Raw genomic sequence first — 132012 nt, 5'->3', positions numbered from 1 at the left:
TCCTCTTGTCAACAGCTGAACCTACAACACAAAACAGACACAGCATTCAGCTCACCACACTCCACAACACTGCACTCCTAGAATTCACCTCCTTCCCAACACATCTGAATTTCCCCTTCCCACCACACTGGAAATGAGCTCTGGCTCTTGGAGCTCACCTCGGGCTGGCACAAGAGGTACCCGAGGTCTTTCACTCTCAGCTTGGACTGGGATAGACAAACGTTCGTGAGGGGTCCCATCTGTAATGACACGACACAAAAATACAGAGGATGAGCCCAAGCTCAAAAGGTTCCACTGCTGAAAAGCAGGAGGTACAGGCTGCCCCAAGCTGTGTTGTGTTGTTCAAAACCAGGTTGGACAGCACTTGGAGCAACCTGGGATAGTGGAATCCCATGGCAGGGATGAGCATGAATTCCATGAGCATCTCATGGAATGAGATGAGCTTTAAGGTTCCTTCCAACCCAAACCATTCTGGGATTCCATGATTCTCCCTACAGTCACCTCTACCAGGATAATAGAAATCATGACTTCCCGGACTCTTGCCCACAAGTGAGAGGGATCCCAGCTGCCACCCCCCATGCTGCTGTTTGCCAAAAACACGCCAGACCCTCAACACTGACTTTTACGCTGCTTTCCTTCCCGCAGCTCCAGCTCCACGGGCCGCAGGTCTGGCAGCTGTGGTGGCACCGGCCGGGATTCGCACTCCTGGAGCAGCATCTCAGCGAGGTCACCCTGCCCGGTGTCCCGCAGGATGGAGAGGAAGGCAGGGAAAGCCTGCTTCCCTCGAGTCTCCAGGTCAATGATCAGCTGTCGGGCTTGCTCTCCTCGGCTGCCAGCGCTCTGCAGAGGGGAAGAACCCAGAAAGGGTGTTCATGCAGTGCCTGGGCAGCTCTTCCAACTGCTCTGAGCAGGGGAATGTGGGATCTGCACCCAGGACACGGGGTAAACAACAGCAAAACTCAGTGGAAACAGTCACAGAGGCCCCCAGCCCTGATGTCCCTCTAAAAACAATGGACACCCAGCCCTCCGAGGGGTCTAGAGGGAAAGGGGGAGAGGGAGCACCCCAAGTCTGGTCCCTGGGGACAAACAGGCACAACTGGGATGTCACCAGTGTGAAAGATGAGGTAAAAACACCCCCAGGCCTGTCACCTGTAACCAAGGGGGGAAACACCTTAAGGGTGTCATCAGATTGGGATGGGGATACAAAAAGAAACCCCTAAACCTGGCACTGCCTGGGGCTGGGGACAAGAAGGGACAAGTTGTGGGGTGGTTCTCAAACATCTTATCTGCACAAGGACCAACCCCAGAGTGAGGGGACACAGGGCCATGCCATCCCTTTGGGCTTGTCACCAGGGCTAAAGGGATATGGAGTTCCACTATGTCACCAGAGTGAGGGGAGTCTCACTTGTTCTTGAGAGGACACAGGACTAGAGTGTCTGTCACTAGAGTGAGAGACCTGGGGGCCACCCCCCAGATCTGTCACCGGGCTCAGGGGACATGGGTTCCCTCTTTGGGCCCAAGAGGACATGGAGCCACCCCCCTCAGGCCTGTCACCAGGGCAAGGAGACCCTTCAGGCCTGTCCCCAGGGCTCAAGGGGCACAGGACCCTCCCTTGGGCCCGTCACCTGGTTTCAGGGGATGCAGGAGCTATCCCCCGGCTCTCAGAGAACCCTCCCAAGGGCACCCCCGGAGCTCAGTGCCCCGCTCCCCGGCGCACCTGCAGCTCCTCCAGCATGGGCCGGGTGAAGAGGCCGCGCTGCTCCAGCGGCTCCCAGAGCGGCCCCACCCGCAGCGCCGCCACCAGCCGGGCCCGCCCGCGCCGCAGCGCCCGCCGCTGCTGCTCCTCCATGGCCCGGAGCCCCGGGCTGCGGGGCTCAGTGCCCGGGGCTCAGTGCCCGGGGCTGCGGGGCTCAGTGCCCTGGCTGCGGGGCTCACTGCCCGGGGCTCAGTGCCCGGGGCTCAGTGCCCGGGGCTGCGGGACTCAGTGCCCTGGGCTGCGGGGCTCAGTGCCCGGGGCCGCCGCCGGTCCCTTCCCGGAGCCGCCGCCGCTCAGTGCCCGGAACCGCTGCTCTGCTCCGGAACCGCCGCTGAGCCCCGGAACCGCTGCTCAGTGCCTGGAGCCACTGCCGGTCCCTTCCCGGAGCCACCGCTCAGTGCCCAGACCCGCCGCTGAGCCCCGGAGCCACCGCTGAGCCCCGGCACCGCTGCTGAGCCCCGGAGCCGCTCCTCAGCCCCGGAATCGCCGCTCAGCCCCGGAACCCCTGCCCTGCCCCGGAACCCCTGCCCTGCCCCGGAACCCCTGCCCTGCCCCGGAACCCCTGCCCTGCCCCGGAACCCCTGCCCTGCCCCGGAACCCCTGCCCTGCCCCGGAACCGCAGCTCGCTGCCCGGAAGCGCCACCGCCTCGGAGTCCCAGAATCACACGCTGGAGTCAGGCTGGAAGAGCCCCGGTGTGGTCCAGAAGGGTCATCCCAGAGCAAACGAAACAGGATTCCGTCCTTTTGTGTTTTGGTGTTTTGTTGGGTTTTTAAAAAATATCTCCAGGGATGGACACTCCACACCATCTCAGTTTAATAATTGAAAATAAAGTAAAATACAGTAGTAATGGTAAATTATAACACCACCACCACCACAACAACAAAACAACAACAACAGTAGTAACAATAATAATAATGGGGAAAACAAGTGATGCACAATGCAGTTGCTCACCATCTACTCACTGATGTCAGATCTTCCTGAACCCAGATCAGCTCCTTCCCAATCACACCCTCAAGTTTACGTACTGGACATTCTGTGGGGTGGAATATCCCTTTGGCCACTTCAGGTCACCTGTCCCATCTGTGCTCCCTCCCAGTTTCCTTTGGGAACCTCCTCACTGCCAGAGCACAAGACAAGAAAGAAGTGTTTGATTTTGGATAAACACGACTTAGCAAAAAATCAGAACAGAATCACAGAAAACGCAGAGTTGGAAAGGACCCACATGGATCATTGAGCCCAAGTCCTGGTGCTGCACAGGACACCCCAAGAGTCACATCACGTACCCAAAAGTGTTGTCCAAACGCTTCTTGACCTCAGGTTCAGGACTGTGCCCCTTTTCCCTGGGGAGCCTGGGCAGTGCCAGCACCCTCAGGGGAAAGAACTTTTCCCTGATATCCAACCTAAACCTCCCTGACACAGCTCCAGCCCTTCCCTTGGTGCTGTCACTGTCACCAGAGCAGAGATCAGTGCCTGTCTCTCCTCTTCCCCTCACGAGGAAGCTGTAACTGGAATGAGTCTCCTCCAGCTGAACAGACCAAGTGCCCTCAGCCGCTCCTCTTCCCCTCAAGACTCTTCACCAACTTCACTGCCCTCCTCTGGACGCTTTCTAACACCTTAATATCTTCCTTACATTACGGCCTTATTGCGGTCCTATATTATTGCGACTTTTACAGGCCCGCACCTGCCCTCAGCATCCCAGGCGAGGCCGCCCCAGCGCGGAGCCCAGCGGGACAATCCCCTCCCGGGCCGAGGACACGGCTGGCGCTGCCGGCCGCCGGCACCCTCATTCCAGGGCACTGCCACATCTTCCGGACCGACAGCCCAGGGCACTGCCACATCTTCCGGACCGACAGCCCAGGGCACTGCCACATCTTCCGGACCGACAGCAGCGCTCCCGCAGGGCCCGAGCAGCCGGCGCTCCCCGGAAGCGCTCGGTGTCTCCATGGGGACGGCGGGCGGGCGCGCCGGAAGCGGCGGCGCTCGGTGCGGGAGGGCGGCCCCGTCCGCTCCCTCCGCCCGCGGGGCCCGCCGGACCATGGAGCCGGCCCGGGCCGCCTGCCTCCTGCTCCTGCTGCTGCTGCCGCCGCTGGGAGCGGCCGCGCCGGGAGAATTCGACCCGTACCGCGTGCTGGGGGTCGGCCGGAGCTCCAGCCAGGCCGATATCAAGAAGGCCTACAAGCGGCTCGCCCGCGAATGGTACGTGCTGCCCTTGCACCCCGTCCGCCCGGCCCCGGGAGCGGATCCCGGAGGGGGTTCGGTGACAGCGCCAGGCCCCGCGGGCCGTGGTGCCATGAGCCGCCTCGCCTGGCTGTGTGCCCCGGCTTCCTCGCAAGGCCGGGAGCCAGCCTGACACACGTAGATGCTCCATGGCAGCGATGCGTGCTGGAAAACCCTCTGGAGCCTGGCTGCGGGGCGAGGACATCGCTCAGGGGCTGCTTACGAGGGGAAAAAGTTCTCCCACAATCAGGCAACAGGGGGAAAAGTTCTCCCAGAGTCTGGTTAGGGTGGGAGAATTCTCCCAGAGTCTGGCTTCGGGGGGGTAGAGTTCTCCTGGAATCTGGCTATGGAGGGAAAAGTTCTCCTGGAGTGTGGCTGTGGTGGGAGAATTCTCTCGGAGTATGGCTACAGGAAAAAGTTCTTCCAGAGCCTTGTTACAAAGGGAAAAAGTTCTCCCAGAGTCTGGCTAGGGTGGGAGAATTCTCCTGGAGTCTGGCTACAAGGGACGAAAGTCCTTCCAGAGGCAAGTGATGGGGGGAAAAGTTCTCTTAGAGCCTGCCTGTGTGGAGAAAAATATCTCTGGGAACTTCTAATACACGAGGCTGGAAGTCTCAGCTTGATACCTTGATGTGCAAGGGCCGTTCAGTCCCTGTGGAAGGGAAATGTGTTGGATGTGCAAACATCACACCCCTCATGCAGGTGGTGTGTGGTGATGGGCAGGCTATAGAAATAAAATTAATAAAGTAGGGTTACCTGCAGCTTTTAGAGCCCTTGTTGCTCTGTGTGAGACATCCCTGAGGCCGTGGCAGGAGGTGATTCAAGGAAGAACTCGGTAGTTATGTAGGGCAGCAGGCAAGGGAGGCGTTTTTGGGGAGGAGACACGCTCTGTGTCCTGGGCTCAGGCTGCTGGGGATGGAGCAGACAGAGGGACAGGTCCAGGGGCACACAGCCCCCATCCCAGTGCTGTGCTTTGGGATGGCTTGTGGGACAGCACATGCTGGGTATAAACCTGATCTCAACCTCGGGGGTGTCACTGCACGCCCTCACTGCCCATGTCCTCACCTCCAAACAGAGGCCAACAGCTTCCACACTGACCCCTTTTCCTCTGGTTCTTGCCCCACAGGCACCCTGACAAAAACAAGGACCCGGGAGCAGAGGACAAATTCATCCAGATTAGCAAGGCCTACGAGGTAACACATGCTTCCTGTAAACTCCTGCTACTCTTTAACATTAAGTGACCTTATTTTTCCATACATGGCTTTGTGTTTTTCCAGTGTAGGAAAAGTGCTTGACTCTGTGGAGGTGGATATTACCCACACAAAAAGTTTGCTCAGCTTTGTTGACAGAGCCACTGGAGTCACCAGCATGGTTTCTGCTGCAAATACTTTGCTACAGGTCTGCCCTGTTCTGCCTAAAAAGCCTCAAAGGATGAAGGAGTGGGTATTCCCCAAGCCCTGCCTGGCTGGGCAGCGTCTTGACTGTGTCACACATACATAAAAGCATTTTGGAGTGATGTAAGCAACGTTCATCATCACCACAGGGATTTGGTCACCTCAGATTATTCTTAGCAGTAGTTATTTGCATGTTCTGGAAATTGGTCGCTTCAGTTTGTGGCAGCCAAGCCCATGGAAATCAAAATAAATCCTTATTTCCCTGCTAAAAAATGCAGTTTCTCTGCAGGGATTCTGGCTGCTCAGTGAAACTTTTGGCACTTGCTGAACCCTCCAGATTCAAAGAGACACCAGCAAAAGCCACACAGAAAAGAGTGTTTGTGCTCAGAACACAGGATGTTCAGACCCAAGGAGCTGTTGGTGACAGAAGTGGGTACAGCAGTCTGGATTTAAGGGCTCCTTTTCTTCAGGCTTTGAGGGTTATTTTTACCCTGATTTCCTACAGTGAGCCTAGAAGGATGTGATGCTTCCTTTTCCCAAAATATTTATCCTCTGATGTGCAGCAAAGGCTGCACATTCCTTACGTTATTTACTGAGGGATTACAGTCAGGCCACTTCCCCCTCATGGGTTCAGACAATCATTTCTCCATCATTTGCTTCCCAGATTCTCTCCAACGAGGAAAAGAGGGCAAACTATGATCGCTACGGAGATGCTGGGGAAAGCCAGGGCTTCTCTCAGCAGCAGCATCGCCAGTTCCACCGCTTCCACGATGGTTTCTATTTTGATGAGTCCTTCTTCCATTTCCCTTTCAATTCCGAGAGGCGCGACACCTCCGACGAGAAGTATTTGCTCCACTTTTCCCACTACGTCAATGAAATCGTGCCAGATAGTTTCAAGAAGCCTTACCTCATTAAAATCACCTCAGACTGGTGCTTCAGCTGCATCCACATCGAGCCTGTGTGGAAGGAAGTTGCTCAGGAACTGGAGGCGCTGGGTAAGGATGAGGTTGTTGGGGTTGGGTGTGTGTCCCTCACCCAGTGAGGCTGCAGTGGTTTGCCTTCAGGTCTGTGACCCAGTTTAGACCCTGTAGATTTCCTCAGGGTTTTATCCTAATGCTCTCCCAAACATTCCTAACTCCAAAGCAGGGTGCTGGGCAAAGGAGCAGGTCATCAGTTTTCCACGGGGCATTTGGGTTGCTGGGGATGTCAGAGGTGAAGCGGGTGCTCTCCTTTTGCAGGAGCAGGAATCGGCGTCGTCCACGCGGGGTACGAACGGCGCCTCGCCCATCACCTGGGTGCCCACAGCACTCCAACCCTGCTGGGGCTCATAAATGGGAAAATAACCTTCTTCCACAACGCTGTGGTTCGGGAAAACCTGCGGCAGTTCGTGGAGAACCTTCTGCCAGGGAATCTTGTTGAAAAGGTAGGGTCTAACAGGGGTGTCAGGTGCTGCTGCTCCTCTCTGCCTGGAGAGCCCTCTCTCCTTGGCTGTTTTGGTGGCTAATCTGTTTAATTCAGGCTCCAAGCTGATCTGTGTCACAAAGCTCCAAACCCTGGAGCTGTCAGAAGCGTTCCCACCCCGCAGCTCTGTAACGCTTGTCCTTGAAAAGAGCTGATCCTGTGACCACTACATGGTCCCACCAGTGATTCTAGTGGCAGCTGACCCCAGCTGTGACACCCCACAGCTGCCAGGGCTCTACCCAAGCTATCACTAGGACAGGAACCTGCTGGATTTCACTTCTCTCCTGCTTTCTCCTGGCATTTCATCCAGCAAATTATGGACCACTCACTACCTCAGAGGTCACATCACTAAAACTCACTGACACAGGGTCCCATTTGTTTTGTCCAGTTTTCCTTCAGAGCTTTGAAACAAGCTGGCAGCATGAGCCCTTTCAAGTCATAAGTAAAACCTCCTAACTGATAAAATATTCCTGTATGTCGGCCTTCTGGTGATTTCTGACAGAGTCCTAAAAATCCCACTGCCCCTGCATGTGGCACTCTCACCTGCCTGGCCTCTGCCTGTGGCCTTGTTCACCTCACCTCATTTTCCCTTGGGATCTTTACCAAGGATCACCTTCCCCAACAGGCTCTTGACTCAGCTTCTGGGTATTGGAGTTATTCTTCCCCCAAAAAGAGGGATCATCTCCCCTTCTACAGTAGCTGCAGCCATTTTAAGTCCATTCTGAGAGGCATCACACCTGAAACAGAGCAGGTTTCATGGAGCTCTCAGGTGCCTTTTAACCCATTTTATAATTAAAGAATGTGGTCCCAACAAACAGGAGAATAACAGTGCTGTTGGCAATGACTTGGAATGGCATCAACAGAGGCTGCAGTAACTAAGAGGTCTGAGGAAGGTCAAGAGTGATGGTTTTAATTCACTCATTAATCAGGAATATATCTTGGAAAGACCATCCCACAGTCTGCTTCCTGCAGCAGCTGGACAGCTCTTCCAGGCTCAGAGGTTAAACTAAAGTTCTTTTTCTGTCTAAAGATTACAGATAAAAACTACATCCGCTTTCTGTCCGACTGGAGGAAAGACAACAAGCCCCACGTGCTGCTGTTTGATCACATGCCAGTTGTGCCCTTGTTATACAAGGTAATGACATTTCTCTCACTGCATTGTTGACTTGCTTATAAATGTTCCAAATTAAAACACGCCACTGCCGTGAGCAGAGGTGGACTGATGCCTCCAGACACCACTGACTGCTTCAGGGAGAGCAAGGTGATTTGTGCAGGTTGTAAATGCCGTGGCCAGGTGAGCAGCTTTGTTAGGAGTCTGTTTCTTTGTCCTGCCACACTTACCCTTCACGGGTGTGAAGGTGCTGGTGTGTTTAGAGGTAGCAGCGACACAGGTGCACAGCTTTTGTTGGGAATGAGAGATGTTTGTGGCACATCTAATTGGAGTTGCTGAAAACCCCATTTCCTAAGAAGCCCCTGCTACCCTACAACACGTCAGGCTGTAAATAAAGCTGTGGATCCATAGAGGCTCCTGCCACAATGACTAAGAGGACAAAAAATTTGCTTCAGTGAGGGAGAGGAAGGGCTTGTTCTTCTCACAGCACCTCTGATGGCATTCAAACAGCAAGATGTGTTCTTGGAGCAAAGCCACCACAGGCACCTGGGGGAGAAAGTGCTTACTCTGTAACATAACCACATGCTGGGGATTTCCTCCCACCCAGCTGACGGCCTTTGCCTACCGGGATTACCTGTCCTTTGGGTACGTGTACGTCGGACTCCGGGGCACTGAGGAGTTGTCCAGCCAGTACAACATCAATGTCTACACTCCCACCATGATGATCTTCAAGGAGCACATCGACAGGCCCGCTGATGTTGTGCAGGTATCACTCCAAGCCCTCTCTGAGAGCTTAGGGAAAACGGGAGCTGGGGTTTCTGACCGAGCTGGCAGTGAGGGGGTGGTCAGTGGTGCAGTTTGGAGGAAGAGTGAGCTCAGCTTAAACTCAAGCTTTGGAGGAGGAGAGGGAATGTTAGCACAGGGGAAGTTTGGGTCACTCCAGCCTGCTGGGGAGGAGGGACACATGTAACTTCTCAGTCTTGGGGCCTCAAAACATCTTGGATGGCTGCAGGGAGGACCACAAAGGCAGGCAGCCTTCTCCAGGAACATCCAATATCTTTCCCCTCCTCTTTCTGCTCGTCTGACTTCTGCTTTCTTGGTCCTTGCCAGGCACGAGAGATGAAGAAGCAGCTCATTGATGACTTCCTTTCCCAGAATAAGTTCCTCATGGTGGCCAGACTGACCAGCCAGAGGCTGTTCCAGGAGCTGTGTCCTGTGAAGAAGAGTCACCGTCAGCGGAAGTAAGTGATGCGTCCCTGTTTTGTTTCCCAAGGCTCTGGGGCTGCTCCTAGAGTCGCTTTTGGTTTGATTCTGAGGGAAAAGAGCAATGACTGCATTGGATCATGTTCAATATCCAGACAGAGTCAGAGAGGTTTCTGGCTCATCAGGATTGTTCTGGCAAGAGGACGGGGGTTGGTCATTCCCTCTCACCTCCAGACTGGCTCTTAATCCCACATCTCGTTGTGTCACCCAGGCACTGCGTGGTCTTGCTTACCGGGGAAGGAGAGAAGTTTGCTGAGGCTTATGAGGCCTTTTTGACTTTTGCTGTGGCCAACACAAAAGACACACTGAAGTTTGTGCACATCTACAGCGATCGGCAGCCGGAATTTGCAGACGCCTTGCTGATGGATGAGGAGAAGTACCACGGAAAATCAGCTGTGAGGGTTTCCTTTTATTTTTTTAATCCCTTCTTCTCTTAGCCTGTCATTTAATTGGTGCTGTACCTACAGCACCAATCTGACAGCTGATTCTGGGCAGTGGTTTGAGATGAATCATGTCTAGAAGAAAACAAAAGCCCCTTGCTGTCTGACATCTGCCATGCTCTTGGCTCATCCAGGTGGTCATTCTGGAGAGGCGCAATAACGCAGGGAAGATTGCCTATAAAGCCTTGGAGGACGCCTGGCAAGGCAGCAAAGAGGACAACTTCATCCTCCTGGATCTCCTGGACCAGCTGAGGACAGATCCTGGCCTTCTCTCATCAGAGACTGTCGTGGCAGACCTGAATGACGAGCTCGCTCCTGTAAGTGCAGAGCCTTTCCAGATGCCTGACATCCCTGTTACCTCTGTGGACAGTCCCACTATGGCTGTTCAGAGGCATTGTTTATATTTTAAAATAACAAGGCAAAACTCTTAGAAGATTTCTTGCTTACAGAAGGAAGCTCATGGCATGCTTTGAACCCCTTGGAGCTCTTTATAGCAGTTTTGTCATTTATTTTTTCACTTTTCATTCTTTTTGAACAGATGTTCCTCATCCGATGGTTCTACTCCACTCTGGACTACATCTCAGACTGCTGGGACAGTTTGTTTCACAGTAACTGGTATGGATTGGGCACCCATTGTTGGTATTCACTGCTTCCCTCTCACCTTATTTTAAAACAGATCCAATTTTAGCCTCCTTTTGGGTGGGAGTAGGACAGCACTCAAAAACACGATGGTCTTTAAGACCCAAGAAACAAGCTGAGTTTCTGGGGAAAGCACACAGTGTTACCTGATGTAGGCAGGAACTGAAATTGAGGCAGAAAATGTGAACTCACAGACCTGACTGCTGCTTGCACATCTTCCCCTCAGGCGAGAAATGATGCCACTCCTGTCCTTGCTCTTCTCTGCGCTCTTCATTCTCTTTGGCACCGTCATTGTTCAGGCTTTCAGGTGAGTGCACACCAAAATGCCCTCAGGGACAGCTCCTCAGTCCAACCCCAAGGCCTTAAACACACAAAACCCCCTTCCTCTGCAGTGATTCGAGTGACTCAAGGGACGCTCCACCCTCGGGGAAAGAAGAAACGGCCGCAAAGACAGAGAAGAACGACGCGAGCTTCAGCAAAGAGAGTAACAGGTTCCCTCTCTAACTTCTCCAGAATGTTTTCTGCAGAAGCGTTGCTCAGGCAGCACCTGTGCAGGGAGGGTTAGTGAAGAGCAGAGAAGTGCTGAAGTTGCTCTTAGTGCAGTTGTTGTGCAGGGCAGTGCAGGCACAGCAAGGAACAGTGTGCAGCCAGCAAGGACAGGGAGACACTTATCTGTTTATTAAACAATTCCCACTAATTTGCCCAAGAGAGCATCCTCAGGGGATAGGTGAAGGTCAGACCCACTCACTGAGGGAGGTGCAAACCGAGCCATTGCACCAGTTACACTGGCTTTTGCTGCAGGGCACAGGGATGGATTGGCATAACGGGCTCACAGTTTCTCCATCCTCAGTTGTTCCCAGTCCCTTGCACCCCTTTCACTTGGTTTTTTGTTGCAGCAGGATTCCCAAAAAGGGCTTTGTTGAGGTGACTGAGCTAACAGACATCAACTACACCAGTAACCTGGTGCGCCTGAGGCCAGGGCACATGAACGTCGTCTTGATCCTGTCCAACTCCACCAAAACCCCCCTGCTCCAGAAGTTTGCCCTGGAAGTCTACACGTTCACAGGGTGAGCTAGGCCCTCTCCTGGGCTTCTGTTGTTGTATTAACCACTTGTGTGACGCTGCACTGGTGACACGTGAGGAGCAGGGTTGGCTTCATTGCCAGGAGTGAACACTTCTGGCAAGTGAAGTGACCTCTGCCCTCACCAGTGGCAATGAGCCACCAAAAACCTGTCTGTTCCCAGCCAGACTGGGTGATGGTGGCCAGAGGGGTCAGCTGCTGGTGCCACTTTGGCTGTACCCGTGTTTTGACAAAGAGAGCATGACAGGGCTGCATACACTGAGCTGAAAAAGGAGCTGTGGCATCACAGCACTGCCCTGCCCTTGTTGACGATTCCTGTCCAGCAGGAATCCAGCCAGACCCAGGACAACATGTGCTAATCCCACTATCTTCTCTGCTCTTCCCCCAGGAGCAGCTCTCTTCACTTCTCCTTCCTCAGCCTGGACAAGCACCGAGAGTGGCTGGAGTATCTGCTGGAGTTTGCCCAGGATGCAGCCCCCATCCCAAACCAGTACGACAAGCATTTCCTCGAGCGTGACTACACGGGCTACGTCCTGGCTCTGAACGGCCACAAGAAATACTTCTGCCTCTTTAAACCTCACAGATCAGGGGACGAGGGTGGAACCCTGGGAACGTGCGAGGATTACGATGCTTTACAACATGCGGAAGCCAGAGGGAAATCCTCCTGCAGCCCGGGATCTAGATCCATTAAAAACAAATTACACAAATTATCCTTTTGGATGGAACGCCTTCTAGAGGGTTCCTTACAGAGGTTCTATATCCCCTCGTGGCCCACACTAGACTGAGGGACTTTACAGAGATTCTAAGGGGACAAACTTTTTATGAAGATGACAAGGGACAGCTCTTTCCAGGAATACTCAAACAAGCGTGATGATGAATGGACCTTAGGTTTTAGATGAACTCTCCTGGGGCCGGCAACCAGAACACACCTCCCGCGTCCGGAGCCCGGGAGCGCAGCCAAGCGCACCCCTGTGCCCCCCCACCGCCCCGCCGTGCGTTTGGACGCCGTACAACCGAAGAGCCAAGAAATCTGTTTTGCCTCTCTTGTCCAGTCACCCCCGTCCCACCTCTTGTTTTACCTCGGTTGAAGAAATCCGTGACTTCCCTGGGTCCGCACCAGCCACGGCCGGTGGCGCAGGCCAGATCGCGGTTCTCCCTCCCCGTCCCCGTGTGCTTAGCCCATGGTGCATGGTGTAACTCTGGCAAGACCCTGCAGACCCTCCAGGCCCTGCCCTTCTGAAAGGCCTCCTCCCACCAGGCAGTCGTACTCTCTCGGCTTTCCCCATGGTAAGTGATGCAGAATCTGGTCAGGAGCATCTCCCTCGTCGCAAAAATTAGCTGGGACTCCCCCGTGGTGCGGGCTCGTGGGCGATCTGCATGTTTCATGCTCCTCGTGTCATGGTTCCACCTGCAGCTTCACTGGCTGAACCATAACAGGGAGGGAAAGGGCACAGCCGTAAAATACTGTCAAAGTGTTGAGCCATTTAAATGTCACGTTGATTTTTTCAGATGCCTTTTCTGCTTCTGTCGATTTTAGACGATGTATCCTAGAGCCATAACTTTACCTGCGTCCTCAGATTGTAGGCGTGAGCTGCTATGAGCCAGTAGATGTGTAAAAAACCTCTACGTAGCTGCCAGGGAGCCACCTGGGCTCCTTGCAAACACCTTTCCAGCTGTAGTACAAACCAACCAACCTTCCTTTGTATCGAGGAACCTCATCCTCCAACGATTGTATTCTTGAAATGTTGCCCCAGAAGTGCTGTATCATCAGAGCGTTGCGTGCGTGTGAAGCTCCTTTGGTTTAGTCAGGGGTTGAGATGTTGGGTTTCAGCCTCCCACCTGTTTCCTTCTTGCCCCAAACCTCCACTTCTCCACACTCAGGCTGCTCCCGTGGCTTTGTGTTTGTTTGCTTGGGTATTTCTTTTGGAAGTGGTGGGGGTGTGTGAGGTTAGAGCAGATGCACAGCCCTGGGTTTGGACGATGCTTTGCTGTAGCAGTGCCCCAACAGCTGCTTCCAACACCACAGGGAAAGGGTGGCCCTGGGAAAGGCACAGGGAGGACAAGCAGCAGCCTCGTGGCTGCTTAACACTCCTCAAGTGACTGAGCGAGGCAGCAGGGCTTCTCTTTGTGGCCAGGACAGAAATCCTGTGCGGTTTGTTCTTTGTTTTCCCTGCTCCGGGGCTGACAGTGGCACCCAGGCCTCCTCCTTCCATGGATCTGGAGCCCTGTGGCACCGTCAGGCACTGCCAAAGCACAGGGATGAGAGCCAGTGGCCTTTGCCACAGGGCTTGGAACACAGAGCACTCGGTGAACACGTGGTGTTCATTCCAGACTCAGCCCTTGCCACCTTAGTTACCATCTTAGCAGAGCAGCCAGTCAGTAGAAATAACTGCCAAGCCCTGAGCTGATCCCGCACAGAAGCCGGGAATGCTCCAGTCACTGCACTCCCTACATGCCCTAATTGCTCCCAAAGCCTTGCCTGATGGCATTTCCCCATCCTGGGAGCAGACTGGCACGCTCCAACCCCCACAGGTACCTCAGATCCCCTGTAAAACGTGCTTCAAATAAAGGCTGCGATGCCACAAACAATCCCCACGTGAGGTTAATCAACCTCTGGGCTGTAGAATGAGGCACCAAAGTAGAGGGAAGGAAGGAAGGTGAGGTTTTCTCCCTGCCCAGGAGCTCCTGTGAAGCTCCTGTGAGCATGCACAGGCAATGCTGACAGAGAGCAGAGATAGAGTGAAACATCAGCCTGATGCTTCTAGATTTGATTTCCACCTGGCTGAAGCAATCACAGCACTCCTGCACTTTTCCCACAGCTTGCCATGCAGGATGTGGCTGGAACAGGTTTTAGCCCAGCAAAAGGCTCCACATAATGTCTTAAACATTTGCAGTAGAGGAAGAATGCTCTCTGGATCTCTGCTTTCTCTTCAGCTGATCAGAAACAAAGAGAAAACCCTCAACTCATGAGAAAAAAGTGCCTAGTTATGCTACAGTGAGGCAATTCAGCCCAACCCTGAGGAAGGGGAGAAGGCTTTTACGGCCTTCACATCCATTGTGTGTGTTGCACGCTGCCAGAATCCTTGGGTTTATTTTCTTTTCAGCACAGGTAACCTCCCCTTTCAGCCAGGGTTGAGCTGAGGGAGTGCTTCCATCAATCCACCTGTGCCGGCTGCGGCTGGACAGGAGCACAGCTCCTGGATTTTAATGGAAACGTTTGCCTGGGTTGAAACAAAAACCAAGCTGCTCTGCCCCTTGGTTTAGCTGGCTGCAGTGCCAGTGTGGCACTCTGGGTGTTTGCTGTCTCGAGACCAGGGTCAGAGCTGCTTATCCCAGGATCTGCCCTCTCCCAGCAGCCGTGAGCCGTCACCCCCGTCGTTTTCTGAACACTCGCGATTCTGTTCCACACGTGGTGATTCCTAATCCAAAGATTGAGGAGACTGGGACCTAGTGCACTTTCCTAGTGAGATCTGAGTGATGGCACAGTGCTCGGAGCTGAGGCAAAGCCCCAGAGTGGAGGTTGTTCCCAAACTCCTCCCTGTCCCTGCCTCTGCCCTTCACCCACAGGAGCCAGGACACGAGCGCAGCCTGACAAGTAGGACTGAGAACTAGGTACCTATTTTGCACTTTTGATACTGGGAGGGGGGGAATTAACTTATTTGGCAAACTTGTCTTTTTTATTTTTGGGGGTTTTTGTTTTGTTTTGTTTTGTTTTTGTATTTGTGAACAGGCACTGATGTCATTTTGATTTAAGACAATTACAGGTTCGCAACCAAAATAAACTATTTTAATGTGTGATGAGGTGGCTCTGTGTCTCCATGTACAAACTAACCTCACCTCCATGTCCTCTCAGAAATTTCAGGAGCATTAAACTGTTCCTTCCATAGGAAACTTCTGATTATTCCACCAGCAGGAAATCCAGTCAAATTATCTCCCTGCTCAGCAGGAGGCTCAGGCCTCCTTCATGTCCTCCCTTCTTCTACATTCATTGTCCTGCTGTGACATCCTAATGGGACAAACCTTTTATCAGTGACAGTTTTCCCAGGAGCCCTGTGAGCTGAATGAATCATTCCAGAGGCAAAATGGCATTAGCCTCATCTGTCCCTTTCCCAGGCCAACTCCAAAGCTCCAGACCCCAGTTAAAAGGGGTGTCTAGCCTGTTCCCTACATTTTCCCAGCCTAAAAGTACCTTTTCTAGTGGTAAATGGCATTTATTTCATGGTGCAAAGCCCATGCTGGCTGCAGGTGGCTGAAGGAAGGGGACATGGAAAGCCTGGCTGAGGACACGGAGTAGCATTGCCCCAGGGCAGGTGGGAATTGCCCTCACAGTGTCTTCACTCCTGGGAGGACACACAGCATCTCAAACAGTAGATTTGCCCCCAGGAGGGCTGTATTGCCTAAAAAAACAAGACAAAAAACAGGAAAAAATCTGTATATCCATTGGCTTTCACCCCCAGCCTGTGCCAGGCACTTCTCTTGCCCTAAGGCATCTTCAGACTCACCAGAGACATCGTACATTGGTGCCACTTCCACGAGGTCACACCCCACTATGTTCAGGCCTTTGCAGCCACGAATAATCTCCAAAGCCTAGGGGGAAAAAAATGGATTTGGGATCAAGAAACACATCTGACCTAGCAGACCACCCCAGGCTCTGCTTTCCCCATACTCCAGTAAGGAAACCCAACCTCTACAGACCAAAGCATATCAGTCCTACACTTCCCTTCCTCATCGCCATAAGGAAACACCTCCTGGCCTCTCTAAACTTCGACTTTGCTGTGATGGTGAAATAACCTCCTTTAAAGGGAGCAAAAGATCCCTTTCCCAGGGGAAGGGCAGCGGTGTCCCCCTCACCTGCGCAGGTGTGAGCCCGGCTATCTCCGGGGTGCCGGTGCCCGGGGCGTACGCGGGGTCCAGCCCATCGATATCAAAGCTGATGTACATGGGCTTGTCCCCCATCTGCGCCCTCACCTCCCTCATCAGAGGCTCCAGGGACTTCATCCAGCATTCCTCAACCGGGACCACCCGGAAACCCTGTGGGAACACAGGCACCTGCTTAGGGAAAAAGGGGGAGATGAGGAGCATCCCCTGCCCTGCTGGGGAATATCTACCGGGAACAGTCCTCATTGCTGCAGAAGTACACCTGGAAACACCTTCCACTCCCCACACACACTTTAACTCAGCACTCAGTGAGCTGGGAGTGCTTGTCCCGCAGACAAACCGCTGGCATGGAACGAGAGGCCACAAATGCATTTATTTCCCTCCCGAAGCCAAGCACTGAGGTGGTATTTACGGCAGGGAGAGCCCACGGCGCTGGGTGCAGATCGGTTTACCTGCTCCCGGCAGTACTTGTGGGGATCGGGGTCGTAGGAAGAGCCTCGGATGCCGATCTGCACCACGCGGCCGCAGTCCAGCAGCCGTTCCTCCACGCAGCGCCGGAACGGGCTCCCGTGGTAGATGCGCTCCCCCAGAGCCGTGTCTCCGGTGTCCGTGTGGGCATCCACGTGCACCAGCCCCAGGGGACCGTGCCTGGTCGAGACAAGGTGGCCACATCAGTCCTGTCCCGTGCATGGTGGCCCTGCCAACAGCAGGGACAGCAAACCAGGAGCCTTCCTGAGGCTCTTTGCCAGGTCCTTTCTCTCCATCTCTAGATTAGAAACTTACTTTGCCGCCAGGGCCTGCAGGATTGGATATGTTATGGTGTGATCTCCACCTGCAAGAGGACACAGGGAAGAGGGAGAATACACTATGAGAGCTGCTCAGCGCTCATTATTTTCATTCCTAAGTAATTTTCTCCTTCTTTGCATTTATCCTGCACTTATTTATGCAGGGCTTTGTTGCCAAAGGAAAACTAACGCTCCCAGGTGCAGGTTGCTTCCTCTCACTTCTCCTGAGAAGTTCTCTTCTGGTTTTCCTTCTAGAGAGGACCAGATATGCAGGACTGCCAGCAGGGACAGCCTGTGGAGCAGAACCCTTGACTGGGCTTATAAATAGACATTTGATCAGCTCCTGAGGACGCTGTAACTGGTGACTTGCCCCTCGTTATCCACACACTCACTGCCTTCAGCCGTGCCAAGCAGTAACAGCTGTGAACTTGAACGTGCACCCAGATCAGGCTTCGTGCAAAGCCTGCTGCTCGCTCAGCTGGAGGGACACAAAGGACAAAGCCTGCTCAACAGGACACCAAAACCACGCCACTGTGGTTGTATTTACACACTGAGCCATCCTCCTCATTTTTGACCCAAAGGAGGAGGCATCACAGAACACTCTGAGTGCAGAGAGCCTGTGAATTTACCCACGACACAGCACAACAGCCCAGGCAGGGGATGGATTCATCACTCCCCTTCTGCCAAGCCTGCCTTGAATGACGGAGTTTGACGGAGCCAGGACGCAGTGGCAGGAGAGGGAGAGCCAGGCTCCTTACCCAAGGTGAGGGGCACGCAGCCCAAGGCCACGATCTCCTGGTAGGACTCGCGGATGAGGCGGCAGCTGTCGGGCAGGTTGTAGAGGTTCACGTTCACGTCCCCGATGTCGGCCACCCGCAGGGAGTCGAACGGTGCCGCGCCGGTGCTGCCGTTGTACCTCCGCACCATGGCGGACTCGGCGCGGATCTGGCGCGGGCCGAACCTGGGCGATGGCACGGCTGGCATCGCTCCCAGCGCTCCTCTCACCGCAGGAGAGCCGTGCCCGATGGCCAGAGGGAAGCAGCAGCTCCCCTGGATGGCACTTACCTGGCTCCCGGCCGGTTGGACGTGCCCGTGTCCAGCGGAACACCCACAAACGCCACGTCCAGCCCCTCCGCTGATGCCTGCAGGGGAAGCCTCATCATGGAGCAGACCCCCACGGGCCGGGCCACGAGCAGGGCACTGGGGGGCACGTTGAACCGTGAGCTCCAGCAGCTGGGGGCTCTGCTCCCTGGGACCAGGGCCTGGAGGAAGCCTGCAGGCACACTGGCTGCAGAGCTGGAGGTGGCCAGAAGGGCCGGGGGCCGCAGGCTGTGGTGTGAGGCGGTCACCATAGCGGTCACAGCTGGTTTGGGAGAGCAGAGCCCAGCTCCCCGGGGCAGCAGCTGGCTGTAGGCAGCCCAGAGCAGAGGCCTCATCCTGACCTGCACACTCCCACCCTGGGAAGGCAGCAAGGGGTGCTGCAGAGCCCGTTCCCAGCTCGGGCAGAGCACCGGCTGCCTCTGCCAAGCCTCCCTCCAGGGATCAAAGTGCACCGGACACTCCACTGCCCGGGGAAGGGCAGAAATCCAGCCCAGCCACCCCCCTTCCCAATGCCACAGTCCTGGCAAACTCTGGGAACAAACACGGCAGTGAGGGGCAAGAGCCTGCGCAGGGATTAGCGGGACAGGGAGGGAGGGATGTGCTGGGAGATGTCCCAGTTTGCTCACCCCAGGCATTTGCAGACAGACAGCACTGCAGCCTTTGTTGCATTAACAGCCTGTACTTTTAACCTGCACTCCACAAAAGCACCCAAAACGCTGAAGAATCATAAAAACGTCTCGTTAGCGGAAGGTAGAAGGGAAAGAAAACAAAAGGGAAGTCTGACCTCAGCAGAACCATGGTGGGGACAACAAAATGCAAGCACAAGGGAAGCATTAAGAGGGATTTAAGGACCAGGGGGACAAGCTGCAGAACAAGCATTTTAGGCCATTTTTGAGGATGGAATTGAAACCAGGGGAAGCAAGTTTCCAACCAGTGGAGTTCATCAGCGCAGATAAAACCCTGGTTGGGCAAATACAAACACACTGGATGGCTCCAGTCCCTAATTCTGATCCCTACTGGTATAGAGACTGGACCCAGGAGAAAAAGGGAAAGGCATGGGAATTGTATTCATGGCAGAAAGAGAGCTCAGATTAGAGATCCACCACACAGCAACAGCATTTACTCCTCAAAAAGCTACAGAGTGTCCAGGGCATGGAACTCACTGCCAGACCCAAGCACACACAAAGCAAAGGCAGCAGAAACACACTGCAAGAGCTCAGTAATGGAAGAAACAGCAGCACACATTTTGGCTGGGTCAGATCAATGTTACAAAGGTCTTTTTTTGCAGCTTTTCCCCCCCAAGAGGTCATTTACCCCGGTTCCCCAGGCTCTTAGCTGCACCAGAATAATGTGCAGAACCCTGAGTGCAGGTTATCCTGTGATGATTGGGGGTATCAGCCATTGTCATCCACCTGGAAACTGCAGGAGCAGTTCACCATGCAGGAGAGTACAAAACACATCCCCAAGGCAAGGTCTGTTCCTCTTCAGGAAATTCCACTTGGAGTCAAACACCATTTTCCACAGTTAGCACTGAGAAGAGCTGAATTCTCATTTAAGACACCCCAGAACCAATGCTCCACAGCCCAAATTGGATTGAGAGAACCCACACAGCCACAGAGCTTAATCTTTAATTTATTGTGCGACAAGCATAAATAACTTTGCCCCCGAATTCCTCTAAACACAATTATAGCCATGAAATTCAATGCTGTTTCATAACCATGGCTGTTGTTACTTAAAGATTGATTTCTCCCGTCCTCCCCACCAAAGGATATTATTTCACTGAAGGAAACACAGGCAGGTAAAAGAGCAGAGCATCACACTAAGCTCTTCAAGCAGGGGCTGCTGCCCAACTTCACTTTGTTTGGAGAATTATCCCTAACTGGAGAGTCTGACTCAGCCTTGGAGCCTGGGGCAGCTGCCACCACAGAGCTACAAGAGTTAAGAACAACGATAAGCGGGTTTTGAGGATGATGTGCTTCCACTCTCCTGCGTACAACTGCGAGGTTTTTAGTGCTGCTGACGCTCACGTTACCAGGCAGCACCTCATCAGGAAGTTTTCAGGCTGTCATTTCACAGCTCAGAAGAAAATGAGTTTCAAACCAGCCTGGTTACCCCAAGAACAGAGACTGCAGGTCCCTTTGCCAGCTTGGATTTCTGTATGCTGTCTAAATTGTGATGTTCCTATGCAAAATGCAGCCAGACACTGCCTCCTCCCAGCCACCCCTCCGAAAGGAATCTGCTCCACTCAACACACAACTCACAAGTCAATGAATTCCCAAATGGGAGCAAAACCAACCACGCACCTCTGGACACCTGCAAGGTCCACACACCCTCCCCCCAGAGGGTAAGGAAGCAAGGGCATCTCCTCTAGCAGGGACACAAAAGCAGCGTGGTTAACACTTGCTTGAGAGGAACTCAAGCTCCTAAACACAGGCCTGCAGCTTGTTCCCTAAAGCACTACAGGATTCCAGACAGACAGAAAAGGACAGGTTCCTATGTGCCTTTAGAAAGTGCCATTTATGTGGGATGCTTGTGTTCCAGGTGGTTCCTTCACCCAGAGTGGCTTCTCCAAGCCAGCAACAGGAATATTGCTGCCCAGAGGTCTTCAAATTCGAGGTTTGCCAAGAAGCACATCTTCATTTTGGTTTCTACCTGGCTCGTCTCTGCCAGCCTGTTGGTGAGCAGGGTGGCTGCAGACTGGCAGAGCAGCCAGGCAATCATCTGGTCAGGTTTCAGGCTCCTGGATGCTACAACACTGTCACCCCAGAGGCTCAGGTGCAGCACATTCGCAGCCACTCTCGCAGACAGCCTCTGCAAAAGGGGAAGGGAGATTAGCTGATCCTGCTGCACTCAGCCACATCACCAGCACGGAGCACTGGCACCTCCAAAACTCCCTGGGCCCCCCCAAAGGCACCACCCTGTGAATTAGAAAGCTCTTTGAGACTGTTATTGTATATATATAATGTTGTGTGTAACACTCCAATGTGAGGTCTGGTCCCGACACAAACATCTCCTGAAATCCCTGAAATGATTCAGCACCACTCAGCAAAGACATTTTTAGCTTTGATCCTTATGTTGTCCTTTGATCCTGCAGTGAGATCTGGATTAACCCCTGTACCTGCTCCAAAGCCAAGTGATCCACCAGAGATATTCCCAAAGAAGATATCTTGAAGGCAACAGCTTCTTACCTTGTTGGGATCTCTCTGAAGCAGCATCTTTATCACCTGCTTCACCTCGAGGGGCACATGGTCGGGCAGGCTTGGCAGCTGGTCCTCCTGGTAACTTCTGCTTTCCAGAGTCGAGTCCCCATGGCCATAGAAAGGATTGGCCAGGCCCAGGATTTCGTAGGCAATCGCTCCAACAGCCCAGGCATCAGCTTTACTGTAGTTGATCACTGTGCCTGGACCAGGTGATGCTGTGATCACCTGCCACAGAGAGGGGGCTACTCAAATAAACAGCTCGAGTGCAGCCTCTGTGCTGAAATTCCATTTTTAATGCTCAAAGCAGCATTTTCCCTCTAATAAACTTAGACACTGAGTCCAAAGGCGGGTTTAATCTGAATCTGAGGTGTAAATATTCCCTACTGGCATGCTCTAAGCCCCTGGCACTGCTCAGCCCACTGGGATGCTGGGAGGAGTCTGAACATTGCACTGAGGCATTAGCTGTTGCCCATGACCAGGGCTATCTCCTGCTGGAATCACAGAGACAGGAGATCTGTAGGTGAACAACCAACACCATGGCAAGGTGCTCCAGGCCCAGCAGACACCACCAAGGGTGTCTTGGGTTTTTATTGGGCTTATCATCAGAGAAATAAAATGGAACTGTAAATAATTTCACAACCACCCTGAACTTCAGCCAAATACTACTGTTGCAACACAAGCACTGCTGCATTAAATTCTTAATAGCTACATAGAAAGGGGCCTGAATAAAGACTAAATTTGTTTGGGGTGAAGGGGGGAAAGGCTGATTCTGCCTCTTAACACCAACTGATTATGTTTCACCTGTTAGAGCTCAAGGTGTCTATTTGACATAGTTCAGCACAGATGTTTCACCAAGCCTAACCCAAGGTGAGACACAAACCTTCCACGCCACCAAAACTTCTAGTCCTGACAGCAGGACAAGCAGAAAACCAGCCCCAGAAAGCAGTGCTGCAGAGGGATTTACCTCAGGTGCCATAAGGCAGCCGTTGCCACCCCGATCCACGTAGGAGCTGGTGAAGGGCAGCCTCAGGCCAATGCTCTCATCTGCCAAACAGCAGCCAAAGTCAGTGATGACCAGCCAGGGGCAGCCAGCTGTGAACAACAGCGTTCAGTTTGTGAGGACCTGGCAGCACCAAACACATCACATCAACAGCCAGCTTTGTGTCCTCTGCAAACCGACTCAGGGGGCATTCCATCCCCTCACCAAGATTGTGGGTGAAGATGTTCAGTAGAGTAACCTGGTTTAGTGGGAGGTGTCCCTGTCCAGGGTGTTGGAATGAGAAGAGCTTCAAGATCCCTTCCAACCCAGGGAAGGTTGGAATCATTCCATGATTTTATGATTATAAATCCTGAGCCCCAGGAATACAGAATCCTCTGTGTTGCCCGCCTCTTGGGTCAGTCTCCAGGAAGGCAGGGTGGATTCCAGTGGTCTCTCTGTCTCTCTCTCTCCCTGATACTCTTCAACCAAATTCCTCCACTCCTAATTACACAAACCTGCCTGCCTCCTATTGCTTCCTGCTGATTTGACTCTCAATCACACCAAAAAAGAGCTCAGGTAATTAAAACTGCTGTTAGAGGCTGACAGGAGAACACATCGATGAAAATGCTGCATCCCTTCCCTCCCAACTCATGTTTCATGATCCCAGGGTGCAGCACTATTAACCTGGCCATGGGGTGGGAATTTAAGAGGCTCCCTCTACTCTCTGGCTTGGGAAAGATGACAGAACCAAGAGCCTGAAGCAAAGGCTCCTGCAGCATTCCAAATGTGGTGTTCCAGGATGCTCCAGTCAATGCTGGCTGTGCTCATGCAATCCATCACCTCAGCAATACACTATTTCCACGTTAATGATCCAAAACCTCAGGCACAGACAGGATCAGTGACTTGCTGCAGTGACAGCAAACACAAAGCCAAAAACTAAACCTGAGATTATTCAAAAGGTTTGATGCCTCTTTTCCCCAAACACACAGCTGGGTGAGATTTCCCCAAATACCAACATGACCGAAACACTTCTGCGAATTAACTGGCATTTATCCTCAGGGATCTACGTACCAGAATCAAATTCAACCAAGATGTTGTCAGACTTGAGGTCTCTGTGTGCTATTCCATGTCGAACAAGGTGGTCCACGCCTTCCAAGAGCTGCAGAATCATCACTGTGGAGAGGCGAACATCCGGAGTGTTCTCCTGCAGATACTGGCGCAGCGTGCAGGGGTAACTAGGCAGAACAAGGGGAAAAAAATACAGGGATTATCATCCTGGAGGCTTATCACTGGCAGTTCAACTTCAGTGTTGGCTCATCTCATTACAGATTCTACTCCATCTCTAGCACTGTGCTCAGACTACGGGTGAAGTTCAGGCTCAGAAGGGCAGACAAATGGGGACAAACTCCACATTTCTCACTTTAATTTGGGGTAATTATTAAAAAGAACGGTTTGTCTTCATTGTGGAAGCACAGTCAGAACCTCAAGGACTTGGAACAGGTCCTGGGAGGCGTTTCCAAGAGCATACTCTGCTCTTTGGCAGCAGCCCAGAGCCAAGCTTTGCGGGGACAGAGTACCCAAGTCACGTTAACCAGCTTCTCTCCACCTACTTCTTCATCACCAAGAAGAGGGTGCGGCTGTGCCCGATCCCTCTGGGGTTCAGGCTCAAAGGGAGGACATCAGGATAGTCAGCAAAGGCTCCAGGCAGCAAAGGGACGGAGGATGTGAACGCTCGGATCACCTGGATTATATTCGGGTGAGGCTGCAGCTTCTTCCTCCCAAGGACAGGTTTTCTGTGCAGAGGAAAGACACCACAGATTGCACCAATCCCTCAGCCGGTTCTGGTGGATCACTGGCACGTTGCTGTTATTGCTGGAATTATTTTTCATTATTATGGCCTGTCCTCCACACCAAAGGGTTCCCCAGCAGTGAGCAAACATGTTTGTTCTGCACTGGAAGCCTCATCAGAGGGAGATTAAAGCTGCACAGGGTGAATTACAGGACTGCACGTTAAATAAACAGACACATCCTGGAATCCATTCACTGGGCAAGAACATGGGCAGCAGTTTCATGGCCCATTTCCCAATCAGCATCTCAGCCCAGCGTTTCCCAGGTGGATGCAGAGCACCCACAGCAGCAATGGGTGTATTCCAGCACCTTCTCCAGAGCTCAGAATCCAGCCCAGTGCCTCCCAGAGCAAACTGAGCCTCCCAGGGACTCTGCTGTAACTGGATTTCCCTATTCACAATGGCCAAACAGGAAATAAGGTGCTTTACCTGCACTACTAACAAAGCTTTGATAAAAACCCTCACACAAAACATTCAACTTTCATTTTACTCAAGCCCCACTAACCCTTCCATGCTGCTAACAAAGGCAGAGCCAGGCACAGGCTGCTTCTCCATTCAAAAAGAGCTACAGCTGCTCTAGAGAATAACACCCAAATGCAATTACTTTGTTAGACATATAATAAAGGTCAACTTCACGCTGGGAGTATCAATTTAGACCCTCTATTTTATGGCACAGGCAGGAAGTTCTCCCTGCCCTGAAAAGCAGGTTACCTATTTGTCTGCAAGACAGATTTCTCATCCCCTGAATGTCAAATATCCCTTTGGCTGCTCTACTGCATTCCCAGCCAGCCACGGGCACAGCATTCATTATGCATTTGTATTGGCAGCCGGGATGGATTTGAAATTTAAATCAGACAATCTGGCCTGTGGACTCCATTGTTTCAAATGGAACAAAAAGATGCATTTCTGAACAAAAAGATAGCTAACTTGAGGTAATTTAGAAGTTTCCATGAAATTTTCCACCTTCATGCTGTTTGCTCAGGTCAAAGAGTAGGAACTGAGTAATTTCCATTTTCCTTCTCACCAGCTTTCCTGCACTAAAACAGTTTCAAGCTCCCTGTCCAGCACCCATTTTACACCAAACCAGCTCTCAAACCTCACAGTCAAATTGTATTAGTGAAATCATTTGATGTTTAATGCACTCAAACTGTTACCAACTGCAGCGGTGCAATTAAAAAAGCATCACAATACAAATTTAAACGGTGTTTAACCTGTGGCTCCTCCAGCCTTTACCTCAGCAAACGCCAACAGATTTCAACACAGGGAAGCTAAAACAGCCACAGACACCCACCACACCCTGGTGGAACCTCAAATGCTCCCAAATTATTGGTGCACCCTTCCAAACCCCTCTGACCCACACAGTTTAGCAATGCAAGTTGTTGCATGCCAAGAAATTTAACAATCCCCAGTTTTACCTGCTTTCAGCAGCTATTCTAGAAAGCCCTAATTAAGCAAAAATTAATCAAGGGGTAAAATGAGCACCTTGCCACCTCCATACCTGCGGCCAGAGACGGTCCCGTACTCCCCGGACAAGGCAGCGCCTGTGGCTGGGACGAGCTCTCGGCCCATGGCATCGAGGATGGCCTCACTTGAGGAACCAGCCTGCAACAATAATCACACCCCACGTTGGTTTCAGCTCCAAAAGCATCCGGCCACAACGCAAGCTGAAAGCAGATAATCCTGATGCTGGCACTGCGTCTGGAGCTGGACTGACTGAGACCAGATTCCAGGACTTCCCTCCCTTGAAAATCAGGGAAGGCAATTAACTACTTGAAGAGTTCACCTAGGGAAGCTGCAAGGCCTTTATTTGCAGAAAGAAATCTATTTGTCACTTCCAATGCATCCTTGACCGTAAGCAATCCAAACTACACCTCAGCACTCACTTTCAACTTCCAAACCCAAGTGGAAGAGCCCACAGCTAAATGCCAGGGTACTTCTGGAGTCCAAGGGATTGCAGATGTTGGCATTTTGGAAGATTCTCTTGAAATACTTGTCACATGGGGAAAGCCACATGGACTTTTTTAAACAGGGAAGAGCCACACTGAGGAACGGGATCCTCAGTTACCCGGGCTGGGAAACACTGGAGCAGATCTTGGAAATCCACCTCACAGCAAGGGGACACAGCAGGCAGGTTACTGTGCACCCTGAGACCACTGACTCTTCAGGAAGAAAACCCACCTGACAAGACACCAATTCCTAAATCACTGGCAAAGGAAAGCAGTGGCTTTCCCCTTCTCAGACCTTTCTAATAGAACCAGCCTCAGAAAAACCTTTTCTTCCCAAAACATCACCTCCATACCCAACAGCTCCAGCAGCAGCTCTCAGTGCAGATTCCAGAGGATGATGAATGCTAATTACCTCGCTCTGGGACTCTTCACTAACACTCCAGTGTCACCTACCCATAGCTTTGTTGTGACACATCATCCTGCGCTCCATAATTAGCGCTTTCAACACTTCAGCATTAAACATTCCAGCCAGAATTCCCCAGCGACAGACACGGGGGATTCGGCGCCGACTCCTTACCGAAATGTTCCACATCATTTTGATAGCTAAGGGAAAAGCCCCTCTTGGCTGGTGCTTCACTACAGGCTCCTCTTCAGCCCCCTGGGAAGCTGAGCCACGCTCCTGCTGCACGGCTGGGAGCTGGCTGCTCTCCACACGATCCCGAGGACCGGGACAGAAGGGAATAGCTGCTTCGTACACAGCAGCACTGCAGCCCTTCCCGAGGGGCTGGCCGATGAGATATTCCTCCAGCTTGAAGCCCTGCCAGCGGAAGGAGCTCAGGGGATCTTTCTGCGGCTTGTTCTTCCCAACAAACACGGTCTGAAAGGAATATGAAGAGAAAAACCCGCTCAGTTATCCCACACCTCCCAGGGAAGGAGAACCTGGTGTTTCAGTGGTATTGCACATCCTGGTGGGTTGGTCCAACCTGAAAGTCTCAATCAGACTCTAACCTCAAATCACTGTAACCACATGAAAGATCATCTGCAGGCCATGTATTTTTGTCAGATACGATTTACCCCTAAACCAGTCTTTTCTACAGGTGCCCTTTGCAAGGAAAGAAGAGGAACCAGGAGGGGGAGTCATTTGCCAATCTAGAATATAAATATATTTTGCCCAAAGAAGCTGTGGCTGCCCCTGGATCCCTGGAAGTGTCCCAAGGCCAGGTTGGACAGGGCTTGGAGCAACCTGGGACAGTGGAAGGTGTCCCTGCCCATGGCAGGGGTGGAAAGAGATGGGCCTTAAAGTCCCTACCAGCCCAAGCCATTCCATGATTCTACAGTTGTGTAAAGAAAAGTTTAACTGAACACTTCTGAAGACAAGATGCATTATTACACTTTTCTCCCTCTCCATAAATAAACCAGGCAAACAGCATTTAAAAGAAAATCCAATTAAAAGCAGCAACAGGAAAAACAATTGCCTTTTTGTGGCTGTCAACTGAGAGGGCTGGTTAATTTGAGGAAGAGTGCATCCATGATAGGAGGGAGCTGGGGGAAGGAAATCAAGAGATGTGGGAAAATAACACTCAGGAGGCTGTTCTGGAGTTTTCATCACACTTTATGATCCTACAGGTCTGGTGGTGCCCCAGCTGTCACCTGGACTGATACAAACGAGTGGCCTCTGCAGCCCAAAGCACCGGTGACACCCTAGGGATGTGTCATTGGACACAGGGACAGCAAATGGAACAACCCAGTGAGGACAGAGGAGAGAAAGCACCCTGAGAAACTTCAGGGAATGTGTCTGCTGGTTGGTGGAGCGGGTGACAGCTGGCTCAGAGCACCAAAGGTCTATTTTTACCCAGGAAATATGTCCAGCACCATCCATCACGGCCTGGCCCAGCACCACAGGGTCCCCGTCTGTCTCAGGCAGAGGGGATGGACCTGGGGATCAACATCAGTGGCCTGGAACATGACACCAGGGCCCTGACCTCGTCCCTCTCTGGGGCAACAGGGAGAGTCCCCTGCTTTTGAAAGTACCTGCTTTAGGGTGATGAGAGGCTGCTGAGTGCGAGGTTTCCCCAGGACCCTGTTTCTGGGGAGAAAGAGGTGCCTGAGGGCTGCTCATGGCAGCACCCCCCACTTTCCTTGGGGAGAGATGAGGAGGTGTCTGGGGGCTCCCCGCAGTAGCAATCCCTTCCCTTCATGAGGGGGTCCATAAAACAAGGCTGTCCCCTTCACCATGGGTGTCTGGGGGGCTCCCCACAGCAGTGACCTCCCCCTCCCCTCTGAGGGGCTCCTCACAAGAATTCCCCTCTCCTTTGTGGCTGATGGCTAAAGGCTTCTCCAGAGCAATGATCTCCCCAGTGCCGTTAATGGGGGGTATCTGAGGGACCCCCCAAAGCAAGGACCCCCTTCCCTTCATGGGGGAGCGTGTTTAAATGGCTCCCCACAGCACTGACACTCTGTGACGTTCATGGGCCGGTTAAAGGCGCTCCACACATCAAGGACCACCCTCTCCTTCATGAAGAATGTCTGGAGGGCTACGACCCCCTGTGCCCTTCTTGGTGGGGTAACTGAAGGTCTCCCCCCCAGCAAGGCCCCCCCCTTCCCCTCACGGAGCGAGGCGCTGCCCAGCGGGATCCCCGGGCCGCTTCCCACCTGGATGTGGCGACACGCCGCCTCAGCCCGGCGCTGCTCCTCCAGCCGCGGCTCCACCAGGCCCAGCGCCATGGCCAGCGCCAGGCAAACGCCGCCGCCGCGGCCCCGCCGCCTCTTCCTGCGGGGCCCGGCGGGCGGCCGGCAGCCAGGCCAGCCAGGGCCGCCATGGCGCGGCGGGCGCGGGGCCGGGGTCGCGGCTGGGGCCGGGGCCGGGGCCGGGGCGGGGGGCGCGGGGAGCGCAGGGCGGGCGGCACCGCGGGAAGAGCCGCAGGGCCCGAGCCAGCAGCAGCCGCACCGCCATGGCCGCCGCGTCTGCGCGAGGGGCGGGGCCCAGAGCGGACCAATGGGGAGCGGCACGCCAATAAACACGGCCACGTGACCGATAGGCCACGCCCCCCGCACGTGAGAGGGAGAGGGAAGGGGAGAGGGGAACGGAATGGGAGAGGGAATGGGGCAGGGAATGGGACATGGAGAGGGGCAGGGAATGGGGCAGGGAAGGGGAGAGGGAATGGGGCAGGGAATGGGACATGGAGAGGGGCAGGGAATGGGACATGGAGAGGGGCAGGGAATGGGACATAGAGAGGGGGCAGGGAATGGGAGAGGGAATGGGACATGGAGAGGGGCAGGGAATGGGGCAGGGAATGGGACATGGAGAGGGGCAGGGAATGGGACACGGAGAGGGGCAGGGAATGGGAGAGGGAATGGGGCAGGGAATGGGACAGGGAATGGGACATGGAGAGGGGCAGGGAATGGGAGAGGGAATGGGACACGGAGAAGGGCACGGGATGGGGCATAGAGCAAGCCATGGAGCAGGCGTGGAGTGGGGGGTACTGAACAGGGCATGGAATGGGACACAGAGTAAGACATGGAGTGGGACATGGAGTGAGGCATGAAGCTGGATAGGGAAGGGGGCACATGGAGTGGGGCATCAGGCAGGACATGGAATGGGTCATGGAGCAGGGCACAGAGCAGGGTGCAGCCAAGGTGAAGCCTTGTGCAATGCAGGGCATGGAGGACAGAGCTGGGAGTGCCTTGGCGTGGAGAATGGCACTGCCCTGGGAAGAGCCAGAGCACAGCCCAGTGTGTGGAATCATCAAATCACAGAATCATGGACTGGTTTGTGCTAGAGGGAATCTCAAAGCCCATCTTGTTCCACCCCTGCCATGAGCAGGGACACCTTCCACTATCCCAGCTTGCTCCCAGCCCCATCCAAACCTGGCCTTGGACAGTGCCAGGGATGGGGCAGCCACAGCTTCCCTGGGCACCCTGTGCCAGAATCCCTCCCTCCCATGCTGTGGGATCAGCCCCACAGCCGAGGCACATCAGCCTCTCATCCACCAGCATCTCCAAGAGCTTCCCAGCAGGAGTCTTCTCCATCCTCCAGCCTGTATGGGTACTGGGGGCTGCCCTGACACTCTGCACTCGGCTTTGTTGAACCTCATGAGGTTCCCAGGGCACATCCAGCACTCCCCAGCCCTTCCTGGGCTGCAGGACAGCCCCAGGACCCCTCTCCCTGTGTTTCACCACTGCAAGAGATAAACCAGAACTGCTTTTATTTCACTTGGGCATGGCAGAAATGCTCAACCCAGCGCTGGCTGGGAAATGTAATGAATTCATTCATCATTGTATTGTAAATCAGCAGTACAATCAACAAATAGCATTACCCTGGAGGCACAAAACCCTCCAGAAATCCCCAAAAACCCCTTGTCCTCTTCTTCACCCCAAACAGAATAAAAGCAAGGAAAACAAGCTGGGTAGAAACGAGCAAAGGACACGCTCAGTGCGATAACCATCCTGTTCCAGCAATCCACCTAATCTGGATTGGCTCACTAATTACTTCTGGCACTGATGGACCTTTTCCTTCTTGCTTTCGCTTCTCTTTAGAGCTGAAGGATCCAGCACTTTCCCAAGCAATGATTTTACATTATTCAGGACTGGTTTCTGTACCAAAGCCTGTCTGAGCTGTGCATGAAACCCATGTCCTCCCTTGCCTACAGGGACGTCTGGGTGCCTTTTTTTACTAATAACAGGGAATTTCTATTAATTGATTTTGCTATTTCTTCAGGGCAAGGTGGAGCTGGAGTCTGCAAATCAACACTGAATCAGAAGATGAGCCAGAGGAACAGGCAACTTAACAGTATAAACACATTTCCCACTGTGTTGTTCCCAAAAGGTTGCTTACAGGCTGAGGAAATTGGGGAAAAAACCATTGTCCCCTGTGCCTAAGGGCAAAGGCTGGTGGTGGCCACACTGCTCAGACCTTCTTCAGGTCCTCAGGGCCAAAGGAGAGCGGCAGCAGCTCCTCCAGCCTCTTGACAATGTAGGTGCCATCTGCTTTGGTCAGGTAGACATCCCAGTCTGTGCCAAACTGAAGGAGGAGAAAGAAGAGCCTTATGAAGAAGAAGAAGAACCTGCATTTTTTCCCAAAATTACTAATATACCCTTTTTTCCCCAGGTTCACAGGGAGCATCCTCCTCTCTTGCATGTCTTTTGGATTGGCTTACCAGCATTCCCTCCCCCAGAGGATATTTTGGGCTCAGACCCTGTGTTTTTTACCCCACCAGCGTGAGCCCCAGTGTCTCTGAACCTGCTGAATCTGACCCTCGAGCAGAGCCCCGCAACCCATTAAATATTCATAACCCAAAAATGGGCTGTGGGTGCTGGGATTCCTGTGGAGGAGGGAGATGAGAGCAGGACAGAACCTGGAAAGCTCAGTTTTGCAGAAAAACCCCCATTTCCAGGCTGGCCAGAGCCTGAGCAAGGACTTGAGGGCAAAACCCTGCACCTGGAGAAATAAAACACCCTGGGGAGGCCGAGCTAATGGATTCCCACTGAACACCCACCCAGCATTGGAATGCCCCTTTCCCAGCAGATAATGCAATTTGAGGAGCCTGGAGCCAGCCCTGAGGCTGAGGATGGGGGGTTCCACCCTTCTTGGTACCTCCAGGTGTTTTAGGGGGATATGCCTGGGGTCAGGGGATGGTGTTTGGGGTCAGGGAATGAGCCCCACACGAGCTGTCACCTCTCTCATCACTTGTCTGCAGGCACCACAGGGCATGATGAAGTGGTCCCCCATGTCACTGCCAAAAGAGAAGGGCACAAAGCTCAGCCCTGAGGTCAGAGGAGGGGAGAACACCTACAGAACACCTTCATGCCCCGATAAATACAGAGCAACAACAGATTTACCCCCCAGTTCCTCCAAAATCACCACGCAAAAAACTTTATTTCCCTCCCCAAAAGATGGGGCTGCTGCAAAAGAAGCTGTCCCTGAGGAGCACCGGGGGTTCTCCTGCTGGTTCCCCCTGCCATCCCTCAGCATTCCAGCTCTCAGAGCACCCTCACCTGGCGATGGCCATGGCCTTGAAGCTGGTGTGCCCCTCGGAAATGGCTTTTTGGATGGCGGTGCGCTCGGCGCACATCCCCAAGCCGTAGCAGGCGTTCTCCACATTGCACCCTGCAGGGACAACCCCATTATCAGCCACCCAAAACCTCATTTTTTCTTAGGGAATTTACAAATAAAAACCATTTTCCCCGCTTGCCCCGCTTTCCCATCCGTTGTGATCTTTGGCTCGGTCAGGGATGGCGACTTGCCAAGAGGCAGCGGGGGAGGACACACAACACCAACACCCCGGGATGACCCCGCTACACCCTCATACATGACCCAAAACTTGCTGGGGGCACCTCAAAATCCCTGGAGGGGGGTCTCAGATCCCCATCTTACCCGAGAAGATCTCCCCACCGGTGGTGAGCAGCGCAGCTCCCACCGGGAAGCGGCTGTAGGGGCAATAAGCGCAGTTTTTGGCCTCCCGGCTGCGGCGCAGCAGGAGCTGGAGATGGTCACCCTGAGGCTGGCCTGTGGGGACAGCAGGGACAGGGTGCTGCCCGCCTCTCTCCATTTCTGCACCCGCCTGCTCTGCCTGCTGACGCTGCAGTTAAATATTTCCTCGCCTGGAAAAAAGGCTGGCCGGGACGCCGGGATAACGCCCCGGCACGCAGCTGAGCTCCGGGAAGCATCCTCAGGGGCAGCCCTGGCCCCCAAAGCATCATGCTCAGGGATTCCCACATCCTCTCCTTGCCTGCTGCCTCATTCTTTCCAATTTCTCCTCTTTTCATTATTTACTTCCTCCTTTCTCTGTCCCTGCAGATCATTTTTCCGCCACCGTGCCGGAGTTGCTTGTTTGGTTTTTTTTCCTCATCAGTTCAAAACTGGTTCTGTGGCTCCACAGGCAAATTTCATTAAATCATTCCTGGAGGGGAAGGAACAGCTCCTGATCAGTGAGATCAAAATAAATAGATTAATATGATTGAAAGCATAAAAATTAATATCTGTATATATCATGTCTTCCCAGGTGTTCTAAATACAGGCAGCAAGGGAAACTGGCTGAAGACACAAGTGGTCAAAAGCCCAATTTGAGATTCCCTCATGCTGGAGCCCAAATTCAGTTTGCTCTCACAGGAATCAGCCCACACAAGGTAAAGGGCTCTCGTGTGATCATCAAATTGCTTTTTAATTAAAGATTTCTCTATTTTTCCCCTTGCCTGAGGAGCTTCCTGCCCCATTTTCTAGCTGCAAGGATGGGTGTCACAGCACCCAGGGATTTATCACTGGGGTTTTTGGCCAGTTTGTTAGATTTTGGAGGATTTTGACTTTACCTGGTGGTTTTGCCACCAAATCTTGCTGCTGGAAGAGCCACAAGAGGCTGGGAAGCAGCGTCCAAATTGGCAGTGGCTTCTGATGGGGCTGAAATTCCAGGAGCTGAAACAGAGCATGGGACAGTGAGATCATCAAAGGCACCCCAAGAATCCAAAGCTGGGATGCTGAGGTCGGTATTGTCCAAGGGATAACCAGGAAACACAATGACAGTTCACTATTTGCCAGGGCAGTGAGTGAGAAGATGGATTATCAGCCCACAACCTTTTTTTTTTTCAGTTTTTAAGTGCTAATCCAGGTTGTTTTCCCCTATACAAAATGCAGTGCAGTCTCCTTTGTCCCCAAAAATCTGGGGGCAAAAAGGAAAACCAGTCCTAGGGCAACTTGTGGGTGGCACTGTGGCATCAAACCAGTGAAAAGGCCCCACCCCGACCCCAATAATGTGGGATCTGTAAATAAAGAAGCTTTCAGGGTAGATTCACACCTGCCCTCTCAATATGCATACCAAGCAAGTAAACACAGTCCTCACCTCAGTCAATGAGGGTAAGAATAGAAATTATGAAAGACAGAGGCTAGCATGGATAGAAATCTTCCTTATCAGCACTAATTCCCTAATTGCCATCCCCCCAAAACCATCCTTGCACCCGCAGCAAACCACACAGCCCATGTTTGCATCAAAAAAGCTGAAAAACAGACAAATTCATGCATTTTTTATTATTTTGGCTGCAAAAATCTATGAGGCTGTCAAGGCCGCGGCAGTGAGAGAGTGGGGTTGGTGCTGCCTGCCTGTGAAGCTGCTATTTTAAGGTTGTATTTGCTTCAGTCAAACAGCAGAAAATCTGGGAAGCTGCTGGGAAATGGCTTCCTGTTCCCTGCAACACCCCACTCTGGTTTTCTTCGCCAAATGGATTAAAAGGGGGGGCACATGGTGTTATTTTACCCCTTCCTCCTCCCCATTTTTCAATCCCAAGGCAAACAGAGCGTCCCCAAGCCCAGGGGTCTCCCTGCTTTATGTCCAGATGGTAAAAAAAAAAATAAAAATAAAGTGGAAATCAGGGTTTGAGCCAAAGGCTCTGAATCCTGAGCAGCCTCAGACTCCACTGCAGGGCTGAAACCTCGCAGTGCTCCCCAAAAATCCCTCCTGAGCTGTGCCACGGGGAAATAGCATTCCATTTCTCCTGGAGAGAAGCTGTCCTAGGGCTTTGGCCAGAGAGAAAAGCAACAGGTTAAAAGCCAGCTCAGCCCAAAAGGAGAGGAGCAGCGAGGAGGTCTGACTGCCTTGGAAATAACAGGGGGAAATGGGAGGTTTGTAGGAAAAAAGAAGCCAGCAAACCTGCAGGATCTGCAAATCTCGGCACACACCTTAGTGCAACGCACCGATTTGGGGAGGAAAAACCCCTTTTTGTCTTTCCAGTGTTAGAAGCCATCCCCTGACCCTCCCAAAATCATTCCCCCGGGCTGACAAATTAGGCAAATCTCCCCTCACTCCGGTGGGTTTCGGCGCTGGGAGGGGGAGAGGGGTGGGTCTGCCTGCCGCATAGCGATGGAGGGCTTGATTTCCCCACCACCCCTCGGTCATCCTTTTCCCGATTCTGTTTCTATTTCCACGGGGCGAGCGCTCGGGGAGCCGGCGGGGGCCGCTCGGCGGCGGCTCCCCGCGTGCTCGGGGAGGTGGAGCAGCCCACGGAGCGCCGCGTCCCCGCCGCTCCCGCAGCATCAGCCGCAGGCGGCACCCGGAACGCGGCCAGCCTCCCGCAACCCTCCGTGGGCAGCCGCATCGGATCCCCGCTGCCGGGGTAGGGGGGCTTCGCCCCGGGACACCCCCCCCAAAAGCGGTTTAGGGCTCCGGGTTTTGGGGGGGTGGGGGGGGGTGGTCGCGCCGCGGGCGAGAAGAGGCCGGGATTTAGCGGAGCGGAGATGCTGCCCTGGCGCCGGAGCAAGTTCGTGCTGGTGGAAAATGAACGTAAGTGCAAAGGCAAGAGCCTGGGGCCGGGGCTGAGCTACGCGGCGCTGCTGGCCGGGTTCCTCCGCTCCTGCCCGGACCTGCTGCCCGAGTGCCCGCTGGAGCGCCTGGGCAGCGTCTTCCGCGGCAAGCGGCAGAAAGTGGAGCTCAACAAGGAGGACCCGACGTACACGGTGCGGTACCTGGGCAACGCCGTCACCCTGCACGCCAAGGGCGAGGGCTGCACCGAGGAGGCGGTGGGCAAGATCTGGGCCAAGAGCGAGGCGGGCGCCGGCGGGGCCAAGATGAAGCTGACGCTGGGCCCTCACGGCATCCGCATGACGCCCTGCGAGAAGGGAGCCCGCCGGCCGGGCCACGCGTACCTGCTGCACCGCATCACCTACTGCGCCGCCGACCGCCGGCACCCCAAGGTGTTCGCCTGGGTGTACCGGCACCAGGTGAAGAACAAGGCGGTGGTGCTGCGCTGCCACGCCGTGCTGGTCTCCAAGGCCGACAAGGCGCGCGCCATGGCCTTGCTGCTCTACCAGACCTCGGCCTCGGCCTTCAACGAGTTCAAGCGCCTCAAGAGACAGAGCGATTTCCGCCACGTGCAGCAGCAGCTCCTGGGCGACGCCTTCGTGCCCTTGGTGCCGCTGCGCAGGCTGCTCAACGCCAAGTGTCCCTACCGCCCGCCGGCCGAGCGGGCCCGCTGCGCCCCTCGCCTCAGCTCCATCCTGGAGGAGGAGGAGGAGGAGGCCTTCGGCGCCGCCGCGACGCCTTTGGGGGACGCCGAGCGAGCGGCCGTGCTGCGGCTGGCCAGCGACATGAGGGGCTGCAGCCTGCGCGGGCCGCGGGCCGCCGTGTGCTGAGGCGCCCTCCCTGCGCCCCAAAGCGCTGCTGGACCCTCCTCGGGGATCAAGCTGGACCCTCCTCGGGGATCAAGCTGGACCCTCCTCGGGGATCAAGCTGGACCCTCCTCGGGGATCAAGCTGGACCCTCCTCGGGGATCAAGCTGGACCCTCCTCGGGGATCAAGCTGGACCCTCCTCGGGGATCAAGCTGGACAAGACGGCGGCTCCCTTTGCAGGAAGACCCGTGCTGAGGGTGGCTTTGCACCCCAGGGACCCCCCCACCCTGCCCGGCCCTGCACATGAACCTGCTCTCGTGCCTCCTCCGCAGCGGCCGTAATAATAAAATTAATGTGTGTTTTCTGCGGTGTGACGGCGCCTGTGTCTCACCCTGGCGGACGGCGGAGTTAAGCTGGGCACTGAGGCGGTTTGGGGGGAGGTTTTATTGCGTTTACCCCTCGAAAGGTGAGCCGAGGAGGGGGGCTGAAGGGTCCACAGCGCTTTCCTGCGGCACCGAGGGCTGGGGAGAGCTGCTCCGCGTAGCCATGGCAACTTGATTTTTTAAATATAGAGCTGGGGGGGCGGCTGTGCCACCCACGTCGGGGGAGCAGCGACGGGGGTTTGGCCCCTTGGACCCCACTGGAGTGCAGAATTTGCCTGCAAACCCCCCTCCTCACCCCGCTCTAAATTAGCACCAAGGGCCTGAAGATCAATCATTTATGAATTTATGAAAAATTTCTATTTTTTTTTTCTTCTCCTGTTTGCTGCTTTCCCAGAATAAGCAATGGTAAGGAGATGGGGGGTGGGAGGTTTGGGGGGGTCGTGTGTCCCCGCCAGCAGGGACCTGCCACCCTGCCATGGCCCTTTGTGGGGCTGGGGGCTGTGTCCTGAGGCTGAGCCCTTGCACTGGGGGCTCCACGTGGTGCTGCTGCCCCACAGCCCAGTGAGGGGTTGTAACCCCTTCCCCAAGGTGCTACAGGGCTGGGATTTGGGGAGATATCCCCTCCCAGCCACGGGGGGACATGCTTTGGTCTGACCACTGCCCCCCAGATTTAGCAAGAGGGTGAAATTTGGGTTGCTCCCCACCCCCAAGGTGGGAGAGAGGTGCGGGGGATGCTCCCCCCCGCAGCCGGGGGCATTAGGATTTGGGGCCAGCTGCCAAAATCCTAAGGGATGGCTGGGATTTGAGCTAATCCCCCCTCAGATACTGGTGAGGCTGGAGTTCCATGTCCTCCCCAAGACCCCAAGGTGGAGATGGGGGTAAAGGGGTGCGACCCGTCCCACCCCCCAAACTCCCAAGGATGGGGTTTATCCCCCTAAAGCTCCGTGGGGACGGTACCTGACCCGCAGCCTCTGTTGGGGGGGTAATTTGTGTTACCCCCGAACCCCAACCAGGCTTTGCGGGGTCCCCGCACCCCTCTCCTCCCCGGCCTTGGAGGACTCCCCGTCTCGATGGTTGCACTGCGGCTGCCAGAGCGCCGCTCGTGACGTCATCACCACGCGCCAGCGCGGCGGGCGGTTGCCGTGGTAACGGCGGGCCTGGCGGCCATGGAGGGCGGCGGGCGGCCCTCGGCCGCGCAGGCCGTGCTCTTGGCCGCCAGCACCGCCATTACCGCCCTGCTCTACTCCGTCTACCGGCAGAAGGCTCGCGTGGCCCGCGGGCTCGAGGTGGGTACGAGGGGTGCGACGGGGGAAGGCATGGGCCCGGCCCCCGAGCCGCGGCCTGGTCGCGCCGGCTGAGCCGCGGCCTCTGTTTGCTCCCCCCGCAGGGCGCCAGGAAAGTCCGGCTGGACGGGGACCTGCGGGCCGTGCTGCTGGAGGCGCCTGGACGCTGCGTGCCCTATGCAGTCATAGAAGGTAGGGTCGTGTCAGGAGGATTAATCCACAAACACCAGAGGTTTATGTCCAAAAGGGAGGCAGAGGAGTCCTGTAACTTTATTCGAATAAAGGGAGAGGTCTTGGGCATTTCCCATGGGGTCTCTCAAATTGCTAGAGGACGCAGCGTCTTTTTTATCTTCATTTCCCTCTCTCTTTCCCCATTGGCTGAGTTACCTGAGAGGTGCAGACTTCCCAAAACGCTTCATACCCCCTTCTAATGTATAACTGCACCGCCCCCTTTCCTTTTCCTGGTGTCAGTCAGTGGAATTCCTTTGGAATTTATGGTTCTTCCCGTTGTTTCTTTCCTCTCTCAGTGTCTATTTTTACCTACCAGCAGACCCACAGTTTGTTTGTAAAGACAAATCCCTCATTCCTTTCAAACAGGACCCGAAGCGGTGCCCCAGACAGGGGTGAGGGAATTTCATCCTCACCAGGGAATTTCATCCCCAGCTCCTCCTTCTGTGCCCATCGGGTCATATCCCCCCTGTCAGACTCCTGACAGCAGAAAACACCAGCTCCCATCCCTTCTGCCCCCATCTTAGAATCCCACAATGGTTTTGGTTGAAAGAGACCATAAAGCTCATCCCATTCCACCCCCTGCCATGGGCAGGGACACCTTCCACATTCCCAGGATGCTCCAAGCCCTGTCCAGCCTGGCCTTGGGCACTTCCAGGGATCCAGGGGCAGCCTCAGCTTCTCTGGGCACTCTGTGCCAGGGCCTGCCCACTCTCACAGGGAAGGATTTCTTCCCCAGCAGCGCATCAAAACCTGTCAGTATGAAGCTATTCCCCACAGTCCTGTCACTCCAAGCCCTTTTCCAAGGTTTGTTTAAACCTGACGTGCCCCTTGGATTCCCGTTCCAGGTGTGGTGCGGTCGGTGAAGGAGACCCTGAGCAGTCAGTTTGTGGAGAACTGCAAGGGGGTGGTTCAGAGGCTGACGCTGCAGGAGCACAAGATGGTGTGGAACAGAACCACCCACCTCTGGTATGTGCCTGCCACCCCCAAACACCTGTGGGGCACCTGAAGTGGCCTCGGGCATGGCCAGAGGTTCCTCAGAGCCAGATCCCAAAGTAGCCCCCACTGTGACAGCTGCCATAATGGGGAGTGTTTGGCTGATTTTAGGGCTTTCACAGAGGGACTGGAGGAGAAGAGCATGTCAACTAAACCAGCACAGGCTGAACATTGATCAGCTCCACCTTGTTACAGAGGTGGCCAGAGAATGGCATTTCCAAAAAAACAAACCCACTTGCAGAACAGAAATTAATTGGATTTGGGTGATCCCTACACCCAGGGGACCCGAAGAGGATCCCAGAACTGCTGAAACAGAGCCCAGTGATGCTGTTTGATAAGCATTACCAAACTGGGGTGTGTGACACCATTGGGATGGTTTGTGACAGCTGGGAATGCCACAGGCAGGTGAGGAGGAAATAGGTGAGGATGGGGGAAGCCCCCAATACTTGTGGAGCACTGAGGGTGGAGTGGCCTCATGCACACCTGGACAGTGCCATGAGCAGAAAGAAACTCCACTCTGGCAGTCCCCAAAACCAGCAGGTCATGCCAGGCTGTGTTTCCCACCGAGAGAAATCAGTTCACTTCCCCCTTTCCTCCTTCCCCAGGAACGACTACGAGAAGATCATCCACCAGAGAACCAACACCACCCCCTTCGACCTGGTCCCCGCCGAGGACGGCGCCAGCGTCACCGTCCGGGTGGTGAAGCCTCTGGAGGCAGCTGAGCTCAGCCTGGAGACGGTGTATGAGAAATTCCACCCCTCTGTCCAATCCTTCACGGATGTCATCGGCCACTACATCAGCGGGGAGCGTCCCAAGGGGATCCAGGAGACGGAGCAGATGCTGAAGGTGGGCACGGCCCTGACCGGGGTGGGAGAGCTGGTGCTGGACAACGCCACCATCAAGCTGCAGCCCCCGAAGCAGGGCATGCCTTACTACCTGAGCTCCCTGGATTTCGAGTCCTTGCTGCAGAAACAAGAGTCCAGCGTCCGGTTTTGGAAAATCCTGACCGTCATTTTCGGCTTTGCCACCTGCGCCGTTCTCTTCTTCCTCCTGCGGAAGCAATACCGGCACCACCGCGAGAGGCAGCACCTGCGGCAGATGCAGGAGGAATTCCGGCAGGCCCAGGAGCGCCTGATGAACACGGAGGGCGGGGAGATTCTCAAAAACGCCTGCGTGGTCTGCTTGAGCAGCACCAAATCCTGCGTTTTCCTGGAGTGTGGCCACGTCTGCTCCTGCCACCAGTGCTACCAGGCACTTCCCGAGCCCAAAAAGTGCCCGATCTGCAGGCAGGGCATCACCAGGGTGGTTCCCTTGTACAACAGTTAATTTTTTGTGATTCTCAAGCGGGGAGATTTTGGATTTAAAGCTGCCGCTGGCAAAGGGGTTTTGTCACCTTGGATTTTGGGGAAGGGGAGGGAGCTTGAAGAAAGGGGTGCTTCAGCAGGGGGGCAGAGCTGAGGCTAAAAAGGTGACTCTGCAGCTGCTCAGGGCTCACACTGTGCTCAGAGGTGTTTTTGAGAGATGATTCCTTGCAGAGGGTGAGGTGCTTGGGGAGAGATGCAGTTCGAGGCTCTTCTGTTAAGGTTTGGACTCCCAGGCTTTGTGTCATGGTTACAGAGCCTGTGGCCCCTTACCCAGGTGATAAAAACACGGGGGAAACAAAAATAAAATATATGAAGGGTTCTGAGAGGCTGCAGGATTCCTGTGAGGCTGCCAGAGGGGGCTGCAAGGCCTAGCAGAGCAGGAGGGGCTGTCAGAGAGCTCGTACCAGGGGTTGTGAACTCAGGTAATTCTGTGATCCCCCCAAAATGGCTTTGTCACAGCAGGATGTGGGGATGTGAGGATGCTGTGGCTGATGGCTGTGCTTGGCTTGGGACAGCAAACAGGGTGTGAAGTAATAAAATAGGATGAAAAGCGTGTCTGTGTTGGATTATTCCATGGGAGTGGTGATATTTGTTCTCCCTGAGGTGGACACGACCAGCCTGGATCATCCCAAGCCATGATGGAGGATGGCTGAGCAGGGGAACTTGTCCCCCCTGCACTGGACATGACAGTCACTGCTGTCCCCTCATGACACCCAGACTGACACAAAACAGGAAAATTCCCTTCCCTGACACTCCCATTCATTTTGCCATAAATCCCATATTCACCCAGGCGGGTTAATGGACCCAAAATGCTGCTGCAATTAACATTTGCTGGGGAGGACAATTAGTGAAACATTCCTGGGGAATGAGGGAGCAGTTAAAAATCCCAGGACTGAGGCAGCCCCTGGGCACCCCTGCTCCATCGGAGCCTTTCACATCCCCCAGGCACATTTAAAAACAAACATTCCCATCGACAGGCATTTAAACCCCCCTGAATTTCACAGTGAAAATGCTGGGTTGTTTCCTCATTAAACATTAACCAGAGCAGTCCGAAGGCCGGTCTGGCTGTGAGGAACAAACTCACAAAGGCTGGATTTTGAGGATTTTTTTGATTTTTTCCCTGGCTATCCCAGTGCTGGAAAAGGACCGGCTGTAGGTGGCGGTGGCTGCCTGCAGGGCGAGGCAGCCCGCGGAACAAAATCCCGGAGGGAACAGCCGGAGCACGGCTCAAACAGCCACACCGCAGCCCAAAAACCCAGAATACAGATTGAAACAACAGAATGCCATCTGTTGGAACCCAAAATGCCCCATCCCCCTCACTGGGGACAGCGGGGAGGTCGATGCCCCTCAGACCAGGGCAGGACACGGCCCACCCAGGAATGGAGCATCAGGCAAAGGCTAAAAATACGCCTTGGAGGGGCTGTGCTTCCCCGTTACCCTTCTCCTCCTGTTTCCAAGCTTTCCCTGTGATATCTCGGGCGTAGCCGCAACCTTATGTAAGGAGCTGACAGCTCGGGGGCGGGCGGGGGTGCAGGGGAGAGGGGCTTATGCGGCTCCGGGGGCTGAGGATTTCAGCAAACGAGGGGTTTGGAGATGGGAGCAGCCCCGGGACAGCGCAGCCCAGCCCTGGCACCACCAGGCACCCATTGTGCTCGGCCCTAAAATGAGCCAGGCTCCCGATTCCAGAGGAATCCCGTTAACTCAGCCTCGCACAAACGGGTTCTTTGCTGCTCTTGCTGCTGTCCTCCTGCTCCACTTTGTGGGAGATGCACCACAGATGCCTGAACACCCCAGCATAGCTGTGGTCTGTCCCAAAATGTTATCCCCGACCTTCCCGTGTCTCACTTTGTGCTGGAGGCCCACAGCCAAGCACACGCAGCCCCCGGGAAGTGCCAGAGGCCCCCGGATGGTTCCTTTCTGCTGGGCTCTGTGTGGGGCTGTGCCCAGCGCTCCCGGGAACAGGCGCTGAGCTCCCCGGGGATGTGGAGGGGCTCGTTCCAGACTTTCCAGGAGCCCACTGGGAACTCCCTAAAAGTGTCTGTGGGGTAGTCTAGGCTCCCCAGATGCGGCTGTGGGGCAGCTCTGAGCTCACCAAAAGTGCTGTGGGGCTTCCTGAGCTCTCCGAGGGTCGTTGTAGGGAAGCTCCAGACTCCCCAGGAATGCTGAGGGGCAGGTTGGGAATAGTGAGGACGAAGCTGGGCAGCTCCGCAGCGTGTCTGCTAGGGAGCTCTGGCATCTCCAGGGATGCTGCGGGACACCCGGAGGATGCTCCGGGACAGCCCCGTGCTCCGCGGGGAGCCTGCGGGGCAGCTCCGGTCTCCTTAAGGATGCTCCGCTCTCCCCGAGGACGCTGCGGGACAGGCGGCGGGGGCAGTCCCGGGGATCCCCGGGGTGCGGGATTCAGCCCTCCGGGGCGGTACCGCCAGCGGTGCCGGGGGGGCCGAACCGGTCCCGCCCCACCCCGCCCGGTCCCGCCTCCCGCTCCTCTATCGCCGCCGCCGCCGGAGCCGCCGCCGCAGCCGCGGAGCCGCGAGCAGCGCCGGCCGGGCCGGGATGTGAGGGGCGGCTGCCCCGCGCCCGCTGCGCCGCTGCCCCGGGCCCGCGGGCCCCCGCGCCCCGGGAGGCTGTGGGGGGGCGGCGGCGGCGGCGGGCCCCCCCCCCCCGCCCCCATGTCGGAGGGGCCGCCCTACGGCGAGGGGCAGCTGGCGGGGGACGCGGCCGTGGGGCAGCTGCCCTTCCCCGTTCGCCTCCGCGGCGGAGATGGGCTCCTGGCCGGAGGGCAGGGCAAGCGGCCGCCCAAGCTGGGGCAGATCGGCCGCAGCAAGAGAGGTGGGTGCCCGGAGGGGGGAGCGGGGCGCACCGGGAGCCGCCCGGGATGCGGGGTACGGCCCCGGGAATGCGGCGGGGATCCCGCGGGGTGTTGGGGTTCGTGTGTCGGGATCTTTCCCCGGGGATGAAGGATAGCGGGGACCGTCCTCAGGGGACCGGGCGTGATGAGCGGGATCCCTGAGGATGTCGGGCATCGTGTCCCGAGGACCTTCTCCAGGGATGGAGAGCGCTGGGGACCGTCCCCAGGGGCAGGGTATGGTGCACCGGGCTCCCTGAGGGATGTTTGGGTATCGTGTTTCGTGGATCTTCCCCAGGGATTTGGTATCAAGCATCTTTCGGGGATTCAGGGCACCGGGAAGCGTCCCTGGGGACGGGGCAGGATGCACCAGACTCCCTGCAGGATGTCCGGCATCACGTCCCAAGGACTTTCACCAGGGTGTTGGGCAGCCGGGACCTTCCCTGGGGACAGGATCGGGTATAGAGCAGCAGGGACCTTCCTCAGGGGCCGGGCATCATTCCCTGGTGACCATCACCACAGAGGTGAGGGGACATTCCTTGGGGACATTTCCCCATGCCAGGTGTCCCCAGGGACAGCGCACCGTGCCGGGGATGGCACACGGGGCACCCTGCGCCGTGGGGCTTTGCCAGCAGCCACCCCAGGGATGTGGGACCCCTCCAACCTCCCCCCAGGGTCACCTTGGGCGAGGGGAGCGGCAGAAAATTCATCGCCCTTCTGTTTCTTTCTGCTTTCTAGTGGTTATTGAAGACGACAGAATTGACGATGTGCTGCAAAACCTCTCCGAAAAGGCCCCTCCCGGTGTTTAAAGCCTCCCCGGGGACGCTGAGCTGAAGGCCGGGGTGGGGTTCGGTTTACAATGGCACAGGTGATCGGCAAAAAATAAATCCCCCCCCAAAAACACCGCAGCGACCAGCCGAGCTCCGGGAACGCCGTCCAGCCGCAGTCCCACGGCACCGCAGCCCTGCCCTCCGGAGCAGGAGGGGAGGGCGGCGAGCGAGCCACAGCCCAGCCGACAATTCAAAAATAATAATAAATTCAAATATATATATATATATATATATATATATATATATATGTGTGTGTAATCGGGGGAAAATAAGTCACCTGCTTCAAACTGACCCTCTTCACCCCGAGGGATGGACGGAGGAGTCACGCCGCGGCTGTGAATTACTCGGGATGGTTTTTCTCGGGCTGATGAACCTTGTGCCGAGCTAGATCGGGGGGTAAGAGGGAAAAAAAAAAAGGGGCAGCGGGAGATGGGAGGGGAACAGCCCCTGGGGTCTCCCTCCGGTCAGGGTTGTTCCCAGAGGGCACCTTGTTTACATTATTTAATCTTGCAAAAATGAATCCGTGCACTTGGATGTACCACGCTATCCCCTTCTGTAAGAGTTTCTTTTTTCTTTTTTTTTTTTCTTATTTATTTCATTTTATTTTTTTTTTTTTATGTTGATGTCTTTGGATGTTGGGAAATTATATAAAATAGATATATATATATATATATATATTTAATTTTAGTCACGTTTTAAGGTTCTAGAGGGGGAAAACCAAAACTTTTATAAAGGAAAGGCCTGAAGGAAGAATTGCTGGTTTATTTTTTAAAGCTTGTACTTCTTGGTTGCTGTGAGCAAAGGGACAGATTTTATATGTACAGGGGGTTGGGGGGAACGCTCAGCTTTTCTAACTACCATGCAGCCTGTAGTGTGGGTGATCTTGGTTTTGGTTTTTTTTTTTTTCCTTATATTGTGGCAGTTTCCTCTCTTTAATAGACTGTATTAAAACATATATATAAAAGAAATTATTTAATGTAATCACAAGAGTGCCAAACACTTGGAGATGCTGGAGGGCAGCGATTCCCTCCCCGAGACGAGCAGCACTCGGAGCTTTCTGCTCTTTCTAGGGCTCGGTCGATCTCTCGTGGGGTTTTCTCTGACTTCTCTTTTCTAATCTTTCTTTTTAACTATTTTGCATGATGTGCATAAAACAAAAAAAGGGGAAAAAAAAAAGGTGTGGGGTGGGGGGGAAACAAAAAGCGCTTCTGGCGCCCGGGCTTGGTTCTTGTTTCTGTTTGCGATTGACTGACAGACCTCAAGGCAGGTTTTCCTTTCCTCCTTTTCTTAAATATTGTGTATGTTGCACTTTTATCCACTACACAGGGCTATTTCTGCAATGTCCGAATAAAAAGGAAAATGAAAACGAAACGGAAAAAAAATAATAATAATAATTCTAAATGCGGATCTGCCGTGTTTTCCCGTGATCTGCCGTGAGAATCCCTCCCTGTCCACCCAAAAAACCCCAAAATAACCAAGGGAAAACCTCCCCACTCTCTGGCACAGCCCCCTGTTCATGCTGAATAATTAATTGTAATTAATATTTATTTGTGGGATATTTTTGTTGTTGTTGTTTAATGGGAAAATGCTTCCAATTTAATGGAAAAATTCAACGTTGGGTCCTGAGGATGGGGAATAAAAGGTGGCTTCCCCTTCACTGATGGGAAAAGCTGTGGAAAATGGGAATTTTCATTTTTGTATTGCCTCCCTTCCACCCCAAACCCCAAATCCTGGTGTTAAAAAAGGCCATTATCCCTTCTGCCCACTTTGTGCCCGGGGAACAAGAACATAACCATGGGAAACAGGTCCAGGGGTGGGATTTTATTGCAAAGAAAATCATATATTGCAATAAAAGCAGGATGCTGCTGAGCTGGGATTTGTACAGGATGACCTGGGGTGGATTCATTTGGGGTGGCAAAGGGAGCTGGTACCGCATTTTTTGGGATGTGAAGGCTGCACAACGCTCCCCTCCCCACCACCTTTGCTATTTATTGCTCCTTTTTTAACCCACACAGTCTCTCCCACATCCGGGATAGGAAGAGGAGCTTTGCTAAATTGCTCCCTTGAAGAAAATCCCCAATTATTTCCATTTTTTTTCCCCCCAGCAAGTTCAGCTCCGGGGTCGCGGATGCGTGGGTTGGACTCTGCACACGCAGTTTTGCCCCCAGGATTTTCTGTGCTGCACCTCCAAAGCAGGGGATGACCCCCAAAAAGGAGGGATTTTTATTCCCACACCAATATCTGGGAATCTGAGGGTGAGGCCAGGGCTCTGGGAGAGCAGAGGGGAGCAAAGCATCCCACATGTGCCGAGGACAAAGTGCTGGGGAACACAAAACCACGGGCTGGACGCGGCGCTGGGTTGATGAAGTTGACCAAAAAACCCTTTTTTTGTGTGTAAAAACCTGATTTATTGGTCTGCCAAACCGAATTTCCAACTTTATTCCATTCATTAAAAGATCTCTGAGACCTCCCTGTCTCTGTCTGAGACCCAGACCCGTCTATGGGTGATCCAAGGATGGGGCACAAACACAACCCCGGGATCCTCCCCCAAAAAAAAACACCGGGAGAGGCCGGGAATGAACCAGAGAAATCCTGAATCCAGAGGGGGAAGGGAAGCTGAAAGAAGAGGAGATTCTGCTAAATTATAAACCGCTCTTTTATATGCATCTTTCATGCACGGCACATAAATAATGGAGCAGGAGAGCCCGGCGAGCCGGAGTACGGGAGGATGCGGGATGGAGAGAGGGATTCACGAGGGATGCTGGGGGAAGGATGAGCCCAGGAGACCGAGCTGGGCATCCCGCACGGCCGGGAGATGCTGTTCTGAAGGAGGATTTAAGGATTAAGCTGGCCCCGGGGCAGGAGTTTATTGCATATATTATTTAACAGATGGCCCAACGCAGGCGGCGGCTGCCTACGGTCTCCCCGGTGACCTTGGCTGGGAGATGCCGGAGCTGGGAAAGGAGCCTGGTGCCATCACCACTCTCAGATTACAGAGATCAGAAAGGAAAAAAAAAACAAAAAAAAAACCCAAACCAAACCCCAGGAGCCAGCACCCAGCAGCTCCAGAGCCAAATCCCCATGGAAACTGCAAAAATCCCCACCCAACCCTGCCCATATGGGCTGCTTGTTTTGGCAGGGGTGGGAAAAAAATAAAAAGGAGGAAAAAATAAAATGTATAGAAAATTAGAAAAGAGCTGTTTGCAGGTTTATTTACTGGAGGAAACTTGGTGCCTTTGGAAAAGCAGGGATGAGCGAGGTGTAAAGGTCCCGGTGACACCCAAGGCATTGTGAAATTCCACTTTAATCCCATTTTCCCAGGGATTTTGGCCTTGGGGGAAGGTGCTAAACACAGTTGCTCCTGCAGCAAAGCCAACCCTGACCGCTCACACCCAGAACCAGGGTGTAACTTCATTCACCCCTAAAGATGTTTTCCACAGGATTTAAAGCTTCAGCCCTTGGGATCCCCCGGTCCTGAGGGTGCTCAGAGCAATGGACAAAGATTTGGGGGCTGGATCAGTGTCCCCACCACTCATTTCCCACATCAGCCAGGCAGTGACTCAGAAAAAGAAACCAAAATTGAGGGCAGTGTGTTACAGCCAGGGCAAAGCAGAGCAGGGGGAGTGGGTGAGTCCCCCAAAGCTCTTCCCATGAAACAACTGCCCAAAATAAATATTCTCTCTTTCTTTTCCTTTTTTTTTTTCTTTCCTTTCCTTTCTTTCCCCTCCTCCATCAAAACTAGGCCATGTTAAACTAGGCCAGCACTCCTAAAGTAATTTATTTATCGTGGGGGGGAGAGAGGAGGGACAGCATGGGCTGCAGAAGGGGATGCTCCATCCTGCCCCCGAATGCTGTGGGTTTGGAGAATAAAATGGGTCAGTTCTTCCCTCTTCCCTTGTTGGAAAATCACAGTTACTCAGAAGGAAGCAGCTTTAGTGACCTTTGGTGGAGAAGACACAAAAAATGGTCGTTTGAAGGGTATCAAACCCTTTTTGATCCCTTCACTGCTGGGGTTTGTGTTTTGTGGCGTGGCATTGGACAGAAAACACTCCTAAAAAAACGAAAAATGGAAAAAGACGTGAAAGAAATTTTATTCTCCTTAAAAACTTGGGGTTTTTTCCCCTGCTTTTTAACACAAGAATGAAGAAAATAAATCCAGTGGCTGCCCGAAATCTCTCCATCCACGGAGATGGGGATGGCCAGGAGGGATTTGGGAAGCAGCACCATCCTGCTGGATGCTCCCCCATCACTCACAAAGGCCTTGGAGCTCTTTTGGGGGCTTCACCTTTGGGTTTCCCCATGGGAGGAGTGGCTTCTGGTGGGATGGAGCCCCGGTGCTGCTGGTCTGGGGGCTCTGGGGGGCTGCGGGTCCCCTTCCCCTGGATCTTTGTGCCGCTGGAGCCACTAGAGGCCACTGAGGCTCTGTGCTCCCGGCTGCTCTGCTCAGGCAGGACATTTGGACACACAAAAATCCACACAGGCAGCAAAACTGGCGACAGGCAGGGCAGGGCTGTCCCTGAGCTCTGTTGGTGTCTCCGGGGGTGTCCCCACGCTGGGACCCCACGGGGGACAGGGACACTTTTCCCAAATCCCCGCTCAGCTGCCCAGACTTGTGATGTGGGGACACTGGGAGGGACTGGGAAGGAACTGGGAGCACTGGGACAGCGATCCCCCCTTTCTCTTCCAGGAACACCATCACCAAGTGAGGGGCGTGGGGACACCTGGGGACACCCCTGGACATCGGGGACACCTTGGGGACATCCCTGGACACCTGGGAATTCTGCGTGTCCCACCCCAAGCTGAACATCTCCACAGGACAGGGAAATGCTGCCCCAAGCTCTGCAGCCTTTCTGGGCTCACCAGGAATTTTATGGAGGGGTCAAGAAGACATTCCCGTGATGTGGCATTCCTTCTTTTGGGAATATTCTGCAAGAAAATCCCTAAATCCCTGCTGCTGCTGCCTCGGGGAGCCCGGGAGTGGAGCTGCCTGCCTCCCCTGGCTCCTCATTTTCATTTTGCCTGGAGTTAAAATTTTCTAGGATATTCTAAACAGCCGTTCCCACTTAGGAGGGAAACATCAGACATCTTCATTTACACACCGCTCCAGGTGTCAAACTGTTGCATGACAATAACAAGTGGGAGACACCTCACCCAAAAAAAAAAAAACGGAGAGATGTTCCAGGGAGCAAAAATGCAGCAGCAGATGCTCGGATAAAACTCAAACAGCTCCGGGCTCTGCGACCTGGCCAAAGCTTTCCCAGAGGAACAATGTTTGGGAGGGGGATTGTGATTTTTTGGGAGGTTGGGATGGCTGTGCTGCCTCACTTTTGGGTATTTTCAGAGCCTCGGTGGGCAGGTGAGAACGGGCACTGCCTTCTCAGGGCTGCCCCAGTTCCCAGCCTCACTGGCTTTGGAAGAAGATTCCCTGCCACCGATTTTTTTTCCAAGACAATTCCTCCCCTGAGTTCCAGCAGGATGTGCCCGTGATAGCGATTGCCCTGTTAAATTCGTGTTGGTGATGCAACACCAGGAACACGAAGGAATACGAAGAAAACCAAAGGAATTTGGTCTCCCCTCCATGCTACACCACCTCAATTATTAATATATATAGTATTACATTATATAATACCATATAATATTATGTAATATATATATATATACGGCGTTATATAATACATACAATAGTATATATATAATTTTTTGCAGAGATAAAAGTGACAAGAACCCTTCCCTTTGCAGGGATCTCACCCTGCTCACCCTTTCCCACTGGCAAAAGGGACAAAAAGTGGGAACATCTCAGATTCCCTGGAGCTTTGTGTGCACAACTCGAAGCATCAGCCCCTTCTCAGGGATGGGGGGAAGAGAAGAAAACAAAGGGAAAAAGAACCAAACCACAAAAATAAACCCCCAAAGAGGCCATGTGACACCAGACTCCGAAATACCCGGCGGTGAGTCACGGGTGTGGAGATGGGGCTGATCCAGCTCTGACTCAGCCCGGGCAGCCGGTGCAGCCTGTTTGTGTCCCCCCCTCCTCCACCACAACTCCTGTTTCCCATTTTTGCTCCAAACCTGCTCAAATATAAATAAATACTCTGACTAAGAGACACGTGGTGAGGTTTCAGCAGCCCCTTCAAGCCCCCCGAATTCCTGATGGGTCCACAAGGCCAATATCCCACAAAAGCCAGGCCTGGGGACCTTTGAAGTATTTAAAGTGGTTTTTTAAATATGTATTTTTGGAGGGGGTAACACACACACATAGGATGTTCTTGCTGATGCCAGGGCAAGGAAGCACTGGGGATTTTCCAGATAATTCTAATTAATTGGTATTTTTCAGCTTAGCATCATTTTAAGCACAAAGCACCAATTCCCATCGGTCACAGACAGGGAAAACCAACCCAGAGCAGAGCCCAGGGTGGGGTGAAGCCTCCTGGGACACCACATCTGGGGGGCAGTGGGTGCTGCTGGAGCTGGGATGAGACTCAGTTCCCAACAGCCCCAGGCTTTTCCAATCCACATCATCCTACAGCATGATTCCTCTGGGGTGGAAAACTGCAAGAGAAGGCTGGATTTTGGGGAGGTGCCTTAGGAAAGCTGCCCTGGGTTTATTCCCACTGGATGTGGACACAAGCAGGGGGTGGAACCCACCCCAAAGCTGGGTTTAACCCCCCCAGGTGTTCAACCCCTGGGATTCTCAGGGTGGGCTCGATCCCAGCCTCATCCCAGGTTAAAGCAGGAAAGGCAGGAGGCAGGATCAGGATGAGACCCCAGCAGCATCCTCAGCATCCATAAGCAGTTTCCATAGCAACAGCTTCGGCCCCAGATCGGCAGCAGGGAGGGAGGGATGGGGAGGGAGCTCGGGGGGACCCCAGGAGCAGCAAAAACCAAGGTTTGGTACAGAAATTCACTCTGCACCGGCTGAGGCTGGGCTCTGGGAGCTGTGACCCAACCCAAACCCTCCAGGACAGCCCTTCCAGGGGAGCTGCCCCCATCCCAGCACCCCTGCTCCCCACGGATCCCTGCCATTCCAGCTGTACCAGCATTCCCAGTTGAATTCCCAGCTGGGAATTCAGGAGCTCTGCTACACCATTCCCTGGCTCTAACCAGGAGCAAACAGCCCTGAGACCCCAGAGCATCCATCCCACAGTCCTGAACACCAGGAAAACACACACTGGGGAATGATCTGGGGGATTGGGATGCTCCGGGATGCTCTGGGATGCTCTGGGATGTTCTGGGATGTTTTGGGGTGTTCTGGGATGTTCTGGGATGTTCTGGGATGCTCTGGGATGTTCTGGGATGTTCTGGGATGTTCTGGGATGCTCTGGGATGCTCTGGGATGTTCTGGGATGCTCTGGGATGCTCCGGGATCCTCCAGGATGCTCTGGGATGCTCTGGGATGTTCTGGGATGCTCTGGGATGCTCTGGGATGTTCTGGGATGCTCTGGGATCCTCCAGGATGCTCTGGGATGCTCTGGGATGTTCTGGGATGCTCTGGGATCCTCCAGGATGCTCTGGGATGCTCTGGGATGTTCTGGGATGCTCCGGGATCCTCCAGGATGCTCCAGGATGCTCTGGGATGTTCTGGGATGTTCTGGGATGCTCTGGGATGTTCTGGGATGCTCCGGGATCCTCCAGGATGCTCCAGGATGCTCTGGGATGTTCTGGGATGTTCTGGGATGCTCTGGGATGCTCTGGGATGCTCTGGGATGCTCTGGGATGCTCTGGGATGCTCTGGGATGTTCTGGGATGCTCCGGGATGCTCTGGGATGCTCTGGGATGCTCTGGGATGCTCTGGGATCCTCCAGGATGCTCCAGGATGTTCTGGGATGCTCCGGGATGCTCCGGGATGCTCTGGGATGCTCTGGGATGCTCCAGGATCCTCCGGGATTCCCAGTGCTGTGCCCGCTGCACCGGGGCTGATGTTTTGATTCCCACCCCACAAAGCCATTCTCACTACTCACACCCCTCATTTTCCTGCCTTGTACAAAGAAAGGATTAAAAACCACAACAAAAAGCTAAGAAATCCTCAAATTTAATGAACAGAGAAGCCCACAGACGTGTAGCTTGGCTTTTTAAATACCAGCGATATCATATCCACGTCTTGAGGAGATTTAATGGCATTAACAATTTAATTATTTAACAGTTTAACAAGAGGAAGGCACAAGCACCTGCAGGACTCATGTGAATCACAAACTTCTCGTGGCAAAGGGAACTTTACAGGTGGCACAGAAAAACCAGAAAAGGCCATTGCACGAGGGGGGTCGATCCTCATGATTTAAATACAACAAATAAAATCAAATAAAATTTAAATACCCACAGGTGAAGCAAACACTCAGCAGTGACCCTTGGGCAGTGATGGTGGCAAGGGGAGAAATTTCCATCCTCCTTCTTTATCCGGGGAATGGCTCTGTGAGGACAGCAGCCACCCCAAAGGCACAGCACTGGGACACTGGTAGGGTCAGCCAGCCCAGCTGTGCTCCCATCCCTCTCTGAGACACCCCAAAACCTCAGCCTCAAGCCTTATATCACCTTCAGGATAAACAAACCCCAAAATCTCAGTGCAGCTGCCCTGGGAGAGGAAACAACACAAGAAGGACACAAACCCCAGGTGATTGGAGAACCCCCAGCCCCAAGGTGAGCATCCAACCACCTGATTGCCACTAAAAGCCGTGGCTGAGGTGGTTCTCAGCAGAGGGGACGTGTGGGATCCCCAAAGCCCCCCTGGAGGCTGGGTTGTGCCGGGGTGAAGCAGAGCTGCGGGAGGCAGCGAGGGCGATGTGTGAAATCGTGGGGCGGCCGGCAGCTATTTCTGCTCCGTGTCAGCACCCACTGACAGCACCGCCCTGGGAACACACAGAAGCTCCAGGAATCTTTCTCCCCGTTTTTTTTTTTCCCACGGAATTCACCTGTACATGAGTGTACCTCCACGTCAGCTCTCGGCATTGTGAGGTGTGGAGCTGGTTCTGGGCACAAAGCTGGGGGTTGTGGGGTCAAAGTGAGCTGCTGGCACCCTTGGAATCTCCATTTAGGCTCAAAATTCCCCCAAATCTGATGGGCAGAAGCTTCTACAAATCCCTTCTCCTTCCTTCTGCTCAGGGTCACTCTTTTCCCTCTTAATTTCTTGGGACTTGGAGCGAGACCCAGGCAAATGTAACTGATTGTGTAACGTTTTGCTCAAAAAGCTTCTTAAACAGCCACATATTTCTATTGGATTTCCCTTGCCCTTCACTGCTGATTACTGGAGTATTTATATATAAATAGAAGCTGTCTTCCCCATAATCTGCTTGTTTCTCTTAATTAACTCAGGGCTGCTCTCCTTGGGCTGCTCAGCCCTTGGGTTTTGGGGGTGCCAGCACCCAGCGGCGCTCAGCGAACCCAAATCCACCAAAATTTCTGCTGAAATTGCTTTTTTTTTTTTTTTAGCTGGTTTTGAGGAAGCAAACCCCTCCTTCCCAAACTTTATGTGCTCAGTATCTGCCCCATCCTCCCAACCCCCAGCTCAGGGAAGAGCTGGAACGTGATTTCTTCATCTTCCTCCCTCCTCACAAAACTTTCCCCTAATTCAAGGAACGTCTCCATTTGATAATTATTTTAATCATTATTACTCATCTTTCCCCTTTCTTCCCCCCCCCCCAAAAAAAAAAAAAAAAACCTTCGTCCTGGGCCTGTCAATCACTTTAATAGCTGTTTACAACCTATCATCAAGTCTTGCATAACATCCACATGACTTCACTCAGATGCCTCCGACACCCAAAAGCTGCCCCTGGGCTCTATTTCAGGAGTGATGGAGCCCACGGCACCAACTGGCTGCATCCCCCGCCGGCGTGCCCGGGGTCCTGGGATGGGGAAAATCAAAGAGAAAGACAAAGCCAAACTGTTTTGTAGTTAACACAAGACAGCCCCACGCTGATTTGGGTGGGCTCAGACCCCCTCCCCAATATTTCGGGGGGATGTCGCATCCATCGGGAGCCCAAAGCGTCCTGGAGCATCCCCCGGGATGGCAGCGGCTGCAGCTCTGCTCTGTGCCCCGCTCTCCTCACAGCACTGGGACGCAGCAATTTTGTGAATTTTGTTTAAAATGCCGATTTCTAGCAAAGTTCTCCACCCCGGCGGGCTGGCGGGGGCCGGGGCAGAGGCGCAATCTGTGCTGGAGCTGCTGCCAGCCCTTTTCCTCCGGCAGCCTCGTGGGGCGGTGGAGGGAGGGGGACACGACGGCTCTTTTTTAAGCTCTCTCGTCCTCCCCCTCTCCCTCAGGTTTCATAACCCTTCAAAGCACGAAAAGGCTCCTCCGATTCCCGGCTAATGAGCCCCTGCGGAGGAGGAAGAGGAGGAGGAGGAGGAGGAAAGTTCAGCAGCAAAATCTCCCCATGCTGGGGGTGGTGGGGGACACGGAGGGGTCTGGCCATGACCCCAGTTTGGCCACTTCTCTCCCCAAAACTCCCCTCGGCACGAGGCTGCCCGGGATGGGACGTCTCTCCCTCCCCTGAGTGCAAATATTTATTTACACAGCATAAAGGGGGTTATTTATTAAGCCACAGCCGGCAATTGTATTCAAACTAATTTCTCTTAATAAAGGCGCTTGTTGTCACCCCGGCAACAGCGCAGGAGCGCCCTTCTTTAAGGAAAATACTTCATTAATGGGGTGAAAATCGCCGTGGATGCAAAGAGGGGATCTGAGATGCTGAGGCTGGAGACACCAATCCCTGTCTTGGGAGATCTGCTCCATCCCCGGAGATGGGCTCCGGAGGGAGGAAATTGGGCCAAAATGTCTGTTTTTTGTGATTTATGTATAGATACAGAGGTCACCAAATGCAGGAGGGCGTCTGAGGGGGTTCTGCTCGCCAAGGGGAAGATGAGGGATGGCAGAGCTCCTAGGTGCTGCTTTGGACTGGAAAACACAATGGCTGCTTTATTAATAGATGTAATTACAACACTAATTAAGGAAGGTGTGGGATGAAGGATTTCTGACCAGGGTGACAGGTTAAACTGTGCAGAGAAAGACAGGAGATGATTTCTCAGCTCCGTCTCTGCCTCAGAGAACAACCAAACCAAATTTCCCCTATTTTTGAAAATCCTGGATCCATCATTTTACCAAATGCTGCCCAATCCAGGGCTTGCAAAACAAAATACCCCAAAACCTGAAGGCAGCTCCTCATCCCCTCTGAAACCCAGACCTAAACTCACACACTAAATCATGATGGGGTTTTTTTGGGAGGTATTTTACTGAACAGCCACACAATGCTCCCAACCAGCTTGGGGAAAGCCACCAAGAGCCCACCCCAAAATAAAAGGACTCACACTGGGAAGTAGAGCAGGCTGTGATTTACTGGGACAACAACAACAGAGAACACGACTGTGCCGAGGCAAAGCTGCAGCACCTGCAGCACCACGGAGCATTGGGACACTGGGGACCTGGAGAGGTGACACCAGAGCAGAGAGCAGAGAGGTTCTTGTGGTCCTGGGGACCTGGAGAGGTGACACCAGAGCAGAGAGCAGAGAGGTTCTTGTGGTCCTGGGGACCTGGAGAGGTGACACCAGAACAGAGAGCAGAGAGGTTCTTGTGGTCCTGGGGACCTGGAGAGGTGACACCAGAGCAGAGAGCAGAGAGGTGCTCATGGTCCTGGGGACCTGGAGAGGTGACACCAGAGCAGAGACCAGAGGGGTGCTCGAGGTTCTGAGAACCCAGAGAGCTGACACTGAGAGCAGAGACCAGGGGGAAGCTCCTGGAGACCCGAGAGAGGTGAAACCAGAGCTGAGACCAGAAGGATGATCCTGGGGCCACACAGGGACTGGAGACCAGAGGGATGCTCATGGTCCTGGGGACCTGGAGAGGTGACACAAAAGCAGAGACCAGAGGGATGCTCATGGTCCTGAGGACCTGGAGAGGTGACACCAGAGCAGAGAGCAGAGGGATGCTCATGGTCCTGAGGACCTCAGAGAGGTGACACAAAAGCAGAGATCAGAGAGGTTCTCATGGTCCTGGGGACCTGGAGAGGTGACACAAAAGCAGAGAGCAGAGGGATGCTCATGGTCCTGGGGACCTGGAGAGGTGACACAAAAGCAGAGAGCAGAGAAGTTCTCGTGGTCCTGAGGACCTGGAGAGGTGACACCAGAGCAGAGAGCAGACCCCTCATGGTCCCCAGCACTGGTTTCCCTCCTGTGTCACCCCCAGACACACAGACACGAGACAGAAGCCTGCTGGGACAGGCAAGGCTGCTACATGCCAAGGGAGGGAGCAAAAGGCAGCGGGGTCCGGACGGGCATCGCAGCCCCTCTGTAGGCACTTGGTCCCTCGATCCCGGGCTCCCTGGCTCTGCCTGTGAAGCTCCAAAGGCACACGTTGGCTGCAAGGGATCTCACAAACTCCTGCTGGGATTGCAGAGGGCCTGAGGGAGCCCAGCACCGTGTGGATGTGACGGGGTTTGGTCCCAGCCTCCAACTGGCTCGGTTTGTTTGTGCGTGGCTGGGCTCAATCCGCCTGGCTGTGACAGAGGGGCTGCTCTTCATGTGGTCATTGCCAGCCCAGATTCCCTTTGATCCATGAGATGAGCGTTTTGTCAGACATTTGCCTTCTCTGAAAGCCATCTGAGATGGCAGGAGCCACGCAGGAGCCTCAGGAAAGCAGAGATCCTGGGCTGAGGGGCTGCAGTGGGGGCCTGGCAGTGATTCAGGGCTGGGAAGAGGCATCTAAGCAAGGACAGAGCAAGTGGAGCAGGGCAGAAGATCTGCTCTGGAAATTGGGCTGAGACCAGAAGAAACCAGGATCAGAGGGAACTGCTGTAGCTGGAAGTGCTGCTCCAGTTGAAAATAAAAAGCATCTACTGCAGGCAGTGGAAGGTTCTCTCCCAGGGCAAAATCCCGACTGCTGAGTGCAGGATTTTGGCCAGGCTGCTCTGTTTGCAGAGTTTGCTCTGATAAACACACACATCCCTGCAGCAGAGGAGTTCAGCTCCTTGGAGACATTTCCTTAAGGATAAATCCCTGCTCCTGTGCCCTCACTAACCCACCCAACCCTCCTCCTCCTCCTGCTCTTACACGCTGCCTGGGTTGTAGCACAGCAGGTTGAACTCCAGGTTTTCATCCCAGTGCCGGAGCAGCACAAAGAGCTGCTGGGCTGCGGCTTTCACCGCGGCCAGGCTGGATCCCTGCGGGAAGTCCTGCCCGCTCAGCCACAGGCTGGCTTTGGCAGCCACCAGCTCCCACTCGATGAAATAGGAAGCTGAGCTGTGCTCCAGCCAGGCCAGAGCCACAGCCGTGGCCCAGAGCATCCCCTCGGGCTCCGTCTGCTGCTGCAGCTGCGCCTCGCAGAGCAAAGCCTGCAGCTCGGAGCCGTCGGTGTCCCAGCCCCAGGCAGTGCCAGCCTGGCACTCGGCAGGGGAGGAGAAGCTGCGGATGGTGATGGCAGGAGGGGACAGATCCCTCTGGGCTCTCAGGGCTCTGGAGATGCTCTCGGCCGCGCTGCCCGATGAGTGCCGAGGGCGGCCGGTGCTCCCCAGCGCTGCTCCCCGAGTGTCTGCAGCGGTGGGACCCTTCCCCTGCCCCTTGGGGAGCGGCAGCTGCTGGCTGGAGTTCAGGGGTTTGTGCTCCGAGGAGGGATTGCTCCTCTTGCTGCTGTAGGAGCCAGAAGGGCTGAGGGACAGGCGGTGGCAGGCGAAGGGCGATGTCCACTTCAGCTTCTCCATGGGGATGCTGACGGCGTCGCAGAAGGCTGAATTCAGGAGGAAGGCACCGCAGGCCAGCTGCAGGGACACCTGCAAGGGAGGGTGGGCACAAAGGGAAGCTCTGGCACACCAACCGCTTGTGGTAGCTCAGGAAAAAGGCATGTGTGGATGAAACAGCTCTCCATCTCTGAGCAGGGCACTGGACATGGTTGTCAGAGACAGCAGGAGGAAGATTTGGGGGATCCTCCCCTGCTCCCCTGCAGTGACCACACAACCCCAGTGAGACCCAGAAAGGAGCTGCTCACCAGGGGAAGGTAGTCCATGCTCTCATTGTCGCCCTCAGAGCTGGCTTCGCTCCCTCTGCTCGGAGATTTACTCATGAAGCCTTTGGCAGCTCGAACCAGCAGCATGGTTTTATTGAGGGTCAGCCTGTCAAAGGATGAAAAGGTGTCTGTGACCTCTGTGCCCATCCTGACACTCACCCTTCTCCTCCAAAACCATCCCTGCTCCCCAGACACTGGCACCACGCTTAGTCCCAGCTCCAGCTGCTGTCCTTGGGGGTCCCTCCTCTCCCCCTGGCTCGTGTTCACATCACACCCACGCAGCTGAAAGGCACCTGCTGAGGTCAGAGGAAGGTCGAGCTGGCTCCTACCTGGCAGCAAAGAGCCTCTCGATGGATTTTTGGGCTTGTGCAGAGGAAGAAGACAGGCTGTGGAGCGGCCCTGGGAAGAAACACAGTGCTGGGGTTACAAGATGCTACTGGGGAGCAAAAGGGAGCAGAGTCAAGGTGTTGAAACATGGGCTTGTTTGGCTGCTGAATCTTTGGCACAAACCTTCCTCTCCCCTTGCCTCATTTTTCCTACATGGATAATAAAATTCCCACAGCTCTTAAAAATGAACCTGGGGGAGATTTATACCGAAAGCCACATCAGGTTCCATCCTTTGCACCTCAGAATGAGTCAGGCCCTGTGCTCACAAGCCTAGTTTTAGGTCATGAGTTTTAAAAAAATTCCCCAAAACTCAGCAGAAGCCCAAATCACTCAATGAATGGAGCGGCACCAAGTGCCAGCAGCTCTTTCCCTACCTTCAGGGCCACGGCAGCGCTCCCAGGCAGATGAGGACGGGGTGCTGGAGGGTGAGGGGCTTCTCTCCTCAGCATCTGCAACCGAGGAACCACATCAGCACCAGCACCCAGCCAAAAGCAGCACCCTCCTCCCACGGCACCATGGGGTTAATGAGCCTCCCTGTTAACTCAGCTCCGGCTCTGACGGTGCCAGACAAGGTCCGATCCAACTCGTCTTCATTAGTGGAGGATTTGGTGACAAGCAAGTGTCTCACATCCCCCCTGCCTCTAATTACAGCCGTTTCATCCCTCGTGTTATCCGCGGCACAGCTGCCAATTAACTCCCAGGCATTGTCAGCAGCACCACCTGCCATTCCAGGCTTTGGGGGGAAATTGAAGCTTTCTCACCATTTAAGGAGATGAGCCCCAGCCTGACACATGTCTGGTGAGCACCTTATGCAGAGGGGAAGGCAGAATTTAAAAAGATCAGAGAAGTTGTCCCAAAGCACTGAGCTCTCTAACACCAGGGAGGAGATAAATCTTACTCGTGCTGTAAAATCTGTAGTCTCCGTTGTGGCCACAGGCTGACTGAGGACGTCCAGGGGAACAGCCACGATGCCTCCTGTTCCCTGAACTCTTCTGTTTCCTCTGGTTGCCCTGCTTGGATGTTGCCCCTTGGCATGAGAGAAGAGAATGGCCAGTGTTAGAGAGGGACTGGCACATGCATGATGACAATGAAACCACAGAATGAGCTTGGTCAGGAACTGGAGTGACAGGACAAGGAGGAATGGCTTCAAACTGCAAGAGAGTAGGTTCAGATGGGCTACAGCAAAGAAATTCTTTGATATGAGGGTGGTGAGGCCCTGGCACAAGTTGCCCAGAGAAGCTGTGGCTGATTTCTCCCTGGAAGTGTCCAAATCCAGGTTGGAGCAGCCTGGGATAGTGGAGGTGCTGGCAGGGCATCCCTGGGATGGGCTTTAAGGTCTCTTCCAACCCATAACATGATGTGATTCTGTGATCACCTCTGGGCATCCAGACCTCAGAGGAGACCTTTTCCCTGGCTGTGGGAAGAGATTCTTGCCACCAAGAGCTTGGCTGTGAGTACGGATCTGGTGCCAAATTGTGCTGTGGCTTCGTAGGGTTTGCCCTGAGAGAAGTTCCCCAGTGACACCTTCCCTGCCAGGACAAGGAACTGTTACCTGTGTGTGTGTACTGGAGCAGGGTGGGCAGGCAGGAGCTGGTGCTCAGGTCCACAGGCACGAAGGCTGTGTACTTGCTGATGACATTACAGGCCTTGCTGGTGTGGACAGCGTTGAGCTGGAACCGGCGCCCAGACCCTGCCACGGGAGGGACAGCGGGGTCAGGGTCCGTGGGCCCCGTGGGATCCCTCACACCCAGCTCCCAAACCCCCTCCATGCTTGGGGATCCATGGCCAGCAGGGGCTGTATCCCTGTATCCCTCTAAACTCTGCCTACTGCTACTCCTGCTCTTATTTCACATGTGACAGGGGTGACACGGCCCAGGGACACGTGTGGCTGCTGCTGGAGCTGGATTTCCCAGCTCCAAGTGACCAGCTCCTTAAAAATAACCATGTTATGGCATGCAGGAAGCAGAGGAATCACAGAATCGTGGAGGATAGGGAGTCAGAAGGGACTCTCAAGGATCATCAAGTCCAAGCCCTGCTCCTGAGGAGTGGGAAGGAACATGAACTCGGGAATAATCATGTGCAGCAAGGCTGCAGAAGCAGGAGAGCACAAGGCAGCTGAAGGAGGCTGTTATTTGGGAGCTGTGTGGGACATTCCCTAATATTTCACCACCAGCAGCTTTTGCTTTCACTCCAGAGGCTGCTGAGCCTGCTGGAAAGCCTTCCTGAGGCCAGGCAGGGTCTGCCTGAAGCCAGCTGTGCATTACCATGCTCGATTTCACACTCCCTCTCGGCGAGCTGCTCGAAATCCTGGATGAGTGACTTGGCTGCCAGGTGGTGGAAGGTCTCACTCCACAGGTCTGTGTCACCCTCCTCCCGGCTCTCCCGCTCCCGGAACAGAGCGTGGATATCAAATGTGACCTCCCACTGCACGGGCTCGTTGTTCCTCAGCCCCTTCACCACTGCCTTGCAGAGGGTCCTGGGGGAGCTCGGGGAGCTGCAGGCAGCGCCGATATCCAGGTCCTGCGGCTCCCAGTCGGAGGAGGTCTCTGTCTCAAAGGTGAGGGATGGATGCTGGGCAGACTCTGCAGAGAGGGGACAGGCAGATCATTAATCACCTCCCTGGGAGCTGAATTCCCCACTGGCACCACAAAACAGTAATTAATCCTTCCCAATTTTCACAAGCTGGCACGGGGCACCACCAAGCCCCAGCACGGACAGGCGAGGCTGGCCGTGCCTCCCCCTCTCCCAGTTACCCAAATCCCCGGGGCTCCGGCTGTCCGACGAGGAGCGCAGGCTCGAGATGGCATCGAGGGCTTCCAATCCCCTTGCTGGGGCTTCCTGCAGCCCTTCTGGCAGTGCTGAGGAGCTGGTGTCGTGGCAGAAGGACACACAGCTGTGCTGGAGCAGGGCCGGGCGCCGGGCGCCTGCACCACGGATCCTGGTGGCAGAGCCATGAGGGATGGCCGGGAGGGGCTGTGAGCAGAGCAGATGTTAGGGCTGGATCCAGCTGCAGCCAATGGCACAGAGCTGCTCTGTGCCCTCTGATCCATGCATGGACCTGCTCTGTGCCCTCTGATCCCTTCTGCTCAAGGCATGGACCTGTTCTGTGTCCTCTGATCCTGTTTGTTCCATGCATGGACCTGTTCTGTGCCCTCTGATCCTGTTTGTTCCATGCATGGACCTGTTCTGTGCCCTCTGATCCTGTTTGTTCCATGCATGGACCTACTCTGTGCCCTCTGATCCTGTTTGTTCCATACATGGACCTGCTCTGTGCACTCTGATCCTGCCTGCTCCCTGCTCAGACATGCTCTGTCCCCTCTGATCCCTTCTGCTCAAGGCATGGACCTGCTCTGTCCCCTCTGATCCTGTTTCTTCCATGCATGGACCTGCTCTGTGCCCTCTGATCCCATCTGCTCAAGGCATGGACCTGCTCTGTGCCCTCTGACCCATGCATGAACCTACTCTGTGCCCTCTGATCCTGTTTGTTCCATGCATGGACCTGCCCCGTGCCCTCTGATCCTGCCTGCTCCCTGCTCAGACCTGCTCTGTCCCCTCTGGTCCATACATGGACCTGCTCTGTCCCATCTTTCCCATGCATGGACCTGCTCTGTCCCCTCTGACCCCATCTGCTCCCTGCCCCACCCCAGTGAGGGATGCAATCACACAGGTCCTTCCCTCTGCCCATTCCTGGCTGGGATCCGTGCCCAAAGCCCTCCACCAGACCTTGGGGTGTCCCCAAGGGACCCTGGCCCCAGAGGCTCCTTCCCCAGACATACAGAAGGTGAAATATGACTTTCATCCCTCCAGATATTTTAATGACTTCACTTGGGAACCAAAGAAAAGAAGAGAGACAGAAAGATCAAGGACCAGTTGCTTAGTAACGAAAGGAGAGAGGCGCAGGGGATGGGAGAAAGGAATTTTTATCTTTTTATCTATTTTTTTTTTTTTTTTATGAGACTGTTTCACCACTTTCAGGAGACATGAATCCCCCACCTCTGGTGCCACATCCCACACAGATGCTCCCCTCTGCAAGGTCTGGGTTTCATCCCTGTCCCCAGGGCTATGGGAAGATCCATGTAAAACAGACAAACTCTAAATTCCTAGGACATCACCAGCAAAGAACAAAGGTGGCAGAAAGTGGTGCATAGAAGGATACTTTCTCAGAGTGACAGACAAGAATACAACCTCCACCACCACCACCTGAATTTTGTTGTTCTATAACACCACCAGCAAAACTGGGAGCCAGGCAGCTCCAGGCACGATTTACCGAGCTAATATTGACACATCCTGCCAGACCCTTCCCGTTCCAAACCTGCTCCTTCTCCTGCCCAAGCTCTCCTCCCAGCCAGAGGAAGCCAGCTGGGAATGGAGCTGGGGGTTTAAGCTGCCCGTGGCTGGCACTGACCTTTCCCTCCCAGCATGGCAAGCGTGGAGATGAGCTGAGGGCTCGGCTTCACACCCCTGAAAATGTCAAGCCCTGGCAGCAGGACTGGGAGAGCTGCTGGGAGCCCTGGCAGCAGGAGGGATAGCAAAACCAGGCTGCATTTAATTAAGAGCAGGCTGCATGCTGTTAACCATTTAGTGCCCTCCAGAAGGGAGCCAGTTCTGCCCCTGCCCACATGCTGAGGATGCTCTGGGGACCTTCCCAATGCAGGAAATGTTGCCAGTACTCCTAAAACCTGCTTGTTCTTGGTCACTCATGCTGTTCACCACCCTCACTGCTGTAGCCTGAGAGCAGAGGTCTCATCCCTCCCTGTGGAGCCCTTTGCCCCCTCATCTTCCCTCCCACCCCTCACCCAGTGATCTCTAAGCCACAGCAGAGGGGAAATGAAAGTCCCTGACATCCCTGCTCCGAGTTTCCATGGGAACACAAGTGCTGCTGGTCCTCCCAGCCCTGCAGATGCTGACTGCAGAGCAGAGCATCCCGGCAATGCCAAGGATGAGAGAGAAAACCACCCCTATCCTACCCCACAGATCAGTTGAAAAATCTGCCCAAAATTCCACCTGCTGCAGGCAGGGGACAAAACCCTGTTCAGCAGCTGTATCATCACACAGGTTCACATCTCATCCCAGTGCTGAGTAAGGCTGGAGATCCAGCTGGGACTCTGCTTTGGCACCGAATTCCTTTTCCCTGCCAGGCACAGAAGTGCCACAGCCATGAGAAGAGTTTGAATCCTAAATTGTAGGGGGATAGGAAGGACCAGAGGAGCAGGGAGGTGGAGCACAGGCCACTAAGGGGAAGGGGAACAGGGAAAAAGCAGGCTCCCATGAGGAGGAACTGCTATGGGATATCAGGATGGCACTCTGCTCCCTGCTTGGCTCGTTTCCCCAGCGTTTGTGATGTGCTGCAGAGCTCTATCTATTATCTCTATTATCTATATCTATTATCTGTATCTATTATCTGTATCTCTATTATCTATATCTATTATCTGTATCTCTATTATCTATATCTATTGTATATATCCATTATCTGTATCTCTATTATCTATAGCTATTATTTATATATATTGTATATATCTCTATTATCAATTGTCTATATCTCTATTATATATCTCTCTTATTTATATCTCTATTATATATTATCTATAGCTATTATTTATATATATTGTATATATCTCTATTATCTATATCTCTATTCTCTATATCTCTTATTATATATCTCTATTCTCTTTATCTCTATTATCTAGATCTATTATCTATATCTCTATTATCTATATTATCTATATCTCTATTATATATATCTCTATTATATATCTCTATTATATATTTCTATTATCTATATCTCTATTATCTAGATCTATTATCTGTATCTCTATTATCTATATCTCTATTATCTATATCTATTATCTATATCTCTATTATCTAGATCTATTATCTGTATCTCTATTATCTATATCTCTATTATATATCTCTATGCTCTATATCTCTATTATATATTTCTATTATCTATATCTCTATTATCTAGATCTATTATCTGTATCTCTATTATCTATATCTCTATTATATATCTCTATGCTCTATATCTCTATTATATATTTCTATTATCTATATCTCTATTATCTAGATCTATTATCTGTATCTCTATTATCTATATCTCTATTATCTAGATCTATTATCTATATCTCTATTATCTATATCTCTATTATATATCTCTATGCTCTATATCTCTATTATATATTTCTATTATCTATATCTCTATTATCTATATCTATTTTCTTTATCAATATTTTAGGACTAGTGTGAGTCAGGGCCTTTCCCTCAGGCCCTTATCCACCTGATATTTTCCTGCTTCTCCTCACTGGCTTCCCCCTGCGGGCAAAGCCTCTCTGGGAAGGACCCTGGGAATTTCACCTACCTGGAAATGCAGCTGCCAGGGCTCGGGGCTGAGCTGCTGCAGGTCCTGCAGGTGGGTTTTTCGGAGGGGGTTTTTCACCAGGGCTGTGCCAGGATCGCTGGCTGTGGGCGCCTTCCTGCGAGGCTCGCCGTCGGAGATTTGGGTGGTGCTGTACGCCCGTCTCCTGGCCAGAGCCTTCACATCCCTTCCTGAACCGTGGGAGAGAGGATCAGCTCCACTCCGGAGTGGGATCAGCCAGAAACACCCCCCTGGCTCAAGGTGGGAGGCAGGGAGCCCTCCCCAGGGTCCTGCCAAAGCTCAGGGGGACACACTCAGCCCTGAAAAGTTTTAAACAAAGCAACGAAACCACAAAAGGAAACAAGAAACACTCCAGATTCCTGGGGATGTCAAGAGAGCAGGTTGGGAAGGTTTTGTCTGAGGAGTTTTCAGCCAAAAAAAGCCTGACTGCATTTCCCCAAACCTCCCTGGAGAAGACAAAGGGTTTGCTAATGAAATTTAATTAGTGCAGACACGCTCCTGTCAGAGCAAGACTAAAATTTGCCTTGGAAAGACACGATTTCTCATTGCTTTTGACAAGTTTGAGGGGATGCACAGAACAGCTCCTCTTGGAATAAAAGGGAAGAACATCCCATGAGTAACAGAGGTTTCCCCAGCTCCAGGGTGCAACCAGCTGCTTTATGCCAAGTGCTGCTGACACAAACACCCAGCCAGGCCGTGGTGGGGAGGAGTGACACCCTGGGGAGAGGGCTTTGGATCCATTTCCCCCCTCTCCTGACTTCCCAGGAGAAGTCAGGAGAGCTGACTTCTGTTTTGCAGGTACAGGGATGGTCTAGCAGAGCTAGACTCACTCCTCTCCTCCTCACACCGCTTGGGAAGCTTGTAAATAATTATGTGGTCAAAGCTAAAGCTGCTTTGAAAATCTCCAGGGAACCCAGCTCACCAGGGCTTCCCTTGATTTCCTGACAGGTTTGGATAAAACATCCAAACCAAACAGACTTGCTCAAGCCTCAGGAGATCTGTCATCTATCCTGCAAACTCCTCCAGCTCTTTGCAGCTGAAGACATGTATAAATCAGGCAAAAAAAAAACAAACTGGGGGAGCAGTGACAGGAGCTTGATTAGAGAGAGAGAGAGGGGCATCACCCCCGGCATGTACAGAGGAAAAGCTGACCCGTGTCCGTGTCCGACTCTCCCCCAGGATCTCTGCCCACGCCCAGGTGGTCGGGGGAGCGCTCGGCGGGGCAGGAGCCCTCCGAGTCTCTGGAGTGATTCCAGCTCTCCAAGCCTGCTCCCTCCTCCTGGGAGTGAAAGAAAACAGAGCTGCCCGACTCCTGGGAATGCATCATGCTGTACCGCCGCCTCTTGTCCTGGGGGGAAGCACAGAGAGGGAACAGGTCCCAGCACCGTGTCTGTCCAGCGGCTCCCAGCTCAGACAGGCTGCACCAGCATCCTAAGCCACTGCTGCCCCCCAAAATCCCACCCATCACCTCCCTTAAGGACACAGCTGGGGAGCAGGAGACACCCCCTGACTGTGCACAGAGCCAAGACTCTCATGTACACCCCCCAATCCTGGGGCAGCCCCACGAACTCACAGATCTGGGGTTGGAGATGTACGGGGAGGTGTCGCAGATGACCCCGTAGCTGAGCAGGCGGTCACCAGGGAACAGGCAGCTGCTGCTGACAGGGGACACCAAGGCCTCGGTGCTCTCAGGAAAGACCCACTCCACGGACACGTCGCTCAGGACCGGGGCCATGGCCTTCTTCAGCGAGCTGATCATCTGCAGAGAGCAGGGAGAGAGGTTCAACACCAGCTGGACACGGTGTGAGCCATGGTTCCTTTGGCAGGGATGGGAAACATTCCCTCAAACAAACCCACCAGCTGATTCCTACCCTCTCCTGACAGCCTGCTTCCTCTTAGCCCACTCTGAGACCCACCCCAGCACCCCTTTGGCACAGCTGTACCTGACAGAGCTGGGTTAGTGCTTGGTCTTTTCCATCCTAAATGAGTCCATGATATTTTACCATGAGCAGATAGTGATGGAGCACGGGGCTGATCTCACACACCCTGCCAGCAAGGTGGGAGCTTATGGCCTGAGGGATCTTTCTCTGATGTGAGGCAGCATCTCTTGCTCCCCACCAGCGCCCAGGAAACGCTGTCAGCCTCCACTGGCCTGAGCCCCAGCCCTTGTCCCAAGCCTGGCACTCACACACTGATATTTTTGGAACAGCTCGTTGCTGGCACAAGCCACTGCCAGAGATCAGCAATGCTCTGCCAGTCACACATGTGGAGAAGACCAATATCTGTGAATACCTCATGGACAAACCTGCCAGGGAGCCATCTACACAAGCTTCCCTGCATGCCAAGGGAACTGAACACCAGATTTAGAGACAGAACAGCTCAAATATTCCCTATTGTTCCCTGCTTTTTCACAGGCTCAGGAAGACACACCAGGCTGTGTTTTGTAAGGCCATTAATTGACGCCTGAGACTGCTGAAGGCACCGAGCTGCACAGCCTGCAAAGCTCTTATTAATAGCTCTTATTAAACACCTCTCTGCTCACTGTCTTTGCTTTTAATTTACATCAGAAATGTTGATGCCATTCTGACTTAGAGAGGTTTTTGTGTGCTCCTGGCTCCTGCAGAGGGTGGAGTTGCTGAACTCCTTGAGAGATCAAGAAGGTAGGAGCCGGATTTTTTGGAGATATTTAGGAACTAAGGACCCAATTCTCTCTGGGTTTAGTCAAGCAGCAGGTGACAGGCTGTGCTATGTGCATTCACCAGGGGACAGAGCCATCCCTACGCCGGATTTGAAGCGCACGGTTTTACTCCTCAAGGGGAGAGAGGGAACGGAGAGGCTTTAAAGTCAGCTTAATAAGCAAAGCCATCACAGCACATTCCTCTCGCTCCAACCCCGAGCCCTTCTCGCCTCAGCAACGCCAGGGCTGAGCCCGACTTCAAAACTAATTGGCTGCTTTGATGCCGGTGCCTCTGCCCTCGCCCCATCTGAGGCAGAGCTGCCTTTGAAGGCAGAGCTGCTGCATGGGGCTCAAACACACAAACCCCGAGGTGCTCCGTCATCCCCTCGCTCCCCACCTGCCAGGGGGGCTGGGAAGGCAGGGCCGGGGTGGGGAATGAACCTGATGTTCAGGGGAATGAACCTGCTGGGAGCTGTGGCCTCCAGGACCAGGGCATGGTTACAGCCCCATCCCCGGGGAGTGGGGCTGTACCTTGGGCTGCAGCCTCTCGCCCTCCGCCAGGAACTCGGAGACGCCCCTGGACACGACAGCCAGGCTCTGCACCAGCCTCCTGCAGGCCTTTGGCCCAACACCGAAGCTGTAGCACCTGCAAAGGGACAGGGGGAATCAGGATCCAAAGGAAAAGCTTCCCCCCCCCCAGCCCCATGTAGCTCACACACTCCCACAGGCAGAAACTCCCTCTGGCTTTATCCCACTGCTGTGTCCAGTGGAATAAACCAGCCCCGCTTTCAGGTGGGTTGGGAACCTCCCAGTGCCTAAAGGGGCTCCGAGAGAGCTGGAGAAGGACTTTGGACATGGTCATGGAGTGATGTGGGGAATGGCTTCCCACTGCCAGAGGGCTAGACTGGATATTGGGAAGGAATCCTTCCCTGTGAGGATGGCCCTGGCACAGGGTGCCCAGAGCAGCTGTGGCTGCCCCTGAATCCCTGGAAGTGTCCAAGGCCAGGCTGGACGGGGTTTGGAGCAGCCTGGGCTATGGAAGGAGGGTGGAAGGAGATGGGCTTTGAGGTCCCTTCCAGTCCAAACCATTCTGGGGTTCTGTGAACTGCCAGCCCCCTCCTCTCAGCAGACCCCAAACCCTCTCCCCAAAGGCCAGCCTTCAGCAGCGACACACAGGGGTTCCCAGGAGCCTTCCCCTCCTCTGCAAAAACAAACAAGCTGCTTTGCTCTCAGTTCCACTCTTTTCCCTGCTGCCTGTGGTCAATAACAGTGAATATCCAGTAATTATCTCTGCTTGCAATGAAAACAAACGTTTTCTCAAGGAAGGAGGATCAAGCCAGGTCAGGCTGCTCCCCCAGGTCTGTGAATCAGGATTTGGTTTGGGCTGGAGGCTGGAAGTGGAGCCCATGCAGGGAGTGGGGGATGGATGTGCCAGGAAGCCAGGAGGATGGGAATGGGTGGGATATGGCATTTGGGCAGGGCAGTGGATTGCTGAGAAAGAAAGCACCTTCAGCAGCAAACTGCATCTGCACAAGGAGCTTTTCTCTTGGAGGGTTTTAATCCTCAGCTGGCTGCAAATCCTAGCCCAGTCCCACACCCCTCCTAAATAAGGCTCTGATCTTCTTTTAATATGGGCCATGCCCAGGACTCTCCCTTCCAGGGTCACCCCAGACCACGCTCCAGCTCTGACTGCATTTAACCCTCCCCTCCAGCCCTGCAAGAGCCAGGGCTGGGATGGTGGGATGCCCTCTACTCTGGGAAACAACCAGACCTCTGTGCACTTACAAACCCACAGAGCAGCTTCCCTGATAACCCCAAAGTCTGAGAGATGGAAGAGGAATCAGGATTTCTTACATTTTTCTCATGTTTTGTGCCCCTTAAAGAGGCAGAGGAGAAAGCAGAACAGCCTGTGATCAGGGCTGGGGAGCCAGGCTGGGAGCTCATGCACGAATTAGCTGCTTTTTACATTGCTCCCTTTCAGCATATTCAATTCTGCACAGCCCCATCCTGGAAGCAGCTGGGGCCAGTCCCAGATGTGCTTTTAAAAAAAAAAAAAAAAAAAATTCGAAAAAAAGCAAGGAAGATTGTTGGCGTGTCAATCTCTCCTAGCAGGAAGCATCAGCCGAGAGCTGTGAAGTTGTCAGCTCAATTATCCTGCTTTTGATTGTTTAAAAAGCATCTGAACTTCTGGGATCCGTTCCAAACCCTTTGAGGTTCTCCCATGGCTCATAGCAGCAATCTCTCCTGCCTCTGTCTCTGAAGTGGGGACGTCTGTGAGATGGAGCTGTGCTCAAGGGGAGCCACATCCCAGCCTGTGCCAGGATTCTGGCCCTGCAGGGCTGAGTGGTACCTGGTGGAGCAGGAGTGGTCCCGCAGCAGCTCCAGAACCTTCCCCGTGTTGCTGATGGCCCCGCCCATCAGCAGGAAGAGCAGCCGGGGGTGGCCCCTGTGGATGGGCTGGCGGGTGACCCACTTCAGTGGGGAGAAGAGGTTGGTGCTGCCCATATCAGCCTGGATCCTCCTGATGCTCTGGCAGGCCACGGCCAGGCTCTCCTGCCCAAAGGAACGGTGGAATCGTCAGCACCAGAACCCTCCGAGCACCAAGGAGAACCATAGGAGAGGCTGAGGGAGTTGAGGCTGTTCATCCTGGTGAAGGGAAGGCTCTGAGGAGACCTTAAAGGCCCTTCCAGTGCCTACAGGGGCTTCAAGAGAGCTGGAGAAGGACTTTGGACAAGGGCATGGAGTGACAGGACAAGGCAGAATAGCTTCAAGCTGGAAAAGGCCAGGGTTAGATTTGGTTTTATAAGGAAATTCTTCCCTGTGAGGGTGGGGAGGGCTGGAACAGGGTGCCCAGAGCAGCTGTGGCTGCCCCTGGATCCCTGGAAGTGCCCAAGGCCAGGTTGGACGGGGTTTGGAGCACCCAGGGATAGTGGAAGGTGTCCCTGCCATGGCAGATCCCTCCCCACACAAACCAGTCTGTGATTCTGTGCCCTGTGGGCTCACCCACCTCACAGTAGGCCTGGCTGACAGGAAAAAGGGTCTTGAAAGTGGATCCAAATCCAATGATGTTGAAGAGGCACGCTGGCATCAGGCTCTTGAGAATGACCAACAGGGCATCCTGAAAGCAAACAGGCATCAGAACACTTGGACTCTGCCTGGCTGCCCCAACTTCACCAGTAAAAGCTCTGCCCAGAGCCATCCCATCTTATTCCCACCTTCATCTGACAACAAACCAACTGCTTCTTTCCCATGCCTGCTTTCCAAAGTCCCTTGATGATATTTGGGACCCGAAGCAGTGAGGAAAATGGGGAGCCTTTGGGAAAAATAAAAAAAAAAGACAACAAAGAACTGAACAATTTTTTTCTGTTTGTTTTTAAGGGATTCAATTTGTGCTGGCAACTCAGTGCTGCAGCACAGAGCTGGTGGGTGAGAAGCAGAGTGTGAAATTGAGAAGTGCGACACGCAATGCATCTCAATGCCTAAACTTGCAGAAAATAAACAAACAGCTTAAAGTTACACAAAAGGAAAAGCCTCCCCCATCCCCAATTCTCTTGTATTCATAACTGGCTTCAATTAAAATAACTGGGAGACGACAGTTTTAAGCTATTTTCTTTACCAGAGGTGGTTATCTAATGTGCCTATTCCTGGGTTTTACATAAGGCAGAGCAACTTGAATTGTCACAGTGATATTGTGGACAAGTCCAGGGCAGAGCTTGTGATCACAGCAACTGGGCAAGAGCTGCCTAAGGAGCTCTTGAGCTTGTAGCAGCAATTATGTGGCAGGAGAGGAGGCCCATTTAAAGCAAAGTGTTTATTTAAAGCAAAATGTAAAGCAAAGTGTTCAGGAGCAGCTCAGTTCTATTTAAATGCTGATCAAGGCAGACTCCTGCCAGTCTGCCGAGGGCAGCAGAAACCCTCCAGCCAGCCCCTGGAGGAGCTGCCAAGGTCAAACGAGCAAGAACATCCTCCTTGAGTTGTCCTACCAGTGGCAAAGACACAGCAAAGCCCCTGCCTGGGTCCAGCAGGGATGTGGTGCCAGATCAACCCAGCTCCCAAAGCCTGTAACACTCAGCAACAAACCAGAGCTGGAGCACTAAAAATCAGTGGAATGATGTACAAGAACAGGGCTGCCCTTTAACAAGCTCTGGAGTACTTGAATCCAAGCTGTTATCTCAAACCTACGAGGATATATTTATACCACTGCTCCCAGATGGCTCCTGGGATGCTGGCTCTTCCAGATCTCAGTGCTGACATCCCATCTTGGAACTCATTACAAGGAAAAAAATACAAATTTCCAAATATTTCTCTTAAAGCACTTCCCAAAATGGGCAACTGATGCCTGCTTGCTATTTCAGCAAGCAGAAAGATTTATTGCTTCTTATGGTAAATATTGATCTTGATCCTGTTGCACTCCATAGCTATATGGCAACTCAATAAGGAGGGATGTTTGCTTCTAGAAAAGTCAATTTCCAGTTATTAGTGCAGTTTTGCCAGCGAGCACCATCACAGCCTGGCTCTCCTCCCTGCCTGCATCGGGGTGGGAAAGGAACTGGCTGCAGGAAATTTAAATTCCTGAATTTTCCACTCCAGCTGCTTTGGACGGGTGCCCTCCTGCTCCACACAGGCTCTTCCACGCCATCCCTGAGTTCATCCTGAGGCTGCACAGCTCCAAGACCCGTCATGCCATGTATCCAGGCAGCTGAGGATGATGCAGAAGGTTCCACCAAGCAAAACCCACCCAAACCCTCTCAGAACAGTCCCTGCTATGAGGTCCCTGGTGTCTGTGAGTGACAAACAAGGACAGGATACTCAGAGCAGGACAGTGGGTTTCTCCCTTGAGGTATCTCCTCCAAAATCTCCCTCAAAATATTTTTTTCCTGAAGGGGAACAGCCTTTTTCCTGTTTTTCCTGTGATGGGGTTTCCATTTCAGGAGCTCTCAGAGAAGGGCTCTGATCCTGCAGGGGGGGGACTGTCCTTGGGGGACAATCCTGCCTCCACCGAGTCTGCAGAGACTGTGCTGCCCAAAGCCAGCCATGCCAGGAGTTGGAAAGCAAAACTCCACCCTGGGACAAGATTCCCAGACTCCTAAAGATGCTGGGGGAAGGGGACTCAACCCCAGAGATATCCTGTCCCCCTTGGGAACAGCCTCCCTATCCCAGGGGATGTGCAGCAGCCATCTGCAGGCTCCCCAGCATCCCAATCCTTGCTGCTGAAGGTGTCTGTCCTTCTTTGGCAGTTCCCATGGAAACTGGAGACAGATGGAAAAGAGATGTGTTAGGAGATGGACAAGCTCAGGATTGGGTCTGTGGGAACCTCATGAGGTTCAACAGAACAAGTGTAGGGTCCTGCACCAGGGCTGGCTCTGGGTAAGAGCCACATCTGAGAGGGGAACCTCAGACCCACAAAATAATCCTGACAATGCTATTTTTTATTCAGAGGACTCTGAATAACTCCCATAACCATCCACCAGGCTGCTGGTGTTCATTTGTGTTTGGAAAAGGGATGTCTCGTGTTTAAATCTGTGGGTTCACAGAGGTGCCCATCAGCAAAACCTCTCCTAATTCATGGTCAGCACCTCCCTCCCCGTGGAGCTCTCTGGAGGTTTCCTCTTAGGCAGCCATCACCCAAAACCCTCCTGGAGACAGGGAGAACTGGAAAAGGGATGCACAAAACATGCCAGCAAGAGAGGGAAGGAAAACAATTTTGCATTTTATGTGCTGATAGGAAGAAGGGGAAGAGAACGGGGGAGAGTCACCTTTGTTGCAGGTACCAAAGAAGCACCACGGTAGAGATGACTAAAACACAGCCCATAATTAACCCCCTCATCCCCTGATAATGAACTCTTATGCTCTCAGCACCCCCCTGCTCTCTCTCATTCATCCCTGTTGACAGGCAGGTACCTTGGCACGGCTGATGCTCACACCGCTCATGCTGCTGCTGCGGTCTACCAGGAAGATAAACTCTCCCTGGCCTTTCCGGAGGCCTGGCTGCACAGCCCTCAAGTCAGGGCAGAAGTTGAGCATGATGACAGGGTGGTGTGGGATGTCCTTGTTCAGCCTCTTCCTGATGATTTCCGTCTGAAAGAAAGCAGGAGAGAGCTCGAGACGTTGATTTTTCCAACGCGTTTCGATTCGAGTGGAATCGGAGCAGGGCTAAAAATGTGAGTGAGTGGCATTCTGTGGGCCAGAATCTGTTTCTTCTGGCCCCAGAGGTGACAACACCAGGGTGGGGCAATGTCCAGGTGTCCTGTTCTGTCCATACCCATGGTATTCACCACCCCTGCAAGTGTCCAAGGCCAGGCTGGATGGGGCTTGGAGCAAGCTGGGATAATGGAAGGTGTTCCTGGCCAAGGGAGGAATGGGACAAGATAAGCTTTAAGGTCTTTTCCACCAAACTATTCTGGGATTATATGGAGCAACTGCACACTCAGATAAAAGCCTGGGGAAGAAATCAAAAGACCTGGCCTTACTCAGCACCTTGCAAAACTGATTCTCCAAACATTTCATTAGATCCTTCCCGAAAACCTGGTTCATTAGCACAGCTTAGCATCCCACCGAGGCACACCAGAGGTTTTCTCCGTGGTCACTCACTAATGAAGTGTGAGATGCAGCCCTTGATCTGCTGCATTCAGCACTCCAATTCATTCCTGCCACCTCAGGTTTGCTGCTTTTTCTGCCCATTTCTTTTATCACTTTTCTTTGTAGGGATTGAAAGGCTTTGGAAAGCTGAACCGTCTGCTCCGGCCACGGTTCGATAGGAACCTGCATGATCTGTGCACTGCACACAGCTCCAAGGACTCTGTGCATTTTCTCTCCTTCTATTTCAAGTATTCATTACAAATGGGATAAAATTAAACTGATAAAAAGCTCTTGTGATGGGTTTCTGACGTGTGTATCAAGCAGGAATGGATTCACGGCCTCAGCTGCTTTGGAGGGAGCTCCAGAACTCCACATCAGCCCAGCCATGGCCTTTCACCCCTGGGTCTGAGTGTGGAAACTTGATCCTCAGGGGCTTTGTTTGCCTCTTTTCTCCTCTTTCTGACTTCTTTGCTTGTTGGTTTCAGAGGGAGTAAAGCAGACCCCAGATAACTCAGTCTGTTCTCTCCACCTATGAGTCACATTCCTGTGAGCTGATGACCAACCTTGGTTTTCTAAAACTCACTAATTCCCTGTGGCTCAACACACACACACACATGAGCTCTGCTTTCAGCTCTGCCTGAGTGCTGCTTCTCTGACCCAGTGAAAAGACAGGTCCCACTCACAGGAATGAGCCAAGCTCCCACTCATCCTCCTCCCTTTCTATGTTATGGGGTATAAATTAATCAGCTGCTGAGAAATCAAAGGGCTTTTCCCATTTACATTTCCCTCCAGCCATATGACATTATTTTCTTTAACAACTTTTCCAGTTTATCACACTCCAGACTAGAGTGTTCCTTGCTGCCTCTGTCCAAATACTGAATCATGGCCCTGGACCTATCCACAGAACTCTCTGGAATGCTCTTGGGTGTCCATGACATAAATCTCCTGTGTAATCAGGATGAGCCCATATTTTGGGATTTTTCACTGACTGGAGGGAATTTTACAGGCAAATCTTCAGTAAACAGCTTCAGAGGGGCTGCTATAGGTCAGCCAGAAAAGAAAACATCTCCTCACCTCCCTTCCGTTCCCCTTCACCCATTATCCAATTACAGGAAACTAATCAGATTTTGTTGAGGAAAGTTGATTCCAGTGTGCATCCATCCCCACCAACCTGCAGCTGACAGCATCCGAGCCTTTTGCATAACAGACTGAGGGAGGAGAATTAATTATCATTTACTGCTGAAATTTCTGGGCTAATTTAATTTAGGCCAAGAAGTGGCCAGTGTCCTGCTTTGAGCAGCACCAATTCCAGCCCATCATCTACCCCAGGTATTCCAGGCATTTTCTCTGCTCCCTGCAGTTGTTTCCCATCCTCCTGGGGCACAGGTGGCTTTCCTGCAGGGAAATGTCTCCAGAATGATCCTCCCTTAGATAATTTGACATGCTAAAGACTCAGGAATAATTAGGGAGCCATCCGAGGTGTAGCGTGGGTGTTTCATCTCGTTCCACCTGCCACACGTTGAACACAATTAGAGGAGATGCCTGCGGAGTCCCAGCCCTGCCAGAGAGAGCAGAGGGCAAAGGGAAAGGAGGAGAGGAAGGTTGACAAGTCTCTGGTGAAAGGAGAAATCTTAACAGCATGGGGAGACACCCCTGCGGCAGGTCTGGGATGTCTGCCAAGAGGGACCCAGGATCAGAGATGTGGAGAAGGAGTTTAGGGGAAATGAGCACACAGGAGAGCCCTGGCTGTGTAAAACAGGAGCTGACATTGTCAGCCCCAGCTGTGGCCACACAAGTACAACCTGTCTCTTAGGGGAAGACGCCCACCCTGGAAATGCAGAGGGCTCTGAGCTGTCTGCTCCTCTCCACTGATCCCAGACACGCCAAAGTGCTGGGCTGTCACTCATTCCTTCAGAACTGCTGGAAGACGAGGCACAAATCCCAGCACAGATATTTTTCTCTTTGCTGCTCAGCAGAACAAAGAGAAGTCTCTCCTACCTTGTCTTCAGTTCAGCTCATTATTCCCAGGAAAATCACTTCTTTCTCTCTGACAGCTACCCAGAAACAGTAAACATTTACTAAGTAATTAAAAGAATATTTTATTCTATGTCATTGCAATAATTATAATACCCTTAATGCTATCACAATGCACCTCTCTAATTATGCCATGCTAGACTAGCACTAATTATACACACAATAACCATCTCAGATCTCCTTCCCCTCTCAGTTTATCAGCAGCACTGCTGAATTTTCCCCTCTTCTTCCACACAAGCCCCTCTCTGAGGGAGGATGCCGCAGGTCTCATTGGGACAGTGTAACATCTGATGCTGGAAACAAGGAATCATCTTCTAGCTCAGCTCCAGTCCATGGAAAGCCCCAGCTAACACCTGCAGCTTGTGGTTCTCACCTTTTTCTTGGCACTGGGGTCTTTCTTAGTGCCTTTAATGAAATCGTTCTTCCCCTTCAGGTGTCGCTCGTACTCTGCAGGGGTCATGTCACCCTCTTCCATTAAGATGTGGGGCATGTGGGGCTCTGGAAATGCAGAGAATTGTGTGAAGAACAGCTGTGGTTACACTTTGGGTCTGGCAGAAATGCAGGTACCCTTGGGTGGGAAAATCTGTGAGCTTGGGGAGCTCAGAAAACCCTGAGAGGGTCCAGGATTAGCTCCTGGGAAGCTTAACTTTGACAATATTTGCAAAACCAGCGTTAATCCAGAGATGAGGATCCCAGGAAGGGGCAAGACCAGCAGAGGGGAAGCAGAGCCCACCTACCACTTGGATGGATCAGGATCTCCACGGGTCTGTCAAAGGTGTGTTTGTTGGCCAGCGTGATCACGATGCTCCTGGCAGAGCGAGCCGAGGGGTCGGCGTCAGCTCGGATCTCATGTGTGGGGCTCTCAACTCCTGCCCAGGGAAACCAAGGAGGGGATTGAGGATGGGGGAGAGCAGGGAGAAGAGATGACAATGTGGCAGAGGACAGGAACCCACGTTAGCATCAACCCTGTACTGGTAAATCCACCCCAGCACAGTGAAGTTGCCAACACAGATTTACATTGAGGAGGAGTGTGGACATTGCCTTGGAGAGGTGATAAATCAGCCTTGGTGCAGCAGTTCAGCCCCAGTGCTCCTACCTGCCAGCAAACACGGCCCCCGGATCTCCAGGTGGAAGCTGAACTCGTACTCAAAGGGGTTGGTGGCCTCACTCTCCAGCAGCTGAGCCAGGCAGAACCTGCTCCCTCGCTCTGGGCTCCCCGATCCGCAGAGGTGCTTGTCCCTGCCAGTGAGATAAATCCAAATAAACCCTGTGAAGGTGTTCTATCGCCCCAGGAACTGCAGGTCTGCCAGAGGTAAAGCCTGCAGCCACTCTCCAGCCTCCTGTAGCTGCTGCTCAGCCAGCCCTGCATTCCCCAGGATCAGTCCCAGACAGAGCCCACCCCGTGGTTTTCCGTACGTTCGGAGCTGGTGGCTGGAAAAGCTGCTGGTGTTCTCCAGGCTGGGCTGGGGGACCCTGGGGACACACACAGCTGGCAGAAGGACCCTCACAACCCCGCTGGGCAGTGTCTGAAGCTCAGAGGAGGTGCTGATGAAGATGGAGACACTTTCCAGGGGAGGAATCGTGCCCAGGTTGGCCACAAAAACAATCCTCTCCAGGTCCTCATCCATCATAATCCTTCCTGCACAGAGATTGGAGCATGCCAGGTATTGCAGCCATGGAAAATGCTCCTTTCCAGGCCTCCCACACCCCCCAGCCCTGGATCAAACACCCAAAGCCGCCCCCACTGCACACATCAGCTTTCTCTAAAGAGCCCCAGGTTCTGCATCACTCCAGAAGCAGCAGTGCTTTCCAGGATGGATAAAATTGACACCTTTGGCATGAGCATCACAACCCCTCAGCCTCCCAAAAGGAGCCCCCTTGGTGCCATCACCAGCCAGTCACCCCCAGTCACCTCCCCACTCCTCTTCCCCTCCTTTTCTCCCCACATTCCCCTAAAAACACCCTCAACCCCCTCACCACTTCCATCAGCAGCTCTTCCAGGAGGGAGGCTGCAGCTGTCCAAGTAGGTGTCATCTATCTTGGCTTTGTCTTTGATCTGCACTGTCACGGTGCGCCGGGACACGGCCGCCTCGAAGCCCACCACAGTCGTGCCCTCGTCCAAGGGGTACACAAAGAGACCTGCCAGCCAGGAGGGGTGTTAGCAACACCCACCTCTTCCCTGGAGCCACCAGCCAGGTCCCTCTTGGCACTTCCCATAGTGGGGAAAAAAAAAAAATCCCACTTGTGGGATTTTTCACACCTAAAAAGTTGCAGACTTGGACACAACGCACTTGGTCGTGCTTCCCAGCAGCATCTAAGAGGTTGAAGGCACGCACAGAAACCCAGCACTGCCATATCCTGACTTTAAAGTTCCCATTCCAAGCGTCACTCCTTAAAACTTGCCTTCCAAAGCCTGGGGGTCTGGGTTGTGGTAGGTGAGCAGGGCTGTCATCCCAAAGGCGTAGCCGCTGACGCAGGATGTCACCTCGGACGCGATGAGGGGCAGCCGGGAGAGGGTCACCCGGTTAATCAGCCCTGGCATCTTCCCAAGGGGCTCTGGGTGATGGTGGGGAGCTGGAGAGAGAAAGGTGAGAATGAATTCTGGAGGCCTGAGTGCCCAAAATGTTTGCATGGTTCTGCCACCTGATTCTGAAGCCTTGAGGACAGAAAGGTGAGAGACGTGGGATGGGATCAGACCTGGGTTTGATGACTGCAGTGATGGGGATGGGGATGGAGCAAGACCCCGGTGGAAAGCCACAAGGAAAACCCAAAATCCCCATTGCACAAGGGAGGAAGTTCAGATGAAACCTCTCTGGCTGGGGACAGACAGCCCCAGAGGTCCACAGTCCCCAGCTCCCACTGCTGGAGTCTGGGCAGGACACGTCAACATCTTTTCCTGTCCCTCTTTCTCCTCATTATCCTCCAAACCAACAACTTTCCAAACCAAGACTATGATCACGAGAGTTTTCCTTTCTCCTGGGGAAGGAAGAATAAACAGGCAGAGCCAGACATCCTCCTGCCTTCCCAAGCCCTCATCCTCGAGGATTTAGGGGAAGTGCCACTGCTCTGCTGTCCTGCATCTCCAGATCCTTCCTGCATGGGCTGACTCATCCCACAGCCGACACATTCAGATGCAAAGTGACTCCTTCAGTCAATTACATTCCAACTCTTTTCCCCTAAGCAGGTTTTCCTCCCTTAAAGCTCCTCTCCTCCAAGCCTCAGGGTTTTAAAGGAGACTTTTCAGGTGGATTTTAGGGCCACATCCCGCTCCCCCGGGGAAGCAGGAGAAGTTGCTAGGCAGCAGTTCTCCCTGGCTGGCTCTGCAATGCTTTATGCCGTGATTTACGAGGCCCAGGAGAAGCCAGCAGCACTGAAATACATCAGCTTCTCATTCCCTACCAGTCCTGCGTTATTAAAACACACCTTTATATGCAAATGCCACAGAAGACATCAAAGCCACGAGCTCGATGAGTGCTCAGGCGTTCAGAAAGGAAAAAAAAGAGAGCCAGGGAGAGCAAGAAGGGCTGTCCAGGATGGGAGAGGAAACTGAGCACAGGAAACAGCAGTGAAGATGATGATGGAGGGCAGTAACCCAAAGGCACGCCCCTGAACCCCGCCAGAAACCTCAGCCATTCCCCATTTAATCCACCTCTCCTTCCACCACAAATGCTGCTCACGCCAGGAGCTGCCCAGGGAGGTCGGGATGCATCCATGGGGATGCAGCCCCCACAGTCAGGAGAGGAATGTGAGTCCTGCCTGAGCCAAGGGAGGCCATCCCACACTGGGATGCTCCAAGCTGTGCCAATGGGGCTTGGGAAGCCGGGAGCTGGCAGGAATTCACCTGAGATAACGCAGGTCCCATCACTCTGAGATGTGGCAGAGGCCATCAAGGTATTGGGAAGTGATTAAATGCCAGGTGCCAGGGAGGAGGGAGGGGGAATGATTTTACCTTGTAGGGAAGAAATAATGATGGGAAGAAGCTCTCTACCAGCTTGGCACAACAGGAATTCATTATGGGATTGCCAAAGGGGTGAATTTGGGCTGCAGGAGTGTGACTTCAGCTTGGAAGCAGGGACTTAGTGCAGAGCCATGGGTGAGATCCAAACCCCTCACATCTCCTGCACCCATGGAAGACTGGGGACATAACTCCCATGGGAACCACTCTGCCAGCAGGGATTTCTGCATCACCTGGGCCAGGACAACACTAAGAGACCTCTGCTGAGATGCAGAGCCCTGTGCCCTGTCCTGTTTAGCAGAGCCAGGAGAGTTGAACCTCTTGTGCAGCTCCCAGGTGGTTCAGAGGAGCCTGGCACCAGGCTCACTGCTGTGCCAGCCAAAAAATCAGCCCCACAAGGACAGAGAGGGCTCAGAGGGCTCTTCCCGGTAAAAACCCTTTGACAGGGGATGCTGCCAGCAGAGCCATGGGGCTGCTCCACACAGCTCGTGTCACCAACGCCATCAAGTGACTGCAGCGTGGAAAGGGAGAGCAGCAGAGAGGCTGCAGTGATGGAGAGCAGTGGGAAGGCTGGAATTTTTTCCCTGTGTCCCCAAGGAACTCAGCACCAGCCCCTTGCCTGCTCCCCCTCCTGCCTTTGCTGCTCTGGGATGTGCGCTCAGTCTCCGTTCAGGCCACAGGGCTGGACTCTCAGGATGCAGGATCCTGGTGGGACCCTGCATCCCAAAAAGAATTACCAACACCTTGATGCTGCACAGGGTGCCCCTAGACCCACCCAGTCCTCAGCGTGTCCCCTCACTGCCACCAAACGTGTCCTGCCTCCCACACACAGCAGGTGCAGGGCCATCCCACCCCAGACCTGGCCAGGTGCCTCCCGACTGCATCTGGCACACCAGGAAAAAGGGAAATACTTCAAATACATCTCCAAACACCTCAAAATACACCTCAAAATACACCTATAATCCCAGCAACCAGGGAGCACCTCAGGGATGGGGACAGATGTTGTCCCTTGGCCAGCCGCGCTCTGGACCTGCCACAGCAGGCTGATACTGGATTGATCTTTTTTCCCCCCCTCCTTCCTTTGTAAGCATCCTTTCCATGACAATCCACTGCTCCTCCTGGCCACAGAGGGGAGGGAGACACGGAAACGTGATCACCCCACTCCAGGCAATACCCTCGGCCAATTCCTGTGCCCGACTGACGGGGAAGGCGCTGATGCTGCTGCCACGTCTGCTGATGGTCCCCGTGACCTCAGCACAGGCTCCAGCCCCTGCGTCTGTCCCAGCACTCCTGAGCACCTGGAGCTGGGTTTTATGGGATGGGAAAAGGTGTTTATGTGCCTGGAAAACCGGGGTGGTGCCTGGAGCACTGTTTGGAGCTTTCTGGGTGTCCAGCTGTGTCTCTAAGAGGTGATGTGCCCTTGAAAAATCTGTCTGAGCACGTGGAGAAAAGAATAATGCTCCTCTGAGGTGTATTTTCGTGTATTGAAAAGGAAAATTGAGCAAACGGTGAGCACACAGCCTGGTTTCTGGCAGGACCCGACTCCCAGGAGTGGGTTGGGGTCCCAGCTGTAGCACAGCACAGGATCTGTGGCTTCCACAGCCATAAACAGGATTGGGAGAACCAAAGCTGGGTTAAAACCTGACACAGCTCCCCCCGGCCTGAAGGGCAGGAATCAGGGGCAGCCCAGTTATTTCTGCCCCCCAGGACAGGAAGGCAGCCGTGTAAAGCCCAGCCCTGGTGCCACACTTTGTGTCAGACGCATTTTTGAGCAACCACTGCTCAAAGTGCTGCAAGACCTGACCGGCCACAAACGGGTTCCCTTGGAGATCTCGGCTGCAGGTCCGAGCTGGACCTGGGCCACATCCCCGCTGCTCAGAGGACGCCTGGTTTTTCTGCGGCTGGGTAAAATATTCCTTCCACGTCGTCTGTCTCAATCAACACTGACATCCAGTGGCTCGCAGGGATGACGACAGCCGGAGCGCCCTGTGGAGATGTACAGGTGGACAGAGCTGGCCAAGGATGCCTGTTGCACCACAGCTTTTCCATCAGCATTCCTGGGCCATCACCACGGGGAAATAAACTTCCTCCTGCTTGTAAATCCGAGACAGGAGAAGCCTTGCGCTTCCCAGACTTTCAGGGCTCTCAAGTGGAGTCACCCTTGGGAATTCTCCCTGGTTTTCAGGGGCAGCAAGGCTCAGGGAGCTGCTGAGGGACCCCTGACTTCACCTACCTGACCCACATCACTGCAGGTCATGACTAAGACATGCAGGAGTCCTCCAGCTGCTTTCTCCCAAAGCACAAGGCTCAAACCTGGCCAGGAAACTGGGATCACCCCCCAAAATATCTGTAGGAAGACACAGGAGGAGATGAGGTTTGAAAGAGCACCCATAGCACTGTCCTGTCTGGAAAAGCCATGGATCCACCATGGCAGAGCTGTGAGATACTCTCAGGAAAAGCTACAGGAGCTGTTCTCCCATCTCCAGCCTTGAACTGCAAGCAGAATACCCCACTTGGAGAAAACCAGGAAGGAGAACAGCCACTGCAGGCCCCCAGAGGGTGACACCCCCCACTGCCACAGCAGTGACAAGGCTTGCTGGCCCCAAGGGCACCCTGAGGCCTCAGATATGGGAATTGGGGAAAGGTTAGGAAGCAGCTGCTCCTGCCAGAGCCCAGTGGAAGCAACCGGGTCCCCCCTCCCGAGGTGATGCAGTGTCAGGATGGGACACGGCTGACAGCCCTGGTAGGGACAGATTTTGGGGACTGCCAGCCATAAATAACCCTGGCAGGTGTCTTGGACCATCAGCCTGGCCCCAGAGTTAGGTCTCACAGACCTGGGTTTATGTCCCAAGCCCCTTCCTAGAGCTGTTAATGACATGTTTCTGACACAGGGGTTTAGTTAATCCCCAGCTCTCTGGGCTCAGAGCTGGGGGATGATCCCTGGGCAGAGCCAGAGGGGGAGTGTTGGCCCAGACAGGGTCTAAACCCACCAGGCAGCCTGATTCCTGCTGGGGTGCACCCACATCCAAGGAGACACACAGGGCCCCCAGGAGCAGCACAGCCCTTCTCCATCCACCCCTGTCCTGCCCTGCCCCAGCCAGTGTGGTGGATTCCAGCCAGATCTCAGTGTTTTGACCCTTTAATGGGGGGATCAGCCCCCCTCACCCTGCCAAGGTCACTCCTCCTTCCCCAGACACTGTGTCCATAGACAGGTTATCCCCCTTGGCTCTCCGGGACAGCAAGAACCTGTCACCCCCAGCATCATCCCCCTGTCCATCCCTGTCCTCTGCCTGCACAGAGACAGACACAGTCACTACTAATGTCTGTACAATTTTTGGGGAGGGATGGGATGTTCTGGGACTCACCATCCAGCTGGGAAAAAGCAAGGCTGGGAAGCAGCAGCTTGCAAAGTGTGGGCTTGTGCCTGCACAAATATTATGACAGGGATCTCTTCAGTGAGCGGCTTTGTGCTGGGATGGTGCACAGCCTTGGGAAGTGACACACACACACACACCCCTCACACCCACCCCTGCGGAGCTAAAAAGGTGCAGGAGCAACTGGAGAGTAGCCACTGCTTCTCTTACCTTTCCTGGGAGAGAGGAGGAGGAGAAGGAAGAAGGGGATGGGGGGGTTGGAGCAACTTCACCCACTCTTCCAGCCCCTCTGCGGCTGGGCTGGGGAGGGCAGGAGGGGCAGGAGGAATCCCGAAGGCGACAGGCACGGCTGCGGAGCGCTGTCTCTGGAAGACAGGGAGAGAGGGAGATGAGGAGAGAGGGGAAGGGAGGGAGAGAGGGAGAGGAGCAAGCGCCGGGGCTTGGGGTGGGGGAGCGCTGCACCACCAGCCACCTCAGCAACCGGTGCCTTCACCCCCCCGGACCCTCCCCACAGAGCAGCGGGGCTGGGGGAACCCGGGGAGTCCTGGGGGTCCCGGGGGGGCGAGGAAGGCTCTTACCGAACGGGCTGCAGCAACATGTGCTCCGGCGGGGAGGCTCTGCCCGGAGCCGGCGGGGTGTCTGGCTCCCCTGGGATGGGGGGCTTCTGGATCCCCAGGGTGGGTCTATCGCCCCCCACCGCTGACTCAGAGTGTCCGGAGCTGTCTGGGTGACCATCACCATCACCATCATCATCATCATCACCCAGTGGAGCCATTTGTTTTGCCAGGGAGGTAACCATGACAATGCCCCCGAACACCCTGGCGGTTCTCCCTCCCCTCGCTCCCCTCCTGAGCCCGGGGGCTGCAGGGGACGGAAAGGGCGAGGGGCGGAGGAGATGCCCCCGAGCTGGGCAGGCTGCTGGAAAAAAGAGGCTGCGAACTCCCCTTACCCATCCCCACGATTTGTCTCCCCGGGATTTTCCGCAGCAGCTGCTGGGAGGGGAAGAACCCACCGCATTCACCTTTGTCATCCTCTTCCTCTTTCAAAGGAAGGAAAGCACACTAAAGCCCCCCAAAATCAGGGTGCATCACCTCTCACTGGCCTCCTCTGCAGCCCTAGGCTGGATCTCTCTTCCACCCTTGCTATTGCCCCCATTCCCATCTCAGCTCATGCCCAAAACCCCTCAACCCCATCCATGGGGGTCTAGAAGGACCCTCCCCACAGGAGCAATGAGGGATATCCCTGGTGGGATATCCCTGAGCAAATTACACTTAAACCCAGGAAAAACAACTTGTAGAAAGGGGAAACTGAGGCAGCTGGAGGAGCACAGACTTGGACATTTCTCAAAGCACCGAGCCTGGCTCAGAGCACACTGAGGATAAAGCTCCTCTTTCTCCCCCTGGCCTCCAAGGACACATTCATGTCACAGGATGGGGGTGACCAGACATGGCATCCCTAATGACCCATCTTGCTCCCCAAGAACAATGTGGTTTACAGGAAACAGCAAGAAAATCCACAAACAAACGCCTGTTCAAGTTTATTTTTTCCTAAGCCCAGCTCTTACAGCTGACTTCAGCCCTGAACCTCCAGAATTTATGATTTTTGCCAGACAAATAAGTCAGCCATGGAAAAACCCATGTCCCGTGTTCCCAGTGCCTGTAAATGTTTGTTTACCACGGCTTGTGGTTTCTAGGAAGAAAATAACATATGTCAGGAGAAATCCTGGGATTCAAACCAACAAATGTGGTAGCAGTGGGGTATTTGTTTAGAAGACAAAGCAGCATCTGACATGGTGGATGATGCAAGTGTGAGACCACAGGAGGACACACATGGAGTTGTTTTGGGGGGAATTAATATTTAGTGCTGATGCTGAAGCTGCATCACCAAGGGCATCAATGATGTGATCAAAAGTGCTGCCCAGAACAGCTCACAGGGGTTTGTTCCTCCTCATCTTCTCCAGGTTGGCTTTGCCCAGGACACCCCACCATCAATGAGGGCCTGCCCCTCCCAGGGAGCAGCAAAGGGGAATGGGATGGGTATAAATGAGATTAAACTGGGGAGGGGACAAGCTAAAAGTAGAATTTGAGGTCACCTAAGTGCCATCTCTAAGCATGTGGCTTTACCCACCTGGGGCCAGGTAACAGCAGCATCTCTAAGCAGCACAGAGGAGTATTTCCAGTCGTGGTTCATGCCTGGGTGGGTTCTGGGGCTGGCCAAGCACAGGACAGGCTTTCCAGGCTCAGTATCCAGCTCACTCAAGTGTGCAAGAGTGGTGTTCTTGTGCTGGGAGATTCAGACAGGCTCAAAACTGGGGAAAAAAACCCAACAAAACAGAAAAAAACCCCAGTATTAAACCAAATCTCCTGCTGGATGGACAGCAACGAGCACTTCCCATGACCTCCATGTGTGCTCTGTATGTAAATGTCATTTTCCTCAGCCTGGAATGCTCTGAAGAAACAAATAATCACTCTGTGGGGAGACTGTGATAATTAAAAAGTGATGACACAGGGCAGGGACTTCCTCCTCCTCCTCCTTCTTTTCCTCCTTTTCTTCTTCCTCCCTCCTTGCAGCAGTTTGTGTATGGGCAAGGAAGACTCTGAACTGTTTGGTGTGTCAGGACCAGAGGTAATTCCAATGAAATTCCACCATCCAGCCTCCACCATTGTGAGATCTCTCATTCCAGCGCAGTCAAAGTCTGCTGGTGAGGGGAATTATGCATTTATTTAAAGTAATCTGGATATTTATCTCACATTTAAATGAATAAATATGAAATTACATGACAGCAGAGTCTCCAGCAGAATCAAGGACCTTGCATTGAACCTACAGGAAACCTACACCTCCAGGAGCCCATCCCTGCTTCAGAGATTGAGGAGAAAATTCCTTTCTCATGGACAGAACACAGAAACACCCACCACAGTCACTCCTCACTGACAGGCTGCACAGCCCTGAAAATCCTAAGGAATTATTGCAGCCAAGGTCAAGGAGGAAAAAGGAGGTGTTGGAAGGATCTGCCCCCAGCCAGTGTTTTCTGATCACAGTTTTCTTCTCAATGCCTGTTTTCTCCTCTCTACAATGGGACTAATCCCAATTAAATGTGTTTATGGGAGGTGTGTCTGCAAGAAAATATTAAATTGGAAGCATGAGCCCGCCAGCCTCTGGGATTTCCCACATTTATCTTTATTTTTACCCTAATTAACTAATGAATGTCTCAGACTTGCCTTTCAGTTCCCATTGAAAATCTCCTTGTTCAGCTCCTGTGTTCAGCATCCTCCTGTTGCCATGGCAAAAAATGCTGTGACATCACCTCCACAAATAAAGCTGCCAGACCCCAAAATTCACATGTGGGGCTGGGGAGGAATCCTGATAAATTAAGGGGCAAAGGGCTACCATGTCCAAGCAGAAAACTGAATTAGATGGAAAAGCATCAGATGATAATATTTTATTATTTGATAATTATTTGATAATTATTTGATAACGATGGGGTTTACTTTTAAGGAAGAAACTGCCACAGTTGGATGTGAATTCAACTTTGAATTCAAATTCAATGAAAGTTGAATTCTGTGACCCTTCACAGAATAGTGAAGGGTCCAGCCCTTCCTGGGATAAGATTTCTCAGCACAGAAAGAAATAAGCTCAGATGGAGGTTTTAGGCTGTGGGGACAAATGAAGTGTCTCCATTAATGGGGAGGGGGAATATTGAATCAGGGAAATAATACTTAGTTTGGGAAATTGTGGCTGATTCCTGCAGGCTTGGCCATTTTACTGGTAAAAACACAAATTCAGACCCTCCTTGAGAGCTGCTCTGTCAAACAAGGCTCAAGGAAGGGAACAGCTGCCCAGCAAGGAAATCTCACAGGCTCTTCCCACACTTCTTTCATTTCTACTTTTCCTTTTACTCCTCTTTATTCCAGGACCTTTAAAGAACAGGTTTGATATCGGGTCTAAGCCAGCTCCTGTCCTACAGCAGGAGACAGGACGGAAATGATTCCTGCAGCTCCTGTCAGTTCTACACCTCCATGACTCATCCCAGTACTTTGTTTTCACCTCCATCCCTGTTCCAGAGACGGAGCTGCGGTTCCCTTGCAAATGTCACAATGTCTGCAGGATTTTCCCCAGGCCCTGGCTGCCAAAGGGACTCTATCCCATGGGAAACAAAAGCTCCAGCCCCAAACGGGACAGGAGGCACAGCCCCAGCCCCACACCAGATGGGGACCTGAGCCCTGGTCATGTCACACAGGGGACTGAGCCCCACATCGTGTGAGATACCGGCTGTATCTCACCCCAGATCACACCGGGGTTCTGATCTCAGCCCCACAGCGTTCAGGGCACCAGGCCCCTCACTGCTGGCCCCCTCAACATACTGATCTGAGTGCCCAGCCCCACAGAGCTCACAGCCCCATAGATCTCACAGCCCCACAGAACTCACAGCCCCACAGAACTCACAGCCCCACAGAGCTCACAGCCCCACACACAAAGCTCACAGCCCCACAGAACTCACAGCCCCACAGAACTCACAGCCCCACAGAACTCACAGCCCCACACACAAGGCTCACAGCCCCACAAAGCTCACATCCCCACAGAACTCACAGCCCCACAGAGCTCACAGCCCCACAGAGCTCACAGCCCCACACACAAAGCTCACAGCCCCACACACAAAGCTCACAGCCCCACAGAGCTCACAGCCCCACACACAAAGCTCACAGCCCCACAGAACTCACAGCCCCACAGAACTCACAGCCCCACACACAAAGCTCACAGCCCCACAGAGCTCACAGCCCCACAGCACACCTCACCCCCACGGCCTGTCCCCGCCACCCCCGGAACGCGCTGCCCCCGGAACGCCCGTGCGCGGCCGCGGTGCGCGGGGGCCGGGCGGTGCCGGGGCGGTGCCGCGGGCGCGCAGGCGCCGCTCCCGCCCGGCGCCATCGCGGCTGCTGCGGCCACCCCGGGCCGGCCATGGCCACCGACTCGTGGGCCCTGGCCGTGGACGAGCAGGAGGCGGCGGCCGAGTCGGTGAGTGCGCCCCGGGGCCCGCGGGGGCTCGGGATGGCCCGGCCCGGCCCGGCCCGGCCCAGCCGTGCGGGGTCCCCCGGGACGCGCGGCCTCCGCCTCCTCCTGACAGAAAACAGCGATCGCAGAAAGCCTTTTTCTCCTCATTTTCTACCGTGGGGGCAGGGAGGGCCCGGGGTATCTGATTGTCCCTTTATAAGTAAAACCCCCAGTTTTATTTATATATTTACTTACTTATTTACTTACCGTTATTTTTAAATTTTTTTCTCCTTCATCCATTTTTTGCGCATCCAAAGGGCAAAGATGTCCCTGGTGTCCCCCTCGCCCTCCATCCAGACACTGCACCGCTTCAGCCTCGGCTCTGTGTTCCAGCATCCAAAAAAATCCCTCTTTCTTTCATATATTTTTTAATGAAAAGATGTAACTTCGTACCTCAGAAAAATTGTTTTCTGTTTTTTTCTGTTCTTGAGCAGAGAACACTCACTGAGCTGAGGATGTGGGGAAGACCCTCAGGGCTGCTCTTCCTGCACATCTCAGGTGGTGAAACAGAATCGTCCTGGGGCAGCTTGTGCCGGCCAGGACAGTGCATGGATCCTGTTTCCATCCTGGAATGCTGATTTTGTCCCGTTTTCCAGCAGCAGAGCTATTAGGGAGTGGAGGCTGCAGCACAGAAAACAACCCCTTCCCTGTGTTGTCATTACAGCTTAGAAAAACTTGTATTTCTGTTAAAAGCTCCTGCTTAGAAATAGTCATATGAAAATTCTTGAAATCAAGTTCCTCTTGTATCTTCATCCCTTCCAGTTGAGCAGGGTTTGTGCAATACTTGATAAATCCAAAGCTCAGGTTTTCCTGGCTGCAGTTAGAATATAGGGAGCTATATTTGAATTTCTCTGATTTTGTGTTTTTCCTCGTTTCTAGCTGAGCACTTTACACCTGAAGGACGAAAAAACCAAACCAGATGCCAATGGTGAGTTCCAGCTGCTCAGATGGGTTTGGAAAGGGTGGAATGTTTCCCTGTGGGGGTTCAGAGCGCTGCTGCCAAAGTAAATTCCTGATAAATCATGAAATTCCAGAAGAGCTGAGATTAAGCAGCAGCACAAACTCAATGTTTTGGTGTCTCGGGGTGTGGTTGCTAAACTCCACTTGGAGCTCATGCTTGGGTTTTCTCTACACTGCAGGGCAGTTCTCCTCAGGAAAATGAGCTGTTTTGTAGCTTTTCCTAGGATTTTCCAGAGTTAAATTCATTTTAACAGGGTGTGGGCTGTCTCTGAGGCCTGACCTCACCTGTGCCCCCCTAAACTGTTCCAATTCAGGTGCCGTTGTCAAGGCAGATGACAATGTGGAGAAGACAGAGGATGAGGAGAAGGGTGAGTGCCTTTCTGAAAAAAGCTTTGGCAAGGAAATTAATTTAATTATAATTATATTGATTTAATATATACTTAAAGTAAGTCTGCCTTATGTCTCAGGACAGCTGATCTTGTATCCTGCCCCAAGGACTTAATTGTAAGACATGTCCTTCCTCCATAACACTTTTAAAGGCATTGTGTCCTGTAATAACTTGGGAGACTCCTGGATTAGAGTGGAGAGAAATAAGGGGATAGCAGTATCCTCAAGGCAGGACTGGATACAGGAGCAGTTGGATAACCTGGAGCTGGGATTGCTGTAGCAACCAACAAGTTGCGTTTATGCAGTGGCTGTTCAGAGGTGGGTAACGGCTCGAAATCTTTCAGAAGGTGGTTTTAGGAAACAGATTTAGTAACAAAACCCCAAAGTGCAGTAGTTTAACCTCGTTTGGATCTCCCTTATCCTCAGCCCTTGTGATTCAGCTCTGAAATCTTTTAAAGCACCGTTTATTCTCAGAGTTTCCTTAAAAATAAAACTCTTAAGAGGTGTCTGCCCATGTGTCAGAGTGGGGGTTGAGGAGGCCTTACCCTGCCCCAGGTAGATGCTAAGCTGAAATAATCTTAAATAAGCAGAGATCTGGATCTGTTAAAAAGTCCCCCTTAGAACAGTGCTTGTTTGATTTGTCTTCCTGGGTATTAAACGGGGGAATCTCTGGGATCTCTCAGTGTCTCATCCAGGAGGTTTGGGCTCTTCAAGCCATTACACACCAATGAAGAATTTCAGTATTTGGAGGGTTTTTGTCCCTTTTAACTGGCTCAGGATTTCAGTGGGAGTAAGACCTGGAACAGGCTGTAACTGATGGATTTCTGTTTTCCACCTCCTTTCCCAGAGGACAGAGCTGCCCAGTCCTTACTGAACAAGCTGATCCGCAGTAACCTGGTTGACACCACAAATCAGGTGGAGGTGCTGCAGAGGGATCCCACATCACCCCTCTACTCTGTCAAGTCTTTTGAGGAGCTGCGCCTGTAAGTGCCTGCTGGGATGAGCCAGAGCTGTTAAATCCTGCCATCAGATACATTTAATAGGCTCCCTTATAACTGGATTTTTCAGTTTGTCATGGGGAGCCTTATTCTTAAACTCAGGGAGAGAGAACAGTTTTGCTAAAACTGCCAGAGCAGATGGGAGTTTGGAGTCCATAGGATAACTGGAACCTCTCCTCATGTCCTGAAAAATTCCCTGGTTGCATAGGACATATCACTTAAAAGTACATGGGTTTGTGTTTCAGGTTACTGCAGACCTGTCATTAATAAGTGAGTGTATCATTTGTATTATTTAAATGCAAGGAGAGTTGGTTTATCTGGGTGCCTGGTGGGGATTTCCATCTGAAACAACAGCAGTGAACAGCACAAAGGGAAAAGCTTATCTTCTCCAGCATACTGGATTTATGTACTGGACAGACCAGTATTTTCTGACTTCCTCTCCTCTGAAAACCTCCACCAGTGCAGCTTTCAAGGGATGATAACTGAATTTAAGGCATGATTGATGGGTATATTTATTAATATGCTGAAGAGTGCATCTTGTTGGGATTGTCATGCTTGCACTGATCTCAGGTTTGTTGCTCTACAAGCTCTGCAGGAAAATGGGAGCTAAAGAGCCTTCTCCCCATGAAATGCCAGGATGTTTTGCTTTGTTAGTGTTCGTGCTTGAATATCTACAAAAAGAAGCTGAGGTCCTGCAGTGCCTGTTAGGCTAATTCATTCCTGTGTTTCAAAAGGCAAACAATCCCAGGGAGTTAATGACAGGGACAGGCAGCCTAATTGAGTCTTCAGTTTGTTATGATTCGGGGTATCCTTGGCAACTGGTGCAGAGCTGGGCTTCGTCTGTCCTTGCTTGGAGTAGCACAAGGTTACATTTTCAAAGAGCTTTTGTTCTGGTCATGGTTGGGAAGTCATAGAGGATTTTTGCAAAAGCATGTTGTGCTGAATAGGAAGTTACTGCAGTGGGAAATGCAGGCACGAGACCTGTAACCTGCTTTGAAAGGAGAGCCCTTCTGAGAGCACTCACAGCATCCAGAGAGTGCTTGGGGGTCATCAGCTGAGAGTTTCCAGCACCATTCCATGGATTTAGGTTGTTCTGGGTTCTCCTTGTCTACACAAGTGTCTGCTAAGAGTAGAAAGCTCCCTCAGAGAAAGCAGCAGATGAGAGTTTTGCTGGCCTGCAGTGTCACCACACAGTTGTGGGTGTGAGGGTTGGTTTGCAGCCACGGATCACAAAGTGTAGTGACAGCAAACCGAGCTAATGATCAGTCATTTACCTGAGCCAGCATCACTCAGCTGTATTACAGAATCCACACGACTTCCTCAAGTCCTTGCAAAGATCTCAAGATCCCTTCATCCTGTTCCTCACGCTTTGTCCCGTGTTTGAGTCATCGAGGAATGATAATTTCGGCACCAAGATTAGACATGGCTGAGCAAATGGGATTGGCCTGAAGGACAAGATTAATGCTTTCTGCTCTGGGGTTCCTGGATTGTCTGAAAAGCTGCTTTGGAACAAGCAGTGCTGGCCTTAGACACAGGCTTTGCCCTCAAGCTGGGACAGGCAGGCTGACTTATTAAATCCAGGGGTTTTTATAAAGCTTCCTGTCCAAACTTCCTGCTGTCACTTGTAGCTTCCAGATTCTGACCACAGTTCTTTCATGGGTGGGACTGTAGCAGGGACAGCTCTAGGATGTCTTCTTGAGGGTTTTTTTCACCTTTTTGTACAAATATGAAAACTAAATGAATTTAAATAGGTCATGACATAAAAATTTTCCTTTTCAGGAAACCACAGCTCCTGCAAGGAGTCTATGCCATGGGCTTCAACAGACCATCTAAGATCCAAGAGAATGCCCTGCCCATGATGCTTGCTGAACCGTATGTACACTTCCTTCCTACTCTCTACCAGAATAGAAAGATTTGAAAGGTTCATTGTGCTGCTCCTGAATTTTGGATGAGAGGAGGGTGATGGAGAAACTCTCAGGATATGGAGAAAGGGTTCCCATGCCACGGTGTTTCTGTGGTTATTAACTGTGTGACACTGGATTTAACTGTATGAGCCCTGGATTTGTCCTTTTCCTAGGGCTGGTACTGAGCATGCAGTGCTGTGGGGTTTGGGACGTCCGTTACCATTTTCCTCATTAGTTTGGGAAGAAATAATACAAAATAGCTCAGAAATCCTGGGTGGGTAGGAGTAGCTTTGGTTCTGATTTTCCTCTCCACAACCCTGAGCTGGAATGTGTGAGGTTCTGGGGAATGTCTGAGCCACTGGGGAAGGTGTGTGAAATGGGAAATCACTACGAGATAACCACAGTTCTCCTTCCAAAATCTCCATCATTGAGAAACATTGGGCAGGAAATAATAATGGAGCATAGCTGGTCAGGTTGGCCATGGATCCAGAGCAGGGCTAAATGTGACAGGATTCAAATGCCACCGTGGTGCTTCACCCTCTGAGCTGTGCCTGCTGTGCCCCCAGCCCGCAGAACCTCATCGCGCAGTCGCAGTCCGGTACTGGCAAGACAGCTGCCTTCGTCCTGGCCATGCTCAGCAGGGTTGAGCCTGGGAACAAGTATCCACAGGTAAAGTTTGTGGGATGTGGCTGTTTTAGGGTGTTCCCTGGTGGTGCAGTGCCATCTAGTGAAAAGCCTGAGCTGCTGGGAGGACTTCAGATGTAAATTCATGGCTTGGTGGAGACATGGTGTTATTTCTTTTAAATTGCTTAAAGGGCGTGGAGGTTTGGGAGTTCATCAAAAATGCCTTCAGTGCAAAAGATGTGGATTTTGCTCAAAGCTTGTTCCTGTCTGTCCTTCCTGTGCATCACACAGGGTGCCATTGCTCTGTGAGGAGTTAAATCTTTCTGGGAGGACTTAAATCAGAGAAATAGTGCAGACTGAAGGGGCTTGGATCAGTGGGTTTGGTGTAGAAGAGAAGGAACTGTGACAACAGAGCAGACAGTGCCTGGAAAGGGACTTCATAAATCAGATTTCCTCATGGGATGATTGAGAAACTGTTCAGCCACTTGGATGTTTGTCTTGAAGAAAACTTCAACAAGGATTTTAAAAACCAAGTGTGATAGTGTTGCCCTGGATGTTGATCACCTCATTTGTTATCCTTCTGTTTCTCCAGTGTTTGTGCCTTTCCCCAACATACGAGCTGGCACTTCAGACAGGAAAAGTGATTGAACAGATGGGAAACTTCTACCCAGAGCTGAAACTTGCGTACGCTGTCCGAGGCAACAAACGTGAGTAAGGGGAAACACCACAAACAGGAGGAGGGAGTGGTGCTCCTCAGAGCAGTCAGGTGGTGAAATAGCTGGGTCAGAGAGGGATGGAGCATTTCCCTGCCTGCACAGCCACCCTAGAGCAGCCCTTCCTTCTGTCTCGGCAGTGGAGAGAGGGCAGAAGATCTCAGAGCAGATCGTAATCGGCACGCCTGGCACCGTGCTGGACTGGTGTTCCAAACTGAAATTCATAGACCCCAAGAAGATCAAGGTGTTCGTGTTGGATGAGGCAGATGTCATGATCGCCACCCAGGGCCACCAGGACCAGAGCATCCGCATTCAGAGGTACAGAGCAGTGCCACAGGGACAGCGGGGCTGCAACAAGATTGAAATGATACATTAGCTCTAGGGTGAGGCACTGACATAGAGGCACAATATCAGGGGATGACAAGCAGTTTCATTTCCTTACAGAATAAAAATCCTGTCCCTGGAGCAGGGTTTATTCCTTTTAAAGATGGTAAGTCTAGATGCCTGTGGTCCCATGAGGGAGCAATCATGGGTGGGCAAGATTGGTTTTAGTCTTTCCAGGCACTGAAATTACTGGTTCCAGGGTTATGGTTCTCCTTTGAATTCCATCAGGATATCAGGAGTGTTGTGTGGGAACTCTCCCTATTTCTCTCTCTTTCAGAATGCTCCCCAGGGACTGCCAGATGCTCCTGTTTTCAGCCACTTTCGAGGATTCTGTGTGGAAGTTTGCTCAAAAAGTTGTTCCTGACCCAAACATTATCAAACTGAAGCGTGAGGAGGAGACCCTGGACACCATCAAGCAGTATTATGTTCTGTGCAACAACAGAGATGAGAAGTTCCGGGCTCTGTGTAACATCTACGGTGCCATCACCATTGCCCAGGCCATGATCTTCTGCCATGTGAGTGCTTCCAGGGAATGTTACTCCTAGTGACCCCCTTCAGCACTCTGCAAGTGCTGAAACCAAGCCAGACACGGTTTCCAGAAAGGAACTGAGTACAGAATTGCCCTTTTTGGCTTCTGTGGCTCCCATTTTGAGTGAAATCCTAAAAGCCACATTAGCACTGGCTGGTTTGATTCTCTGGTTTGTCCATCCAGGAGACAACACAAGTTTTTTTTATTGCTGAATAGTCATTGTTATCCCTGAAGTCCTCTGAAGAAAAGCTCTGAGTAATGCACATTTTTCCAAAATTCTGAACTACTGAAAAAAAAAAAAAAGTGGGGTTGGAAAATGCATGGAAATAAGGCAGAATGAGGGATTGGGAAGTCTTGTGCTTCTCTAGCTGATACAGAGCTGTTCCTGGGACTTCATTTCCCTCAGGTAATTGAGGATACACCTCTGGGATCTCACTGTGAATCATACTGAGACTTGGTTTTCATTTTCTGGAAGCCACCATAATAATTTTCAAGGAAAAATCAGTGTTGACAGCACAGAACAGCTCCTGTCTGAGCTCAGACAGGATGAAAGTGTTTGGAGCCTGTTGCAGCAGTTTGCTTTTAGGCTTTTTTATTGGAGCTCAAAAAACTGTTTAGTTCAAGGCTGTGCAGAGCCTCTGTGGGATTTCACAACTACATTCAGGTATTTTCCAAGCTGAGTAGTTGTGGTTTTGTGACAATTTTCATGAGTTTTCAGTGTCACTCTCCAGCAGAGTGAAATCCAAGGAGCAGAGCCCAAAGAAAACATGTCCTTTATTAATCAAGGACTGAGGTGTATTGTCCTCCTGATACAGTTTGTAAGGGAGACAAAAACTGAGCAGCCACGGAGCTTCCAGTGAGACCCCAGAGAGGTTTACTGGTGCTTTCCAGCATTAAATCTCTCTCCCAAATGTGTGGCTGGCTGTGTGTTGCAGACTCGGAAGACGGCGGGGTGGCTGGCGGCAGAGCTGTCCAGGGAGGGCCATCAGGTGGCCTTGCTCAGCGGGGAGATGATGGTGGAGCAGAGAGCTGCTGTGATCGAGCGCTTCCGAGAGGGCAAGGAGAAGGTGCTGGTGACCACAAATGTCTGTGCCAGAGGTAGGACACGGTGGAATGGGGCCAGGTGATGCCTTAGGAATTTAGTTTTCATATTTTTCGTGGATTTGTAATCCTGGAGTTCTTTAGAGCTCTGAACTCCACACACGGTGTCAGCCGCTGCGCTCCCGCTTTGGGCAGACAAAATTCCTCTCCAGGGCTGGCAATCGAGGACACCTCACTGCCTCAGAGCCCCAGAAATGGAAACAAAAGGGAGCTGGGGACAGCAAACTTGGGCTAAATGACTTCATTACCTGCAGCTGGAATTGCAGGATTAACCCCCAATGTGCCAATGGACCAAACTCACACAAGTGTGAAAAGCCAAAGTGAGCCGTGGAACATTTTGGGTGCAGCCCCTGGGGGGCTTCGTCTGCCCAAAACGCACCTGAGGCTCTTCAGTAAATACAAGCACTTTTTATTCCCTTAGTTTTGTCTGGCCTCTTTCTAGGTAACCCCAAAAGGCATCACAGGGAGGGGAAGCAGCACTTGCTAAGGTAACACATGCCCCTGGCCAGCTCACAGGAAGAATTCACATCCTCGGGTGTTCCAGCTGGGAGAAATTGGTGTCCTTGCACTGGATGCCTGTGAACAAACACAGGATTCCTTGTTGGATTCTTGCTGCTGGAACTGGAAAAGTCCATGCTGTGGATGACCAAGCCTGCCTTGTGCTGCTGACCTTCAGGGTTTGCAGTGAACATGTGCCCAAGGATGGAAAACTGAAAAACAGTGAAAAACAGCTCACTGTCCCAGTAGGAATTTGTGGTGTAATTTGACATCCTAGAACAGTTAAGACAGGATTGTACTTAGAAAAAAACAAGTGGTCTGTAGAGCTTTGCAGAGAAGGAAAGAGATTCTGAAATATTTAAGTGCTGATAGAATTTTCAAAATATTTAAGTGCCTTCGGCTGTTTCAGTGGGACTCTCTGCCCTAACAGCTCAATAGTTTTTATTTCCAATATTCCCTGTGAGGATACTGTAGAAAAGCAGCATTTCAGAATCTGAGGAGGCTGTTCCTACTCTAAAAAGGTTCAAGTTTGTAACCTGATGTTTTCTTTTTGTCAGGGATCGATGTAGAGCAGGTCTCTGTTGTTATCAATTTTGATCTGCCTGTGGATAAGGATGGGAATCCAGACAACGAGACCTACCTGCACCGGATCGGCCGCACCGGCCGCTTCGGCAAGCGAGGGCTGGCCATTAACATGGTGGACAGCAAGCACAGCATGAACATTCTCAACAGAATCCAGGAACATTTCAGTACGTACCCTCAGGCTTCCTCCTGCCTCTGAACTGTTGAATGGCTGCAGAATTTGACTTGCTGGATGCTGAGCAGCTCTGAGGGTGGTTGTTGAGCCTTAAACGGGTGGCAGAGGGGCACAGCAGGAGGGTTTGGTGGAGTGTCACTTGGGACTGTGCCCTGCTGCCTGTGACAGGAGAATAAGTCAGGCTGTGTAACTTTTTAATCTGTTTTTTCTCTGATTCTGCTGCACTTCTTCTCACATGTGGATTTCTCAGTCTCTTCTGAGCTCCTTTGGGATATTCCCTCCCGGGGAGTTCTGTTTATCTCAGTTCTCCAGGTCAGGAAGAAAACTCCAAAGCTCGTTAGGATCTTGTTTCTCCTGTTTATTAGGATGTTATCACAAAACTTGGCAGGTCTCTCCAGACTTTCTGCACAGGTTTAAATCACTACAACCTGGCTCATTTTGGCTCTGATGGTACAAAATGGCTCTGAACTGTGCAGCCTTTTTATCTTTATACTTATTCTTATCAATTAACAATAGACACGTTATTTTTCTTAATGACCTAATGACCCATCACCTGTGTGCTGCACTGTGGCATTTTCTATCCAATCACCTCCTACTACCCAAAAACCTTTAGAAGAAGAAAATGAAGAAGAAAGAAGGAAAAGAGACAACATTCTAAATCCTCCATCTTGTCTTTTGCTTTCTAAACTGTTTTAAACTCTAAACTTCAACTTTTCACCCAGTGACTTAAGAAAAGTCTCTAATCTACGCACTCGTGCTTTTAGCTTTTCTAACTTCAACAGTTCTTTTCATGTATCACCATGAAAACACGCCCATAAATTTCATGTTGTATGAAATTCAGTGTTCTCCTGGATGTCAGAGACAAGGGCTCACACTCTGTGTCTCACACTCCAACAAGGCTGTGTTTGCTGGCTGCCTTGAAGTCCTTGAAGTTGATTTTCCAGGTGTGGGTAACACTGGAGTACCCAGATTGATAAAATGGAACAGTTTTAATTTGTATTTTTAAAACCTGACTGAACATTCCCTGGTAAACCAGAACTCGAGTCCAGCTGAGGAGAGCAGTGTTCCCTTCTCTGCTCTGTGTTACAAAATCTGACCTCTTTCTCTTCTTTCCCAGACAAAAAGATAAACAAATTGGATACTGACGACTTGGATGAAATTGAGAAGATAAATAACTGAAATAGCTGCTGGAACTGGTGTGTGCCCTGCTGTGGAAGCTCTCCCACTACAATTGGATCAGCGTTTGGATTGGCACAGCCTCTCAAAAAGACTCTTCAAGATATGAGTACACAAAAATTACCTCATTTTCAAAATTGCAGTTGGACTTCAAATTGTGCAACTATGGGGAGGAAGAGGAAATGTTTACAGAAGCTTTTAACATTTCTTAGTTTAGCCTTAAAATGGGATGATTGTTGGAATTCTGAGAAATACACTTGCCAAAAGAGAGGCAATAGGGAATTATCTAAAATTTGAAAAGGAAAAAAAAAAAACATTATTGCCTTTAATTGGAATAATTTGCAGCATTAACCTGATCAGTTTAAATTCAACAGCTGAATATATAATGGACATAAGGAAAGGAAAAAAAAACCCTAAAACCCCCAAACAAGGCAGCTGGTTTTTGGCTAAATACTCAACTTGTACAAACTAGGATGTCATTCTCTTTGGCGCTCCCCTGAGCTCTTTAAGACTCATTTCTGGCTTTCTGATGGATTTGCCCTGCTTTTCCTTGCGTAAATTGTCCTGAGGATGTCTCCAGTAGCTCCTACTCGCAAACACAGGTGCCGTGTCGCTTTGCTGGGCAGCATTTTCTTTTCCTTTGTCCTGGATTTGTTGGGATGGCCGCTCTCCGTGCCCTGGGTGGTGGTGGTGACACTACAGAAGTTCATCCCAAGTGTTTAACCTGGTTAAGGTGTGGGTGGGTGGGACGGGACGGGCAGTATGAAGGGAACTGTACTAATTAATTGCCTGATTAAATTCACCTCTGAATGAAATTCACCATGTGGTTAAATGCACCATGCTGTGAAGCTCAGCATGGATAATGTACAGAGCTGTTGGGCTTCACCCATCAGATAGAGGAATAAAAGAACAACAAAAAAAAAAAACCCATGATAGCCTGGATTGACCAAAACAATTTACCCTTAGAACACCAAATTTACCTGTTGCAGTATGTTTCAGTACCAGAGTTTTGAGTTCAATTGCTCAGCCAAATTACAGGTGGGAAGTACTCCATAGTACAAAATAGGTTGTTGGTCCCTGCCCCGGGGTGTTCCGTGGAGAAGGAAAGATTCTCAACTCCTGGAGAAGGAAGGATAACGCCTGCTGTGTGTTGGGACCACTCTTGTGCACACAGCTGGATGCTGTGGGCTGTTCCCCCAGCCCAGTCTCCAGGAGAAGGAGGCTCCTGAACAGAACTTAGGGTGCACAGCTCTGTGTTTGGGGGAAATGGGACATGCATGAGCAGCCATGGGCCTGCTACTCAGTGTGGGAATCATGTCAAAACAAATGTATAAATTGTAAATTTAAACTGAATTGTTTTCTTTGCAATTTTGGCCATCATATTCTGTTCAAAGACAGGAATATGGATCCTTTTACCAAGTAAAAAAAGGCTCATTTAAAATGTACCTAAAATTTTAGGAAATTGTGCACCCTTTTATCAATTTGTATAAAGGCTTTAGTGAAGAAAAAAAAAAACAGCTTAAAATTAAACTTTTTTGTATTCTGGGGTGTATCTATTTTTATTCTGTTGGACTCCTATTTAAAGTGGCAGGTGAGTGAGTGCTTGTGTGTGGAGTGGAAGACTTGATTTAATCACCTACTTTCCTAGTACAGCTGAATGACCTGGTGACAGCAGAGTATTGGGTTGAATTGTCATGGAAGCTGCTGCTGGTCCTGTGTGCTGTTTCTAATGTACTTTTAATTGGAATTAAAGAACACATACTGAACAAACCCTTTGCTGACTTCTTGCTTGAATGGTTTGTTGGTGTTTAAAAACCTCAGTAAGGATATTCTCAGCCAAAAGTCCTGAAAAGTTTTATATGTGTGACAGAATGAATTTTAATGCTGAAATTCTTAAAAGATTCCCACAAAGAAGTTTCTTAAATGATGCCACACAATAAATGAGGTCAGATAAATATTCTTCCCCCTGTGCTTGTGCTGGGCTTAGAGTTGCTGCTAAAATCTCCCCAGAACAGTTCTGTAGGGAAGAGAACTGAGGGAGAAAAGAGGTGTTTTCTGCATTGTGTGTGTCTAGATCAAGACTTTTTTACCCATCTTTGGAAATGCTGTGGCCTGGGTGAGGTGATTAGGACTAAACTCATCCAGCTTTATCTTAGATATCCAGGAGGAACATCCTCCAGCATGAGAAGTCCACTGTGAGCCAAGTTGCTGAACTGTGTGATTGTTCTTGCTCTCTCACAGGTACAAACTTCAGGAAGGTTCTTGGAGGGCAGCTGACCTTCCAAAAACCCCTTTGGGCAGCCCATGAGGTATTTGACGTCAAATGAAAGGTTTCTTAAGAGCAGGTGTGATGGATAAACCTCAGCTCATGTAAATCATTTCATGTTCAAGTTTCAGCCTAAAAGGTTTTATTTAACACAGGATGGAAACACTCTGAAATGAAGGAGTAACAGCACACACAACAGGCAGAAATAGGGAATTAACTACCTAACACTGAAAGAAACATGGAAAATGGTCCTTTTTCCTGAAACCAAGTGAAATACTTCATGGTTCTGTTGAAGGCATCTATATATTTCAATATCTGGGACTGCTGAGTGATTCCTATCACCAACAGCAGCAGGGACCACTGCTCTTCACATACTGGTTTTATAAAGCTGCTGAACACTTGATTTAGCATCAGGTACCACACTCACAGCCAGCACCAGCAATCAGCTTTCTGTTCCTGTTGTGTTTGTGCTCCTGTGCTGTTTTAGCAGTTACACTGAGCTTCAAAATAAATTTGGTTTACCTCAAAACATTTAAAGTCAGTCCATCTGTGTGGCAAGTGGTCCATTTTTAAAGGAGATTAAAAATCACTGCTTTTGAAATTCCATTAGAAACTAGAAGATATTTTTCATATTTTAGCACAAGCACATTGTGTTAGCCTAAACCTGGTTAGTCACCCAACCAGCCTTTTAATGATGGTTTAGTAAAAGATGGCTTAGTCCTTGAGCTAATTCCCAGTCAAATCCCATTAATACCTTATTTAAAAATTCCCAAAGCAGTACTTGCTCCTTGGACTAACTCCCTGTAGTGCAGAGGGGTTAAATGGAATTATCTCTAACATCTCTTCTTAACTATCCATCTCTTCTTACCTGTGGATCACATGAGCTGAATAAGAGGAGGAAAACTCAAGAGAAAATCCTGCTGCTCCTCAAGACAACCAAAATAATAATTATTTGTTCTTAAAAAGATGATTTAGTCAAAGTTAAGAGCTGGACTGAGGTTACACCTGAGCCCTCACAGGTATTTTATGATCAGTGTTGCAATTTAATACTTCACAATAACTCATTAATGTGTTAATATTGCTATTTCCAGATGGTTTTGGGGTTTGATCTCCTTTTCAGTCTCTTGAGAAGATGTTTAGGATAAAGATAAGCTACTGAAGGTGTTCCTGTAGCTAAACCAGCTCTGCTTCTACCTTCCCAAATGGTGCTTCTGCATTCAGAGAACTGATAACTTCCCAAAACACAGAAAAGGACAAGGGGAGAGGACTTGGAAACCTGAGTGTTCAAAGAACATCAGCAACTTCAACAAACCAGAAAGACTGAAGGTTGGTGGTGCTGAGGCAGAAATTTGTGATGGCACAGGTGACACAAGCTGCTCTGTATGAATCAGGTTTATGCACCTGAAATACTATTTTCTGAAATATTATTTCAAATACTATTACATATCCATAACTGCTTCACCGGTATTTGGTGGGAGTTGGAAGATAAAGAAGTAGGTTTCAGGAAGCATCAGACTCAGTTTTTTGGAAGAAGAAGGACCCACAGCATCTCTCTGTGTGCCTAAAGATCTGCTGCATCATGCTGCTCGTCCTGTCGGATGCACAGCACAGACTTGGGGAGGATCCCGCACTCCTGAAGGGATTTTGTAAGGTCAGAGAAGCTCCTCCGGGGCACCTCCATGGTTTCAACGCTGCACTGTTGGTAGTTGGCCAACAATTTCTGTCCTGCCACAGCAAGAACCGTCTGGAGACTGTCAGAGGGCTTGAAGTGGTGCTCAAACCTCTGCCCAGAGGGAGATCGGACAGCGAGCAGCACGTGTGGCTCTTCCAGGCTTCCAGGGAACACCCGAGGGCTCTCCTGCCTCGCTCGCCTTCCCCACTGCTCAGGGGCACAGTGCATGTGGGAGCTCTCTTCAGTGGGAATGTCACTTCCTGACAATGTGCTGGCAGATCCCTGTTCTCCAGAAAAAGTCTTGATGGCTTTTGGAGCATCCCCCTGCCCCTCAGTCACCTCCAGCCGGTCGGTCCGTTCAGCCAACGCTTCCACGGCACCGCTCCCTACGCCCTTCCGGATGATGGAGGGGAGCACCCGGTACTTGTTCAGGGACGAGGAGCTCTTCAAAGGCACTTGCTGCAGGAGCTTTGGGATTTTCTCAGGAGACACCTGGACAGGTGGGAAGGCCGGTTTTGTGAGTGGTGCTCTCCGGCTGTTCAGCAATTCCCGAGGAGAGGCTGCCGGTGAGGAAGATGGCACACAGCACGGACAGGCTTCCATTCCCTGGCGGTGGCTCAGGCTTGGCCTCTGTCCCTTGGCAGATTTGGGCCTGGTGACGTGCATGGTGCACAGCAGAGTGGCTGTGCCTGGAGGGAAGAGGAGCTGAGCTGGTGCTGAGTCCCAGAAAACCGCTGTGGCCATCGCACCTGCGGGCTGGGAGCAGAGGGAAGAGTTAGAGCAACTGGTCAGGAGAGTTCAACCTCCCTGAGGCTCCCACGCTGTGCAATGTGTCAGGTAATGAGAGAATAAATCTGGGGTATCACTGCCTGGGCAGGCAGAAACCCTGCAGGGCACAAAGGGCTGAGTCACAGAGGGTAGGAGATGCGTTATTTATTTGTAGGGACTGGTTTTGGCAGGAATTGTGTACAGTTGACCCAGAGCTTCAGGGAGTTGTGCCCTTTGCCACTGAATGTAAGTTTTTGATGGAAAGAACAACTTCTTTCTTCTGAAGCTGGAAACTCACCCCAGGGTGACCTAACTGTGGCTTTCCAGTACCTGAAGGGAGCTGAAGGGAAAGATGGAGACTGTGGACATGGGCCTGGAGTGGCAGGACACAGAGAATGGCTTCCCACTGCCAGAGGGCAGGGTTAGGTGGGATCTTGGGAAGGAATTCTTCCCTGTGAGGGTGGGGAGAAGCTGTGGCTGACCCTGGATCCCTGGCAGTGCCCAAGACCAGGCTGGACGAGGCTTGGAGCAGCCTGGGACAGTGGAAGGTGTCCCTGCCCATGGCAGGGGTAGAACAAGATGGTCTTTAGGTTCCCTTCCAACCCAAACCCTTCTGAGATTCTATTCTAAACCAAACAGAGCGAACAGCCCCTGTGGTGCTTTGCCAGCGATGTGTTTGTTATTTAACATTTCACTTCTCCTCCAGCTCAGCACAGCTAAGGCAGAGTCCCAGCACACCCTGCCCAGCCCGAGCTGACAGACCTGTCCCTCCTGAGCCTCCAGCGGAGGGGACAGGGACACTCGCCCGGGTGACTCATCCCAGCTTCCCAGGAGCCTGTGGGAGGGACAGGGGCTGTACCTTACCGCCAACAAATAAACTCCAAGGCAACAACGCACCGAGGCAGAACCAACTCCCAAGTGCACGGGAGCACTTACAGATAGTCTCAGTGACGCTGCCACTTCCAAGAATAAACCCCCAACCACCCAACCAACCTGGTGGGACCCTCCACGAGTGTCTGCACTGCCCCAGCACAGCGTATGTTAGAGGGGACAGGCTGAAAACGTGGGCTCTGGAGAGGGCTGGGATGGGGAACCACAGCCAGGGAGGGCTGTGCCCACAGGTGCCCCCAGGGCCGGGGAGGCTGGCACTTCACGCCCCTGACCCACAGCACGGCATCCCAGGCTGGGTCAGGCTGGAAGGGACAATGGAAGCTCATCTGGTGTCCCCTCGGTGCTCCAGCAGGGCCAGCACAGGGCACAGGATTGTGTGCGGATGGGTCTGGAATATCCCCGCTACTCCACACCCTCTCTGGGCAGTTCCAGGTGTTTAAAGAAGTCCTTCCTCATGTTCAAGTGGAACTTCCCGCGCATCAGTCCCTGCCCACTGTCCCTTGTCCTGCTGAGAGCTGGCGCAGCCCCAGGCAGAGCCCTCAGTGCCGGGTGCCGGGGCAGAAGCGCAGCCCCGCTGGCTGAGCCCGGCTCCACAGCCCCAGAAACAGGTCCCGGTCCCGCTCCCTCACCTGCCCCGCTCTCCCCTCACCTGCCCCGCGTTCCTCTCACGGGCCCCGCTCTCCCCTCCCCTGCCCCGCTCTCCCCTCACGGGCCCCGCTCTCCCCTCACGGGCCCCGCGCTCCCCTCACCGGCCCCGCTCTCCCCTCACGGGCCCCGCTCTCCCCTCACCTGCCCCGCGTTCCCCTCACCGGCCCCGCTCTCCCCTCACCGGCCCCGCTCTCCCCTCACCTGCCCCGCGTTCCCCTCCCGGGCCCCGCTCTCCCCTCCCGGGCCCCGCTCTCCCCTCACCGGCCCCGCTCTCCCCTCACCGGCCCCGCTCTCCCCTCACGGGCCCCGCGCTCCCCTGACCGGCCCCGCTCTCCCCTCACCGCTCTCCCCTCACCGCTCTCCCCTCACCGGCCCCGTGCTCCCCTCACCGCTCTCCCCTCACGGGCCCCGCTCTCCCCTCACCGGCCCAGCTCTCCCCTCACCGGCCCCGCTCTCCCCTCACCGGCCCCGCTCTCCCCTCACCGCTCTCCCCTCACGGGCCCCGCTCTCCCCTCACGGGCCCCGCGCTCCCCTCACCGGCCCCGCTCTCCCCTCACCCGTCCCGCGCCCGCCGCGCGGCGCCGTTGCCGTGGCGACAGCGGCACTTCCGGGCGCGCCCCCCGCCCCCGCCCCGTCAGGCCCCGCCCCCCCGCCCCGCGCGGGAACGGGAATGGGGAATGGGAATGGGAATGGGGAATGGGGAATGGGGAATGGGAATGGGAAATGGGTGAATGGGAATGGGGAATGGGAATGGGAATTGGAATTGGGAATGGGAATGGGAATGGGAATGGGGAATGGGAATGGGAATGGGGAATGGGAATGGGAATGGGAATGGGGAATGGGGAATGGGAATGGGAATGGGAATGGGAATGGGAATGGGGAATGGGAATGGGGAATGGGAATGGGAATGGGGAATGGGAATGGGGAATGGGAATGGGGATGGGAATGGGGATGGGAATGGGAATGGGGAATGGGAATGGGGAATGGGGAATGGGGAATGGGAATGGGAATGGGGAATGGGGAATGGGGAATGGGGAATGGGAATGGGGAATGGGGAATGGGAATGGGAATTGGAATTGGGAATGGGAATGGGGAATGGGGAATGGGGACGGGGACAGATGGAGACGGGGATGGTGATGGGAATGGGAAAGGGAAACAAGAACCGGGACGGGAATGCGGATGAGAACGGCAGTGGGAACCAGGATGGATGGGAATGGGAGCAGTGACAGGAATGGGAAAGGGAGCAGGGACAGGAATGCAGAAGGGAACAGGGGTGGGAACAGGGATGGATGGGAGTGGAGATGGGAACAGGCAGGAGTGGGACAGTTGGCATGTCCCGGGATGGATCCGAGGATGTTCCAGAGTGGACCCAGGGCTAGAAGCAGGGCTGGGAATAGCTGGGATGTCCTGGTGTGGTCCCAGGGGCCATCCCCAGGCTCAGGGATAGCCGTGACCCTCTGTAAGCCCCGTGACAGCCTCAGGTGGCACAGGAGCAGCCCTGGGACATTGGGAAGGTTCCAGAAGCTTCGTCCTGCTGGACACGAAGGAGTGGTGGGAGCAGGGGGTGGCTCAGGGGTCTCTCACCAACTCCACCCGTTGATGACCGTGGTACCTGGGCTGTCCCAGCAGGAATTCCCATTCCTCCAACCCACCCAAAGCAAAACCACAGTGGTGTCACCCTGCTTAAATACCCAAATCTTTGGGGTTCAGCCCTAACAGTTTAAAAACCAAGGCATTGCAGCCCATCCTGAGCAAAGGCAGCAGCATGGGAGCACAAGACAGCGTTTAACCTCCCTGTGACATTATTCAGTGAGCACTGAATCAGATAAACCCCAAATTGTGATGAAAACACCTTTTTAAAATGCCACATTACACACAAGATCACACAGGGACCTAAAACAACTCTTTTGGGAGAGTTTCTTTGTGCTGGGAAAGCTGCAGCTGGGAGGGAGGTTGAGTCCTCCTGATCCCCCCGGCTACAAATGATCCCTGGGTGAGTTTTCCTTCTGGGAACACCCCACACAACACCAACCTCTTCCATCTCTCCCCATTAATCCCTTTCTAAACCCACTCCTAATTAAGCAGCTGCTGCTCCCACTAACAGAGCCCATCGAAGCAATAAATACCCACCATAAACTTGGGGGTCTCCACCCTGCGGGGTGGGAGGATCAAGGTGAACCTGTGCACTAAAAATAAATAAAATAACTGGGGAAATAGTCTCCTATCAGCTCACCCCAGCCCAGGATGTTTAGCAAGGCTGCAGATCAAAGCACAGCGGGTATTTACACTCCAGTAGGGCCCTGAGCGAACAGATGGGTGGGTGATACCTGGCTCTCCTTGTTCCATGGAAGGCTGAAAAGTTCCACATTTCCAATGGGATAATAACTTCCACGGGTGGTTTTTAAGCCCTCGAGTCTGTGGGTTAGTTAAAGACAGGGTTTAGCTTTGTGTGGGAACTCCCCTGAGTGGATCCTCCACAGAGAGGGAGGGCTTAAAATGAGGGGATTTGGTTAAAACCATGTGTGGATCCCAAATCCACATGATCCCAGCCCTCTGCTCTCCATTTGTGTCTCTGGACAATGCTTTTCATACAGATTTATCCAAACTCTACAGCAAAACCCAATTTTTCCCCCTAAATCCATGTGCCTGCAATGCCAAAGCAGGAGCAGCACAGACAAGAACTACCACAGTGGGGGGAACCTCTTGCAATGGTTTTGTGGAGGAGATGGGAAAGGGATTAATTAGTTAATTATTAGGGATGCCCTGGTTTTAAAAGTCAGGTGGGGAAAGCAGGGGTTGGGGCTGTCACTGTGGTGTTTTGGAGAGGTTCCTTGTGCAGATGGTGGGTGGGGAGGCAGGTGAGATGTAACTCCCCATCCTTAACAGGCTTGGATGGGGTTTTATTCCACTTGCAGCAGGAAATAAAAGGTTAGAGGGAAAGAAAACCCTGGGACAGAGCAGCTGAGGTGTGACATCCCTTCCAGTGTCAGCTTTGGCGGCTCTCAGGAATTTCAACAAAGGTTTCTCCTCTTGCCTCCACACCAGTCAGTCATTTCTTCACAATTCCCAACCCCAAATTCCCTTCTCTGGGAGCATGGTTAATCCCTGAGGGTGGGGCCCTGCCTACCTCCTGATACCTGCATTTGTGTCTGTGTTTGTTCTTGGCCCCACGGTTTCAAAGAAGCAGCTTTTGTTGCTTATCTCCTCTGATTTTGTGTCTCCCACGTGTCTCTGTATCATGTTTGGGTTATTGTAATTAACTAAACTCTATTCCCAAAGCATTCCAAGCCCTTTCATGGCTTTTCCAGCCTTTGCTGCTGGCAGTTTAATTTCACAGACCCCTTTCCCCCTGGGCAGGACAGGAAAACTGCAGACCCAGGAAATGCAATCCTGCTGTTTGCTGTTCTCCCTTGCAATTTGGCACAGCTGGATTTGGATGCAGCCATGGATTTGGGGGGACAGCTGCAAGGAAGGAGCCAAGGGAAATCATCTTTGAGGCTTCAGAGAGTGAGCTGGCAAAACTGAGGAAACATTGAGCCCAAAGTGCTGCCTCTACACCTGCAACGAGGATTTGACACCCTCTGAGGTGCCATCCTGGGTGAAAATCACTTTTATCCCATTTCTCCAGCCACCAAATCCCATGGATTTTAAAACCCTGGCCATGGCCAAGGCCTTGACTGGCCTCATGCAGGGATAGAGCCGGCCTCGTGCCCAGTGAGATGATGGAGGAATGGATGATGGAGACGATGCTGTGAGAAAACCCGTGTTTTCTGGGGGAAAAGGATGGGAATTGTCTCCCTGTTCAGGCAATCCTGGTTTAGGGTGACTGACAGCATCAGCACAGATAGAGGAGGGGGTGGGCCTGGCAGGGATATAAACCCACCCCGCTGAGCCGGCAGCGTTGGAGCTGCAGGTCCGGGTGGGGTAAGGAGAGGGGATTTCACTGCCCTGCTGCTCCCCAGGGCACGGGGGGAGGGCTGCAGGTCCCAGGCAGGACAAACCACCCTGCCCCACATCCCCAAACTGGGGTACAGAACCTTGGGGGGGTTCACTGGGTGATGCCTTGCAGAGCTGTGTGCTCACAGTGACACGAATGTCACCCGAGGCACTGCCCTGGCTCCCTGTCCCTGCTGGGGCACTGCAGGAGCTCCTGGATCATCACCCGTCCTTGTTCCCTCTCCAGGGCAGCCCCAGGATGAGGAATCTCCTCCTCGCCGTGCTCCTGGCTTGTGGTAAGTGTCCTGCTGTCCCCGGCCAGGAATCCACCTACAAACCCTGAGTCTCTGTGCACGATTCAGGTTTTGGTTTAAACCTGGCAGCTTCTCTCCAGTGCTTTGTGTAGAACTGCTGCAGTCCTGGAGGGCTCGGTGATGGGGAGGCTTTGGAATGCTGAGATCCATATTTATTTTGGGAGGCTCTGGAGCCCTGTTGTCACCTTTCCTACCTGTGCCAAGCCCATGGCTGATCCTGGTTGGTGATGGGTGATTGCAGTTTGCAAAATACCTTGTGTAAAAATATCTTTATTTTTACAGCCAGAGGCTGTAAAAGCCAGGCTGAAAAATCCATCCTCCCCCTGGCACAGGGTGCCCAGAGAAGCTGTGGCTGCCCAAATCCTGGAAGTGTCCAAGGCCAAGTTGTGTCTTGGAGCAACCTGGGATAGTGGAAGGTGTCACCCATGGCAGGAGGTGGAACAAGACAGGCTTTGAGCTTCCTTCCAGCCCAAACCATCCCATGATTCTGTAATTCCATAATTCTGGAGGTTCAAATCCTGCAAGTGCAGGTTTCCAGCAATGCCAGACCAGTTTAATGCCCCTGCCTGGTGCAAGGTTCGGGGGATACCCCCTGGCTCTGGTCCTGAGCCCATCCTGTGCCCCCCAGGGCTGCTCCCGGCTGGCACCAGCGTCCTGGAGCTGGAGAGGATGATCAGGGTGGCCACGGGCAGGAGTGCCCTGCTGTCCTACAGCTGGTACGGCTGTTTCTGCGGCATCGGGGGCTCCGGGACCCCCGTGGATCCCACTGACAGGTGAGACCCCGCAGCAGTAAAGCCCCTCACTGCCTGCCTTGCAGCGCTGGGGGGCTTTGTACCCCTCCCCAGCTGTTGTCTCGCTCCCTCCTCTTCCCTTAAATTTGAGGCTGGACCTTCCCCTGTGCTCCGGCTGTGGTGAGGGAGGGTTTGGGGCCGAGGTTTGACGTGGTGTCCCCGCAGGTGCTGCCAAGCCCACGATTGCTGCTACAGGAGGCTGAGGGAGGGCAGGTGCAGCCCCCTGCTCACCCCCTACAGCTTCACCTCCTCCAACGGGAGCATCACCTGCAGTGAGTACCGAGAGGGCAGGGTGAGCATCCCCGAGACAGGGGAGCATCCCCCGGGTGAATCCCGGGTGAATCCCGGGTGAATCCAGGGTGAATCTCCTGAGCATCCCCCGGGTGAATCCCGGCTGAATCCCGGGTGAATCCAGGGTGAATCTCCTGAGCATCCCCCGGGTGAATCCCGGGTGAATCCCGGGTGAATCCCGGGTGAATCTCCTGAGCATCCCCCGGGTGAATCCCGGGTGAATCTCCTGAGCATCCCCCGGGTGAATCCCGGGTGAATCCCGGGTGAATCTCCTGAGCATCCCCTGGGTGAATCTCCTGAGCGTCCCCTGAGTAAATCCTGGGTGAATCTCCTGAGCATCCCCTGGGTAAATCCTGAGTAAATCCCGGGTGAATCTCCTGAGCATCCCCATGGTAAATCCTGGGTAAATCCTGGGTGAATCCTGGGTGAATCTCCTGAGCATCCCCATGGTAAATCCTGGGTGAATCCTGGGTGAATCCTGGGTGAATCTCCTGAGCATCCCCTGGGTAAATCCTGAGTAAATCCTGGGTGAATCCTGGGTGAATCTCCTGAGCATCCCCTGGGTAAATCCTGAGTAAATCCTGGGTGAATCTCCTGAGCATCCCCATGGTAAATCCTGGGTGAATCTCCTGAGCATCCCCTGGGTAAATCCTGAGTAAATCCTGGGTGAATCCTGGGTGAATCTCCTGAGCATCCCCTGAGTAAATCCTGGGTAAATCTCCTGAGCATCCCCATGGTAAATCCTGGGTGAATCCCGGCTAAATCTCCTGAGCATCCCCTGGGTAAATCCTGAGTAAATCCTGGGTGAATCCTGGGTGAATCTCCTGAGCATCCCCATGGTAAATCCTGGGTGAATCCCGGCTAAATCTCCTGAGCATCCCCCAGATGAATCCCGGGTGAATCCCGGGTGATTCTCCTGAAAATCCCCTGGGTGAATCCCGGGTGAATCTCCTGAGCATCCCCTGGGTGAATCCCGGGTGAATCCCGGGTGAATCCAGGGTGAATCCCGGGTGAATCTCCTGAGCATCCCCTGGGTAAATCCTGAGTAAATCCCGGGTGAATCTTCTGAGCATCCCCCGGGTGAATCCCGGGTGAATCCTGGATGAATTCTGGGTGAGTCTCCTGAGCATCCCCTGAATAAATCCTGGGTGAATCTCCTGAGCATCCCCATGGTAAATCCTGGGTAAATCCTGGGTGAATCCTGGGTGAATCTCCTGAGCATCCCCCAGATGAATCCCGGGTGAATCCCGGGTGATTCTCCTGAAAATTCCCTGGGTGAATCCCGGGTGAATCCCGGGTGAATCTCCTGCACATCCCCCGGGTGAATCTCCTGAGCATCCCCCGGGTGAATCCAGCCCCATTCCCGAGCGGCTGGGATAATGAAATGCGCACTGAGGTTGGGGAAGGGGAGCACCAGGACACGCTGCTCTCTGTCCTTCCCCCATGGCTCCGGGCAGGAAAGGCACGGCAGGGCTCCGTGTTTTCCCCCCGCAGGTGATGAGCAGAGCTGGTGCGAGAGAGAGACCTGTGTGTGTGACAGCACCGTGGCCTCGTGCTTCGCCAGCACCCTGCACTCCTACAACAATTCCTACCGCTTCTACTTCAAACTCAAATGCCAAGGAAGTAAACTCCAGTGCTGAGGAGGGGGAATCTGCACACAGAATTCCAGATTTGGGCTGGTTTTCCCCAGAAAATGGGGCTCAGAAAAGGTAGAGCTGCATGTGAGGTGCTGCTCAGAACGAGCACCACAGATGGAGACCCACCAGTTCCTGGAAAGCCACAGCAGCTTCCTCTTTTTGTCCCTTCCTCCTCTCTTGATTTCATTTCCCAGCAGATAATAATGATACAATAAAAGGGATGTAAATTGGTTCTCTATGGTGGTTTTTTTTCTGTAAGGGATGTTGAGATTGAGGCACTGCAACAGTGGCTGACGAGTTTGGGGAGAACTTCTGCATCCCACACCTCAGCCACGTCATTTGCCTGACCCTCCAACATTTTCCATGGTCCCAACAGGGCTGTAATTCACATTTCTATCCCCATGTGGAGCAATGAGTTTGGGGAACAGGATGCCCAGAGAAGCTGTGGTTGCCCTGGATCCCTGGCAGTGCCCAAGGCCAGGTTGGATGGGGCTTAGAGCAACCTGGGACAGTGGAAGGTGTCCTTGCTATGGCAGGGAGTGGAACAAGATGAGTTTTAAAGTCCCTTCCAGCCCAAACCCATCTGGGATTCTGGCATTCTATGATTTTCTAATCCACATCCAAGCAGCTTCGTGAGGAACACAACAAAACAGTCCCAGAAATACAGTAAGAGGCTTCACATCACAGCGATTTTTAAGTTGTATATCATTTTTCTGTTCCTCTTTTCCCGAGTCAGGACAACCTGAACCACAGCTCAGCACAGGGAGAAGCTCACAGGACTATCCCCAGGATCTCCTGGGGTGTTTTGGCTTCTGAGGATTTTACTAGGAATGACACAACTGCTCTTTTACATCTCTTTCCTGCTATAAACAATTCCATACAAAGCCTTTCATGGAAATAAATGTTTTTAATGCAAACACACTAAAAGCAGGGAAACAGTGCCAGTACAGAAACTGATTGGAAATGATTAATGAGGCAGTAATTAGCCTGAGGAGCATTAAGAGGCTGTGAGCAATTCAGATAAGCACAAGGCACGTGCCAGCCAGGGAGCATCACTCGTGACAGCAGAGACAAAGCACAGCCAGGATCAGGGCTTGGCTGAAAACTTTGTCAGTGGGGAGAACAACAAAAATCTATTTTTCCATCACAAAAAACACAGACAAATCACCTTCCTTCCTTAACATCCCTCCCAAACCAAATCAGTCTGGGATTCCATGACTCTTGGAAATGAGGGTTAAAGAATAATCATCCACAGAGGAAGGAAGATTTCAAAGCCTTGACATTAGGCAGGTGCTAATTTAGGAGGGCAGTTAATGACTGAATGGTTTCTCATGAAGAGTGTAATGAGGAGGTGGAAAAGTCACAAGGAGAGAAATAAAGGCAAGTTCCACTTTCTCATCTCAGAATATTAATTTTGCTTCTGTTTTCTCATGGTGAGTGAGGGTGTAATCATCTGGTGTCTGCCCAACCTCCTGTCTCTGGGAACTGCACATTTAGAGATGCTTTCAGTGTTGCCCATACTTTCCACAAAGAAGTGATAACTCTCCTTGAACCTCCTTGAAAGCCCCAAACTTGCTGTGTCCATGCCCAGCCTGAACCAGAGCTGTTTTTTTCCCCCCTGATACAGCTCCTTGGCTCTGGGAAGGGCAGAAGAAAAGGCCCCTGGGCATCTCAGAGTGTTTGCTTCCTCCTTGGGCTGGAAGTGATGCTGCTTTTCCACCTCATCCCACCCCACTCGTGGGCTACGGGGCCTTAGGGGATTTCTGGCATTCCTCAGAAGGGGAAGGATGGCATCTTCCCCTCTGCAGGGAAGCCCAGTCAGCGAGATTTGGGTCAAAGGAACCCCAGGCAGATGGGAGCAAACTATATAAAGCAAACCCAGTTGCTGCAGGGCACTGCAAGCCAGCAGGGCTTTGCCAAGGTAAGTGGGGATGGAGGATTGCTTTTCCCTCTCCTCCTTTCAGCAGGAGCTGTGGTGCAGGTGCCACGCTGGGGAAGCAGGATTGAAGGAGATGCTGCCTGAGATGCCAGCCCAGGAGATGCTCCCAGTCCCTGGAGAGAGGGAGAACCTCTGCTCCTGGATGATGAGGAAAGGAAGAAGAAGGTGATTGGTAAAACAGAGAATTTGGTTTCCTCCCCCAGAGCTGTCAGAAGGATGAAGTCTGTCCTCGGCCTCTCTGTGCTGTTTGTGTGGGGTAAGTGTCCTCTCTCAGGCCCAAGGCTCTCTGTGCAGTCACAACCACTGAAATTAGGACCAGGCTGGTGATTTCTTCACCTCTCCCCATCACCAGCTCTCCCAGACATGCAACAACTCTCCTGTGCCAAGCTGGGAACACATTTCCTCTCCATTGCATTTCTAATTCACCGCCACCCTGGTGCCAGTCTGGAGGGATGGAGCTGCTGTTTGGGGCAGGGAATCAACGTGATCTCCCTGATTTTCCCCTTCCAGGCTTGTCCCCAGCCCAGGGGAGCCTCTTGCAGCTGCACCAGATGATCTCAAAAGCGACAGGGAAAAACGCTCTTCTGCATTACGGCTTCTACGGCTGCTACTGCGGCCTGGGGGGCAAGGGGCAGCCCAAGGATGCCACAGACAGGTGAGAACCCGCTTTAAACCTCACTGCCCAGACATATCCTTGAATATTTTTAATTCTGTGGCGTGAGGGGCAGAAAATTGCACCCCCTCAAGCTTAGATGTCCTGTGCAGATGCTGCCAGCTGCACGATACTTGCTACCAAAACCTCCTGGAGTACCGCTGCAACGCCAAGACACGGCTCTACCGCTACAGCTGGCACCATGGCAGGCTGTCCTGCAGTGAGTAGGGTCCTGGAAAAGGGGGTGTCACCCCCCTAAAGCTGGGGCTGACCCTGGGATCCCCTCTGTGCAGGACCTGGCTCTCGGTGCTCCTACTTGTCCTGTGAGTGTGACCGCAGCCTGGCGCTGTGCCTGAGGAGAAACGTCAGCAGCTACAGGAAAGGCTATCAATTCTACCCCCAAACCCGGTGCTGCTGATGGGAGCTGGGATGTGGGGATGGGGATCATCCCTGTGCTGCCCGCGGCAGAGCTGCTAAATTAAAATTTAAAACATTTAAAATTAAATTAAATCGAATTAAATGTAAATTAAATCAACGCGGAAATAAACAAAAATAAAATAAAGTGTTCGTGTTCATCGTCCCCGGTCCTCTGAGAGCTGCTGCTGCTGCTGGGCAGGGAGAGAAATGCCTGTAAATAATCAACATCTTCCCAAAACTTTGCGAGAAGTCGGTCTCGGCCCCTGCGTCACTCGAGGCTCCACGGGGAGAGGGGAGGAAGGGGCGTAGCATTCCCTGGGTTTGGGACAGACGAATCATTTCGGAGCTTCCAGTTGGAGCTGGGCTGGACACCGAGGGCAGGATCTCTGCGGGAGGACAGGCTGACAGCGAGGAAGATTCCCTGGTGAGCTGCTGGGGAAGGAAAAATCCGGGGGGATGTTGGAAGAAGGCAGAGGGAGCGGCAGGTTCCTGCAGGAAAAGTGTGGGGAGGGGTGCTCTGGGTGCCAAAAAGCGGTGGGACAGGAGCAGGGGGATGCTGGAGGGGTGGGGGATGCTCAGGTGGTGGGGGATGCTGGAGGGGTGGGGGATGCTGGAGGGGTGGGGGATGCTCCGGTGGTGGGGGATGCTCAGGTGGTGGGGGATGCTGGAGGGGTGGGGTATGCTCAGGTGCTGGGGGATGCTGGAGAGGTGGGGGATGCTGGAGGTGTGGGGGATGCTGGAGAGGTGGGGGATGCTCAGGTGCTGGGGGATGCTCAGGTGCTGGGGGATGCTGGAGGTGTGGGGGATGCTCAGGTGCTGGGGGATGCTGGAGGGGTGGGGGATGCTCAGGTGCTGGGGGATGCTCAGGTGCTGGGGGATGCTGGAGGGGTGGGGGATGCTCAGGTGCTGGGGGATGCTCCGGTGGTGGGGCAGCTTCAGAAACCGCCTGCTCTCTCAGCCAAGGGACAGCAACACTGATGGGAGGGGGCACAGTTGATTTTCTCCCTTCAGATTTTGGGGGTTGATCCGATTTCAGAGGAAGCTCCTGTCAAACTGGCCTCGCTGCCTGGCTCAGCCTGTCCCCTGTTTCTCCTCCCAGGCCCAGGTGAGAGGAAGATGAGGGTCCTGCTGGTGCTGACGATGCTGTTTGCCTGCAGTAAGTGCATCCCCAACCCACAGACAGGAGCCAGGCTCATCCCCAAACTCCTGTGCACTCCTCAGGGAGACTCCCAGCAAAGCCTCCTCCCCTCCCCAGTTCCCCCGGCCACATTTCTTCATATAACTTACCAAAAAAATCACATTTTACGGTCACTCCAGGTGTGTTCACAGCTCACGGGAAGCACCCGCGCACATTCACACCGGGACTGGAGGGAAGCACCGTAGGAAACCTGACTGCCCATGGATGCTACTCGGGATGGGGCACCTCGAGGGCTTCGGCGGATCGGTACAGGCAGCGCTGGTCCCGGGGGGATAACGCTGGTCCCGGGGGGATAACGCTGGTCCCAGAGGGATAACGCTGGTCCCAGAGGGATAACGCTGGTCCCAGAGGGATAACGCTGGTCCCAGAGGGATAACGCTGGTCCCGGGGGGATAACGCTGGTCCCGGGGGGATAACGCTGGTCCCGGGGGGATAACGCTGGTCCCGGGGGGATAACGCTGGTCCCAGAGGGATAACGCTGGTCCCAGAGGGTTAATGCTGGTCCCAGAGGGATAACGCTGGTCCCGGGGGGATAACGCTGGTCCCGGGGGGATAACGCTGGTCCCGGGGGGTTAACGCTGGTCCCAGAGGGATAACGCTGGTCCCAGAGGGTTAATGCTGGTCCCAGAGGGATAACGCTGGTCCCAGAGGGATAACGCTGGTCCCAGAGGGATAACGCTGATCCCAGAGGGATAACGCTGATCCCAGAGGGATAACGCTGATCCCAGAGGGATAACGCTGGTCCCAGAGGGATAACGCTGGTCTCAGAGGGATAACGCTGGTCCCAGAGGGATAACGCTGGTCCCAGAGGGATAACGCTGGTCTCAGAGGGATAACGCTGGTCTCAGAGGGATAACGCTGGTCCCGGGGGGATAACGCTGGTCCCAGAGGGATAACGCTGGTCCCGGGGGGATAACGCTGGTCCCAGAGGGATAACGCTGGTCCCGGGGTAACCCCGAGGCTCTGCACAAGCCCAGCAGCACCCCCTGAAGCTTTGCAAAACGCAGACCAAGCAGCAGCAGGAAGGAATGAGGTTTTGGGGAAGCAAGGAAAGTGAGGCAGTGCTGAGCCCTAACTCCACGCCGGGGTCAGCAGGGCGGTGCCCGTGGCAGCTGCCCGGTCCGTGGGGTGGCACCAGCGCAGAGGGACGGTCCCGGAGCTGGGATGCGGGGCAGGGCTCGCACGGGGAACGGGCGGGACAGAGAAGCTTCTGTCTGATCCAGCGCAGGAGGATGCAGGGCTGGCGGCTCTCCCCGAGTCTGTGGCAGGAGAGAAGCCACATTCCCGACCATTCCCGGCTCTCCTCCTGCCGCAGGTGCTGCCTGCTCCGAGCCTGCTGCTATGCCAAGCTGGCAGCGCGGCGGTGCCGCCCGGGACCCGTCCAGCCGCTCTCGGCTCCCCGGGCAGGGATCCCCACCTGCAGTGAGTGTTGCCCCTTATCCACACCATCCCCTCTCTCTGCCCCTTGCCGGGGGGCTCGGGGAAGGTCTCAGGTGCGGTGTGTGTCCCCGCAGGGTCGGGGACGTGGTGCCAGCGAGGCGCCTGCAGGTGCGAGCGGGCGGCGCGGCTGTGCCGGGCTCGGCTCCGCCGCCGCTGCCGGGGACGAGCCGGGAGGTGCTGAAACAAAAACTCCCTTTGCCAAACCATCTCCGGGGACTGATCCGACAAGGGACGGCGCAGGCAGAGCTTCCCAGCCCTGGTGAGTCTCCTCCTCGGCCTTTTGGCTTCGAGGCGAGGACAACAACCCTCCGGTGAAGTCGCGTCACGGGATGCGAGGAGGGGGAGCAGAGCTGACGTGATGTTCCAGCACAGCAAAACAAGGGAGGGGTGGATGGACACCTGCCCCTCGTCCCGGTGATGGGAAGCGTTCTCTTGGCAGCCTTTCCGCTCCCTCCGCTTCCTGCTTCACAGCAAATTCCCTCCTGTTGCTCCAAAATAAAAGCAGAGAGCCCAAAGCAGCGGTTCCCAGCGTGCCGTGACTCAGCTGAGCCCAGCGAACACCCCTCTCCTCTCAGAGAGGTTTCCTCTTGAAGTACTCAGCAAAAACGACACTTGAGAGGTGACACGACTCAGCCCTGAGCTGCCCCAACTTAGCTCTAAATTCAGGCTCTGAAAATTCCCAGTTTTTCTGAGGGATGGAGGAGTGGAGACTGGTGGAAGGGCTGGGGGCAGGAACGGTGGTGTGGGAGGGACAGGCTTGGACTTCAATTATCTTTGTGGGTCCCTTCCAGCTCGGGATGTTCTGTGATCCCCTAAATCTCTGCTGTGACAGGATGGCCGGGAGCTTGCCTCACACCCAGTGCTGAGCAAAACAGAGTTCTCACCAGAAAAGAATGTTTTGGCCCAATTCTGCAACAACCCTGAGCACATTCCTTAGGAAAAGGCAGTTCGGGCAGTGGCTGCTTCCCCCCACTTCAGCATCCCCAGGTTTTGTGCCTTGGGGTGTTGATCCTGGCAGATCTCCATGCTCCAAACCACCTTAGGGGGAGGTTCAGCAATGAAATAAAGCCACAGAAACAACAAAACACTGTTTCCTCAGGGGCTGATGCCCAGCTGGAATTGCCACCCTGGGTTGCCCCATAGCTGAAATCAATGGCACCAGGAAATAGCCCTGAAATGGATGTTTCTGCCAGCTGTCAGCCAGGAACCACGCCCTGCCACCCTCCTCCAGCCATGTGGAATCCTGGGGGAGATGAGGAAGGAGCCCTTTGCCCAGCAGGCATAAATCAAGGATCAAATCCTCACGGAGAGGATGGATAGCCCAGACAGATTGCAGGCTGGGATAAACTCAACCACGCTCTCCCTTTGTCAATTCTGGGTGAATTTTAACCATCCAGGAATTTTCCTGCTTGGACATCCAGCTGTACAAATCCATTCATACAAATCCTCCAAATGCTGATGTTTTGGCTCAGATACTGCACCCCCTCAGAGCAGTGCAATAAACTGGGCTGCAAGAGTCGTGGTTTTCATACTAAGAAACAAAACCCACAGCTTCCCAGGAGGTGTTTGGCTTTTGGGGGGACTTATTTCCAATTTAACCTGGCACAGGTTGAGGGGATAGGGTGGAGAAGCTTTCAGTGGAACTCAGCCAGTTTGATAGACAAGAATATTGAATATCCCCTATTCCTCCATGATAAAACTGATTGTGGACTTGGAAAATCCTGAATTGTGGCAAATCCTGGTTTAGCCAATTAACACCATCCCAGGGGACTACCTAAATTAACCCAGAGAGCTGATGATGAGCCATGTCAGAGGAGGGGAAAGAGATTTTGTTGAGCTGAGTTCCCTTTTCTCAGCATCTGATTCCCACACAAGTCACATCCTTATTCCTTGCCTCAGTTTCCCTACCAGCCCTGGGGGGGGATTTCCTCCCCTGCCTCAGTATCTGCCCATGCTGGGGTTCCCCAAAAAGCAGCACAGAGCAGCTGCAATCTCTGCCAGAAGTTATCCTCTAAATGATTGTTCTGTACCACCAATTTAATCAAAAATTAAACAACACAAGCAGCCTCTTTTCCCCCACACCTTCCATCACACACCACCGGCATTTTTTCTTCCCTGCCACTTACTTTGCTTCTAAATAAAGCTGCACCACACACCTCATGCCATGAGGTATTTGAAAGCAAAACACTGTGCCCAGCACACGTGGGGAGAGGGATGGAGCATCTCCACATGCAGGGCTCTGAGAAAGCCCCACTATGGAGAAAAGCACCAAACACAGCCTCTGCTCAGCTCCTTCTCCAGCCACAGACATTCTGGAGTCCCTGGGATCTTCCTCCACTCCCAGTGTTGCATCTCAGCCACTCTGCTGAGTTGGAAGGGGAGGATGCTTTGCACTGGCTGCGTTTTCTCCTTGCTCCAGGTAAGTTAGGATGGAAACAGTAAGACCCAGAATGGTGTTTTCTAGCCAAGACATCAAAAAACTGTCATCCAGGAAGAGAGTGGATCATGGAATCACAGACTCCTCAGTCAATCTCATTCCACCTTATAAGGGACACCTTGTACTAAATGGTTCCTGTTGTCCCTCAATTTCTCTCATTTTACTCAGGGAAGCACTGGGAAAGCTGAGACACCCAGAGCCATGCACAGACTCGATTCCAGGCTGCCCCACACACCCAAAACCTCCTGCCAAGAGCTCCCCCACCTAAGGCATCCCACAGCCGGGGCCTCCAGCAGCCCAGCACAACAGCAGGACCAGTATGGGGAGGATTGTCAATATTTGCCCACTTTGGGCTCCCCGGAGGAGGGGCCCTGCTGAGGGTGCACAGCCATAAAAGGTGTGACCAGCAGCACCTGGGGCTCACCAAACCCCGGAGCTGCCACCACCAGAATGAAGCTCCTCTCGCTGCTCCTGTTCTGTGAGTTCCCCCCACCAGCTCCCACCCCCGGGAAAGCTCCCAGGTCCTGTCTGTAGATAGATGGAGAGGGAAACGCTAATTTTTGCTGTAGAAAGGTGGGATGGGAGGTTTTTTTTCCCCTGTCCTTCTAACCCCACTTCTCCAGTCCTAGGACTGGCCCTTGCCAGCTGCAACTTGGCCCAGTTTGGAATGATGATTGTTCAAAAGACGGGGAAATCGCCGCTGGCTTACAACGGGTACGGCTGCTACTGCGGCTGGGGGGGATCCAAACAGCCCGTGGATGCCACTGACAGGTACGTTGGGACAGGGTCAAGGCACAGCAGGTGCCCCTGGCCCTCCTCACCTCCCTGCTACAGCAAGTGGAAACTTGTTACTGCTCCTGGGGGTGGAAATAGCAATGAGAAAATTGTCGCTTGTCCTTAAAGCCTCTTTAGAAAGTGGTTCAGCGGCAGCACAGATGCACAGCAAAGGTGTTGTTGATGTTCTGAGTGTTGTCCCAACTGTCCCCTGCCCTGACCTCGGTTCTGGTGCCCCCAGGTGCTGCCATGCCCACGACTGCTGCTACAAGAGATTGGTTTCCTCTGGCTGCAGCCCCAAAAGGACCATCTACAAATACGTCTTCCAAGGAAACCGAATAACCTGCGGTGAGAGCGGGGCGGGGGCAGAGCTCTGAGCAGGGAGGCACAGCCACCCTGCACTCTCAGGGAGCTCAGCTTCCAAGATCCCCTTTAGACCACCCTGGCCTGGAAAGCACACACAGTGAAGTGGGGGGAAATACAGGAAAAGTGCCTGGAATAAGGCAAATAAGTTATTTGCTGGATTATGGTGAAGTTCAGAGCTTGGAGACTTCCCTGAGGAGAGACTTTGTCCTTCCCAAGAGGCCAAATACCAAGGGTTTGAGATGAGCCTGGATGGGGGGACCTGGCACAGTCACCCTGATTCCCCCAGAGCAAACTCCTTGTCCCAAAGCCCATCCCAGTGATCCTGGCAAACACCACATCAGAGAAAGGGTTCCCTCCAGGGCCAGGCAGCTCCACACCCCACACCTGACACACCCCAAACTCAACAGAGGGGCTGTGCACTCTGTGGGGACGGTCAAAAACCACCCCCTGACCCCCACACCCTCCACCTGCTTCCATCCTCCCCTCATTTTCTTCCAGGAACAGGGAATGGGTGCCAAAGAGGGATCTGTGCCTGTGACAAGAAGGCGGTGGAGTGCTTCCAGAGGGCAGCCAGCACCTACCGCAAATCCTACGACAACTACCCCAAATCCAAGTGCAAGGGCAGAACACCCTCCTGCTGAGCACACCTGCCAGGCTGGGGCTCCAAAGCTCACAGAAACCATCAGAATCAGGGAGTTCTGCCTCCCCTGTGGCCAGGCAGGACGTGGCACAAATCTGTGGCACTGAAAAGGTGTCCAGCACCTTTCCCCAGAGCCTTAGCACAGGGAAGATCTGCTTCCCATGGTTAAATAGCTCATAAAAATGAGGTAAAACCTGAAAATAAAGATGTGTTTTTCAATTGTGACCTGTGTTGTGTTTTGGGAATCGGTGGTGGAAGGGGTAGGTAACAGCATGGAGCTTGAGGGCTGATTTTTTGATGATCCTGCACACATTTTTTCTTAAAAAATGACCAGAAGTGACATTTTAGCAGCCAAACAGTAAATCTTAAGAGCCTGATTCTGTTAAGTGTTTCATTACAAGTAACAACACTCCCACCTCACACTCCTGCAGTAAATGTGGTATCTTTATAACTCCAAACCACTCATTTATTCTCATTTTCTACAGTCAATAACAATTCTAGAAGCTGAGACAGAGCCAATGCTGCCTTCTGAGGCTGGTGCCTGCACCCAGGAAAACTCCTAGGAACCACCCCACAGCTCAACACCAGTACAAACCATCTTCCTTTCATCCAACACTGGATTATGGATTGTCCTTCATGCCCAATTTTACTCCCAAAGCTCTGCAGACATGGAGATGTGGCAAAGCTGTGAGATAAAACCAGAGTGCAGCTCCTGAGTAGGAACAAGGGACAGGAAACATGGAGCAGCACGGGCAGAAAACCCTTCCCCTACACAGATGTGCTTATAGAGATCAGCCAGAACCTGCCTAAACACTTAAAACTTCCAGTTCAACTAAATTCCTCACCTCCAGGGGCAGGATTTGGGAAAATAAGTCCAGGGAAGATGATGGTGGGAAATAGGATGCAGGGAAAGCGGCCTTTCTACATCCTCTTGCTGCGTATTCACCCTTGAGAGGCTCACAGTGACCCTGCTGCAGCAACAGCCAAAACACCCTCAAATTTGTCAGCCAGCAGCTAAGAACAAACAGTAATCCTGCTCAAAGCCCAAAGGGAATATCCACTGCTTATTGTCCGTCCTTGGCACCGGATTACGGAGCACTCAGCTCCACCAAGGAGTAAACACACGCTATGTATGAATCATGGTGTTGTTCTGCTCTTGTTTCTCGCCTCCCTTCCTCTTCCCAGGAAAATCCACGGCCTGTTTACAAAGCAAATTTCACTGTGTAAACTGAGTTCTGTGAAGAATGTTGCGCAAAGATTTCCTAGGGAAAAAAAAATATAAATATATACATTAGGAAGGTGGAAATTTCAATGGGAAAAACGTGAAACAGACAAAATCAGTTTTAACATCTTTGGATATGGAATGGTTGTGCAGGCACAAAGCTACCCCAGCAAGATAAAGGGAATTTGACTGGTTTGTCAAGATCTGTGAGCCCAGCACATTAAGAGTTTATTTTAATCATATTACACTCAGAAATGAAAGCATTTTCAGCCCCAGATTTTGTTCCATGTATCAGAGGCTACGAGCTTTGGGCCAGTCTCTTCCTCTGCTGTTTGTGCTGCTGTTGCTGACCCCCTCTTTCATCCTGCACACGATGGGGTGAGGTTTGAGTTCCCTCCTCAGCCTCCAGGACAGCTCCTTTCACAGCTCTCAAGCTCCAGGCAACAACAAATCTCTTATCAGCTCTGACTCCAGAGGACAAAAACCCAATTCATTAAGATCAAACCTCTCACAGTGCACAACTGCAAACTCTTTATCTTTTCAAACCTGCAGAACACACCTGCCTTTCAGATCAAACTGCAGGGCAGGGCAGGACACAGGTGACACAGCCACCTGCACTGCCTTGCCAAACCTGCTGTCACAACTCATCACCCCCTGAAGGAAATTGCACTTTCTCCCCACTAAGCTGTGACTCACCTCTCTTCCCACTACTGTAAAAATGACTGTCTTGGAGAAAAAGGAATTCCAACACCACCAGTTCTTCCAGAAGAACTCCTTTCTTTTTATTCTTCAAGTAACAGCAGCAGAGCACATCAAGTATCAGCCCAGTTCTTGGCAGTTCAGTAAAAAAAAAACATTTATATTTCCATGCTGATTCATAAACTTTAAAACACAGACAAATTTTTCAAATGCAACACTCCTTCCTTTTTAAAAATCCCTTTCACCTCTGCCCTGGCTGATAAGGTGTCTCCTGTAAGTGCACATGTGATTTCTTCAAGCTTAGGGCTTGCTACAAGCGCAAAAACCTGAGTGGAGCTGAAACACTGTGAGCCATAAAACAAAGGCTGAGTCCCACAGTCCTTGCACCTCGAATTCTCAGTCCTACAGTGGAAAACATCACAGGAGTCAAGCTTACATCCTACTTGGTGACCTCACCAAAATGGAATTTAAGATGAAAAAAAATCCTACCCTGGAAAAAAGCTTGATTTATTATGAAGTGAAATAGGCAGGTCTCCCAGGGATCACTGCTGCTTGGAAGCTTCTTCCCAAGACTCTTGGTCCTTTGGCTATAGTAATTTCATTTGGATACTAACACCTATCCAGCTCCTGGTTTGGACTAAAGCCCTGGAATAACCAAAAACTCTGGAAAAGGGGAAAGAGATTCCAAGTGTTCAAGTAACAACAACTCACCAGACACTTTAAGCCTGTTCCTGTCACATTTTACCAAATTGGAAGAATCAGCTCTGCATTCTCATGAGTCCACTTGGATCATTGTTTTGGGGAGGTCTTTTTCCCCCCTACAGGTCTCATCTTAAAGGAGCTGATCCCAAACCTCAGCAAGCATGGATGCAACAATCCCCATCTGCATGTATTCATCACTTCTGAACCAGCCCAGTGCAATGCCAGCAATTCCAGTGAGATTAAAACTTGTCACTGCATTCCTGCATGGCAAACAAAAGAGGAATGTCATGTTTGAGACAGCGCTGACTGACACACTTGGCTTTGGAGAGAATTCTGGGACTCTGTTCTCTTACTTTATTTGAATTTAAATAGAAAAAGACCCACCAGAGATATTCCTGAGTTGGTATTTGTTAAGCTTTCCCTGACAGCAAGGTAAAATAAAGCTCCTCCAGGCATAACCAAATAAAAGGCAAAAAAAAAACCAAACCAAACAAGACCAGGCACATCAAGAGATGTCAAAACAAATCTGACACCGTTGTGTGAAGAAAAGGTTCTCACCTTCATCTAACTCCAAGACTACAGACTCAAGTCTTTACTTCCTGTTAAGTTTAAACAACTCTTCTCACCACAGGTTGATGCAGAATCAATGAGCAATTGTCCTCCCCACAAGCAAAGGAAGAGGAAGTTCTCTTGTGCTTGGAAATCTCACCAGAGACGGATTTTAAAATAACCACGGGTGCCTGGAAATTCTCCTAGGGGAATTTTGTCTTCTTTGTTTTATTTGCTTTTCTCATGAGAGCACTGAGTCATATGTTTAGGGCTGCCGTGGCCTTCACCAGGGTGACGTGGTTGGCTGGCTCTGGCTCTGTCCTGGTGTCTGCACTGTCCCTCTTGGTGGCCAGGACCTTCTGCCGGTGCCTCTCCTCCTGCCGCTTCTTCTTCTCCAGCCGCTGCTGCTCCTTCCTTTGTTTCTTGGCTACCTGGAAGGGAAGGGTGAAAACACAAAGTTCAAACCACATGTACTCTGCTCAGCTGGGGAAAAGTAATAAAGAAGACAGGCAGATACTGAGGCAGCTGCCAGAGGACATTCCTAACTATTTGTCAGGGCTTTATTCTGGGTTGTTTCGGGAAGAGTGCTGCACATCACCAGGAAATGTTTGTGGGAGCAGTGACAGCTGCAGCAGAGACAAAATGCAGTGAGCAGAAGCTCTTTTTAACTGAAAGGAGAACAGAATTGCTGAGTGAGCAACGCTAAGGCAATCACTGAAGGGTGCTCACGTTGCTGCCAAACCCCTCACACACCTTTGGGTTTCTGCTGGCTCGGTTCTCTTCCCTGGATCCAGCTTGCTCCTTGCTGTTTTCTGCTTCACCTTGATGCAAGCTCTGATTTCCAAAGATTCTTGAACCAGTTCCATTCTCTTCCCACAGTGTCCTGCTGCAGGATTTCTGCTCCCTGCCTGGGGTCTCCTGCTGCTCCTCGGTACCTGCCAACAGCAGAGGTTTTCTCAGACATGCTGTACCCAGGAGCTGTCACACTGTCAGCCAATTCCTTTTCCCAGAAATCCTGGGGTTTTTTTGGAAGCTGGATTGAAACTGCCCTCACTGACAACCTTCCTGAGCACAGAAGGCTGAGCACACAAACCCCACCTGTCCTGCTGCTGTCCCCACCACCAGCATCACAGTCACCCGAAGCCCCAGGTGACAAACTGTGCACTCACCTATTCCTTCCCCTTCCTTCATCTGCAAGATGGCAAATATTGCAGATTCCACGTTGTAGTCCTCCACTTCCAGAACATGGCTTACTAAATCAATGTCCTGTCCACAAGAGGGGAAGGAGAACACTGAAGAAGTTCACATCCCTGACCTACATTCACTTAACAACACCTACACCGCTGAGAGGGGGCTGCTGCTTTTATGATCATTCAGTTGGTCTGTGCTTTATTTCTGAAAGGGTGAGGGGGAAAACCTTAAATTCCTGAAGATATCAGAAAAAAAGGAATATGCTGTTTTCAGTGTAAGTTTCCCCTCTTGGTCCTTTCTGTTCTAGCCACCTGCACAGTGCCAAGAGTGAAAGATTATCCAATTATCTGGGATCTTCAATAACCCCAAAGGATTTCAGAACTTACAGGATTTGTTTCCAAGTAAATTTTATGAGAGCTGCAAGACAAATCTACCAAAATTACTAGGCATCCACAAAAAAGTTGCTATTTCACCTGCATTTAAGGGTTGATTCTAGGATGAGATGCACCCTGATTGATGGCCCTGATACTCAAGTTTGTACAAGATGAGTGTTTTTTAGCATTCTTCCCAGGACTACTTCCATGTACCAAGGAGGTTTGAACATTAAGCACAGAAAGGCTCCTCAATACTTACTGAACACCCAGTTGCATTGCACACTTTTTGTACAGCATCTTCCAACTCCACTTCAGTCTCATCTTCAGAGTCACCCTTCTGTGGCTTCACTTCCTCTGACTTATTTGAATTGTTCTGGCAAAGCATCTGAGGAAGAGCAAAGCCCAGCAGATCACACAAGCATGCAATCCAAAGAAGTCTGACATCCTAATAAAAGTAATTATCATGGCACACTTTTCTCAGGAACATCCCGTGTCAAACCATCAAAGCTGTGTAACTTCCACCATCACTGAGAGTTTCCCACATCTCCTGCACTGCTGAACAAACTCCAAATCATGAATCACAATAAATTAGCTTTTAAATGGATTGTTTTTAATACAATACCACACCTCAGCTGTGTGCAGAGAACCTCAAGCACAGCACAGTTACTCCTCAACATCAAAAAGGGAGATATGAAGATATAGATGAAGGTATCTTTCCTCCCTTCCCTTTCTTTTTCCATTTGAGGTTGATGATTACATCATTCAGATGAGGTTGCTTCCAGACATCCCACACCACAGCACCAGCTTTGGGTTCATTTCCAGCCCAGAGGCTGAAATCCTCCCTCACATCCCCTTCCAGGAGAGCCAGCAGCATGAGCTACAACGACCTCAGGGCTTTGCTCCCCCAGCACAACACAGAGACCCAGCTCTTCCCTCCATCCAGAATGAGAATGGAAATCAGTTGGCAGCACTCCTCAGCTCCGCCTGTCACCCACAGCTGCCTCATTCCCTCACAACCAACCTCCATCCGAAGGTAGGCCGGAGATTCCGAGTCGTCGCTGATCCTCCTGACGCTGTCGTAGTGCTCCCCGTACCTGTAGGCGATGTGCAGCTCCCTGGCATCGCTCCTGTCTGTGCCCCGGATCTCAACAAAAGAAACAAACTGAAAATGAGGGCTTGGAATCAGCTTCAGCATCGGATTTTCCACAGTATTAGTTTTTTGCAGTGATAGCAAACACCGTGAGGGAAGCAAGTATGTGGTTGCTGGAGCATTTGGAACAGGAAGAGAAGGAGGTCTGAAAGCCAGATGTAAAATATTGAGCAGTTACATCAGAACAAACAGAACATGGAATGAAAATATTTTTTGTGGAAAGCTCAGAACTATTTCCTGAACTCTCCACAGGAGCTATCGGTTTTCATCTTCCCAGAACCAACTTCAGCAAGAGCTCCCAGGGAATGTACCAAGTCATTTTACCCTCAAAAATGAGGGAAGAGAGGCCATTCAAATGACAGCAAGAGTGGAAACAGTCACTCAGACTAAATTTTGATCTGCAGCTGGGACAAGATGCTGTTTTACCAGCATTCCAGGCAGCTGTGTTTTGCTTTTAAAAGAAAACAAATCCATGAAAATGTATTAACTCCATTCAGGAGCACTGTTAACAACCAAATGCTGCTTTGCTTTGTCAGCACCAAGTTACAGCAGTTTCCACGGAAAATTCCTGCTCTGAGAATTATCTGTACTGATGTGAGCATAGTTCCTACCCCAATTATCAGTGTCTCAAACTGTTAGATAAGAGCTACACAGCACTCCAGCTCCTGCAAATACAGAAAATCCCACTGCACTTGCAGACCAGCTTGGCTTGACCTGCCAGCCCAAGTTCAAAGACCTGGAGCAGACGTCAGCAAGCAAAGGACCAGAACTCCTTGCTTTAGGGCTCCAAGAGTTTCCCAACCCTTTTACGTCTGTGAATTGTCTTATCTCTGCTCCAGACCACACACTAAGTCACCTTTCAGTGGCTGTGGTCTGTGCTGCACTGATGACTTCAGTTTTTCCAACAAATAATTCTCCATCTATTTTACACTTGCTCACCTTCAGGTGCCAACTCAACTCTTGGTTATACTTAACTCCTGCTTTCTAGCCTATTCAATTATTCAAATGGTGAAACTTGGTGAGATTTATTTTAAACATTTCTCCTATGCCAGAGCTTGAACAGGTGTGGAACAAATCCCAAAACTCTTGAAATATTTGAAAATTCTCTTTATTAGAGAAGCCTCTTTCCACTCTGGAGTGGGCCCAGAGAAGGCCACCAATTTGATCCTGTTATCCAAAAAGCCAATAAAATAACCTACAAATCTCAGCTAACTTGAGTCTACAGTTGGATTCCATGACCTTAAAGGTCTTTTCCAACTTTAACAGTTTGATTCTATAATAACAATCCTACAATTCTATTCTATTCTGTAAATTCTATAATTTACAGTCACTATCAAAAAGTTAAGGGGTGTTCAAAGACCAAGAAATTCATGCAGAGATGTCCACCTGTAAAGAGCATTTCATGATGCTACAGCTACTCACAGCTCTCTTAACTCACACTGTTCCCAAGGGCCTGAGACAACCCTTCACTAACAGCACTGCTCAGGCAAGGCAAAAACTCACCACAAACTCTGTGCTGACACCCTAACATGGTCAATGAGAGGAGATTAAAGAACCAAGGACATCAAAAAGGACATCAAAATCTCAGTACATTATAACACTGAGGAACAACACATGAAAACCATCCCTGTGACCTCTGCAGGGTCACTTCCTCTGCACAGGTACTTCACCCACCTGTCCCACTGCCCATAGCTGCCTATAAATGGGAGTTCAAACTTGTTTGAGTTCAGGAATCCACGTGACACTGTTTTAAATGTTTAAGACGTCACTGACAGCTTTCATCTGTTTTTTTAATCTTTATTGCCCTGTTTAATCTACATACTTCATTGGTTCTGCCTGTAAATAGAGGCCAGAAACAATTCTGACTTGAATTCAGGTTCTCACTTGTTCAATGACCAGGCAGACTGAGCATGGACCCATTCCAGTGTGGACTTGCCATGGAAAAACAACAATAAAGAGAACACAAGGGACCTGATGGATTACTTGTTTCAGTGCCCCTCTACCAGAGGAAACCACACCACATCAGTCCTTTCCAGGAACTGACTAAACACCACTTCAAGGTTTTAAAATTTCTTTTAAAAGCTCATTTCTCTATCTGTCAGAAACCCTGGCATTCCACATCCCATGCAGCTGATCTTCAGGAGACAGCACAGCACTGAAGCTCTTAGCTTAAAACCTAAATAAAAAATATACATACCCATCATGCACCCACTGTTTTCTTTCCTTCCCTCTCCTCCTAGCCAAAATCTCCAGTGTTCCCCCTCTTCAAAAACCAAGCACAGCTCTGCACCACACCCAGATCATTGCAGCTACTGCTCTTTTTTTAATAAATCAGGAATTTTCCACACTATTTACATCCCTCAGGTAAAAAAACAGGCCAAAACGTAGAAGCTTTGTTTCTCACCTGCCACAGTGGAGCGTTGAGCTGATGAATAACCACATTAATTTGATTGTTCCTTGCAAAGGCCACAATAGCATCGTTGCCAGCAAAAGTACCAGGCTTGGCCAAATTGGCAACTAAAGGAAAAAACATTCACAAGAGTTGGAAGCTTATTTCTGATACTTCCAAAAGTAGTGGAGGGATAATGAGGGGTGAGATTTCAACATGAGCCTGAGAAATTCTGGAAGAGAAATCCCACCTGTGAAACAATGAGTGCTGAGGCAAGAACTTGGCTGCAACATGAGTTAATGCATTTAAATGACCACAGAAATCTCTAAAAAAAGGCACTACACCCTTAGACTAAGCAAGGCCACTGGCTCTGTTAGCTCAGAAGGAGGAGTGGCTGAGTACTGAGTGACCAAACCACTTTCATGCATCATCTGCATGGTACCTGGCATATCAAAGGCTGTATTTGCTTCTGGTTTGGATCTTCCCTTCAGTTCCCAGGAGGAAATACTGAGTGCCAAGAGAAAGAAACCCAAAGAAATCAGCCACTCACCAAAATAGCTGAATACCCACCAGTATTCAAGGAGAACGAGACAATTTTTCTTAAGTTCCTTTTGAAAACACCTAATTTTTACTCCTTGCCTTTGTGGTCTCTCTCTCCTTCTCCAAATTTCCTAAATTTAAATCATTTCCAGGACAAATTCAATGCAGATTAAACAGCTCGCTTTCCCACAGCATCTCAACAGCCATAAAGTCCATGTTGGTAAAAACTAGAGAGGAGCCCTAAGGGCTGAGGATGAGGAACTGGTTAGGAAGGAGATACAACCCCACGACACAACGATGCCTCCCAGGATGTGCCAGGGAGCCCATACCGTGTTTGTCAAAGGGCACATCATCCTCCACGAAGGGCTCGAAGTCCCCGCGCTGCCTCAGCATGAACTCCACGGTCTCCTGGCGGTGCCGCAGGTGGTTCCGGGAGTGTCCCTCCAGCTGGTCCCCCAGGGCCCGGAACAAGCAGTTGCTGAAATGAGGAGTGAGTGTGTGTGTGTGTGTGTGTGTGTGTGTGTGTGTGTGAGGCAGCAGAAGGAATAACGGGGTCACAGGGAAAAGGGGCTGCGCTTGTTCTGTCTGTTTTAGCAAGGATAAGAATGCAACGGAGCACTCATTCCCTGTGGCTGCTGGGACAGCTGGGTCTGAGTGATTGTGTGATGGGAAAACTGCTGTGCCAAACTGTCACGCTGACAACAGACCAACAAAGGACAATTCCCCTCAGAACAACCTCTCAGCAGAAGCGTTTACTACCCCTTCACCTGACAGAACAGAAGGGAGCGTAAGTGATCCATAAGAACATTTATGGACCTCTGTAAGCTCAGTCCCGCTGGACAGTGGAGCCCTCGGCCCCCTGGGCAGCAGGGCTGGGACTGGCCGTGCCGCCAGGCCCTACAGAAGCGCAGAGAACAGCAGAGATCCCTGAGGGCCACAGCGGGGACATCCTCACCCCTGCGGAGCACAGGGCCCACTTCAACCGGGAGGGGAAAATCCTCGGCCCCCGGGACACGGGCATCCCACCCCCGGGAGCGATGAAAGCCCTCGGCCCCCACGAGGAGAAGAAAGCCGTCAGCCTTCGGATGTGCGGGGAACCGCCGGCCCCGGGGTTGCTGTGGGGACACCCGCCGCGGCGCTCACCCATCTCCCGGCACCTCCCGCAGCTTGAGGCCGAGGGCGCGGAGCTGCCCGGCGAAACCGCCGCTGCTGTGGGCCGGAGCGGGGCCCGGGGCCGGTCCGGCGGGGGAATGCCGGGGCCGCCGGCCCTTCCTGGCGCCGGTGGCGGGCCGGGCCTTGGCCGCCTGCTTGCGGGACATCCCCGCCGGGGCCGCCGCCGCCGGTCACCTGACACCGGCACCGGGAGCGAGTCACGTGGCGGGGACACGTGGAGGGAGTCACGTGGCGGTGGCGGCGGGACGGGGTCACGTGAGCGCCCGCGCGCCTGGGGGATCCTCGAGGAGGAGGAAGAGGAGGAGGAAGAGCAAGAAAAGGAGGAGGAAGAGGAGGAGGAAGAGGAGGAGGAAGAGGAGGAGGAAGAGGAGTTTCCTGGGGGGGAAACTG

The 132012-nt window shown here is 52.5% G+C and overlaps 15 protein-coding genes across 37 annotated transcripts in view; 8 read left to right on the top strand and 7 right to left on the bottom strand.

Annotated features, from left to right (window-relative positions):
* CASP9 (caspase 9) overlaps positions 1-2239 on the bottom strand; it is a 6423-nt gene extending 4184 nt beyond the window's left edge. For both annotated transcript variants that reach the window (XM_014257210.2, XM_005528388.3), the window contains exons 1-4: positions 1718-2239; positions 621-840; positions 159-239; positions 1-21 (exon numbers count right to left, since the gene is read on the bottom strand). The exon at positions 1-21 is cut by the window's left edge and continues 11 nt beyond it. In XM_014257210.2, coding sequence (XP_014112685.2) covers positions 1-21; positions 159-239; positions 621-840; positions 1718-1849 — 454 coding nt within the window. In that variant the 5' untranslated portion in view covers positions 1850-2239. The remainder of the gene's footprint in view (positions 22-158; positions 240-620; positions 841-1717) is intronic.
* Positions 2240-3699: 1460 nt separating this feature from the next.
* DNAJC16 (DnaJ heat shock protein family (Hsp40) member C16) lies at positions 3700-15158 on the top strand. 2 transcript variants are annotated; one of them, XM_005528272.3, is made up of 14 exons: positions 3700-3953; positions 5098-5164; positions 6030-6360; positions 6604-6788; positions 7857-7961; positions 8545-8703; positions 9048-9178; positions 9412-9595; positions 9775-9957; positions 10179-10255; positions 10506-10586; positions 10672-10770; positions 11176-11346; positions 11749-15158. In XM_005528272.3, exons 1-14 carry the CDS (start codon positions 3700-3702, stop codon positions 12143-12145), a joined length of 2424 nt encoding a protein of 807 aa, XP_005528329.2. In that variant the 3' UTR covers positions 12146-15158. The 2 variants fall into 2 exon arrangements, with proteins under 2 accessions (XP_005528329.2, XP_087922548.1); XM_088066422.1 differs by having other exon boundaries at positions 3743-3953; positions 11179-11346.
* Positions 15159-15550: 392 nt separating this feature from the next.
* AGMAT (agmatinase (putative)) lies at positions 15551-18541 on the bottom strand. Its single transcript, XM_005528271.3, has 7 exons — positions 18089-18541; positions 17782-17984; positions 17022-17070; positions 16691-16886; positions 16212-16391; positions 15863-15947; positions 15551-15757 (listed from the first exon to the last, which is right to left on the bottom strand). Exons 1-7 carry the CDS (start codon positions 18457-18459, stop codon positions 15684-15686), a joined length of 1158 nt encoding a protein of 385 aa, XP_005528328.1. The 5' UTR covers positions 18460-18541; the 3' UTR covers positions 15551-15683.
* A 1197-nt stretch (positions 18542-19738) lies between these two features.
* On the bottom strand, positions 19739-29049 carry PINK1 (PTEN induced kinase 1). Its single transcript, XM_088066615.1, is given in 9 exon segments — positions 19739-20935; positions 21313-21549; positions 22289-22416; positions 23375-23538; positions 23914-24096; positions 25649-25752; positions 26674-26973; positions 28749-28851; positions 28853-29049. Coding segments are annotated over 9 exon segments (1677 nt in total). The 3' UTR covers positions 19739-20674.
* Positions 29050-30284: 1235 nt separating this feature from the next.
* CDA (cytidine deaminase) lies at positions 30285-32659 on the bottom strand. Its single transcript, XM_005528269.3, has 4 exons — positions 32470-32659; positions 32091-32202; positions 31771-31828; positions 30285-31116 (listed from the first exon to the last, which is right to left on the bottom strand). Exons 1-4 carry the CDS (start codon positions 32642-32644, stop codon positions 31003-31005), a joined length of 459 nt encoding a protein of 152 aa, XP_005528326.1. The 5' UTR covers positions 32645-32659; the 3' UTR covers positions 30285-31002.
* A 2480-nt stretch (positions 32660-35139) lies between these two features.
* FAM43B (family with sequence similarity 43 member B) lies at positions 35140-36513 on the top strand. The gene has a single exon (XM_005528268.3). It carries the CDS (start codon positions 35317-35319, stop codon positions 36208-36210), a length of 894 nt encoding a protein of 297 aa, XP_005528325.2. The 5' UTR covers positions 35140-35316; the 3' UTR covers positions 36211-36513.
* A 1205-nt stretch (positions 36514-37718) lies between these two features.
* Positions 37719-40994, top strand: MUL1 (mitochondrial E3 ubiquitin protein ligase 1). The gene is made up of 4 exons (XM_005528267.3): positions 37719-37856; positions 37958-38045; positions 38930-39050; positions 39683-40994. The coding sequence occupies exons 1-4, from the start codon at positions 37737-37739 to the stop codon at positions 40401-40403; spliced, it is 1050 nt and encodes a 349-aa protein (XP_005528324.1). The 5' UTR covers positions 37719-37736; the 3' UTR covers positions 40404-40994.
* Positions 40995-43096: 2102 nt separating this feature from the next.
* Positions 43097-45796, top strand: CAMK2N1 (calcium/calmodulin dependent protein kinase II inhibitor 1). The gene is made up of 2 exons (XM_005528266.3): positions 43097-43270; positions 44025-45796. The coding sequence occupies exons 1-2, from the start codon at positions 43111-43113 to the stop codon at positions 44093-44095; spliced, it is 231 nt and encodes a 76-aa protein (XP_005528323.1). The 5' UTR covers positions 43097-43110; the 3' UTR covers positions 44096-45796.
* A 9867-nt stretch (positions 45797-55663) lies between these two features.
* Positions 55664-81985, bottom strand: VWA5B1 (von Willebrand factor A domain containing 5B1). The gene is made up of 22 exons (XM_014257183.2): positions 81907-81985; positions 78551-78721; positions 78125-78286; positions 77564-77786; positions 77244-77386; positions 76885-77016; positions 76521-76645; positions 73436-73612; positions 70542-70652; positions 69885-70087; positions 68066-68180; positions 66431-66616; positions 66010-66205; positions 64840-65027; positions 61238-61457; positions 60749-61066; positions 60037-60174; positions 59383-59511; positions 58859-58933; positions 58427-58496; positions 58080-58203; positions 55664-57864 (listed from the first exon to the last, which is right to left on the bottom strand). The coding sequence occupies exons 2-22, from the start codon at positions 78687-78689 to the stop codon at positions 57145-57147; spliced, it is 3894 nt and encodes a 1297-aa protein (XP_014112658.2). The 5' UTR covers positions 78690-78721; positions 81907-81985; the 3' UTR covers positions 55664-57144.
* A 6388-nt stretch (positions 81986-88373) lies between these two features.
* Positions 88374-100102, top strand: LOC102102955 (ATP-dependent RNA helicase DDX19B). 2 transcript variants are annotated; one of them, XM_005528264.2, is made up of 12 exons: positions 88374-88489; positions 89405-89453; positions 89800-89853; positions 90720-90855; positions 92650-92742; positions 93341-93443; positions 93991-94105; positions 94252-94429; positions 94773-95010; positions 95960-96122; positions 97181-97372; positions 98498-100102. In XM_005528264.2, exons 1-12 carry the CDS (start codon positions 88433-88435, stop codon positions 98557-98559), a joined length of 1440 nt encoding a protein of 479 aa, XP_005528321.1. In that variant the 5' UTR covers positions 88374-88432; the 3' UTR covers positions 98560-100102. The 2 variants fall into 2 exon arrangements, with proteins under 2 accessions (XP_005528321.1, XP_014112683.1); XM_014257208.2 differs by lacking the exons at positions 88374-88489; positions 89405-89453; positions 89800-89853 and adding an exon at positions 90046-90190.
* A 143-nt stretch (positions 100103-100245) lies between these two features.
* Positions 100246-107245, bottom strand: UBXN10 (UBX domain protein 10). Of its 2 annotated transcripts, none has more exons than XM_088066627.1 (2): positions 107129-107245; positions 100246-103250 (listed from the first exon to the last, which is right to left on the bottom strand). In XM_088066627.1, the coding sequence occupies exon 2, from the start codon at positions 103236-103238 to the stop codon at positions 102384-102386; it is 855 nt and encodes a 284-aa protein (XP_087922753.1). In that variant the 5' UTR covers positions 103239-103250; positions 107129-107245; the 3' UTR covers positions 100246-102383. The 2 variants fall into 2 exon arrangements, with proteins under 2 accessions (XP_087922753.1, XP_087922754.1); XM_088066628.1 differs by lacking the exon at positions 107129-107245 and adding an exon at positions 105359-105390.
* On the top strand, positions 106999-112003 carry LOC102102576 (phospholipase A2, membrane associated). 10 transcript variants are annotated; one of them, XM_088066630.1, is made up of 6 exons: positions 107630-107659; positions 108430-108552; positions 108985-109033; positions 109680-109824; positions 110008-110114; positions 111628-112003. In XM_088066630.1, the coding sequence occupies exons 2-6, from the start codon at positions 108532-108534 to the stop codon at positions 111771-111773; spliced, it is 468 nt and encodes a 155-aa protein (XP_087922756.1). In that variant the 5' UTR covers positions 107630-107659; positions 108430-108531; the 3' UTR covers positions 111774-112003. The 10 variants fall into 10 exon arrangements, with proteins under 10 accessions (XP_087922764.1, XP_087922763.1, XP_087922757.1 ...); XM_088066633.1 differs by lacking the exons at positions 107630-107659; positions 108430-108552 and adding exons at positions 107697-107821; positions 108228-108399; XM_088066629.1 differs by lacking the exon at positions 107630-107659 and adding an exon at positions 107719-107845.
* A 1838-nt stretch (positions 112004-113841) lies between these two features.
* LOC102108410 (basic phospholipase A2 Cdr-13) lies at positions 113842-117934 on the top strand. 6 transcript variants are annotated; one of them, XM_088066639.1, is made up of 6 exons: positions 113847-114364; positions 114475-114581; positions 114655-115202; positions 115815-115934; positions 116096-116222; positions 117200-117212. In XM_088066639.1, exons 1-3 carry the CDS (start codon positions 114162-114164, stop codon positions 114777-114779), a joined length of 435 nt encoding a protein of 144 aa, XP_087922765.1. In that variant the 5' UTR covers positions 113847-114161; the 3' UTR covers positions 114780-115202; positions 115815-115934; positions 116096-116222; positions 117200-117212. The 6 variants fall into 6 exon arrangements, with proteins under 6 accessions (XP_087922767.1, XP_087922765.1, XP_087922766.1 ...); XM_088066641.1 differs by lacking the exons at positions 116096-116222; positions 117200-117212 and having other exon boundaries at positions 113842-113965; positions 114220-114364; positions 115815-115936; XM_014257219.2 differs by lacking the exons at positions 113847-114364; positions 114475-114581; positions 117200-117212 and adding exons at positions 117292-117398; positions 117491-117934 and having other exon boundaries at positions 114993-115202.
* A 2231-nt stretch (positions 117935-120165) lies between these two features.
* On the top strand, positions 120166-121852 carry LOC148182604 (basic phospholipase A2 RVV-VD-like). Its single transcript, XM_088066645.1, has 4 exons — positions 120166-120331; positions 120477-120624; positions 120869-120975; positions 121492-121852. Exons 1-4 carry the CDS (start codon positions 120304-120306, stop codon positions 121632-121634), a joined length of 426 nt encoding a protein of 141 aa, XP_087922771.1. The 5' UTR covers positions 120166-120303; the 3' UTR covers positions 121635-121852.
* A 111-nt stretch (positions 121853-121963) lies between these two features.
* On the bottom strand, positions 121964-131768 carry OTUD3 (OTU deubiquitinase 3). 5 transcript variants are annotated; one of them, XR_015774497.1, is made up of 9 exons: positions 131593-131768; positions 130779-130927; positions 129925-130037; positions 127392-127514; positions 126630-126755; positions 125975-126071; positions 125559-125740; positions 124266-125236; positions 121964-122895 (listed from the first exon to the last, which is right to left on the bottom strand). XR_015774497.1 is itself a non-coding variant. In XM_088066626.1 (8 exons), the coding sequence occupies exons 1-8, from the start codon at positions 131766-131768 to the stop codon at positions 125063-125065; spliced, it is 1140 nt and encodes a 379-aa protein (XP_087922752.1). In that variant the 3' UTR covers positions 123613-125062. The 5 variants fall into 5 exon arrangements, 1 of the variants encoding a protein (XP_087922752.1); XR_015774498.1 differs by having other exon boundaries at positions 124815-125236; XR_015774496.1 differs by lacking the exon at positions 121964-122895 and adding an exon at positions 123613-123685.
* Positions 131769-132012: the final 244 nt, after the last annotated feature.

This window comes from Pseudopodoces humilis, chromosome 24, assembly GCF_049639895.1.
Source record: "Pseudopodoces humilis isolate 2021_Gansu_Grassland_sample_001 chromosome 24, ASM4963989v1, whole genome shotgun sequence".
In the NCBI taxonomy this organism is placed as follows: Eukaryota; Metazoa; Chordata; class Aves; order Passeriformes; family Paridae; genus Pseudopodoces; species Pseudopodoces humilis.
Note: the sequence above shows the minus strand (reverse complement) of the source record. Positions and strands in the feature narration are given on the sequence as shown.

What these genes read in the sequence shown, in the direction of transcription:
- DNAJC16 (XM_005528272.3), top strand. Translation starts at nt 3,700, where the DNA reads ATGGGGACGGCGGGCGGGCGCGCCGGAAGCGGCGGCGCTCGGTGCGGG. An exon ending in TTGTGCCCTTGTTATACAAG is followed by an intron (nt 7,962 to 8,544) that starts GTAATGACATTT and finishes CCTCCCACCCAG; the next exon opens with CTGACGGCCTTTGCCTACCG. An exon ending in GTCATTGTTCAGGCTTTCAG is followed by an intron (nt 10,587 to 10,671) that starts GTGAGTGCACAC and finishes CTTCCTCTGCAG; the next exon opens with TGATTCGAGTGACTCAAGGG.
- AGMAT (XM_005528271.3), bottom strand. Translation starts at nt 18,459, where the DNA reads ATGAGGCCTCTGCTCTGGGCTGCCTACAGCCAGCTGCTGCCCCGGGGA. An exon ending in TCCAACCGGCCGGGAGCCAG is followed by an intron (nt 17,985 to 18,088) that starts GTAAGTGCCATC and finishes GCCATCGCCCAG; the next exon opens with GTTCGGCCCGCGCCAGATCC. An exon ending in CCGGGCTCACACCTGCGCAG is followed by an intron (nt 15,948 to 16,211) that starts GTGAGGGGGACA and finishes TTTTCCCCCTAG; the next exon opens with GCTTTGGAGATTATTCGTGG.
- CDA (XM_005528269.3), bottom strand. Translation starts at nt 32,644, where the DNA reads ATGGAGAGAGGCGGGCAGCACCCTGTCCCTGCTGTCCCCACAGGCCAG. An exon ending in CGGTGGGGAGATCTTCTCGG is followed by an intron (nt 32,203 to 32,469) that starts GTAAGATGGGGA and finishes TTGTCCCTGCAG; the next exon opens with GGTGCAATGTGGAGAACGCC. An exon ending in AAGGCCATGGCCATCGCCAG is followed by an intron (nt 31,829 to 32,090) that starts GTGAGGGTGCTC and finishes CTCTTTTGGCAG; the next exon opens with TGACATGGGGGACCACTTCA.
- FAM43B (XM_005528268.3), top strand. Translation starts at nt 35,317, where the DNA reads ATGCTGCCCTGGCGCCGGAGCAAGTTCGTGCTGGTGGAAAATGAACGT.
- MUL1 (XM_005528267.3), top strand. Translation starts at nt 37,737, where the DNA reads ATGGAGGGCGGCGGGCGGCCCTCGGCCGCGCAGGCCGTGCTCTTGGCC. An exon ending in GCCCTATGCAGTCATAGAAG is followed by an intron (nt 38,046 to 38,929) that starts GTAGGGTCGTGT and finishes TTCCCGTTCCAG; the next exon opens with GTGTGGTGCGGTCGGTGAAG. An exon ending in AACAGAACCACCCACCTCTG is followed by an intron (nt 39,051 to 39,682) that starts GTATGTGCCTGC and finishes CTCCTTCCCCAG; the next exon opens with GAACGACTACGAGAAGATCA.
- CAMK2N1 (XM_005528266.3), top strand. Translation starts at nt 43,111, where the DNA reads ATGTCGGAGGGGCCGCCCTACGGCGAGGGGCAGCTGGCGGGGGACGCG. An exon ending in GATCGGCCGCAGCAAGAGAG is followed by an intron (nt 43,271 to 44,024) that starts GTGGGTGCCCGG and finishes TCTGCTTTCTAG; the next exon opens with TGGTTATTGAAGACGACAGA.
- VWA5B1 (XM_014257183.2), bottom strand. Translation starts at nt 78,689, where the DNA reads ATGCCAGGGCTGATTAACCGGGTGACCCTCTCCCGGCTGCCCCTCATC. An exon ending in GGGGCCGTGTTTGCTGGCAG is followed by an intron (nt 77,017 to 77,243) that starts GTAGGAGCACTG and finishes TTCCCTGGGCAG; the next exon opens with GAGTTGAGAGCCCCACACAT. An exon ending in GACCACTCCTGCTCCACCAG is followed by an intron (nt 68,181 to 69,884) that starts GTACCACTCAGC and finishes GTCCCTTTGCAG; the next exon opens with GTGCTACAGCTTCGGTGTTG.
- LOC102102955 (XM_005528264.2), top strand. Translation starts at nt 88,433, where the DNA reads ATGGCCACCGACTCGTGGGCCCTGGCCGTGGACGAGCAGGAGGCGGCG. An exon ending in CGCTGTCCGAGGCAACAAAC is followed by an intron (nt 94,106 to 94,251) that starts GTGAGTAAGGGG and finishes CTGTCTCGGCAG; the next exon opens with TGGAGAGAGGGCAGAAGATC. An exon ending in CAGAGCATCCGCATTCAGAG is followed by an intron (nt 94,430 to 94,772) that starts GTACAGAGCAGT and finishes TCTCTCTTTCAG; the next exon opens with AATGCTCCCCAGGGACTGCC.
- UBXN10 (XM_088066627.1), bottom strand. Translation starts at nt 103,238, where the DNA reads ATGGCCACAGCGGTTTTCTGGGACTCAGCACCAGCTCAGCTCCTCTTC.
- LOC102102576 (XM_088066630.1), top strand. Translation starts at nt 108,532, where the DNA reads ATGGATGATGGAGACGATGCT. An exon ending in CCCGTGGATCCCACTGACAG is followed by an intron (nt 109,825 to 110,007) that starts GTGAGACCCCGC and finishes GTGTCCCCGCAG; the next exon opens with GTGCTGCCAAGCCCACGATT. An exon ending in CAACGGGAGCATCACCTGCA is followed by an intron (nt 110,115 to 111,627) that starts GTGAGTACCGAG and finishes TTCCCCCCGCAG; the next exon opens with GTGATGAGCAGAGCTGGTGC.
- LOC102108410 (XM_088066639.1), top strand. Translation starts at nt 114,162, where the DNA reads ATGGAGCTGCTGTTTGGGGCAGGGAATCAACGTGATCTCCCTGATTTT. An exon ending in CCCAAGGATGCCACAGACAG is followed by an intron (nt 114,365 to 114,474) that starts GTGAGAACCCGC and finishes TGTCCTGTGCAG; the next exon opens with ATGCTGCCAGCTGCACGATA. An exon ending in CCATGGCAGGCTGTCCTGCA is followed by an intron (nt 114,582 to 114,654) that starts GTGAGTAGGGTC and finishes CCCTCTGTGCAG; the next exon opens with GACCTGGCTCTCGGTGCTCC.
- LOC148182604 (XM_088066645.1), top strand. Translation starts at nt 120,304, where the DNA reads ATGAAGCTCCTCTCGCTGCTCCTGTTCT. An exon ending in CCTCTCGCTGCTCCTGTTCT is followed by an intron (nt 120,332 to 120,476) that starts GTGAGTTCCCCC and finishes CCACTTCTCCAG; the next exon opens with TCCTAGGACTGGCCCTTGCC. An exon ending in AGGAAACCGAATAACCTGCG is followed by an intron (nt 120,976 to 121,491) that starts GTGAGAGCGGGG and finishes ATTTTCTTCCAG; the next exon opens with GAACAGGGAATGGGTGCCAA.
- OTUD3 (XM_088066626.1), bottom strand. Translation starts at nt 131,768, where the DNA reads ATGTCCCGCAAGCAGGCGGCCAAGGCCCGGCCCGCCACCGGCGCCAGG. An exon ending in TGTGCCCTTTGACAAACACG is followed by an intron (nt 130,038 to 130,778) that starts GTATGGGCTCCC and finishes TTTTTCCTTTAG; the next exon opens with TTGCCAATTTGGCCAAGCCT. An exon ending in GCAATGCAACTGGGTGTTCA is followed by an intron (nt 126,072 to 126,629) that starts GTAAGTATTGAG and finishes TCTTGTGGACAG; the next exon opens with GACATTGATTTAGTAAGCCA.